Raw genomic sequence first — 144,179 nt, forward strand, 5'->3', positions numbered from 1 at the left:
TTTGATATTGGTTATGAAATATGCATAAAATTTGAGCCTGTTGTTATATAAGTATTTTATATATATGTCAGGAATTTTTCACAGAGAAGAAGTGTAGTTTGTCATCTTTATAGGACTGTATTGTTTTGAAAATGAGGTACACCATTAATTTGAGTTTGTAATGTATTTGGGGAGATAAAGAAAATGTCGATCGTTTGCAACTGATACTTTTTGTGGAATTGGTGGGTTGGAGGGGTGGTGGTAGGAGACGTATGAGTTATTAAGTTAAAAGCGATAAAACGAAATGCAGAAATGTTATGTGGGCAGGTTGTGGTCATATTTTTGACACTGAGAGGTAGGTTTGAATGTAAGTCAGGGTAGGTTGTTGTACAGTGGGGCCTTGATTACATGGAGAGGAGATGGAGATAGGAAAAGTGATACGTTCCTTTTATATATACGCATAGTTTGAATCATGTGATCCTAAGTTGAGATAAATATGAATATGGTTTCTGGTTTGCATTTGGGTATAGTGAATAGTTTTTGTAGTTTCTGACTAGTGAATAATAAAAAGGTAAATATACTAAAATATATGGTAGTAAACGTATTAATTATTGTCTGTTCTTATGGAATAGAAGTAGTTGGGGAGTGCTTCTTTAGAAGAGATGTTTTATAAATGTGTGAGAGATAAAAACAATTTAAATGTGCGGTATATTTTCTGTATGAGTTTGTTGACATTAGAGAACTACATGTGATTATAAGTGATACTATTTGTCAGGCTGTGTCGGATATATGTAGGTGTTGAAGTGGTTCGTGTTTTACGGATGGTGAGCTTCACTATCCCTTTTGAGACACTCGTCAATTTATTCATTCCATTTAATATCTTTAATATAGATACAGCAAAGGGACTTATATCAAAACTTTGGGAATTAGAACTTTGTTTACTCTCCCCATGCCCTGCTATACACTCTACAGAGTGTTTAAACGACTTTTGTAACATATAGATGTCTAGCTAGTAAAGGTGGTGAAGTTCGACTGGGCCCATTTATAAACTGTGCTATGTGATGGTTTATGTTTTACCCACCAATATGCATGTTTGAATACTTTTTGCTGTTAAGTGTTCCAGCAGACACTTGTTAAAATTAACCTCGTATATGCATATAGTGACGCTACTAGGAATGGGGGGGTTTCTGTTTGATTTTGTACTGTTAAGTAAGGGCGGAGGTGGGTCTGGGGGAGGTAGTTATGTTGCTGTTAGAAACACAGAATATAGTAACGTGGAGATGTGGAGGTACTAAAGGTAATGTATACCACTGGGAGCCCTTATAAAGTGCCATATGGCATGGTATATGTTTTACCCGCAAATTTGCATGTTTTAATATGTTTTGCTGATGAGGTTTTCGTGAGACATTTGTTGAAATTAAGCCTCTGTATGGCTATAGTGGCACTTCTACGTTTGTGGGGCTCTTTCTTGTATTGCGTAAAGTTAAGCAAGGGTGGGTGTTGAGGTGGTGTAGTGGTACTGTGACTATTTATAAACCGTCTTATGGTATGGTGTATGTGTGAGTTGCAAAATTGAAGGTTTTAATAGCTTTTGCTGATGAGCGTTCCGGCAGACACCTGTTGACATTAAGTCTATGTATGGCTATAGTGGCGGTAACGGGAGTGCTGGGGCTTGTTGTTTGATTTCGTAAGGTTCAGCAAGGGATGGGTGGGAGTGGGGGAGGTGCATATGTTGCTGATTATAAGACGAATATTTGTAATGTGGGCATGTGTAGTTACTAAAGTTAATGTAGTTTCACTGGGCCCATTTATAAACAGTGCTATAGGAAGGTTTATGTTTTACCCGCCAGTTTGCATGTTTGAATTCTTTTTGCTGATAAGCGTTCCGGCAGACGCATGTTAAAATTAAGCCTGTGTATGGGTACAGTGGCGCTACTAGGAATGGGGGGTTTCTGTTTGATTTCGTACTGTTAACCAAGGGCGGGGGTGGGTGTTAGGGAGGTAGTTATGTTGCTGTTTGAAAAACAGAATATAGTAACGTGGAGATGTGGAGCTGCTATAGGTGATGTAGTACCACTGGGAGCACTCATAAAGCGCCCTATGGCATGGTATATGTTTTACCCACAAATTTGCATGTTTTAATACGGTTTCCTGATGAGCTTTCCAGGAGACATCTGTTGAAGTTAATGCTGTGTATGGCTATAGTGGCGCTTCTACGTTTGCTTGGGCTCTTTCTTTTATTGCGTAAAGTTAAGCAAGGGCGGGTGTTGAGGTGGTGTAGTGGTACTGTGACTATTTATAAACCGTCTTATGGTATGGTGTATGTTTGAGTTGCAAAATTGTAAGTTTTAATAGCTTTTTCTGATGAGCGTTCCGGCAGACACCTGGCGGCAGACACATGGTTAAGCATGGTATGGGTAGGGGTGGGGGATGTGCGTATGTTGCTGATTATAAGACGGACATTTGTAATGTGGGCATGTGTTAGTAAAGGTAATGCAGTTTCACTGGGCCCATTTATTAACTCCTTGTATGCTCATGACGGCTCCCGGCCGTCATGAGTCAAGGTGGGCGTGTGCTCATGACGCCCGGGAAATTCTCAGAGAAGTAAAGCCTTTCTTAGTAAGGCAGTGTAGAGAAGCCAATAATGCAGAAGGAATCTCATCGGGGGCTCAATGAAGGGCTGTCAACGTGTCCTGAAATTGCGTGTTAGCATCCAGACACACTGGTGGGGAAAAGTTTACATAAATTAAACCACAGGTCCCAACAAGCATTGTGAAAGGACTTTAATTGTAAGGCACACCGGAGGCCAGTAAATTTGAGTGGCATGTAGGGGAAAGTTTGGAGCAAGGACTGACTGGGTGCCCACGCTGGCCTCTGAGGAAGAAGCGGTAATGCTTTGAAACGCGTCAGGCTAAAAGGACTAATTTTCGGGATGGGAGCTGCCTGTTTATCGCAATAAAGAGTTGTTTTTAACCTGCATTTGGAGTGCGTCCTCGCTTCTGGACAAATTTTGTGAAAACAAATATACACGGCGGGTCCAGGCCACGGAGTGATCGCACCGCCCTGGGACAACTCTTCTTGGTGAGGAAGTGTAGAGAAGCCAATAAAGCAGGTGTAATCTCATCGGGGGCTCAATGAAGGGCTGTCAAAGTGTCCTGAAATTGCGTGTTAGCATCCAGACACACTGGAGGGGAAAAGTTTACATAAATTAAACCACAGGTCCCAACATGCAATGTGAAAGGACTTTAATTGTAAGGCACACCGGAGGCCAATAAATTTAAGTGGCATGTAGGGGAAAGTGTGGAGCAAGGATTGACTGGGTGCCCGCGCTGGCCTCTGAGGAAAAAACGGTAATGCTTTGAAACGCGTCAGGCCAAAAGCACTAATTATCGGGATGGGCAGCCGCCTGTTTACCTCAATTAAAAGTTGTACTCACCTGTATTTGGAGTGCGTCCTCGCTTCTGGGCAAATTTTGTGAAAACAAGTATACTTCACAGTTCCAAGCCGCGGAGTGATCGTACCGCCCTCGGACAACACATAGGTCTGTATGAGAAGTAATGCTCTTCTTGGTAAAGCAGTGCAGGGAAGCCAATAAAGCAGGCATAATCTCATCTGGGGCTCAATGAATGGCTGTCAATGTGTCCTGAAATTGTGTGTTAGCATCCAGACCCAGTGGAGGATAAATTAAACCACAAGTCCCAACATGCTCTGTGAAATGACTTTAATGACTTTAATTATCTACTGGCGGTCGCCAGTAGATAGTTATAGTTAGGACCGTGTTTCCATAGGAAATCCGCAACATTCTATTTGGAATAACTTTGGCGCCGATTGACGAATCCTCGCGAAATTCTCAAAATAGGTGGGGCGCTCCGCTCCGCTCCTTCCCTGAAAGTCTCGGGGGGATTCGTCAAGCGGGGGCTGAGAAAAAGGGGGGGTCCCAAAACACGTTTTCCCCATGCATTTTTCCATAGGACCTTTAGTCCGAGCTACAGCCCGAATGGCTGAACAGAATTACTTGAAATTTGGCAGAGAGGTAGCCCTCAGGTCAGGGATGTGCCTTTTGAAGGTCTCGTGTAAATCTGTTCAGTATTTCCTGAGAAAATAGCATTTAAATCAATATATATATCTATAGGCGCACTCCGAGCGCGTACCGTAAGCTTACCGTACGCGCACGCCGCCGTGCGTGAGCGCGATTCTGATTGGTTGTTAGATCTTAGTAAACATTCGAATCGGTCAAAACCAGGAAGTGTCGGCCGCCATTTTGTCTCTCACACTCTGAGGGGGTGAAAAACAAAGGTGGAGAACGTGAAAAGGGGGCAGGGTGGACAGTTCCTGACCCCCTAGCCTTTGTCAGGGGGTCCCAGAGGACCCCCAAGGGCAAAAATTAATTGTAATTTTTTTTTGAAAAATCGCGGAATGCGCGTAGCGTACGCGCACGGTGTAAACGGAAAATTTCGCGAACTTCGCGTAACGATTCCGCGACTACGCGTACCGTACGCGCACGGCAAAACATTTTTAAAAAAAAGGAGAGATTTAAAAAAAATTAAAAAAAATTGTGAGGTAAGGTTGGCTCTTAAAAGAGCCGTTGTGTTAATACAGGGATAGAGGAAAGAACGAATGGGAATATTATGAACGTCTACAAACGTGCTGGTCTATCTTATTGTTAATAAGGGAAACACTGGTCTCCCCAAAAACAATAAGACCACAACACGTTGTACACCTCATTGAAACCCTCCGAAATCGAGGGTTAATGTCCAGAGGAGCTGAAGAAGGTGATGCTCCCACCTCAGAGGAAGGGCTCAGCTGAGCTGCCGATGATGTACTCGGCTGAGCTTCTGAGGTTGGGCTCCGGTGACTTACTGAAGAGTTTTCTTCAGTATGTCGAGCAAAGGTCCTGGGATGTTTATCCCTAATGTGTCTCATCATAGAGTGATTTCCAAAGGAATACTTCTTCCTTGGATTTCCTCTAGATAAAACACGGTCACAAAGTGTGCAAGTGACCAATGGAGCATTCACCTTTTTCTGCCCCTCTGGAAAAGTAAAATACTCCCACACAAAAGAATCCTTTTGTTTCCTCCTTCTCTGTCTGATGATGGTGCTGCTAGGCTCACTCTCAGAAGAGGACTGCTGCTCTGCCATTGTATCTCAATGTCAATTCAGCTCCTTCTCCTAGGGGATCTCAAGCAGTAATGAGGGGAATGGGTGTGGTGTTGGAAGTTTCTGGAACTGAAAGTAGTTTAAACCAATGAAAAGTGTTCTTTGTGGATCACATGACCTACCGTGCGCGCTCCGTAAGCTTACGCTACGCGCTCGTAAACAAGTACGCATGCGCAAACGTGACGTAAACATGCGCTTACGGAGCACTTACGGAGCGCGTACGGAGGACGCAGTCGCGCATGCGCATTACACGCACCCGCGTAACCGCGACGTTGGTTCCGCGCAACGCGCATGTGTGTACACGTTGCTGAAGAAGTACGCATGCGTACGTACGTCACGTACGTATCACGTAAGCGCACCGTACTTATGACGTACGGAGCGCGTAGCGTCAGCTTACCGTACGCAAAAAATCCATAAAAAATTTTTTTTTAAAGTTTCAAGGGTTGTAGAAGATAATAACTGTGATGTACAACTGTATGTAAACATTAATTTTTAAAATATTAACTATTCCATAATGCAGGATATAGTACATATATTATTTTATACATAGGTTGGATATTATTTTTTAACAAAAATCTCCCAAAAAAAATTGCATTTAAAAAACCTTTGAAATTCACTAAAAAAAACATAGGTTTCACACACGTTATAGTTAGGAATTAGCATTTAAAAAACCTTGCAAATTCACTGAAAAAACCATAGGTTTCACACATGTTATAGTTAGCAGGACATTTCACTCGTGAAAAACCAATGAAATTCCCTCGTTGTAGTTAGTGCAGGCAACTATAACTCACGCGACCGCAATCCTCTGCTGATGATGTCAGATATTACATCACTGATGACATATGTGTTTTTCTGGAAAAAAAATATTTGTAATATATGTATAGCTAAAAATTAATGGAAGAACACATGGGTAAATAAGTGTCTAAATACAGTGATGTAATATCTGACGTCATCAGCAGAGGATTGCGGTCGCGTGAGTTATAGTTGCCTGCACTAACTATAACGGGGGAATTTCAATGGTTTTTCATGAGTGAAATGTCCAGCTAACTATAACATGTGTGAAACCTATGTTTTTTTTAAGTGAATATATATATATATATATATATATATATATATATATATATATATATATATATATATATATTCACTGAAAAAACCATAGGTTTCAGGGGCGTTATAGTTAGCTGGACTTTTCACTCGTACAAAACCATAGAAATTCCCCCGTTATAGTTAGTTCAGCTAACTATAACTCGCGCGCCCGCAATGCACTGCTGATGATGTCACATATTACATCACTCATGACATGGTCAGTGACATCACTCATGACATCACTGATGACATCTCAAATGACATCACTGATGACATCACTGATGACATCATCCAGTGAATGTGTGTTTTTCTGAAAATTACATATGTTTTATATATGTATATCTCAAGGTCGATGGAAGAATAAATGGGTATATAAGTGTCTAAATGGATGATCTGTTTTTGAAAAATTGATTGAATAACTGACTTATTAAGTGTATCTTAGTGAATACATGGCTTAGTGAGTAATGTTTAAATATGTAAATATTGTATCAGTCTCTCACTTTGTGTATAAGTGGCTGCATGGGTTGGTGAGTAGCTACATGAGTGTCTATATAGGGTATTAGTTGGTTTTTTGAGTATCAGTATAAGTGTCTGATGTCTGTATGGTTCGGTGGGGGGTATTACGTAGTGCATAGGTGCATGAATGAGTGACTCACTGTTTGTATGTGTTGAAGACAGCATGTGTGCAGGACTGTATGGGTGGATGAGTGTGTGCATGGGTGTGTTAGTGAGTGAATGACTGTCTCAATAGTGTCTCTATGAGTAACTACATATGTTTTAAACTAGTATATGTGACTATTGGTGTATATAAGTGAGTATATGTGAGAGTGAGAGATTGAAAGAGTTCCTGTATGAATAAGTATGTGTTTCTATAAGTGATTGTTAAAGTGTGTAAGTTTCTGTAGAAGTAAGTGTGGTGGTGTGTGTATAACTGTATATGCAGGTAAACGGATGTTTGATTCTTTATTAGCATGAGTGACTATGTGTGTGAGTAACTTTATGGATGAGTGGCGTTGTGTAACAGGATGTATAGGTGTATGAGTACATATGATGAGTGAGTACATGTATGAGTGACTGTATAGGACTGTTGGTGAATGAGTGGATGTGGATGTGGATCTTACAATTGCTGAATAGGTTGTTGTAACTGGTATTGGCATGTCCATTGTTTTGAACATTTTAATTTCTATATTTGAATGTGTGTATCAAAGGTTATATTAGGGGGAGAGGAGGTCTGCCACTCTATCACAAGGATGATGTCATCAGTGATGTCATCAGTGATGTCATGAGTGATGTCACTGACCATGTCATGAGTGATGTAATATGTGACATCATCAGCAGTGCATTGCGGGCGCGCGAGTTATAGTTAGCTGAACTAACTATAACGTGGGAATTTCTATGGTTTTGTACGAGTGAAAAGTCCAGCTAACTATAACGCCCCTGAAACCTATGGTTTTTTCAGTGAATTTCTAAGGTTTTTTAAATGCTAATTCCTAGCTATAACGTGCCTGAAACCTATGTTTTTTTCAGTGAATTTCAAAGGATTTTTAAATGCTAATTTCTAGCTATGCCTACAGAGATAGGACATGTGAAGAAAGAAGGGAAAACGCACAGAAAGAAAAAAAAATGCAGAAAGAAGCAACAGAAGTCCTCAAAGACGAAGAAAAGTGCAGGAAGAAGTATAACGTGCAGAAAGAACAAACAGTAGAGCAGAAACAAGCCTTGTTGCAAAATCATCCTGTACCCTCAAATTTTTCAGACGGATACTGGTGGTAACTGAGTCTGACTAACCAGTCCTAGAGCCAGTGCTATGTTAAAAGACACTCAGAATACAGTGAAAACACCTACATACACTAGGGCACACTATGTGTTGGGGTCCCCCTGTGATTAGCATGACCTCCTCTGTAAGCCCCTAGTATATAATAGGGCAGGGGATTAAAACTACCTCTTAAAAAGCACCACAGGGCATGTTTGAACACGTCACCTCATGCCCCGCCCCCTCCCTTCCCCACTGTGTAAACATGCCCTGTAGCCGTTTTAAGTTGGGAGATTAAATCCCCTTGAATCCTGAGGGTCCCTAGGGTCCAACTAGACCACTAGGTACCTCCAGTAAGCGCCACAGAGCTGCGTTGCAGAGAGGTGTAAAAAGTGGCACGGCCTGCACCACCTCTCTGCAACGCAGAGCAGTGGTGCTTACTGGAAGCACCTGGTGGGCTAGTTGAACCCCAGGGTCCCTCAGGATTGAAAGGGAATTATTTCCCCAACTTAAAAACGCGCCACAGGGCTTGTGGGCGTTCTGAGTTGAGAGATTAAGTCCCCTTGAATCCTAAGGGTCCCTAGGGTCAAACTAGCCCACTAGGTACCTCCAGTAAGCGCCACAGAGCTGCGTTGCATTGAGGTGTAAACAGGGGCATGGCCTCAGAACACCTGTCTGCAACGCAGCTCCCTGGCGCATACTGGAGATACCTGTTGGGCTAGTTGGCCCTCAGGGACCCTCAGTATTGAAGGGGAATTAATTCCTCAACTTACAACTGGCCAGGGGGCGCGTTTGCAGAGTGCTGCAAGGAGGGGGCGTGGCCTCCGGCGCGATGCCGGTCTTTTATTTTTTTATTTTTAAGAAGGAGGGCTGTGTGGCCCCCTTTCTTTTTCTAATTTATTAGCCCTGGGGACCCCATCCCCCAGGGCCTGCACCCTAATTTTTTTTGTTGAAAAAAATTTATTTGGCCCTCCCAAGTCCTTAATCGGCCCCGGGGACCCCAACCCCCAGGTCATGGCCTTTTAAAAATTTTTTTATTCTTTAGGAGGGGGTTGTGTTGCCCCCCTCCTAAGGCCACTTATGGCCCCGGGGACCCCATCCCCGGGGCCGGCCTTTGTTTTTTATTTTTTAAAAATATATATATATTTATAGAAACACCTAGGACATGCTGGACAAACCGTATGTACCTATCACCATGACGATTTACGTGATATTCATTAAAAGGCGACTATGCATACAATGAATCCACGTAGAATGTATTCACACCGCTAGTGAAGCTCTGACATGTCTGACACCCTACCGTGCCTAATCCCGGCGCCCCCGCTGGTGGGTACTCTCCAAGTAGACACCCTTGTCGTTTATTTATACAAACATGGGTAGCTATTGACGGGCACATTTAATACGCATGCACACCAAGCCATTCAAAGGGGATTCGACAAAAATTCGACCAAACTATGCAAGAAACCCCCTCATGGTTAATAAAACACACATCCACTGCCGGATGTGTAATACTTTTTATTTTACTCTCTGGAAAGGAGACAAACCTCACTTGAGAGTCACAGCGTGCTCCTGGCTGAGCCCAATGCTGTGTTACACCCACCAGTGCCCGCCGAGTGCCACACACCTCTGTGTTGTATTCCACCAGCTAGTGTGTATGCTGTGACACTCTCTAGCCCATGTGCACTGTAACACCACCCCGTGAATTTTTCATGCCACACTTGCCTTCGCACGGGTTATATTGCCCCATCTAACGTGCCTTCCTCGATGCCTATGTTATAAAGCACAGCGCTATGCCATACATATTACAATCTGGGATCCATATCTTTGTCACAGTGCATATGCAATGTTACACTACCCAGCACATACTTTATATTACAACTTTAGAGACTACTTAGGTTACACAACACTGCCCTGTGCATATTACACTCCAAGGCGCATATCACATAGCAAGCGCTAGTGCCTGTGCTATCTCGCGCTCTCCAATGAATCTGTCATTGCGCACAATGTATTGCATATTATATTTCACGCCCCAGTTCATCTTATATCACACTTTTTGGTGCATAGTTTATACCATATACTGTATCTAGTTTTCATTTTCAATTGTGCTCTCAGGACTATGTTCTATATAACACTGCGTCCACCTACCGTTTTCATAGGCATTACATTTTGCGATGGGGTGGAGGGTCAGGGGATGTTTCTGCCAAGTGAGCCCGGAGTCACAGTCCCAAACGTCCTCTTCTTCCTGAATAAAAGTGAGATTATGCTGCATACTTGTTCATATTTTAAGTAGTTCGCACAGACACACATTTTAAAAACAATAAAGTTCCTAATACCCACCTTCTATGAACAGTTAGCTTGCTGCCCCATCCACCTCCTCCCTATCCTCTGTTGTCTGAATCCATGGACTAGCCTCCTCCCTCCTGCCATGCATGGTCAGATGTGCTGCCACTGCCCTGCATTTAGCATAATGTACCAGTCCACTCATCCTGCCCTCCATTGCCCAATTCTATGGCCCATCATTGACCTCCTGCTTAGCCTCTGTGCTTTGCTTGCTGCCCCTATTCTCCTTCCCCCTGCCCTCCGATGTCTTTGTGCATGCCCCTGCTCCATCCTTTTTGACCACCATGTTCCATGGACCTGCCACTCCTATCTACTCTGAGTGTTCTGTTGAGCTGCCACTCCCCTACCACCAGCCTAGCATTGTCAGATGACTGTAACCTGTCCCTGCCACCTCCACCCTGCCTGTCCACATGCCATGCCCCTATCCCCTTCCTCCTGTCCTCCATGGTCCATTTTACTGCCACACCCTTCTGCCCTCCCTGGTCTGTTGTGCTGCAACTGCTCCTCCTGCCTGCCCCGCCCGGTCTGTTGTGAGGCCCCTTCCCCTGAACTCTCTTGTCTGTGCCCAGGTCCTGACCCTCCCTTCTATCCTCCATGGTCCTTTGTGCATGCCCCTGCACCCTCCTTCTTGCCCATCATAGCCATTGTGCTGCCACTAACCCTCCCGCTTGCCATGCATGGTCTTCTGTGCTGCCATGGCCCCTCCCACCTTCCCTGTGTGGTCAGCTAGCTGCTCCTGACCCCCTCCCACCTTCCCTCCATGGTCTGTGTGTATGCCATCATAGTCTCACTGTTGCTCTCCATGGTGTGTCTTGTTTCTAGTGCCCATCCTGCCTGACCTCCATGGTCATCTTGCTGCTTCTGCCCTGCCCCCTTGCCCCCAGCCCTCTGTTTCCATGTGCAGACCCCTATTCCCTCCCTCCTGGCTTGTCGGTTCCATTGTAATGCCCCTGATCCGTCCCTCCTGCCCTTTATGGTCTGTTATGCTGCAGCTTTCTCTCCTGTCTGTCCATTATGGTCAGCTAGCTACCATTGCCTCTTTCCCCTCTGTTGTCTGTTGTCCATGTGCATGGTCCTGTCCCCTCCCTATTGCTTTCTATGGATTGTTGTGCTGCACTCCCATCCCGCATGCCCTGTGTGGTGTATTGAGCTGCTGCAAACCCTGATGCCTGCCCTGTAGGGTCAGTTTGGTGCACCTCTCAATGTCCCTCCTGTCCTCTGTTATCCGATTCCATGTCCCTACCCCAATTCCTCCTGCCTACCATGATCCAATGTACCAACCTTGCGAACATTTTGAACTTGGTAAGAGGGAGATTTTGAAATAAAACTGGGGTATTGATTTTCCCCTTTGAGTTACATTGAAAAAGAGAAGATTGTAGACAGGAAACAGATCAAGTAAATTCCATTTGAGCTTAAAAACATTGGACGTTTCTTGGCTGAAACGGGTCTGTTGGCATGTATGGTTGTATGACCACTGCCTCTTCCTTCTGCCCACAATGGTCTATTATATTGCCACAGCCTCTCTTGCCAGTCCTGTATTGTTGGTTTGTTGCCCCTGCCCCCCTTTCCACTGCCCTCCATAGTCTGTTGTGCTGCCACTGCCCTTCCAGCCTACCTAGTGTGGTCAAATTGTTGCCTCTGCACTCTCCTACCTGCCTTCAATTTTCAGAGTCCGTGTCCCTGGCCTCTGCCTCTCAACAGTATCCCAATGAACAACTAGATTGCTAACATTCTATATTTATTACAGAAGTGTGGAATGCCTGACGTCATCTTGATGTAATCAAAACTGTAATGCCTAGAGCATTTCCTTTAGAAATTACATATATGAGAGGGTCTTATTTGCATCAAAATTATAGTTAGTGCTCTAAAAAACTAAAATGAGGACATATTTTCTGAGTTTTCAAATAGCGACAAAGAACTTTTAAATTATTTGTAATCTTAGATTTTTTATCCAGTTGACCACTTGATTAAATGTTGCATCCAAGGGGAGAGGGTGTGGCGTTACTTCCAGAGCTGCAGACTTTGCAACTGGGGAACCAGGTTGGAGTTTCTGCTTCAGCTCAACATTCTGTGATTCTGGTCAAATCACTTAATCTCCCCATGTCTACAACCAAAATGAATTTGATCTTGTGTGATGTAACCAATGTTCACGTAAAGCACTCCAATACCTGACAAGTCTGCACTATATGAAACTGCAAATACACAAAAAATAAGTGTTTTGCACACTTCTGTCATTGGGCTACATTTGGGCTACATCTGGGTGATATTTGGGCTACATTTGGGCTCTTTTGTCTCTGGTGGCCATTTTAGGAGATTTATTTGTTATGAAGTTTCCTAATTTCCTCATTTACTGCAGTCTCCTCAGTAGGAAATGCTTTCAGTTTTTTACTTTGATTCCATCAAGAAGGTATCCAGATATGTCACACATTTGCCATAAATTCTGAATGTTAGCACTCTAGTTGCTCATTAGATCACTGTAGTAAAGCTACTGCTCACCACAAAAGTCTGCTGCTGGTATTAAAAGTGCATGTTTCAGTCTGCATGTCAGAATGTTTTTATGAAATAAAAGAGGATTTCAGAAGTCAAAATGTGCCCTAGTTTTTCTTTCTGCAGCACTAATCATAATTTATATGGCAAAATGAACCCCCTCATTTTGTTCCTTTGTAAATTAAATGTTTTAAGTGTTACCACTTTATTCCAATCAAGATGGCTTCAGGTGTGCCATACTTTTGTCATAAGTAAGACTGTTAACGCTCTAGTTGTTCTTAAGAACACTCTGGGACATTCTGTCATTGGGCTATACTTGGGCTACATCTGGGTGATATTTGGGCTACATTTGGGCTCTTTTGTCTCTGGTGGCCATCTTGGGAGATTTATTTGTTATGAAGTTTCCTAATTTCCTCATTTACTGCAGTCTCCTCAGTAGGAAATACTTTCAGTTTTTTACTTTGATTCAATCAAGAAGGCATTCAGATGTGTCACACATTTTCCATAAATTCTGAATGTTAGCACTCTAGTTGCTCATTAGATCACTGTAGTAAAGCTACTGCTCACCAGGCAATTCTGCTGCTGGTATTCAAAGTGCATGTTTCAGTCTGCATGTCAGAATGTTTTTATGAAGAGGATTTCAGAAGTCAAAATGTGCCCTAGTTTTTCTTTCTGCAGCACTAATCATAATTTATATGGCAAAATGAGCCCCCTCATTTTTTTCCTTTGTAAATTAAATGTTTTAAGTGTTACCACTTTATTCCAATCAAGATGGCTTCAGGTGTGCCATACTTTTGTCATAAGTAAGACTGTTAGCGCTCTAGTTGTTCTTTAGAGCACTCTGGGACGCTGCAGTAGAACACAAAGGAATCAACTGACAGTCTCTGCCCTTGTTGGATGTACATGTTTTACTGAGAATGTCAGACTTCATTCTTACATGACTGAGAAAGATAATGTGAATTTACAGAAAATATGCTCTCAGTTTAGCTTATGGATCACCTTCCAAACCTCTGTGGGAAAAGTATGAGAAAATTGTTTTCTCTCAAACATGGTTCGTGATATCACAGCAGAAGGCTTTTTCACATGGTAAAATCACCTTAGAACACACCACAATTCCTAAAATGAGTATGGTACCATCAACAAATGATTTATAATGCAACTAAAGTCTTAAAACCTTCTATTAACTGCAATGCTTTTTAATGAGGTGCTATCATGTATATTGGTCCCAAGATGGCTGCCAACACTTCTTGGATGAAGTACTGACAGCCAATCAGATCTCACGATGAGATGTGTGGTCTCTGCCCAGATATGTATGTGATTTTACTTTTGATTTTCTCAGGAACTACTGAACAGATTGACACCATATATGCAAAAGGCACATGCCTGACCTGAGGACTACCTCTTTGCCAAATTTCAAGTAATTCTGTTCAGCCGTTCGGGCTGTACCTTGGACTAAAGGTCCCTATGGAAAATTGCATGGGGAAAACGCGTTTTGGGACCCCCCTTTTTTCTCAGCCCCCGCTTGACAAATACCCCCGAGACTTTCAGGGTAGGAGCGGAGCGGAGCGCCCCACCTATTTTGAAAATTTCGCGAGGATTCGTCAACCGGCGCCAAAGTTATTCCAAATAGAATGTTGCGGATTTCCTATGGAAACACGGTCCTAACTATAACTATCTACTGGCGACCGCCAGTAGATAATATATATATATATATATATATATATATATATATATATATATATATATATATATATATATATATATATATATATATATATGTGTGTGTGTGTGTGTGTGTGTGACTTGCTGCCCTGAAGAAGTCCAAGGTTTTACTGGCAGTAACGCGTTGGCTGATGTTTTATGAATCTCAAATGATTCTACAATAAAGTGATGAAACGCAATTGGATTCGCCAGAAGTTGTCATTTACAAATCGTCTTATACCTTATATATTATTATACATTGCTTCTTTACTTCGTATGTGGTGCAGCTCTGTATTTACTTTTGTGAATTATATCTTATTTGTTTATTTTATTTTAACAACTTGTAAAGCGCACAAATACCCGTAGGTGTCTCGGCCCTGTGAGCTGGAGGTACGCAGAAGCTGGCAGGAAGCCTATTGGTTAAAAAGCCAGGTCTTAATTTGTTTTCTAAATTATATCAGAGTGGGACAAGCCTTAATCTGCAGGGGAAGAGAATTCCAAAGATTAGATGTGGCCACATGAAACGTCTTTCACCCCAGTTGGCTTTCCTAGTTCTGGGGACAATCAGCAGACTGGCACCTGCTGAGCGCAAAGGTCTGCTGGTGTATAAGCTCGGAAGACTGTGTTCAAACATTCTGGTCATGTGTCATGAATTGCTTTATAGGCAATGCAAAGAGCTTTGAATTTCGTTCTACTTCTTATAGGAAGCCAATGAAGCTTTCGCACCACATTGGATATGGGCTTGAACTTGGGAGTACCCAATAATATCCTGCGTTCTGTACCAGCTGCAGTCTGCCCAGAACTCTTTCTTGGGCATTGATAAAAAGGCTGTTGCAGTAGTCAACCTTCAACATGACTAGAACACAAATTAGCTTTCTCCCGGTACTGACTGGGACAAAAGGTAGCAGTTTCTATATTATTCTTAAAACATAAAAGGATGAGGAGACCACTGCATTGACATGATGTATGAAAGATAATTTATCATCGAAGACGATGTCCAAATTGCTGGCCTTTTTAACAGGGATTGGGGCTATTCCCAGGTTCTCTGGCCACCAGGTAGGGGATCATCCTGGGGCAAGGTTCCCAAAGACCATTTCCTCTGTCTTGTCCGAATTTAATTGAAGGCAATGGTTAGACATCCAGGAACTAATGGCCAACAACCTATCATGAATGCTGGCTGCTACTGTGTCTCCATCTTTATGCACCGCCTACACCAGTTGCGTATCATCAGCATATGATGTAAGTCCCATCCCAAAAGATTTAATTACTTGAGCTATGGCAGTCACGTAAATGTTGATCAACGTCGGACTTAGCAATGACCCTTGCAGAACTCCGCACGGGAGTGAAAAAACTGGTGAATTGAAAGCGCCCAAATTGACTGACTGGGTGTGGTTGGATAGCAAAGAGGACAGAATAGCTTTGGCCTTGTGCCCAATACCTATGGCAGAGACACGATTGATTAGTGTGGCATGATCAACCATGTCAAATGCTGCCGATAGATCCAATTGTGCCAGTACTGCGGCAACACCTTTATAAAGCAAAAAACCTAATTTCATCAGATGCTTTGTTGAGAGCAGTTTCAGTGCTCTGATTTTTACGGAAGCCAAACTATGTGTCATCCAGCAGTTGATTTTCCTCAATGAATTGAGCCAGCTGTGTATTCATAATCTTTTCAATAAGTTTACTTGGAAACGGGAGACGCACAATTGGTCGATAGTTTTTAGTTTCTCCTGGGTCAAGATTAGGTTTCTTTAGCAGTGACACAATGATGGCCTTTTTCCATATGGAGGAATAGATGCCTGTACAGAACGTAGAATTGCATATGCTCGTCAGGTTAATGCTTATTATACCTGGAATCAGTTTCAGGACTGAAGGGGGTCATGGATCGGACAGAGAACCTGATTTGGCTATATTGATCAGATCGGAGATCTGCTCTACTGATACTGATCTCAGTGCCTCAGAAAACCATAGGGCGGAGGGAGTCTTCCTGTTTTTGGACACTGTTTTGTGCAGTACTAGTTTTGTAAAAGCATTTTGGAGCCATTTTGTGTAATTTATGTAGGCCAATTCTGGGTTTGACACATCTTCATTCTGGGTATTGATGAGATGCTGTTTAAGAGGGGCCTGATCTGTACTGTTCCAATCCTTAAACTGTTTAGAGGGGATGGAACTGGGGTGAAAGGGTGTAAGATGCACTATCTTAATATCAAATAATACTGCAAAATGGTCAGACCATGTGAGAGGGAGGATCTCCTTTATAGAGATCTGGTCATTATTCGTGAACAGACCATTCAGAGTGTGTCCTGCCGAGGGAGTAGGGCTCATGACCTTTTGAGAGAGTCCTACCACCTCTAGCTCTGAAATAAGGGCTATGGAATCCTTATCTTCAGGGGCTTCCAGATGAAAGTTGAAGTTCCCAAGAATGGTGTAATTAAATTCACCAGGCATGGGATCCAGTAAGTTTCCCATAGCTGATAGAAAGTTTCCCCTGGGGCCTGGCGGACGGTATAAGAGGATCCCCTTAAATGACGGATGATCGGTGAGCATTATGTTAAAACTAAAAACCTCACATTCCATGGAGGGAATCGTTTCTATTCTATCCTCACTAAAAAGTCATTTCGATGTAAGGAAGGCATCTTCGGGCAGGAGGTGCATACAGAGTGGTGCACACAAGGATAAACAAAATATTATCCAATAACAAAATACAATAAGGGTACTAATGGTGAGGGTGCTTTGGTAGCATTTCTAGGTCCACTGCCCAGTTTCAGATGTTTCCGTGTTAGCATCCAAGATAATTCCCCAACCAGCAGTATTCCAGGAGACGTGTTTGCAGAGTGGTGCAGAAAGGGTGTGTGGCCTCCAAAGACCTCTTAGCAAACCGACTGTGCGGAACTTGCTGGAGGTAACAAGTGGGATGCTTGGCCCCCAAATACCCTCAATAGCAAGGAGACTTCATCCCCCAACTAGTACTATGCACAGAGTTGCATTTGCAGAGTGATGGAGAAAGGACGGCATTGATTATTGCAGAGGTAGTACTTGTATGATTCTATGAGTGCCATTGACAAGGGCAGACTGCGAATACCGGGTGTTTTTAACAATGTGTAAAACACACATATAAACATATTTTACATACGTTTTCAGTGTATGATTTAGTAAGATACTAGGTTAACGTTTCCCTTTGTATTCATGTGTCGAAATAACTAAATCAAAAATGCATTTTCCTTCTTCACAGCCACACCAGAGCTCACAATGACATCAGAAGTCATGAATACAAATGACAAAGTGAAAAACAGATATATAGACATATTTTACACAAAGTTTTAGTATAGCTGTTTAGTAACATATTGGTTTAACTTTATCTTAACAACACATTTATAAAAAAAGAACAGTTACTGAACAACTGAACTCACAAATAGAACATAACTACCAAACAACCATCAAACTACCCATTGTTACCCAAACTCATGGGGAATTAAAAACTGTTGCCAAGCTATTGCAAGCACAATCTGAAAACATCACATGACTATGAAAGTAAGGAATAACAGTGGATAATATACTGTTCAGCAAAATGAATAGGAAGTATACACTCACTCCTCCTTCTTGAATCCTTATTCCCAGAAGTATTTTGTGAGAAGGTGGTAGATTTTATCTGGAGGCTTTTTTTGGACTCATGTGGGATAATGTTTATGTTATATCATCTTAAAACTTATAAAACGTCTTCAACTGCCGATCAACCAGAAGGAAGCTGGAAGATTATCTACATCAGTGACAGCATCAACACTTCTCTGCCAGAAAGTACCTTTAGAGGTGCAGAATACTACAACAGATATGGCTCCACAGTTTTCAAGAATGGCCACGTATTGCATGGACTGTAGTGCTCTTATAACAGTTGGTGGGCAGTGTTTTACGGCTATTCTCAATGCTACCAAAAATCATACGTGGTAATTTTTTCCACCCTTTTATATTTTTTGCACATTTCACAAGAGGAGTTCATAGTGAGCTGCAAGAAGGCAATGCACAGCTGAAGGACCCTCGACTTTAATAGCAGCACAACAACACCGAAGCAGAGAGTCCATTCAAAAGTCCAATCTCAATTTAGAGATTTGGCTCCACAGTTTTCCCCGATGGTATCATACTGCATGGATTGTGGAGTTGTAGTGAGTGTTGGAGAGCAGTCCATAACAGCCTTTTGCAATGCTGCAAAGAATAATAAATGTTGATTTATTTTTTATTTTTGGCCCTTCTTAGTTTTCCTACATTAGCAGACATTTTATTATCTTACAAAATGGGTATCTAATATCTATGTGTTGTTCATTTTATTATCTTCTAATTTATTGTAACACTGCTTAAATATAACTTGCCGTATAGACAAGTCAAACCGTCCCTTTACAAATAAATGCACAGGTAACTTTTGCCAGTTAACATGATTAACTTTTTTACTTTTTAAATATAAAGCAACAGTCTGTGTTTAAATCTTCTAGTAGGTGCATCAACGACATATACAAACATACTCTGTTTTTTTGCACAACACTGTGTTACATTGTGTAATCTCTTCTTTAAAACTATCAACTGTAATTGATGCCTCTTGTTCTGCAACTCCTCCTCTTAACAACTCTTCATTTTCCCTAGAATCAAAGTCAGGGCCAAAGAAACAAAACTGCACATCACCACAAACCTTTTCTACGTCTGCCACACTACCATGCAAAAGTCCTCTATTCATTACTCCTAAACATAAAGCAGGAGTTTTCACATAATACAGCCTCCTAGCTAAGGTTTGGATTCTTGAGTGGTATAACCTTTTTTGTGTTATAAACTTCGTCTTGGAAAGATTTGTAGTAATTTTCTTAATATATCAATGGATTGCTGTCTAATACTAAAAACACAACTACACTTCCAACTGTATACAGTACCCTGACTATGGCTATCTTGTACCTCTTCAGCGATAACTTCTTCTATATTTCTAGGCACCATCACCTCTTTTGCTATAGGACTACCATTCTTCATTTCATAACATCGTCCTCTTTAATCAATAGCATGAACTAATTTGTTATCCTGGAGATAGCTTTCTTTATTACAGAAAGGCTCTGTACAAGAATTATGCATTCATTCGCCACTAAAAACTGTACAACAGTCACTCCTATTCACTAATCTTTTCTTCTGGTTTTGTCTCCTCATGCACAACACTATTTTGTCAAGAGTCTTCATTCTATTTAGATTCAAAATGAAAAGTTTCCTCTTCAATGCAAAGGCCTTATCAACTAGTCTCTCAACTCGCTCTTTCTGTTTCATTGCATCACTCCTTCTTCTACAGTTTTTTAACACCAAATTTACAAGGCTGTAGCTATGCAATCTTTATAACTTTTGGACAGAATCTATGTAGTCATCTGAACACCCACTTACAACCCATGCTGTCATTGAAATACTGAGGCACGCGTGCACTGATGAAACACTCAGGCTCTATTCATGCACTCATGTAATTAATTATAAAGTACCATTGTAGAAAACCTATCGCCCATATTGTCTAAAGACTACATATTCCTCAGTAAAACTTGTAAATACATGGGTTTGTGGTTGAATGTATCAATACTCCCTGGATGATTGAATGAGTGCATAGGTAGTGCCTACGTGATTCCCTGAGGATGCAAGTAGTGCCTAGATGATTTGCTGACTATGTCATAACTCATTGGGTCATTCTAAATCTGCATACTTGCTGCCTGCATATTTGCATATACCACTAGTATCTGGGTGTTTGGATAAGTGCATGAGTAAAGCCTAAATGATTCAACAAGTGCTTGACTACTGCTTCAATAATTCAATACATGCATAGATACTGACAGGATGATTAAATTACTGCAACTCCAGTGCTTGGATGATTGCAAGAGTGCATACATAGTATATAGGTGATTTATGCAGTGCATGGATAGTGCATACATGATTGTTTACGCCCATGCATAACACTTAGCCTATTCGATGAGAGGATGAATAGTGTTTCAGCGATTGGATGCTGCCCATTTCTTTTTGGTTGACTGAACAGGTAGTGCCTGGATGCTTACATAACTACATGGTTAGTGCCTGGAGAATTGAATAAGTACGTCAGCAGTGCCTAGCTAATTAGATGAGTGCATGAATAGTATCTGAGTGAATGCATGATTCGATTGTTAAAGCTTGAGAGATTGGATGAAAGTAATTTTACTGCTGGGGTGATTGTATTAGTGCAAGACTATTGGCTCAGTAATTTAATGACTGCATAGGTACTGGATGGGTGATAAGTTTACTACAATGGTACTCTCTCTGGAATTACATGAGTAGAGCCTGAGTGTTTCATTAGTGCACGCGTGTGCCTCAGTATTTCCATGACTGCATTGGTTCTAAGTGGGTGTTTAGATGGCTGCATAGCTTCTGTACAAATGTTATAATGATTGCATAGTTACAGCCTTGCTAATTGCATAAGTCAATAGTTAGTACCTAGGTGATTAGATGAATGTATATGTAGTGCCTGCATAGTTTAATGACTATATCATTTCTGCCTGCCTGATTAAGAGTACATGTGTAGTGTCTGGGTAATTTAATGTGAATCACTGATTTTGTGACTTCCTGAGTAGTGGCTGGGTGATTGCATGAGTGAGTGCCTGACTGACTGAGAAAGTACCTTCATTGCTATCACATACTGCGTCTGATACATAACAGTTGTCACTATATCTCTGACTCGTTGGTTATTGCCTTCTGTCCGTATCAAACTACCTGTTTTACTGTCTACATGCTTTTCTTCTGAGCTATGTGTGAGTGAAATCTAGGTATCACACTTGATATATATTTGCATACATGGCTCTCTAGAAACATGCATTGCTTTGTTACTGAGCGTGCATATGCATGAGTAAGTTTCTAAAACAGAAAACAACATTTTGAAATTTTATAAGCACCCAACCTTTGGTGAATAGCATACCTACATAATTTCTCAATTACTTCTTTTGGTTCTAAAACATATATTTAGCATATCGCAAACAAAAGTTACACTCAAAATGAAGCTAGCACAAAAACTATCTAGGCATTTTGCACTATTAACCCTTCTCAATTTTAAACAAACTATGTTTAAAGAAAAACACTACCCTCACCATATACATGAAATTTTATCAGCTTTACTGAACATAGATCACCACGTACACATATATGCCATTTTTTTAATAGATGTACACCTTCAAGCCATCTTTCCCAAAATATATACCTTTATGCATCTTAAACTAAAAAGTCCCACCATATATATAGCTATGTGCAAGCACAACAACCATATATAACCATCTAAGCATGTGCAAAGTGGTTATAGAAGTTAAAAACCCCATTGACAAACGCTTCCCAATACATACCTAACAAGTATTACTTCTTTCTAAGTCATACACAGGCGGACAACATGTTCTCATCTTTTATTTCTCACTACACTATTCCTGTTTAATAATGTTAATAAAAGTACTTCAACTCCCAGAATGCAAATAACAGATGTATCTATTCTGCACATGATGTTTAGACATTTAAAACATTCTTAGTTTCTCATTGCAACTTTCCACAAGACTATACTGTTATTTTTCAATAAAATACAAAATTTAATAAAGAGGCACAAATTAATTTTTCTTTTACTTCCCAAAATATTCACTACTAACCTCTTAAACACACACCCTCCAATAGATACAGTTAATCTCATACATTTATTATCATCAACATGATAATCCTTTTAATCAAACTCCCAAACACATCTTAATTTCTAATATACATTTTAAAAATAATGATAAAGTTATATACATACCAGTGAATTCAGTTTGTAGATTATATTGTTGTTTTAGCTCTTTCTGGATAGTTTTGACACTGCTGAGATTTGTAAAATGTAAGCACAAGAATGGTACACCACACTCATACAAAGCAACTCTAAAATGGCAACCTCTTCAACTTTTTACTCTATCATCATGAGAAAGGCAACAAATGAAATCATGTCTTTCATTTTAGACTACTGCATCTCCACTTGTGAATGGTTAGCATCTGTAAAATCTTTCCCTCTCTTTCAAAACGAGGTTCAAACCTATATTAAGTTTCATTTTTCTGAAATGTAAATACTACACAACAGTTCATTACAAAGTTCTGATTTGGAAATTAAAACTTGCCATTACTTACATTGTGTCATCACTCCTGAATTTTTAAACAAAATGATCTGTCTCTTTAACACCCCCCCAAATACAGTCTTAGGTAGTGTACCTAGCATCCTAGTAGGTCAAAAGTTCACAGCACATTCTAGAAGGAACATTCTGCTTCCAAATAAGATACAGCAGGTGTGCTTTACTCCACAGATTCAAAAGCATGTCCATGTCTGTATTTCATTTCTTTTCTTAAACAACAGCCAATAAGAAGACTTTTTGCTAAGGCATCCAAAGCACTACCTAATATTATTCACTTTCATGCTGACAGTATCCAATGAAATATATCTTTAAAAAAATGCCTCAATTTTAACTGTATTTCTTTTGGAAAACTACCTCATTCTGCTCCAGCCTTCTCCTGACTACTACTGCTCCTTCAGTTCCAAATGCTCAGAGTATGGGTTGTGGGCCATGGCTATATCTATTGAGCTAAAGAGGCTGTAAAAAAGAGAGGTATCGGCAGGGACTTGGGTTTGCCAAATGTGCAAATTACTTGGTTTGGCCAGGGAAGGTTAAAGTTTCATCAGTTTCTGGCTTTGGTTAAAACCATTGTAGATTTCATCACAAGACTGGAGGCTACCATTATGCAACATACTTTTATTGCTGCCCATCAATACATCATAAACATTTAGAATGTTCTCAAAGTAGTATAAGTATCCAGTGCACAGGCTTATCTTCCTCTTTTATTAGCTGCTCCTCAACAACATAAGAATACCTTTACCTATTGTGTATATTAAACAATTGTTCTTTAAATAAACCTTTTCTAGATAACCCCTAAACAGTTATATTGCCAAGATGGGCTTCCTTTCCTACCTTCTAGAATTATTAATTTCAATTCATAATATGTTATTGGTTTATTTTTTTCTCAATATCAACTTAAAAGTGTAATTCATTTTGTTGTGTCCCCCTTCCAATTTATGGTTGGCCTAGGTATCGTTAAGTGTAATAATATATTGTTAACATAACTTACTTTGTGATCTCAATAATGAGTGATTGATCCTAAATACTGCAGAGTGGTTTAAATATTACCAATATGTCATGCCAACTAACATTCCTGAAAACTAAAGTATTAACGTTACCTTGAAAATACGAGCACCAGCATCTCTTACGATCGGCGTGCCCTTTAAATCCGGTCTCCAGGACAGCCGTGGTCCCTACGAGGCCTTCACGGGTCTCCATGAAAATAGCAACGTTTCAATGAGACCTTTCCCGGGCCTCATCGCAGTGCCTTTATGACGCCACCGCGCTAATTCGCAAAGCACCATTGCGTCCTGTCTGAGCACCCGTCTTCTTTTGTCTCTTCTGTAACTCTAGCAACAAGGTAACGGTTGCACTGTTGCAAGCGACCGTGGTCAAAGAGACAGGGAAAGAAATGCTAGACAAAAAGGGAAAAGTTTAAATTTAGCTCTTTTACACCACCTAGTGGTCCCTTTGCCACATCATCAGAAGAATAAATTGAGGGAAACCCCCTTTAGGGTACACACATAATTTACATATATCAAAATTCTGGAGCCTTATATTTCCAAAAATATTAATTAAAGAGCTGCTTGAGTATTACCTAAATAATTAAATAACCTCTTAATTCAACCCCCCTTTAAAAGGGAAATGAGTATTGCCCAAGCAGAATCTGGGCATTTGGGGAATAACATTAGAAAATTCTTTCAAGAACAACTAAGATCCTCTGTTAAAGAGGCGGTTGACGCCGCAATTTGCAAGAGAAAGAGGAGATCACCCTCAGAAGAAAATTATTATTCTTTTTCTGATGAGGAACTTGACTCTATCTCTAAACAACAAAAAGTTGGTAAAGTTTCCCAAAAAAGGAAACACTTGGAGAAAGCAGTTGATCATGCATATCGCACTTGTAGCCCTCATGCTGCAATAGACAATAGTGCTCTTAGCAGCACAATTGAGGATGTCCACCTAAACGGTGCACAAAGAAAAGTTGTCCTCAGCGGCATGACCAGAATGAGTGATCTTATTGGTACAATAGATCGTAGAGCTAACTTCAGTTCTTTGGCAGAAAATACTACCTACGACTTGAACTTAGATGAGTTCATCTTTGATCCACAAGACAAGTTTCATATATTGGATGATATTGAAGAGGTCCTAGAACAACTCTTTACCTCTCAAGAGATCAAGGACCCCTTCAGGGGCAAAATGTTCAATCCTACCACAATTAAACACCCCTGCAGTTCTGAATGGTGGCCATTAGAACATATCTCCAAATACTAAAGCCTTTGGGTTAGAAAATCCCTAGATAAAGATACACACAATCTTCTTAGAAATGAATGCTCAAGACCGTTGGGTTAGAAAACCCCTAGATAAAGATACACACAATCTTCTTAGAAATGAATGCTCAAGACCATCCACTTGGGGACAAAATATGTAACACCCCTAACCTAGACCTCAAACTAATTACCTTTCTATTTAAGTTCGGGAAAGATCCTAGAAAAGGTATTGAGAAATGCCTTAATCAATCTCAAGGCAAACTCCTTGATGTCCTTGACCCACTCACATGTATACTAAAAATGGCTACGTTTCTTCTTCTTCTTTGACCTTAATGGTAGGGGGAAGATTAAGACAGTTTGTGCAAACCTGGAAAAAGATAACTCAGGACCCTTGGGTTTTAGAAACAGTTACAGGATTCAAAATAGAATTTTGGGAGGATCATTCCAATTAAGAGAACACAAAGAATTAATCTTAGAGTCAGAAAAGAGGACCCTTATAGATGTGGATGTGAGACAGATGCTAGCCAAAGGAGTTTCTAGAGTAGTGATCAGTCAGAGAGAGAGACAATGCTTTGTAAGTGCAATCTTTCTAGTAAAAAAGAAGGACAAAGGCTGGCGCCCAGTCATAAACCTGAGAGACCTAAACACATTTTTCATTTACAGACATTTCAAAATGGAGGATATACAACGATTGAGCGATATTCTTCAGGCCAAAGATTGGTTAGGAAAGCTAGACCTCAAGGATGCCTATTTTATGATTCCCATGGACGAGGACAGCTAATTATCGCCGCTTCACATGGAGGGGAGTGCTCTATCAGTTCCTTTGCCTCCCCTTTAGCCTGTCCTTGGCCCCGTGGTGTTTCACAAAAGTACTCCGACCAGTAGTAACATACCTCAGGTAAAGAGGAGTGAATTTAATTATATATACATCCTCATCATGTCTCAAAACAAACCAGAAACTCAGAAACACCTACTGATAACAATGGAACTCTTTGAAAGCCTGGGTTTCATTATAAATACAGAAAATTCAGCCCTGACACCCACTCCAAATAATAGGCTTCCTGGGCTTCCAAGTGGATTCCACTCTATCTCCACTAATTTTTCCTCACAAAATGCTGCTAAAGATAAAGAAAGACGGGGCATATCATCAAGGCCAGGCGATAAAATTATCGCCACTTTAGCGTCCATTTTCGGACGGAAAGCGGAAATAATTTTATCGCCTTATCAGCAAGGTCACGCTATCGCGTGAATCCTTACCTTTTCGCCCTTCCCCCCAACGCCCATTTTCGCATCTCTAATGAGATGCAAAGTGGGCGTTCCACCCTAAGATAACGGGAGAAATGTCGCTAAGCGACATTTCGCCTATTATCTAGCCACACGCTAACCTGCAGAGTAACAAGAAAAGTAGCGATAACCTCAATTATCGCTACTTTCCTTACGCCTGCTTTTCAACTGACTTAGCCATGATATCCTATGGAAGGTGGATATCATGGCTAAGTCTGCCTTGTCCTATCAGCAAGCTTTCCCCAAACGTTGTGCGATTATCGCTGAATTTCCAGCGATAATCACACAGTTGGCATCTTGCGCGCTGAATTTTACCGCTTTTGGAGATAAGCGTTGCTGATAGCACGCTATCTCCGCGATAAAATTCAGCGATGGCCGGCGATAATTATCCTTGCGCTAAGTGCGCTGAGCGATAATTATCGCCTGGCCTTGATGATATGCCCCGACATGAGTATGGGCTTATCCAGGGACTCAGTCCTACTCAGGGATCTAGCAAGTGTTCTAGGACTCCTTTCTTCCTCCATTCAGGCCATCTCCCTGGGCCCACTACACTGCAGAGGTTTACAGAGGCTAAAAGCCCTAGGTCTAAGGAAAGGACTATGGTACGGCGACTCGATAACTCTATCACCGGATGCATGGGAAGACCTAACTTGGTGGGTAAAAAACCTCAAGGCATGGGGAATGTACCAGACTTTGTAGTAGAGTTAGATGCGAGCAACAGAGGATAGGGAGCCCGAATAGGGAATTCAGAGACTAGGGAAAGATGGTCCCTAGAGGAACAGTGGCTCCATATAAATTGCCTGGTGATGTTGGCGGCACTGAATGCCATTATGAGCTTCAAGGAGGTTCTAAAGAATTCAAACACATTAATTCACTTAGACAGCTTCTCTGTAGTATTATATATAAACAGATTGGGGTGGTGTGAAATCCAAGAAGCTCTCAGAGTTAGGAAAACAAATTTGGTATTTTTGTTGGGAACACAAAATAGTTCTAAGAGCAGAATTTATTCCAGGGGTTAAAAGTTTAAGAGCAGCCTGGAACTCTTGATTTCTCAGGTATTCCAGCAATTGGAAATTGCATCCAGAAGTCTTCTCTTTGATACAAGACCTTTGGGGTCCAATACAGATAGATCTCTTTGCGAGCAGGTTAAATTTTCAAGTTCCATCTTACTTCAGTTGGAAAATGGATCCAAGGACAATGGCAGTGGATGCATTCCTTCAATCATGGGACAAGAACATAGCTTATGCCTTTCTCCCTTCTCCCTAATTCAAAGAGTCCTGTGTAAAGTGAGAGTAGAATCCAGCAGTATCATCCTTCAGTTGTGACTCCCTTCTGGAGATCCAGAGTGTGGTTCCTAGAAGTGATGGAATTAGCTATAGATATTCCATGCCTAATCCCAGTATCCTTAGGCCTTCTTCAGAGCCCAGACGGAGAGGAAAACCCTTTGGTCCTAGAGGGGAAAATTAGCTTTCTTGTCTGGAGGATCTCAGGGGGCCTAATAGATATTCAGACCTTCAATCAGAAGCTAAACGTTTATTGGACGAATCTTGGTTACCAGGTACAAGGAAAAGATATAGAGTTATCTGGAAAAAGTGGTGTAGTTGGTGCATGAAGAGAAATTTGGACCCCGTGGAGGTCCCTGTACAACAAATAGCCAATTATATAGCAACTCTCTTATAGGACAATTAATTGCTATAGAGCCTCTATTTCCTCCGGACATGCTTTAGTGAATAACCTAGCAATTGGTAGAAATTCTCTAATCAAAAGAGTAATGAAGGGTGTTAGACTAAAAAGGCCACCCAAAGCTCGATATGAATCCATGTGGGATATCAGTTTAGTATTCAAACTTTGCATATCTTGGCCAGATAACAGTTTCCTTTCCCTTAAACAGATATCCATGAAGCTAGCCACATTACTTTGCTTAATTTCTTTCAGATATAAAAGTACTTGAATTATCTACTAGATTTTACTCCAATGAAGGTGTACACTTTGACATTTGGAAAAGAATGAAGACCATGTCTAATTCCGTATTCTACCCTTTTTTCCATGACTGTGAAAAATGATGTGTGGTAAGATGTATGAAAGTTTACGAAAGTAAAATATCAGAATTTAGAGCGATTAATGTTGACCAACCTCTCCTATCCTATGTCAAACCCCATAGACCAGTTTCAACCGCAACCCTGGCTAGATGGATACGTATGATAATTAATAAATGCAGGCATAGACCTCTCAAGATTTGGAGCCCACTCTTCTAGAGGAGCCATGTATAGTAAGGTTTTTTGGTCGTGGTTCCCTAACAGAAATTCTTAGAACAGCTGACTGGTCAAATGCAAACACTTTTGCAAAAGTTTACCTAAGACCAATAGAGCATGTTGGTAATAAAGCTCTTGATGGCTTTAAACATACATAATGGTAGCCTCTGGTCTTGTAATGAAATGACGATTCTCCAATTGTTATGCAGAGAGAATCTTGATTTAATTAAAGACAACGGAGGCTAACATTATTCCATCCCCCTCACCTTTGAGGGGGGTGGAATCATTAATTAGATTCATATTTCTTAATTAATTTATCTAATGTCCTTTTTGTCATCCTATTTGATATTTGTCTATTACAAGCTTACTTAACTCTCATTCCAGATTACCTTTACTTTGCAATTCTCTCTCTTGTTTTCAGATAATACTAGATGTAAAATTCAAGAAGGAAACAAGATGGGTTGTCAAATTCCCTATACTCACAAACAGAAGTGGATATTCGAGTTCTTGTGTGTTGGCAGCTAGAAGAGGAAGATAGGCCTGTGCATTGGATACTTATACTACTTTGAGAACATTCTAAATGTTTATGATGTATTGATGGGCAGTAATAAAAGTCTATTGCATAATGTTATCCTCCGTTGTCTTTAATGAAAATAGGATTATCTCTGCATAGCAATTGGAGAATCATCATTTCCAAGCTCCTAACCTCATGATTGTTCACTGTGGTGGCAATGATCTAGGCACATTTACTGGGGTAGGGCTGGAAATCCTAATGAAAGAAATCTTTGTAGAACTGATGTCGTTTTTCACTCACACTGTCTTGGTGTACTCTAATATATGCCAAAGACAGAAATTGAAGTGGTCAAATCAATTCTGTCCACAGATTGACAAAGCCAGGAAACATGGTAATAAAACTGCTTCTGCATTCCTTGGAGACCATCAAATGGCCTGTATCTATAACAACAACCTGCATTTTGACATGCGTGGAATTTATAGAAATGATGGAGTGCACTTTACAGATGAAGGCAACAGGGTGGTTCTAAGTAACCGGAAACTCTTCATCCAGTCTTGTAGTAGCTCTATATAAACAAACAACCTAAAGGGTCTGTCTATTCAGAGCCACCCCAGTACCCGAAACATTGTCAATTTTTTTTAAAAGATCATTTTTTGGGGCTCTTCGCGACGACGTCGTGATCCCCACGAATACGTCACGAGAACGGAAACCAAAAGCAGACATTCAATGGCCATCAACACATCCAAAAATAATATGTAAAAAATTCCATTCTGAACAGTGCCCTACACATATTACTATATACATACTTCTTTCAAAGCATGTTTAAACTCATATTTTTTTCAGCGCGACGATTGCACCTTTTCCATAAATACATATATGCACACACATTACAGTGTTTTACATGCTAGGGGTTTATTACTGTATACTTAAAACTCATGTTTTTCTAGGGTATTTCTAGAACAACCGTCTGTAAAACCTATTTTCCATTTCCACGGTGAGGCCGGAGATCGCAATGATACCGGTAATTGTGATCCCCGCGGTCACTTCGCGAAAGCTGAAAGCAAAAGCAGGAATTCAATAGCCACCACCAAATAAAAAAATTATAACTATATAATTAATTCTAACCATTCCAGTAGATAACTCGCTATATAAATAACTCTATCAAAACATTTATCAATATCTCTATAACAATGTATTAATGATTCATTGATAACTTTTCTTAAATTTCCACCGATATTCATGACGACGTTGATAGTCACGATGTCCCCACAATGGTACATGAAGGACCAAGCTGGCAGTCACGGCATCGCCGCAAATATCGTGCGCGATTAAAAGATCTATTTTGAACACATAACTTGTGTCGCTAACACCTCAATTTCTCAACCATGGGGTAAGAGTATCTCCATCCCGACCCGTTATGTGGGCCTTCACACAGAGTTTCAGCCCTGGGAACCATTCCCAATAGATACAACTTCCTATTCAGATTGCGTTGAGCCAATCATAGCATTCCTGTTGGCACGTGAATTCGTGATTCATCGCAAAACCACTGCGAAATATCCGCTGCTAGAGAGATCACTGTAATTTTTTACTTACAGTTCTCAAACTCTACTGAACAGATTTACACCAAATAAGCAAAAGGCACTTCCTTGAACCTCCTTGCCAAATTTTGTGTAAGTCCATTCAGTGGGTTTGGGCTGTAGTGTGTTGCTATAAGTTCTTAAGGGAATTAAAATTACTAATGCAACCCAACCTTATTTCACACCCCAAATTCTCAGTCCCTACTGCACAGATCCCCTCAAATTTTACATTACAATAGCACCCACATGACATTTTTTGGGGAAAATTTCATACCGATTGGTCAAATGACGCCAAAGTTAAAGCCAAGTCAAAAAATCCCTTTCCTAGTCTAAAAACATTGCAAAGTCACAGACTCCCGAGTTGGGGTGGTAACATATTTACAAATGAGAAAGGGTCCCCTTGTGGCCTCTTCCCCTTTGTGAATGTAAAAAAAGCTTGTTGGGGAGTATGCAGTGATCCACGGTGCCCCTGTCAACTCCCAAACAGACTTAAAAATGCAGCCCCTTTGCCATCTAGGAAAGCATTTAAAATAAAAGTTTATTTAAATGTAACCACAGTCATTGAGGTCTGCTGACTCCAGCAGGCACCATCCCTGTGATGACATCGAATCATAGTTGTAATTTTTGACCTACTTTCTGAATGTTGTTGTGTTAGGTCAGTTTCTACCCACTATGATTCTGAATTTTATGAACTGACTTATTAGTACACAGGTAAATTCGCAAAATTATTTTCTATTTGTAAAATGTCAGTGCACAATTTGAGACCACTATTTGCAAATTGAAAGGAATTAGCAATTAGGTTAGTGTTAATTAACAACCCAAAGGAAGCCCTTTAACTACCATCACACAATGAAACCTCACTCATTGGAGAACACAGGTGTACAGGTATGATCCTCTAATTTTTTCATTCTAGGTCCTTTATACAGATGGTTCTATAACTATCATTAAAAAATCCATTCTCCCTTGTCCTTGGCTTTGGAAGCTCTGTTCTAAGAAAAACTGAGCAAGTGAAAAGCTGCACGTTTTTTGTGTCTCCTTTAGCATCATCCCAGGAAGCAGCAATATTGTATCCATGTCAACTTGCAGACATCTTTTTCTCTAGCTTCAAAGAAAGGGGTTTATAAAAAGAATTAGATCCACTCTACCATCTGATAAAAACACCAACATACTTGCATTTGGCCCCGATCCTATCACATTTAGATCCCATCATATTTGAATTTAACAGCAGGAAGGCATGCCTGAAAATGCAACATTTTACTCTCTGACAAATAGAAAACGATCTGAATTAGATTTCAAATCATCAGCTGGTTAAAACTAGACAATGTGAGAGGAAACAGCCCATTCATACATTACCTTTTCAGTTTGGGCACATAGCTGCACACCTGAATGACATAACCAATTGAAGTGCATCCAAAATATGCGATGCTCTTCTTTCTCAACATAAACGCTTCTGAAATCAAATATTGGCTCAAATTCAAGATTCTTCCCTGTTTCAGTAGCCTTGGGTAGCAGTCAGTGGGCTTATTTACACTTTTGAATTGGTTTACTACTTTATGATGATTCACAAAATTTGAGTGTAAGCTTAACCCTTGAATGCAACTTACATGTCTCAACAAAACTGAAGAGCATGGCGGCTATTCACAAACTGCATTTTGTAGTACAATATGTAGTATTACTAAACATACTATAAAATGCATGGAGTTATTCATCATGGCATCATTTGGAGGTAGTCAGGCGGTCACAGTTGTGACCTCTAGCTTGCTTCCTTCTACTCTTGGCGCTTCCTTCGACCCCTCGCCTCAGAGGGGGCAAAACCTTTGCCTCCTCTAAGGCCAGGGGTTCCAAAGGATGTGCCAGGAGTAGCAGGGAGCAAGTTAGAGGTCATAGCTGCGACCCTTGACTACCTCCAAATGATGTCCATGCTATTTAAAGGTAACTTACACTTTTGAGTCATTTACATGTGTAATTTACCCTTACACTTTTGAGCACCTATAGTATTTTTAGGTTGTCACCAAATCCGAGTGTAAAGTTACTCAAAAGTGTAAGAGTAAATTACACATGTAAATTACCCAAAGTGTAAGTTAATTTTGTGAATATTTCCTGCGGTTGGTGAATGGTCCGAGGTGTTTCAAAGTGGGGGAGACATGTGAGTTAAGCTTTTGGAGTACATTTCTACTCAGTTTTTGGGAATAGCCAAAAAGTAGCAAATTTACTCAAATCTGTCCATTATTCAAAATTGCAAGTTATCTTTTGGATTTAGGCCCAAGGCCTTTTAACAAGTGAGAATAGAGCATGCTGGATGTATTTTTGTTCTAATTATTAAACAGAAATTGTGTTAGAACAGTTGTTTAAAGCACCCAAGACCACATAAGTACCATTGATACATGCTAAAACTACATGAATGAAATCAAACTTAAATGTAGTTGTTCATCCTGTAATGGCTTCATTGTGGTAATTAAAATAAATAGTGAGCAGCAAAATTCTTCCACCAACTCCTAGTGGGTTTTATAGGAGTACACTGCATAGCGTGAAACCATTTGTGGAGGCGGCTTACTCTCCACGTCCAATGAAATGTCCACACATGAGGAAAATATTAACTCAAATGATAACTGATCTCATATGACATGCAATTATGCTAACTTTATTCATGTCCACCATGTGTACACCCTATCGCAGTTTAGCACAACAATATGCCCCAATAATAACTCCCAAAACTTTCCAAAACCTATGAATCACTCCAAAGTTTGGAAACACAGAAGAATTCACCTGTAGTCCTCCCATAAATCGTAGGAATAGATAGGTAGGGAAAGAGACTCATTAGGGCTCACAATCAACTGTGGTAGGTTACTGCTGATAGTGGGTGGTGCCTGTTTGATGGGCAGTGATTAAAACAAGGAGACATTAATGCCAGTGACTAGGTTTTTAAATCTGTTCATATAATCACTTCCCACCTCCAAAATACTATGTGCTTGCACCAATGATCTGGCAGAAACGGGAGCTGACCATACCATAAACTTCATTCCTTATTCAGAAGTGACTTGACGCCAATACCATCACCCATCCCAGTCTGGCCTAAGCAGACTGATTTTCATGGTAGGTTGCACAGTCTGTGTAGGTCTAGGACTTCCTTCAGAGTATGTAGTTAGAGCATCTCCATAAATAAAACAACCGGAGACCATTTGCTAGTGGAAAAACAATTCAGATCACATTTATTTTATACACTTTTAATTAACAGATACAGCACATTTCTACACTTGTGACATTAAAAACACTTACAATACATTTGATAACATTACCATAACCCATGGTTAGTTGCATCTCAGTGATTGCACTCTTTTCTTGAAACACAATTCCCTTTCTGTGTTTACACAATTTCTTCTTCTCCCCTATTGTACAGTGGGCCCAATTTTAATTATGACTCCATGTGCTAAAGGTAATGTACCCAGGAAAGCATAAAACCAGATACATAAGTAATTTCTGGAGTCCTTTTTTTCCAACATTGTGCTCGAATTATCCCAATCATGAGTATACCCTACCACCATGACCTACCATTATTTTGGCCACTCTCCCCCAGCATACTGATTCACTGTAGAAGCCACCAATGCGTTGTTGGACTTGCCCCTTTCTTTAGTGTCATCCCCAAATGTTTTGCCTTCACTCTCCTGTTTCTGAACCAGTTTTTATTATCTTTTAGGACTCTGCATACTTTACCACTATGAACAAGTGCTAAAGTGCTTGTGATCGCCCCTTTAAACATAGTAGAATTGGCTCACACACAATTGGCCTATTTCATTTATTTGTCCCCAGTTAAGTGTTACCACATGCATCCAGGGCCTGTAAATTAAATGCTACTCGTGGGCGTGGAATATTGATTGTGCCATCTATTTAAGTAGCCATTTAAACATGTCTCAGGCCTGCCAATGCAGCCTGTGTATGCAGTTTTTAAACTGCCATTTCGACCTGGCAAAAGAAACCTTTTGTCAGGCCTAAACCTCCATTTTATATACCTATAAGTCACCCAAACAGCCCATAGGGCAGGATGCAGCGTATTTAAAAAGTAGGACATGTACTTGCTGGCACATGAGTAATTTAAAACAGTTCAACCCTTAGACTTACAAAAGCGGTCTCCAACTCTGCGCCTTGATCTTTTTTGGGAGATTGGATCTTTGCCACCGTTTAAGAATGGAGCATAAATCAATATCAAATTCCAACACTACTTACTATGTTCAGTTAATAATGAGATTTTAGATGAATTTTGAAAGCTTTATTTATCTTTTTAGGTAAAGTGGTTTGAATTTTAATCTGAGTCATGCTTACCGAAATATCAAGAAATATATTGTTTAGTATCAAACGGAAAATATTACAGCATGTTCCATAAAGGAAAACTACCTAAAGGCCTATTCTACTCTAATAGACCCTAACCTATCAGAACCCATGAAGAGTCCTCTCAGAAATTAGTGAGAATTTTAAGGAGCATTTAGAAAGAGCATTTAGATTTTAGTGAACTTCTCATGACGGGTAAGTCTGGAAAACTTGTCCGAGTCTTCTACCAATCAGGATTTAGTCACAGCAGTTGCTGTATACCTAAAGAAAGTTTAGAAAACACCATCAGCAGTAGCTTACAGTGTGAAGGTAAAAGGATAGTCACAGAGCAATTAACCTGGCCAAGTCTGATCTCAGCGCGTCTCTAACGAAAGGGTTGTGAAGAGATTCTGGAGCATATGCTGATTCTCTAACTAGGAACAGAAAAACGTATGTATCCATCTTCTTTGGTGCTATGTCATCTTCAACCATTGCTAAAAGGGTCGTTCGATGGTCTGTCGCATCCTTCTTCATTGCCACGGTAACATACAAAAACAGCTAATGTTATCTTCAAGCAGCATACTAAGTTGCAATTGCCTATGCACCTTAGTTTTCACATTGAGTTTCCATAAGAACTCTGCAGCTTACTCTATTAGCTATTCAGAACTACACTGTGTGACAATGAACTAGTCTAAAACAGAAACATCTTAGTTGCATAAGCCGTACATTTCTCTGCACACACTTATGTTTTTTAATATACTATTGGTTATTCATTATTAAGAACAAGTGGCAGCTAAAATCGATCCAAAAGCTATGAGAACATGCAGCTTAGGAAGGAAAAAAAGCATTCACCAGATCATCACATCCTACAAGGATGACACGTTTTTTAAGGCTTATGTGAATTATTTATTTAATTCTGCACCGTGCCATATTCTACTAAAACATGTTGAAAGGCAAACAAAAACATCAGGTTAGGCATGTTACACGTACATTTGCACGTTTAGAGAAAGGCACATTTTTTCATTTTCCTGTATCTTTTAGCAAAACTAGTTTAAATGATTTACAAGCTAACCGCATTATTTATGCAAAATGTTTCTTGTTTTATCGATTCCCTCCATCTGATGGTTTTAAATACCATAACTCTAATAATTCATTTCCAAGTGAGTTTGATTTCAGAAGGCACTATCATCATCAGTTGAATTTTGTCTCTTTCGGTTTACCCCTCTAAATTTCAATGTTTTTGTGTAAACATTAATCATTAAATCATTATCCTTACCAAATCTAAATCCTTCTCATATTACTTTCTTTGCCTCCTTTCATGTCTTTTGCATAAAATGTATCTACAGCTCATGATCAGCACTTAAAGAAGTATTAAGCTGAGCCTTATTATAATTTTTGACCTTAGTATAGCCTTCAAAATTCATTTCCTTGCTGTTGAAAACCAATTCCCAAATGTTTGCACTCCTTTGCCAAAATTCTCAAAGATACTTATTGCATCCAATTGACGTAATTCAGGTTTTAGACCCTATGTGTTCTTTGCCTAACCCTCTATTTCCTTACTCTCATCTGGTATGTACGCGCAGCAATGAGTTAATTTAAGCATTTTGCAGAATCCATTCTTCTCGGCGAGTAAGATGCCTAATGCAAGCCGGTTTTTGAGCACCATAGACCTTATAGCAACTAATTCAGTGTTAAATATATGAAAAGCTCTAGATGTGGTTGTTGCCCATTTAGTCGACAACAGTGGCTAACTTTCTAATCTTTTCTCCATGTAAAATTACACCTACTGGTGTTATTATTGCTCCGAATATGTCTCCTGTTAATTCTGCTCTGGTTTCTTCATTTCGCTTTTGTTTATGTGAAGTTGTCATTGTTAGTGCATTTAAGCTTTTTATGTGATACATTTTAGGAGTTAGTATGCCTAGGTAACAAATACCCTCCCAGTCAATTGGCAACAAGAAATAAGTATTTAGACCGCAAATATAGTAGACTCTAGGAATTGCATCTCATCCCCCAGTAATACTTGGAATGATCCCCTTTTAAATTTAAATGTGTGTTTGAAACTGTTAATCCCTAGATGTATATTTGTTTTGGTGTACTTCTGTAAATGGAAGTTTTCCCTTTATGTTGGCTTTCTAATCTCAGTTTTGGGTACACCATCGTCTTTCAGAATAAAACATCACTACTTTTATCTCTAGTTTGAGTTCTGTTAGTGCACCTTTCTTCTAAAGCCATTATGTATGCCTTTTCCATTGGTCGCATTAAACCAGGTTAAGTTATTTTGATAAGTCTGTGCAGTAACTATTGACCCATGCAGAAAGAAGTAATACCAGGCAGTATCCGTTTCTTTTGCTTGCAGGTGTAAAGTTATGTTCTCTATTATAGGAACTTAAGAGAGTATCAGACCATATTTATAGTAAAAATATTCAAAATGTCCTCTTCTATAAGCTAAGGAAAGCAGGATGCTACATCAAACCTCATAGGACAAAGGCATAAGATAGATAATAGGTCACTTCTTCTGAAACTGATGTAGGTAAGTGTGCACAGGTAGCAGTTCTTAGCATCCATCACATTAGTGTATTTTAGAACTAGTCTAGAATATACTTTTTTTTATAGCTCACAAAGGAATATCTAACCTGGTCTTCTAGACTAAAGTGGGTCTGGGGTTTAGTTAGATTCTGTGTGTTGTTCTCTGTCTCTGGTGTTAAATAAAATCCTATTAGTACTATTAGTACTATGGAAATCATTATTACTGTTATTACAAAAACCAAACACATAATATATTAGCACTTATTTCTAATGCAACACATTACTCTTTGAGTCAGCTTCACACTTCTTGAGTTCATCAACTTGTATTTTTTGTTTTCTTTTTATCTATTAGTCTTTTTAGAGTTGGGTTACTAAGCAGACAATCCTTAACTCTACTCTGTGTTCTTCTAAAATGTTCTCCTTATTCGTAAATTGTGCACTCAGGTCTAGGTTGATCTTCTGTAAAATAAGAAAACCTACTGCACATTTCGTTTTATCAACAATTTTCTTTAAGGTCTCTTCTTTTGTTTCTTTCAAATTCTTTCCCCTAATTTAACTGAACAGTTTGCTTCTCAATGGGGTTTTGTCAGTTCAGGGTTTACTTTGCACAAATCTTCCAAGGTAACCGTCAATTCTGTGTTCACATAATGTGACCATTCAGGTACCGAATACCTGCAACAATGCAACCTCATTCTTTTGGATCTTCTCAGAGATTTTTCCTTTTGCTCTGTACCACTTTCATCACTGGATTTAATGTCTCCAGGTATAGCCTCTGATATTTGTGTTACTGAGGGACTTCTTATTTGGGCTTTTTTGCTGTAAATGTTTGGCCATTCAGCTTGTCTGTTCATTTTTTTCTTCCGGTACATGTTCCTTCACCTCGATCTTCTGTTTGTGCAGCTAGAGTTTGAGTGTCACTGTTGGCTTGTGAAGGAGTCTCTGCTTCTTTGTTGTTAGGGACTCCTACTACTCTCTGCGATTTCAGAACCTTGAATTTCTTGTTCAATTGATTGATCTTCACCCCTCTCTTTCTCTTGCTGTTGCTCAGGCAATGGTGCTGTTGGGCTGGGTGTTCTCTCAGGACTTGGTGCAGTCACCAATGCTCTTTTTGCTGGATCATAGACCACTAATGCATCATCTGTGTTTCTCAACTTCTTAGTGTGTGAGGCATGGATTCAGTTTGCAGTCCCAGCACACTTAAAAGCAGCATTTGTCATCAGAATTTTCTGGAAGGGGCCTTTCCATCTAAACAAGCCTTCCAAACATGCTTCTTGATCACAACCCAGTCATCAGGGCAGAGATCGTGGCACTGTTCTTGGTGTGGATCTTGAGTGGCAGCTCAAACCTGGGTGAGAAGTAGAATGGACCACATCAACCAACCCTTTGTAGTAATCCAAGATGATGTATCAGTGATATTTAATAGAACATTTGCTGGAACAGCCGGTAATCTAATTGTCCTCCCTATCAGAAACTCATGTGGGGACAGTCCTGTCATTCTATTTGGTGTACTTAGCACGCTCATAAACACCAAAGGCAAAGCGCCTGGCCATTTCAATGAGGTTGAAGCTCAAAACTTTGCTGGTTAGGATTTGATAGTCCCATTCACCTGTTCAACTATTCTAGAAGCTTCAGGGCTGTATCTGCAGTGTAGTCAGTGCTCAATTTGTAATGCAGTGTAGATCATTTTCAGAACTTCATTATTCAAATGGGCTCCTCTATCTGTCTCAAGAGAAATTGGCATTCCATACCTAGGGATCAGTTCAAATAATAACACTTTAGCCACTGTGAGACCGTCATTTCTCTGACTTGGGTAGGCATCCACCCATCTAGAAAAAATGCTCACAATGACCAGGACACATCTCAGCTTCTTATAAACTGGCATTTCGATAAAGTCCATCTGCATTCTTTTGAATGGTCCACCTTATCTTCTTATGTGTGTCAGTGTAAGTGTGTTCTCTTTCCTGCATTCATTTCTTGACACATGACTCACTTATGACAGATGTCTTCAGCAAACATTCAGAAGTTTGGATGAAATCAACTGAAAAGCCTCAACATGCAATCTCTTCCTGAATTTGTGTACCCATAGAAATACTGCGTCATTGGAAACAACAAAGCTGTCAGGCAAAACTGGGTTCTCATCTGCTGACCGATGTCATTTACATTATTCTCACAACCTGCTTTTACCCATCCATTTTGTTCTGTTTCTAAATCATTTTCCTGGACTCATCTTAACTTGTTCCATGTATATGTAATCATCATCTAGATTGTGAATGAACTCTTTTCTACAGACTCACATCCGAAATATCCATTGAAGGTGCAGGCTAAAAAGGCACAATATATTGCTTCAGAATCAGCATATCTATTGCCCATGGCAATATATCCATTTCCACTTTGGTGTGCTGCATATTTGACCAGTGCTACTGACCTGGGCAATTGTAAGGCTTACAGAAACCTTTTTACATTATTTCTATTGCGGATTAGGGATCCTGAAGAGGTTAAGAAACTGCTTTGCGACCACAACTGTCCAAAATCACAGACCACACAAACCCATATTAACTGTCATTGAATACTGTGACTCTCATTTGTGCAGTTAAAATGCAGGCTCTGGTAAGAGCAATTAATTTGACAACTTGTACTGAGGTAACTTTCTGAAGCCAGGAAACGTCAGCATCATTGATGGTGCACACTGCATATGTTGCTCTTAGTGTAACATCGTTACCTATAAAAGAAGGGCCATCGACAAACAGTACATGGTCCGGCTCAATCAGGGCTTCATCCTTATTGTCAGGTTTGTGTTTTAGCCCATATATCCATGACAATTGTGTTCGATCTCATCACAGTTAACATCATTTACAGGCAACAAAGTTGAAGAGGTTTAGTACGCTACATCTTTTGAGAACTACATTATTGCAAGACAAAATTGTATGATCATAATTTGTCAAATGATTTTGAGTCATGTACTTCATGTACTTGGTTTTTGTTCTTGTTACCAGTAGCTCCACAGAGTATGGGACCATAAGAGTCAATGGGTATTCCATCACTATGCTCTCACTCTCTTCCAGACTAGTGCTCACCGCAACTACCACTTTTAGGCAACAAGGAAGACCCACAGCTATAGGATCAAGTGCTGTTGAGAAATAAGCAATTGGATTTCGAGCATCACCATGAACATATGTCAACACTGAGAGAGAACACCCATCTCTCTCATTGCAAAACAATGTGAATTCTTTAGAATAATCAGGCATTCCTAGAAGAGAGGCGTAACACAATTTGTGTTTCAACTCCAGAAATGCTCTTGACCATTCATTGCCCCATGGGATTGGATCTGACACATCCTTATGTGTCAACTTCATTAAAGGTTTTGCCATTATGGAAAGGTTTGGTATCCAGTGTCTGCAGTAGACAGCCATAACCAAAAACATTCTGACTTTCTTTTGAGTTCGTAGTGGATTCATCACCAAGATGGCTTCCACTCTCTCTAGTGACACCTTTGTAGCTCCCTTCACAATGCTGTATCCCTGATATTGGACTTCTTTCTACTGTATTGCAGCTTTCCTGGAGAAACGTTTTGTCCATTCTCAGCAAGGTGGTTCAACAAAGCAATGGAGTCTTGCTTACAAGCTTCATTTGTTTCTGATGCCACATGCAAGTTGTCTATGTACTGAACAAGAGTCGACCTGTTAGGCATGTGTAGGGTCTCAAGGCTTCTCTTTAGGATTTAGTTGAAAATAGAAGGACTCTCTGTATACCCTTGTGGGACACGTACCATGCTAACACCTTCTGTTGGAATACAAAGGAAAAAAGGTACTGGTTTTCATTGTGCAATGGCACAGAGAAGAACACTTGCCATAAATCAATGTCTGTAAACCATTTTGCAGTACACAGGATCTTGAAAAATATAGTAGCTGGATTCGGTATCAAGGGACAACATGTAATAACTATCTCATTAACCCCTTCAGTGCCCGCCCCTTTCCCCGCCCTGTGCCGGCCGTTGTATTAGCGGGCGGGGTTTATGACGAGCTGGTCTCGTCATGGGCACAGCGCGACCACGGCCCATGACGAGACCAGCTCGTCACGGCATTGAAGAGGTTAATCTTCCCTAGGTCCTGCACTTTTCTATATTTCCCATTGGGTTTCTATAAACCCATGATCGGAGAATTACAAGGATTCCCAGTCAATTCCCTCAGTATTCCATATTTCCAGCATATCCTCTATGACTGGTGTTATCCCTGCAATAGCTTCTAATGTCAAATGGTATGGGGGTGTTCTAGGAAACACTGCATTTAGTTTTATAGTTACTCAGACTGGTTCAAAACCTTTTATTAGTCTGATATTTCCCTGTCAAGTTACAGACTTCAGTATTTACTGTGTCTTTCAAATCATCAGGTAATTCTTCAATGGTAAATAAAGGAAACACTCTTATTTCACTTCTCTGTCTAACCAATGTATAATCCACATCTTCATCAAGTGTCTGGAAAGCAACATCATCCATCGTGCAGTAAATGATGCAATTTGGAACTTCCACTGTTTTTACTGTGGACCTGGTAGCTACTAAAAATGATTCTGGATGACCCCATACTTCAGCATTTACATAGGGACCACTCTGGTCTACCTCTAAGACTGCGCCAAGCATGCAATCTTTCTCCTCTCTCTTGGGAATTATTGGATACTGAACAATCAGCTTCTAAAAATTGGTATTGCTGTTATACATTCTGGTTTGAATTCGGAAATTCTGGCACGGAATTTTGAAAAGAGTTTATGTTCATTTTTGGTAACTGATTTAAATCGAAACGAGGGATCCCTACATTTTGGGCATTAATTTGAGTGGGTACGTTGGGCATCATAAGCGTTTGACCTTCCACAGCCATTTGAGTTTGAGGTGCAGGCACACTTCGCATTTGCATTCCTTCTTTACTTGTAGATTTCCACTATGTTTATTAGTATTATACCTGCATTCTCTTTTGCAATGTCCAATTCTGTGACAGACATGACATTGTGCAATCTTTTTCATTGCAGCAAAATCTACTCCTAATCCTGTACCCACAGCAACACCTCTACCTCTACCTTGTGACATATTGGACCCTCCTTGACTTTCCTGAAAACCAATCTGTGGAACAGTAACTCCTTGCAGATTCCCTTGAGGTCCTGTGAAAGAAGGACTCTAGAAACATTTTTGAGCCAACTTAGTTTGTGCCAACATGAATTTTTCTTTAATATTTTTCTCTTTCATGTCTAACCCGTCCCTACAATACTTTGTGCATATAAAAATTTCATCTAACAATTTGTTCTGCCAACAGATCACATTTTGCTATATGTGTGTGTGCAAATTTCTGGTTTTTATCCCAACATAACTGTGACACAAATATCTCCATATTTTTCTCTTCAGGATATTCTCATCCACTGTGCTGCTGAAACACCTGCAACAACTGTTCATAGTATTCATGTACTGTCTCTTGAGTAGTTCTTTAATCTTACAACAATCCAAATCTCTCTGTGGCACTCTGCCCTTCAGGAAAGTAATCACTACCTCAAACATGTCCATCACTACAGTAGATGGTGCATTTGCTCTAGTCTACCTTACCAGGTCTTTTTTCGGCCACTGTACTGCAACCTTAAATTCGGCCGACAAATCAGCAGGTACCACTAAATCAAAAAATGTACTCAAGTCTGTCCACAACACTTTGGAAATCTGAATGTACCGCTCAACCTGTGCATATCATTGTATCGGTTTCTCTCTCAGTTTCAGAAAATTGCTTGTAAATACAGCCAAATCACCTCTAGTCCAAGAAACATGTATATGTCGTTTTTTCAGAAATATCTCTAAGAGGAAATGCTGTTGTTTCTTTCCCATATTTCTCATTCTGTTTCCTCGCTATAGCTTCATCTCTCTTTTTCTTCTCATGTTGTCGCAGCCATTTGATTTCCAATTTCTAAATTTTGCTCCACTTACAGATGAATTTAACTAGTTCTAAAATATGGAAATGCATCCCAGAGACTCTCATGTTTTCCAGAGCTGGGTTATCGAATTGAACTCCATAGCTTCTTCACAGGTGAATAATGTTTTCTTGAGACCAGTCTCATATTTCTGAGCTACTTCTGCCAAGTTATCATGCACTTTAGCTGCTCTTTGTGTGATTTCTTTACACAGGTAAATTATCTCTTTTCTTTGGTATTGTTCAGTATGTTCAAATTCTGGGCAACCTCTTATTTCTTCTTCCAATTCTATTTCAGTTTGGCTACATTTAATGGCTTCTCCCTTTCTGGATCTTGTTTTTACACTGTTGCAGTGCGGTCTACCTTTATGTTCCCTGCTGCTTTTTCAAGCCGCACTCGTACATTTTCTTCTGTGGAAGCATTAGTATCCCCAGGTGTAATAGAAGTCACAAAGACTAAAGTCCCTCAATCTAGCAGTGCTTGTACTGTCTGGCAGTCTCCAAATGAGAGTCTGAGAATTCTGTGAGGTTGGAACAAATCCTGTGGCAGGCACATCACCTACAGGTTGAGTAGCTTCTGACCTTAAATCCATATTTGCAGGAGCAGTTGCCATTACACTGGGTATTATTGGGCATTTACAGGTGATGATGTTTTTTTTTTTTTAACAAACTTTATTGACGACTTTAACAGTGTTGAAATTTACCAGTCATTCTACAGAGACAGTCTTTTACCTTTACAGGAAGTACATTATACATGTGACTTATAATGGTTAGGTGTGACCGTTCGTGGATGATAATATCAAGGATAATGATCTCTAATAGTGTCGGTAACACCACAATAATTGATCTGGCAATATAAATCGGCAATAAAAAACAATTACATTGCATTCAACAAAGGAACTGAATGTAACCATCCCCTCCCCCCTCCCTACCCCGCCCTCTCCCCACTCCTGGTCAATCATGTTTTGGTTTCATCAACTATCACTCTGTGGCTTCAACAATATAGGTCACAAATAGCAGCATTACGTTCAGGTTTTAGCAAAGCTGTGAGTCTGAGTCCCGCAACCTATCATGCAAGTATCGTATAGGAATCCTGCTTGTTACTGGGTTGGGATATTCTGCGGGGGTAGTAGATCGAGCGACTCTAGCTGAAGCAGCATGGCCTCCCAGTCTAACGAGATGAGTTGTCTCCTGAGCCCCCTATCCTCCTCTCTGCGAAGAGCTGCACCCTCCGCCCTCCCCCATTGCAACATATCACTCTGCCATGTGTATACAGCTGGGCTCCTAGGAGACTTCCATCGTATGGTAAGAGCTCTCACTGCCACGATAAGGGCCAGGTCTATGAACCGTAATTGTGCTTTCTGCACTTTAGGGCGTCTGCGGAGGCCTACGAGGCAATATAATGCGTCTTCCAGGATAGGTGTTGTTGTTATAATCAAAAAGAGAGAGGAGAACTAGAGAGGTTAGTCCGTTTCCCCAGTTTATGTGTTAGTAATCAATGAGAACTAGCTCTGGTTTAAATTGTTTGTATGTCTGCGGGTGGAAAAAAATCCATTAGGTTTTTTATGGAGGCCCTCACCCACCAACCTAGTTGGTGGCATGCTTTATCATTGGGCCCCACCCGAGGTACCGAGTGTACCTCAGGTGTGCTTCGACGCCAGATTACTGCGGAGCGGGTTTTTTTGGTTCGTGAGGGTGCTGTGAGTGTGCTCTGAGTGAGGTTTAAAATACTGTCCTGGGTGTTCCAAAGACTGTTTTAATGGTGGGCCCCAAGCAGTCGATAAAAACAAAGGCTGTGGGACGTGCACGGTAGGCTTATGGCCTCCGACGTCCTGTGCAGTCAACTAGTTTCAGCCAGGCCTTTTCTTCTACTGGCTTTCGTCAGCACCTTATATGTGTAGGGTGTTACAGGGGTAGTTAGGAGTTTGTCAGTGCCCTGTGTGTAAAGCACCCGCTACGGTGCTTATATGTGCAAGAGGTGTTTCCTCTCGGTTTGGACACCTGATTGTAGCGAACAACTCAGAATGGAGCTCAGCCTGTTGTAAATTAAGGCAGAATGTGATTAAGCATTTACTGAAAACAATAATGCTTTCCCTTGCGATCATGTTTTCTTCGTTATGTTGACCGAAGTCCGGACTCCATTTTGTATTGACATGCTGCCATGTGTTCACCACGAGGAGAGTCCGACCTCTGTGTTAGTTGCTCTTGTAATCTGCCTAGCAACAGTTTATAAATAGCTCCCTCTTGTCCATCTGGCGCATGCCCAGACTTGACCACATCTGTTATAATTAGCCTTGCTTGACCATGTGTTTCGCGGGCTCAAGGAGTGTGTTGGCTCCGCCCATGTATTGATTCAGTATCGAGAATGACCATAAATGGTAATGTTCTTCGGCCTCATGTTGTATCCACCCACTTATGAGCCCCTCTGTTGTGTATAAAAGGGGACTGTGTACGAATGTTCTTTGTGCTACTCCATGCAATACTGAAGAGTGTTGTGTGGATTGTAGGACCACCCTTAAGGGTTAATAAACGTTGTTTTTGTACTTTGCAGTTTCCGTGCCAACTTCCTTATAGATTCCGTTACAGGAGAGCGAACCCTTGTGCTTTGCGGGCCTAGCTGGGGCCTGTATTCATCAATTGGCGCCCAACGTGGGGCTCATCGGCGACTCGGATGCTCGAAGGACTGGTCGCGACGAAGGTGAGGAGTTTGGCCGGGGACGTGATCACTGCCAGCGGCGTCTTAGCCCTGGCATCCCGAGGTTTTTCTTCCTTCCCTTCCGAGCTGACCGTCTGGGTGGCGCCGGTCATCGACTGAGACCTCTTCTGTCGGTCCTGCCGTGAGAGCCGTTTGGGCGATTGTGGAGCTTGGCAGTTGGAACCTGGACTCTTGATTGGTAAGAACCGTTGTACGGTACTTGCTCCGAGTTTTTGAAGCCTGGGTTGGCTATTTGAGTTTGATTGATGATGACTAGTCATATTTTGAATTTGTCTTTGTGAAAATATATGCGTTGCAACACATATAGCCAGGTAATGTGGAGAAATTTCTCCAGGAGCTGTGTAAACTTTGAACGGCGCAACGATTAAGTGCCATTTTCTTTATAATATTGCATATTTTGCATTATTCCTAGCATGCCTGCTTTTAGCGCACTCCGTAAGTGGTGCTGCTGTTTTGGAAATCGGTTGAACCTCGAGGAATCTGCTCCAGCTCCCCCAGAGGGGACTCCTAATAGGGATATGTACGTGAAGCATGGTCTTTCTTCCATAATGTACAGCACGCTATGGAGGAAATACACGAGGAAGGATCCTGAGTTGCGATGGCCTTTGTATGGATCGTTTGATATACGTAAGATTGAGTATGTGGAACAGTGTATGTGTAAGCGGCGTGCTCATCAGGATATGTTTGAGTGTGTGCGATTATGGGTGAAGGAAGTGCGTGAGCGAGAGAAGCGTGAGAAAGCGCTGTTTGATAAAGAACAACGGAAGAATGATCATGTGCGAGCGCAGGAAGCGAAGCGTCGGGAGGACAAAGAGCAAACGGACAGACAAGAGAAAGAGCGTAGGCTACAGGTTTCGGGTCAATATGTTGTTCGTCAGCCACTTTATCCTGTCCTTAATAATCCTGATGATGATTTTTATTTACTAGATCGCTCTCCGCCCCCTTATGTTGGCGCATCCGCTCCGCGGCCGCAAGATTCTGGCCCGGCTCCGGGTAAGGTCGACACACGGTCCATGTTATCGACCGAGCATATGGCTGAGCTTCGGAAACTTTCCCTCCGTGCACTTAAGGGCAAGATGTCTAAGGAGGAGTTGTTCCATACTTGGGGGTCGTGGCAAGATAGAGAGAGGGTGTATTTTCTGTCTCATTTCGCGGATGAAGTAATTGCTGCTTTCCGAAAATATTCTAGTGTCCTTGAGCCTGACGAAGTGTCTTCGGATGCCGGAGCATTACGTAATGGTGTTTTTTCTCCCCCTAAGGCTCCTGAGGCGGCTCGGCGGCTGTTCGCTTTACGGGACGAGGTGCTGGCCCTTAGAGAGAAAGCACGTCAACAAACGGAGGAGGAGAAGCAGTCGGATTCGTCTGCAGCAGGGGGCCACCCATCCGCCTCCCAGTCAGATAAGGATGACATAGTGCATGCTAAACCAATGCGAGAGGCGGCGCCTTTGTATGTTCCTCCTAAGGGAGCAGGGACTAGCTCGGATATTAACTCCGCCGATGCAAGGGGATATTTTGTATATAATTGGGTTTACACTCCATGGCATAGGGCCGATGTTATGGCATTAAAGAATGCGCTGCCTGACCCCCGCAAGAATCCAGCGGCCTTCTATGAAGAAGTCGAGGGGGCCTTGAATTCCTGCATTATGACCTTAGCGGATATAGACCTGTTCTTTGGCCTTATCCTACCGCCGGATACGTGGCGCTCTGTCCGAAAGGTAGATGATGCGGTTGCCTTCAGGGCCCGGTGGTCTGACCTTGAGGATGAGGATAGGGAACGGAAGCCCGCACAGAAACCACCCCAGAATATTTTAGATCTCCCTGCGGCTATTGTGGCTAAGTTGAAGACGATTATCCCCCCTAAAAAGATTGACTGGAATATGTTAGCTGCATGTAAACAGAAAGTTGACGAGTCAGTTGCGGACTTCTTTACGCGCTTTGAGGAGACGTTTCATGATTTTAGTGGCCAGTCGCTTACTGACGACACGGGCCGCCACCTTTTCGCGGACAAATATGTGGCTAATCTGCTACCGGCAGTTGCGGCCCGGTTAAAAGCGAGTGAAAGTTCTTGGTCCTCCGCGACACCGACGGCCCTTCTGACTATCGCTCAGTATTATGAGCGTCAGGAGCACGAGGCGAAGGGCCAGGAGGAGAAGAAATCGAAAGATCTCAAAACCAAGGTGATGTTAGCACAGGTATATGGCCCGCCCCGACGGGGTAATAATAATAGAGGAAGGGGCGGATCTTATGGTCCCCCTTCGGGCCGATCTGATTTGAATAGGAACCAGTGTGCGTACTGCAAGCAGTTGGGCCATTGGGCCAGGGATTGCCCAGCGTTGCGTGCTTCGCGTCAGGGGCACACTCCGGGTGGCCCGAGAGGTAGAGGGGGCTTCTCGAACTTTAGAGGGAATTCTAACGATAATGTCCGTTTCGATACTGCCGGGCGGCACCGAGATGGCTCAAATGTTTTTGATCGCCAGCACCAGTATCATGTATCGGACATCGATCAATCGGGATATCATGATTCTCAGCATGCATAGGAATGCGTTGGATGGGGGTCCGAATCAGTTGAGGTGCCGGTCGATCAGACGGGTCCTTATGTATCGGCTGAGGTTTTAGGTTCTACTGATCAGTTCCTAGTGGATACAGGAGCGACACGTAGTGCATTGTCTAGGTACTTGGTTCCGGGGGCTCCCCCATCCGGCTCAATAGTTACATCGGTAGGGTTTGACGGTACACTCTCCCGAAGCCCTCTTTCACAGCCCCTTACATTTAAGGTTGATTCTTTTTCTGCGCCCTGTCCGTTTCTGCTTGCTCCGTATACACCGGATAACATTATGGGCCTTGATATGTTAAAGTATTTTAGGGCTACAATCCGCTGCTCCCCTGAGGGTGTGAGGGTGATCTTAAATGACAACTATCCCAGGTCTGGGCGGATGTGTACGATATCAGAGGATGCATTGTTGGCTACCCTCCCCCGAGCTTTATGGGCGACTTCGGACACAGATGTGGGACAAATGGTGATTCCTCCGGTCCACATTAGTGTCCAGGAGGGGGCGGTGCTACCACGCCTCCCGCAGTATCGTATTTCCCAGGAGGGCGAGGAGGCTCTCATACAGATTGTGCAAGACTTGATCGCAGTAGGGGTAGTGGAAGAAGTTCCCTATAATATCTGTAACAGTCCGATTCTCCCAATTTTGAAAAAGGACACGGATGCAAAGGTCTATCGGTTCATAATTGATTTGAGGGAGGTAAACAAGATCGTGATACCTCAGTACCCGGTGGTTTCCGATATCACGACGTTGCTTACCTTGGTCCCGCCTACGGCGACCATGTTTTCAGTGATTGATTTGAAAAATGCCTTCTTTTCTATTCCCATTCACCCTGATAGCCGATTTCTTTTTGGGTTCACATTAAACAATAGATCTTATCGTTTTTGTAGAATTCCCCAAGGCTACACAGAAAGCCCTAGTATTTACAGTCAGGCTTTGAAACGACAGTTGGATTCCTTTGTTTTACTCGAGGGGGTCGCCCTCATTCAATATGTCGATGACATCCTGTTGGCGGCTGACACCCTGGAGTTGTGTGAGAAAAGCACGTTATCCTTACTTTCCTTTTTAGCATCCCACAATCACAAGGTCTCTAGGAAGAAATTGCAATTCTGTAGACCAAAGGTGACTTATTTAGGTCACCTTTTGTCTAAGGAGGGGCGTGCACTCACACCAGATCGTATCCAAGTAATTTTGGACACACCGAGACCATCCACGCAGAAGGATGTGCGTGCATTTTTGGGTCTTGTTTCTTTTTGTAGACAGTGGATATTGGGGTTTTCACACATAGCTAAGCCATTACTAGCGCTTTTGACAAAAGACACGCCTATCCCAATCCCTTGGTCAGATGAGTGTGATGCTGCTTTTCAGCAACTACGACAGGCCCTTTGTTCAGCACCAGTGTTAGGGACCCCTGATTATGCAAAACCCTTTTCGTTGTATGTGCATGAGAAAGATGGATGTGCATTGTCAGTTTTAGTGCAGATGCACGGCGATAAGCAGCGCCCTTGTGCATATTTTTCGGCTGTGCTTGATCCTGTCGCCTGAGCATTACCAGGGTGTTTTCGCTCGGTAGCGGCGACAGCTGTGTCAATACGCCAAAGTGAAGGAATTGTGTTGTCCCATAAATTGTTGGTGTTAGTTCCCCATGCTGTGGATGCCCTGCTTAATCAAACAAAGACGCAGCATTTGACCAGTGCCCGTTTAACGGGATATGAGCTGACGCTTTTGGCTCCTCATATTACGTTGAAAAGGTGCGTGACATTAAACCCGGCCACATTGTTGCCATACCCCGAGACCCAGCCTGAGGCGCAGAAAGCGCATGATTGTATTCTTGTGACTGAGGAACAAACAAAGGGTCGTATTGATCTCCAGGATACGCCCTTTTCAGATGTAGATGGAGAGTTGTGGGTAGACGGATCATGCCTGAAGCTACCAGATGGTACGACTTCAGCAGCGTATGCAATTACCACATTACACACGATAGTGGAGACAGCACGCATACCACAGAAATCAGCTCAAGCAGCGGAACTGATAGCCTTAACACGAGCATGTGAGCTCAGTACAGGATTGTGTGTGAATGTTTACACAGATAGCCGCTATGCCTTCGGAGTAGCGCACGATTTCGGCCTACTCTGGAAGGAGAGAGGGTTCTTAACGTCACATGGGGTACAGATAATGCATGGGGAGTTAGTCCACAATCTCTTAACCGCATTGACATACCCGAAGAAAATTGCCATTGTTAAGTGTAGTGCCCATAGGAAAGTAGTTGATAAAGTTGGAGAAGGGAATGCGTTAGCAGACCGGGTAGCACGGGAGACTGCGATGCAGCCCGGCGCTACTGCCATGTATGTAGTAAAGTCACAGGTGGAAAGATGGCGTGATGCGAAGGAGGAAGTGCGAGAAATGCAAAGGACCGCTTCTGATAAAGAGCGGGAGCAATGGGCTAGCGAGGGAGAGTTGGATGATGAGGGCTGTTGGAGAAATAAGCAGATGGATAGATGGAAGTTACCCACGGCTTTCGTACAACCTATGGTTCAAATGGCACATGGGCTAGCACATGTTGGAGCTTCCGCAATTGTGAAATTGCTTACCCAAGTCTGGGAGCATCCGGAGATTGCTAGCACAGCAAAGAGGGTGGTGCAGACCTGTATGATCTGTCTGAAGTATAACCCAGGGAAAGGCACTCGAACTCCAGCAGGAGGATTTGCGACGCCCACTGCACCCTTTGAGGTTCTGCAGATGGACGACATCCAGCTTGAGCGCTGTAACAATTTGAAGTATGTTCTAGTAGTGGTCTGCGCCTTCAGTAAATGGGTTGAGGCGTACCCTACGAAAGACAATACTGCAATGACTACAGCGAAGCTATTGCTGAAAGAGTTTTTCCCTCGATACGGCGTCTGTAGACTTCTGTGGAGTGATAATGGCCCTCACTTTGTAGCGGATGTTATAAAGTATGTCTTGAAGGGCCTAGGCATCACTCAGAAGTTCCACGCCGTGTTCCACCCTCAGTCTGCAGGACTAGTCGAGAAGTATAATGGTACACTGAAGCTTAAGATCGCCAAAATCCAAGCTTCAACATCTTTGACTTGGCCAGACGCCCTGCCACTGGCGTTATTGTCAATTAGGTCGGTGCCACACTCTCGAACTGGCCTTACGCCATATGAAATCGTATTTGGACGCCCAATGAATATTTGGGGTCCACCAAGGCCTAAGGCTGTGTATGATGTACCTTGTGTAATGATGAGCGATTATCTGGCACAGTTAACGGATAATTTGGTTTCTATTCATCAACAGGTCCGAGAGGCGCTCCCTGATCGGTCTACCGGCGAAGGACATGGTCTCCGGCCTGGGGATCATGTCATGGTGAAGGTCTTCAACAGAACGAACAGTTTGGAGCCGAGATGGGTCGGACCTGAGCAAGTCCTCCTTGCAACAAGGACGGCAGTGCGAGTCTCGAACAGGAAGAATTGGATCCATTCCTTACACTGTCGAAAGGTACCGCCCGGATTGGTGGAGTCTGCCGTGCTGACCGATCAACGAGAAATCCTAGCAGCAGAGACAGGCCGTGCTGCGGAGCCAAACGACACTGAGGAGCTCTTTCCGGACCACGCGACTTCTGGAGGAAGGCGATATCATCTGCGACAAAGGAAGTGAGGTTTCCAGTACCGGGACATACTGTCAGAACGGCCCTTGGGTTAGTGAAACGGAGAGCCGATGAGGCAAGGGGGGGGGATCAGCCCTGCATTAGTGTAGTGACACCCGTCTTGGCCCGCTGGTGAAGAAATCAACCGCTGCCCAAGGGGAAGAGTTCTGACAGACTTTTTAGTTTCAGGAAGATATCAGGGTATTGTTTCCTTTGACATGGAGAAGAAGAAAATTCTTTGTGCGTTGGGGTTCATGCTAACAGTAGCTATCGTTGGTATAACCACATGGTTTGTGGAGGAGGCAACTCCTGCTCGAAAGACGCTTGTGTTGACGACTCCAGTGCCTGCGGAGCACTACTTTTATACATTGCCATATCAAGAGTTGAAGCATCGACAATCCTATTTGAATAACACTTTCATTCAGATGCTGCATCACACCCACGTTGCTACGAACGCTACGAACTGTTGGATATGTGGGATGATGCCAGCCCATCAGAAGAAAGGAGGTACGCCATTCATACCACTTCCTTTCTCTCATAATGGCTCTTGTAGAGCATGGTACACTTTGCTGTTTGCCACTCGGAAACCGACAGTGGGACGATTGCTTTTTAGACTTAATAGAGAATGCCATCAAGACAAGAATGGGTATCCACAAGCGAATGGGACAATTTGGGAATGGGAAGAGTACCGACCGGACAATGAATCCATTCCCTATATCTTCACGAACACAAGAGACACTGCGGGGAAGGACAAATTCGTAATCCAAGTAGCACAAGCTCAAGCGGACCTGTGTGTCCAGAGTGTGGGTTTTATCCCTGTTGGTGTCAGTGATTGCATAACCGTATTGAACATTGACGGGCTGAACAACAGTACCTTCCTAGCGTCCCATAATACCTATTTTGTATGTGGAAATAAAGGTTATTACCGTTTGCCGGCTGGGTGGTCTGGGGTATGCTATGTATCATTCCTATTACCTCCTGTATTCCTAGCACCCGCGTCATATCATAAGGATTTGAAACTTTTGAATAATGTGACTGTAAATAGATACAAACGTACTCTATCAATTGATGATGTGGATCAAACCGATACCAGCTTGCAACAGTATATTGATTTTAACTTAGGACTGTTTTTCTTTGTTGGAGCTGCTTTGAATAGTAGGAAGATCCGAAGATTGACAAGAGTGGTAGAAGCTGTGACAAATCAGACTGCTGCCGCTCTTGGGAATCTTACGGAAGAATTACAAATAACTAGGATTGTTGCATTGCAGAATCGTATGGTATTAGATGTAATGCTAGCTGATCGAGGTGGAGCCTGTAAAATTATTGGAAGTAGCTGCTGTGTGTTCATTCCTGATCATACGCCATCCGTTTATAACGCCATTAACAAGCTGCATAAAATAGCAGCTGAAATCCACACAGAAAACGGCACTTGGTCCTTTTCTGGATGGTTTTGGGCGTTGGTTACTGCCTGGGGATGGAAGGTCTTAACTGGTCTCTGCATTATTATAGCAGTTCTGTTCCTTTTCTGTATGTGTATTCAATGTGGACCATTGTGCTGTTCCGTATGCATTTCATTCTGCATTCCAGATAAGAAAGCTATTGCCGATGTTGCTCGCCAGAAGGGTCTAGCTAAAGAGGTTAAGGGAATGATGATAATTGATATATATGATGATTATTCTTGGAAACCGGATGTCTTCAGTAAATGCTGAAAGGGTCGTCTGTTGTAAATTAAGGCAGAATGTGATTAAGCATTTACTGAAAACATTAATGCTTTCCCTTGCGATCATGTTTTCTTCGTTATGTTGACCGAAGTCCGGACTCCATTTTGTATTGACATGCTGCCATGTGTTCACCACGAGGAGAGTCCGACCTCTGTGTTAGTTGCTCTTGTAATCTGCCTAGCAACAGTTTATAAATAGCTCCCTCTTGTCCATCTGGCGCATGCCCAGACTTGACCACATCTGTTATAATTAGCCTTGCTTGACCATGTGTTTCGCGGGCTCAAGGAGTGTGTTGGCTCCGCCCATGTATTGATTCAGTATCGAGAATGACCATAAATGGTAATGTTCTTCGGCCTCATGTTGTATCCACCCACTTATGAGCCCCTCTGTTGTGTATAAAAGGGGACTGTGTACGAATGTTCTTTGTGCTACTCCATGCAATACTGAAGAGTGTTGTGTGGATTGTAGGACCACCCTTAAGGGTTAATAAACGTTGTTTTTGTACTTTGCAGTTTCCGTGCCAACTTCCTTATAGATTCCGTTACAGGAGAGCGAACCCTTGTGCTTTGCGGGCCTAGCTGGGGCCTGTATTCATCAAGCCGGGGGCCAGGACCATGTGCTTCCTGGCCCCCGGCTGAGCTCCATGCTGAGTTGTTCGCTACAATCAGGTGTACAACCCAGAGTGGGCTAAAGAACGGTGATGGATCAAACCCAGATCTGTTGACTGAGTGTGAGTGTCCATCACCACCCCCTTTTGTTCCGCTTTGTTCGCCATAAGTTGGCAGGGTATGCTCAGATGTGAGTCCCAGAGAAGGCATGGCTCGGCAGTTCGGGCTGGACTGTTCCCATGAGGCACAGGGTCAGACTGATTTGCATATGGCCATGTCTGAACTGGGGTGGCAGAGTGGGCTAAAGAACGGTGATGGGTCAAACCCAGATCTGTTGACTGGGTGTGAGTGTTTGATTGGTTCTGATGCTCCGTCCATCACCACCCCCTTTTGTTCCGCTTTGTTCGCCATAAGTTGGCAGGGTATGCTCAGACGTGAGTCCCTTGCTCACTTTGCCACTGGATTCAAGCAAGCCTGGCTGAAGATGGCTGAAATGCCAGGAACCGGTCCTAGGAAGCTTGTTTCCGGTCCAGAGAAGGCATGGCTTGGCAGTTTGGGCTGGACTGTTCCCATGAGGCACAGGGTCAGACTGATTTGCATATGGCCATGTCTGAACTGGGGTGGCAGAGTGGGCTAAAGAACGGTGATGGATCAAACCCAGATCTGTTGACTGGGTGTGAGTGTTTGAATGGTTCTGATGCTCCGTCCATCACCACCCCCTTTTGTTCCACACCCTGTGGTCGAGCCACAGCGGGTGCAACAATTTAGAGTACCTGTACACGTCTTTAAATTTGAGCTAAACTCATCTCTAGAGGAGCAGTTGCAGTTGGGACACTTGCATCAACACTATGGTTCTTGTGAACCATAGAAGTCGTATAAGATGGCGGTCTTGATGCCATCATCTGTTCTAAAATATCGGTTCTGGAATCTGTATCTGATTCATCCTCCTCTTTCATGTGATGATCTTTCTCTTTTCCCTGCTTCTCAATATCTGTATTAATTACTGGAAATAGTCTGGTTCCCTCTATGATTGCCTTCCTCCATCTATGCTGTTCTTCATCCCATCGAGCATCCACAACATTCTACACTGCTCACTTTGTCATTCTCTGGTATTTTTCTCTCTCCTTTTCACATACATTAAGAGCCTCGTATTGAGTAGGTCCAGGTGGTGGCCTCATCTCATGCAATGTTTCCTTCAAATTGATAGGAATCCTTGTGTTAAATGTCCCATATCTAGGAAAACTCAATGCACCCTCTTTCCCATTGATTCTACTCCATTGGTGAAGCTGAGAACAAGTGTATAACTCATGCTCCGTTGTCGTAATATTAGCAGGCATACCGCCTGGAGGTGCCTCTTAGCCCTCTCATATTGGAATAGTAACATTCCCTCTCACTAGATTTGTAAGTTCTTTAAAATGTTTCATGTTTGCAATGCAATGGACAAGACATTTTAAATCACAATATTATTGTTGTATTTGTATGCATCAATTTCTCTTCAAACCAATTCAATTTAAGCTAACAGTTTGCCAAATCTTAACTGATAAATCAAAACTGGTTGCTAAATATTAGCAATCTAATCCCAGTGCGATAACTTTGACATAACCAACCAATCCCAAAATGAAAACACACTAATCGACCATCCCAGCATGAAACAATATGACTTATCACTCACTATTTGAAGCAGTTCTCCCTCCTTTACAATTTTCCTTGCATTGGCACAACCTCAACTATAATAGGCCTGGGCGTAGTTCGCAGAGTTTTGCCACGAGTGGCGGAGTGCAGTGCAAACTGCAGTTTGTGCTGGTATTCCTGCCCCTCGGGTAGAAATTCTACCCGAGCGGCAGCTCGCGAACTTACTGTTTGCGATCGTAAACTTACCGTTCGTAGTCGCGAGTGGGTAAAAAACTTTGCTGCACATCGCGAAGCGGATTTTTCTGCACTTCACGAGCTCCGCGGAGTGTGGAGTGCAGAGTGCAGAACAACTCTGCAAACTCCGCTAACAGAACGAAGTTCACTGCCCAGACCTAAACTACAACTTCTAAACTTCTCTTTATTTTCTCTTTACTAAGGAAATTACAGTATCTCAATCATTCAGGAATATTTGTCATAACTGCAAGTCAAATCTGAACCAGCGTGAAATCATTCAAATCAATGCAGTTTCACCTGTTTCCGCAATTAGGTTCCACCAACACTGATCAATGTTAATCAATCACAACAATGCCTAGTTTTCTATGTAACTGGTATAGGTGATAGTACTTCATACTTTAAACCTCAAATCCTGCAAACAAGTCTTCTTATACAATTTAATTTATGTATACCCTGGGGTCGTCTGATTACAAGGGAGCCTGAATACTTCAATCTTTTATCTACTTCAAGGCCTGCCTCTTCCATGGGATACAATTGGAGTGACCTTATTACATTTAATGGGCTGTAACTTCCAATTGGGAACAGGTAGACAGGTTGAGTTTGGTGTCTAAAGAATTGTAAGTAAAAACACTCCTCAATTTCCAAGACAATTGTTTTGTCACTTTTAGAATGTTGGTATTTTCGTGTCCTCACCATTTGGTGCCTGGAGTCTGTTCCTGAGTCACATGACTAAGTGTTGCTGGCTGTTTGTCTTTGTGTATATATCTAGAAGCTTCTTCCATTTCAAAATAGGCACCAGGTATAACTATTGGACCTCAGACCCCAACTCTTCTGTATACTTCAAGACCTGTGTACTCTGCCGGGAAGAAGGACTGCTGTGCTGCTGAAATGACAGCGACTCTGCTGGACTGCTGCTCTGAAGGACTGTTGTCCTGCTGTGCTGCCCTGCTGCTCTCTTTCCTGGGTGAGATGGACTGGACCCGCATCTCTAAACCAGGACCCTAGAGTGACTCGAAGGGCGAGTTTACTGGCAACCTGATCAGAAACCTCAGGGCCTTAACAGGCATCCAACAATCTTGAGCCGGTTCTACTGATTGGATTTTAGTTGTTTCAGTCTTGATTTGATTATTAAAGTTACTCTTTTTTTCTAAATATGTGTGGGATATGTCTTGTGTTTGAAGTGCTGCATAAATATTTTACTCATCTCCTTTAAGTTAAACCTGACTGCTATGTGCCAAGTTACCAGAGGGTTGAGCACAGGTTAATTTCAGTTTTGCTTCTGACTTCACCCTGACAAGGACTGTGGTTGCTGCTTGAGTAGGGTTTCACTCCCCTCAACCAGTAACCCAATTTCTTAAATTGGTGATCAGCGGTGAGGATTTGAACTTGCGTTTGTGCAGTGCCATATTGTGTTTTTGTTTTACACTGAAAATCCCAGTTTATAATCAAAGGCCAATTCAAGTTTTAACTTTCTCCTTGATTGGCCTTTGTGCTTTTTAAAAATTGTCCTGAAACCACACATGCAAGGATGGAGTTTGAGATGTCCAACATGGAGTCCTACACTGTGGTTCAGCTCAAGAAATTCTGTAAGGAGAGAGGATTTCCAGACAACAGCAACTCCAGGAAAGTGGAGCTCCAAAAGGTGCTGAGAGCCTGGGCGGAAGTCCACAACTCACTAGTTACAGCAACAAAAGGAGATAATGATGTGGAAAGGCAAGGGGGGGACATGGATAGCAGTCCTGGGATGCAGCAGTCAGCTGAGGGGGATGACTTGTCGCCGGAGATGAAGCTCCCTGCAAGATCAGAGAGCAGTGTGTCTTCCCAAGGCCTGTCCCTAGAGGAGCTGGTGGACAGGAGGCCGAAAGGGAGTTTAGGCTGGAGATGGCCAAACTCAAAATGGAGGAAAGGAAGGTTGAGACTGAGAAAGCCTTCAAGAAGGAAAAACTGACCATGGAGGAGAGAAATATGCTGTTGGCACATTAACTAAGGCTTAATGAGCTGGACATCAAGCTCAGACGCACACAGTCCAGCAGTGAAGGTGTCCTCTGGAGACATGAGGGTCCACATTCCTAAAGATCTGGTGCCTGACTTAATTTTGAGGGCTGACATCGACAAATGGTTTGAAGCTTGCAGTAACCTAATTTCTTGCATTCATCAATTACAAAGTGCATTCCTAGTGGACATATGTGTAGGTCAACACAATAGGAAAATTGCCCTTCACTCTACTAGTGATGAGGGACATTGATATGTGTGGCTGCCTCTTGCCCTCATACCATTTTTGAAATCCTATGATTTAATGCACAAACATCCATGAAAATGACACTGTATTAAGTCCATCATGCCATTCCCTCAAATGTTCAGGATTATCAGATTGGAGACCGGACGCCATGGCTAAAGTATCTTTGTTATCCTGTACATCAGCTGTTTGATTTTTAATCCACTTACACTGAACCAATGGAAAATAATCCCTCAATATCAGCTTGTTGCAGAAGGTCTGAAGCACCCACTCTGTAGGATGTCTTCCATAAAAAACATGCCTAGTGCTCAGACACATTTTACTGACATGCCCTGCACCTTCCGGTGATGTAAATGCATAGAAAAACAAAGAGAAGCACCGCAAATGTAAATACATTTAGAGTAATATGCATTGGTATGGCAATCAGATTTCAATCTTTCTACTCTCTTTACTTGGCTGGGACTCATACCGTATGACAATGCTGACATAGCAGCACCAATTAAAAAATGGTGCAAGTTGAATTAGTGGGGATCTATGCCAACAGCGGCCAGGCCATGAGCAGTGCTGTAGGTAACTGAAAGGGAATTAGTGGGTCACCATTGATATATGACAACACAATAGACCTTGGCCCGTTGTGGCAAAAAGACATAAAATTGCTTAATGCCACCACTGAGAAGGAAGGGGTGCCTGAGTGCCCCATCTAGAAGTATGGCCTTACTCAGTCCAACCTTACCAGTCCTAGAGCACAGTACGTGTGTGAAAATTACCTTTTTTGAGTCACCAGAGCCCTTTTGTGCAGAATTGTATTGCTGATTTTTAGACTTTGCAAACTGGGGTGCTGCCATCCAGTGCTCAGTTTATGTACTCTGAACTTAATACATGTACAAAATCGCTATTCATAACTCTACTTAAGGGCATAGAATATGGTGTTGAAAATACGCAAGTTAAATGTCACCTGTGGACTACAGCACTTTTTGTGCCATCCACTAGTGTGACAAAGAAAACACAGCAAAGGTGTACAATTTTGATGGATCTTTGTCAGATACAGCTCCCAAGGTAGCCTGACTACTACAGTTTAAACTAACCTTAAGCCCCACCAGTCACATAACCCTTTTGACTGGCTTAGGCCTGGTTACAGGATGTGCTGGGTGTTGGGCATGAAATCCCTATCAGCTCAGGAAGAGCAGCTGGGAGGTTGCAGAAACTTCATTAACTTGAAAGGGACAGAATCAAAGCCTACCCAGTCATAGTTTAGTGTAAGGGGAGACCTGAGGATGGGACATGCTTTGTTATTTGGGCCTAGTGCAGGCAGCTGTGCCCCAGCTAAGTGGGAGGGGGAGCTGGTCATTATACTAAACACACCCCTGGCTGGCCCACTGGCTCCCTTCAGGGGAAGAAGGCCTGTGCTATCTTGGTTTTCCTTTAGAATGGCGCAATGTGGGATTTGTTTGCATTATGTCAAACAGGATGTGCTGCAAAAGTGAGAAGGGCTGTCCCTAGGCTTTTTCCTCATGGGATAGAGAGTGTCAAGGATTCACCCTCACCCACTGGCTAGCAAAACCTACAAAGTTGGCACATCACCCACAGCTCTGCATAATACTGTCTGTACTTGCATACGAACAAAAGAGGACTGAACCCGTGAGGAGACCTGAAGGGCTGGACCTGCTCCCATTTGAACCCAGAACAAAGAAGTAGACTCCAAGGGCTAGTTGACTGACCACCTGGTTGGCTTCAGAGACCCAACAAGCTGCAAGAGGCCTTTTCCCAAAGAATCCAGCATATTAGTAGCAACTGGAACTGACTGGAACTCTCCGTGAGTGAATCCTGGGTCCTAAATGCTGTGCCTGAGGTCCTGGGAGTGTAGTGGAGACGGGATTCTATGTGCACACATTGTTATGTTAGCATAAGCGCTTTAGATGTCAAACGCCATCTTGCCCCTTTGCTGCTTTTGCACACAACACTGCAGGTAGCTGTTATTACAAGATAAACTGCTTGTTTGCTATTTCTTCACATGAGAACGGTCTGTTGTTCACATCCCTAGACGTGCACCGCGATCTTAGTCTGAACACTGTGTGCAGAAGCTGTCAAGGTAAAATAACAATGTATGCTTTTAAATTCAGGCTGATCGGCCCACGCTCTAGCCATAACACGTACACAGCTGCAAATATCTGAAACTCAGGTGCCTTTAATATTGCATTTGCTTGCATGATTCAGACACTTGGAGAAAACCTTTTCCAGACCCTGAGCAGAGCTGATCCTGTGATGTGATTCACCTTAGCTGATATTTACGGTATGGGGTTCCCCATTCAAGCCTAGAGACCTTCTATTAGTTTCATAAAACTAGCTTACTAGCGAAGGGAGGGTGGTTGTTTTCCACTATCATTTAGAATATGATTTCTCCCTTCATTTTCTATGGTATTGTAACAATGCTGATGGTTTTGTTTTTAATCATTTGTCTGCTTATGTTAGCCAAAGTACTGCACCTTAGAGCACGTAGTTAAAAATAAACATTTTAAACTTTACCGTGTCTCTGATTACTCTTGTTGTGGACTGATATGAGAATAATAACGAAAAGGTGTTTCTGATTCCCACCATTCCTGAGAGTACTCTAAGTTGCTTGTTCTGGGTTGTCTAATCATTGGTAGCTTTGAGATGATATGGAGAACGAATGAGACACTGATGCTAGTCGGATAGGGGTTCTGGGTATTGAGGTGAGTTTTTTGGTACACCACAATTCACTGAGGTCTTGGTTTCCTGTGCATAGTTCTGTGCATGAGCAGAATCCCTGCAACATGGCGCACCTAATGTTTGGTCTTATTATTGAGACGCCTTAGTAGTGCTTATATTAGTCCACAATACCCTCACTCTTGTTTTCGGTTAACGGGAGTCATGGTTTAAACCTACCTAAATAATTAATGTATAGGTTCTCTCAAGCTTGACAATAAAAAAGGTTTCATTTTATCTACCCTTTTTGTGCTACTGTTTATATAGATTGTTTTTCTTCTCTGTTTCCTTATGGCGGAAGTCGCTATTGCAGCGCATAGTCGCGCACCTCTCCGGTGTCATTTGACGCAGCCCGATGCCTGACGATGGGATGTCTATTATCTTTGTAGTGAGTGCCGATGCATCACATCCCTATGAGCTTTTTTACTCTTGGGATACTTTGCCAGATGTGAATGCGGATGATAATACGTTTCACTCATACACTCCTACGGCAGTCCCGGCTAATTACATGCCACATAGGATGCACGAAATTCCAATTTCTGCTTGGCAGCATTGTATTTGGTTCAATGGCTCCCTCCGCCACATGGTTACACCGGTTCGTTTGGGCCCCTTGTCTATTCCAGGGGCCACTTGGCCAGTCTTGGCTGGGTTTACACCGCATCCACATTATTTGCAAGCCCCGGTGGATGAGTTACATCAACTCCATACCGCCCTGATTACCGTACATAGGGCTTTAGTGCAATACGTTTCACGCAATGTCCAGGTGGGGGCACCTGGGATTGTGGCGCAACCAGCTGGCTGGCCGGGATTACTATTAGTCCTGTCAGGGTTAATTCGGTAATGGGCAAGCGCCCCCAAAATAAGGACGATATGCCTTATTGGCTTGCTGAGAAATTTGACCAGCTGGAAGCAGTTTTTCCCAATTCTACTCCTGTGGAAAAACACAGGATTCTCACCATTAGTTTGCAGAAAGACTTGGTCCCAGAGGTAGCTGATTGTGATAACTGGGGTAAAGTGTTTGCAGCAGTCTACTCGAAGTGCTTCGACACCGCGTCTATGGCTGTACTGCCCTCCGTGTTCAAACATGTTCAGGATCAACACGGTCCGGAGGCGGTGGTCAAGAGGGATAAAACTTGTCGGCGTGTTCGACGTAGTTGCCACGCTCATCCTTGATAATGTCAAGGGAGATGCGGTTAACTTTCAAGTGTAAAAAGCGCTGCGCCTCGTCGACAACATCGATAAACCCCGGCAGGGTCCAAAGATTATTGCGGAGGCTTATAAGACCATTGGCCGCAATAGTTTAGGGGTTAAGCCTTTTGTTCAGACAACAACTACGCAACCGCAAACTAAGACAGGGACGTCTTCTAAAGAAGACTGTCCAGATTTTCCTAAACAAAATTGGAAAGCTAAGAAACAGGGGAAGCAGCAACAGAAACAGGGGTCTCGTCCCGCATCGCCGGTCCAAGCGACTACTGAACCCACATATGATTTGCGCGATCGCACTAGGATTAGGTCTCCTGATAGATTTCAGGTTCCTGAACAACGTTCTCCTCATTCTTCATAGGAAACATCGGTCTCACAGTCCAGTGGAGGAGAACGTGGCAAAGGTCGGGTTGCCCAACAAGGACGTGAGCAGCCCCGCCAGCCTGACAGTAAAGGCAAACAAGACGAGTTTGCACGACAACGACCCCCATTTCAAAAGAAGAAAGTTGCTGCACTGACAGCGAGGTATGCCACAGTTAGTAAGAACGCAGCTTTGGAACCTGACATGGGCACTAACGCTGCTTGACAGCGCAGCGGATGTTACAGTAGTGCGGCAAGCACTGCGTCCATATCTGAAGGTGACAGCAACTGACACATTCATTACTGTAGAAACTGCTGATACTAGAGTGGCACCCCCTGACATACTATATGACATAGTCCTTTTAATACAAGGTGACATACAATGTATCATAAAAGGGATTTTTTGGGAAAATCTGACCACTACATATGACATTCTGTTGGCAGAGGCAGACTAGCCCCCAGCTTTCGTTTTGGCCAATCCTAGAGGGGAGGAGGGAATCCTCCCATCTTTTGCACACACTGTGCCGAAGGATGAGGCTCAGAACTTTGCAGAAGAGTGGGCTCAGGTACTTGCTCCGGCGTTGTACCGTACTCAGGTTGGGTGGGACAAGTTGTCGCCAAGCCATGAGATTCCATTAGAGTCTATGCCCCAGCCGCAACCCCAATATCCCATGCGCCGCGAAGCTAGATCTCACGTCGCAGAAATCCTTGAACAATTGGAATACCAAGGTGTTATTGAAACATGTGTGTCACCCATGAATAATCCTCTATTCACTGTAACTAAACCTGATGGGTCATACCGCCTAGTTTTGGATTACCGGCATTTGAACTCTCATTGTCGGACCTGTGCGGTACAGAATACCCACAGTTCTGCCCTTTTTGATAGTCTCGTGAGAAAACTGTTTAAGACCACACTTGACATCTCCAATGGCTTTTATAGCCATAATCTGTCCTTGCTTAGTGGTCAATGGACAGCCTTTACTTACGGTGGCAAGCAAAAACAGTTTAAAAGATTAGCCATGGGCTACAAAAACAGTCCAGGCGTCTTTGCCGCTTGTGTTGTCTCTCTGTTGGAGAGCATTGACCCTGATGCATACTCGTATGTTGATGATATTTATCTCACAGACGACGAATTATGGCCGCATCTGTGTCACGTTGACCACATCATTGTCATGTTTGTGGACTTCGGTTACAAATTCAACTTTGCAAAGTCACACATTGCAGAGTATACAGTGTTGTTTTTGGGCTATGAACTCAACAACAAAGGTCAAGGATTGGCACCTCACTTCCTGGAGAAGTGCGCATGTTTACGTGCTCCGACAACACTGAAGAAACTACAATCTTTGCTGTTTTTTTAAAATTTCGGGCATACTTACATTCCCGATTATGCCCAGCGTATCACCCCGCTATATGCCTTGGTACAACCTACTTTTTCCAAATCGAGCTGGCTGCCAGAACATTCAGCTATTCTACAATCTATGCTGGCTGATCTTCTTGCTTCGAAATACTTACTGACGCGTGATAACCACACTAACCTGGTAATAAGGATTGTGCCTGGCGTGGTGGGTTTCACGTACTTAACGTTCAATGAGGGCGATACAGTCCCCATTGCTTACAAATCGCACTTTTACACATCGGCTGAAATGCGCTTTTCCACTGTTGAAAAGGTTTTGACTGCAGTGCAGATGGCGATTCTGAAGGAGAGAGCACTGTCGCAAGGGAAGCGCATGTTGGTTGTCACACCGTATCCTGCCCTAGAGGCAGTGACGAAGGCCAGTGTACCAAACTCAAAAGCTTTGCATCCTCATTGGACACAATGGGCCACTTCTTTGACATCGCCGGATGTCACTTACATCTTTGATGCCTCATTGCATACTCAGGAGTACTTGCAATTTGTTCATCCAGCTACTCTCTCCTTGCGCCCGCTTGAGGATTACCATTTTGTCATTTACACTGACGGTTCGGCGCTACCGGCGATGGAATTTAAGCATGCTTTTTCAGCGGCCTGCGCAATAGTGGCTGGTACTTTCGTGAATGGTGAATTCAAATCTGATGTCGTGCACACGCAGACATTGGGTGATGGTACCACCCAGTTGGCAGAGCTTTGTGCTCTGGTGCTTGCACTGGAGTTTGCTGATCCACAAGTTACTACTCTTATAGTTTATTTATTTATTTATTTTAGCGTTTTATAGAGCGCGAACCAGACCTAGGTAAGGGTATCAGAGCGTTTTACAGAAGACATACGGTGAACACTTACAAAGTAGAACATAGCATATAAAAAGACAAACTCCGAAATACACAAGGAGTAAACAATGAAATGAATAGTTCAAGTGGTAAAACATTCAACGTTCGTGTCGGTATACACTTTACGTGTCAACTTTAGTAAGCAATGCTCTGAGCCTTACGATATAGTTCAAGCTTGTGTAGATCATAGATCCTGTCAAGGAACCCACAGACAAGGTAGTTAGTGGTTGAGGTTCCGGGGTCGGGATTGTGCAGAATTAAAGTTGGGCTTTGCTCATCAGGTATGCTTTTGCTTCCTTTTTGAAGAAAAGTGTAGCGGAGATTTTTCTGATGAATGGTGGAAGAGAGTTCCATATCCTTGGCGCAGCCCCGGAGAAAGCTCTGTTGGAGGATTTAGACTTTTTGAAACGTGAGGGTTTCAGAAGTAGATTGTTTGAACTCCTTGAATGTCTGTTTCCTCCAGATACAGTGAATTTTTGGGTTAGGTACTGGGGGGTGTTGTGGTGTAATGCTTTGTGTGTGATGCAAGCTATTTTTAGCTGGATTCGGGCTTCGTAGGGTAACCAGTTGAGAGCTTTCAGATGAGGTGAAATGTGGTCAAATTTCTTAGACCCTGTTATGAGTCTAGCTGTTGCATTGAGACAGGCTTTTAGCGGTGCAGTAGAGATTTTGGGAAGTCCAGAGAGGGTGGCGCAGCCGTATTCAAGCCTTGAGACAACTAAAGAATGGACTGCGGATTTGAGGTCGGAACTCTCGAGAAAAGGTTTCATTTTTCTGAGATAACTGAGGTGGAAGCGGGCGTTTTTAGTCAATGATTTGATGTGATCTTGCATGTTGAGGTTCTTATCTAGCGTTTTACCTAGGGATAGGGAGGAGTCTACTACGATTGGTGTGCATTTCAACGCAGTGATTGTTTTGATCCATTCCTTTGTCTCTGTGGAGTTCTTGGGTGGAAGATTAGGAGAAACTCGGTTTTTTAAGAGTTAAGCTTGAGGAAGTTAGTTGACAGCCATTGGACAGTCTTTTCGAGAGCTTGATTCATTAACTTTATTTCTTCGATCAAGGAGATCTTGATGTACAGTTGGGTGTCATCTGCGTACATGTGGAAGGAGATATTCTTCTGCTGTAGTAACTCGGTGAGAGGTTCAACGTATAGGTTGAATAACATAGGAGATAGAGTGGAGCCCTGAGGAACTCCCAGCAAGTTCAGGGAGGAAATGGAAAGATTGTTGTTGATCATTTATGATTGCGTTCTGTTTTCCAGAAAGGATTTGAACCACTGAAAGACTTTACCCGAAAAACCCATCCTGTTTTCTAGTCTTCTTAGAAGTTTGTCGTGATTAACCTTATCGAAGGCCGATGAGAGGTCAAGTAGGACTAGCAGGCATGTTTTGTTGTGGTCAAGAGCTTGCAGGGCATAATCTACAATGTGTAGTATGGCTCTTTCTGTGCTATGTCCAGGCCTGAAATCCAATTGGTGATCGTTCAGAAGATTGAAGTGTGAGATGTGTTAGTTTAGTTGTTACTGCACACATTTTTCCAAGACCTTAGCTAGCATGGGAATGTTGGTTATAGGTCGGAAATTGTTGGGGTCGGAGTTATCTGCTGGTGGTTTTTTCAAGATAGGGGTGACTAGGCCTGTTTTTAGGCAGCCTGGGATGTGGCCTTGTGAAAGAGAGGCATTGATGATTTTGGTCCAGAGTGGTGCGATGATATAAAAGAGGTGCGGCAAACAATTGGAGGGTATAGGGTTGTTAAAGTGGTTGTTGAGTTTGGTTGTTGCTAAGATATTGTGATGTCATTTAGATCATAGAGTCTAAACGCGTCCCAGTGAGAGTTGTTTTTAGGTAGCGGAAGTTCTTGCATTGCCGGAGTTATGGCTTGTTGGGGCTGAGTTGTCTGCTGTCTCACTGAGTTCTAGTTGCAGGGAGTTAGTTTTAGCTGTGAAAAATTATGAAAATTCAACACTACTCAGCTGAGATTTCGATGTAGGGATTGAGGATTTGGCTAATTTGTTGGATTGTTGTTTCAGAATTTCGAAAAGTTTCTTTGGTCTATTTTTGGCCTTGTCTAGTTCTGATCTGAAAAAGTCTTTTTTTGATTGCAGAATACTTTTATTATAGGAATGCCTCGATTTACGGAGAAGTTTGAGATGATTGGGGGAAGGCTGTTGCCTCCAGTTCCGTTCCGTTAATCTAAGTTTGCGTCTCTCCTCATTTAAGGCTTCACTGAACCATGGGTTTTTGTCTTTCTCTGAAATTCTTTTGAGTTTTAAAGGCAGGACATGATCAAAGATATCGGACATTGAGGAGTTATAGTGAGCCGTCAGGACGTTGACATCTTCCACGTTCGAGGGGAGAGTGAGAACCTTCTCACAATGGGAGGCCAGGTTGTTCCACTCTATGTTTTTTGTATTTCTTATCCAGTGTTGTTGCTTTCTTTGTTGCGAGAAAGTTTTCTTGTAACTTGAAGGAATTTGGAAGGTGATAATGTGATGATCTGACCAGTCACAGGGACTGACTGAGAGAGATTCAATTGTATCGTGTTTAGAAATGATCCAGTCAAGAGTAGCACCTTTTGAGTGAGTTGGCATTGAGATAAACCGAGTCATAGAAAGGTCTGCTAGGAAGGTTTTGAGGGCATTAACCTGCTTGTCCAGGGGGTTGTCCCAATGAAGATTGAAATCACCCACGAATATGTCTTTGGAGTGAGGGGAAGAGTTTAAGGTAATGATTTCCATAAGCTGTTCAGTGAATTCAACATTCGAACCTGGAGGATGGTAGAGTATATGTAGTTTGTACGAGAGGATATTTGACGTTTTAACAGTAATCCCCAGATATTCACAGGAGACTAAAGGTTCTGAGTGAATTTTTGAGATGGAGAGGCCGGAGCGATGTAAGCAGGCCTGACTTGTGTGATCTGTCTAATCGAATGATGTTGTAGTCTGGGGGGACTAGAAGGTCAAGGCATGGTGATGAGATTCATTCAGCCATTCAGGATGATTATATCCACTTTCCTGTTGAGAGCAAGGTCAGCGATGTCGGAGGCGTGTTTGGATGCTGAGCGGCAATTTAGTAAAAGGCAGGAAAGCGCATTTGCGGATTTCTTTACAGTTGGCTCCGGGTTCTCAGTGTGAGCGGTTAGTGATTGAAGGTTTTTCAGATGAATTCCTCTAAGTCTAGGATGTGTGGTTCTGCTAGGGTCACTGGGGATTGGGAGTATAGCAAATTCCCCGTTGTTAGTAGTAGGGCCTGCCGTAGTTTCATATATTTCTAGAAGAGTTTGGATTTCACTGTACTCTATATTGTTACGACATCTGGATGTGCGCAAGAATCGCTCAGTCGGAGGTAAGGGGATAGTTTTTATCCCTTTCTCAAGTGAAGTTAGGGACTTTTCAAGATGTTTGAGTGTCAAGAGGGAGTTTTCAACGAGCTGAGGGACTTGTCTGATTTCATGGATAACGTTTTGTAGGTTATCCATGTGAGTGTGTAGTGAGTGACTCTTTTTACTGTGTTCAGTCTTTCAACAACAATTTATTCTTTTGGTCTCAAAATGAGTATCGTGATTCCAAAGCTAGCACAATCAAGCATAAAATGCTTTGGGTTCGAGTCGCAGACCTTAAACAACATCTGCCGCTCGTGAATGTAATTCATACTCTTGGGCACCAGCGAGTAGGTGTCCACGCTGTCGGAAACAGCTTAGCTGATGAAGCAGCGAAAACAGCAGTGGAAACATATCTAGTAGCAGCAGTTACAAGATCCAAAATTAAGATTGATGATGACATCTTGGCAGCTATTGCTGCAACAGAGAAGGGAAGTGATTACCCTAGAGGTTTCCCTTCTAAATACTTTTATCATTTAAGTCCTGATAAAGTTCCCTATGTGAGAATTAACGACGTTGGTGACAGATTGATTCCCAATGCGGACTGCAGACTTTCCTTAATAACAGCAGCTCACGAAGGTATGGCTTCTGCCCATGCCGGCGTTTCGGCGACTGTTACTCTCTTACAACAACATTACTGGTGGCGTGGATTGTATAAACAGACACGTGCTTATGTTCTTAATTGTGACATCTGCCAGCAGATAAAACGTTCAGCTGCTGCACGCCCAGCAGATAAAACCTTCAACTGCTGCGCGCTCACCTCAAACACAGTTGTACATATCTAATAAACCACTTGGGTGCGTTTATTTAGATCACTGCGGTCCTTTCTCCTCTGATATTGCGTATAAGTATATCTTAGTTGCAGTGGATTTGTGCACACGTTTTCTTTGGGTCTGGCCACAACGGAGTGCTGATGCTCGAACTGTCTTCAGGGATTTGCGTGTCTTTGTGAGAATTTTTGCATGTGGTACCCTTCATTTTGACCAAGGTCCTGCGTTCGCCTCTACGGCGTACAAATAAGCCATGAGATCTTTGGGAGTCCAAGTCAAATTTTCGTCTCCATACCGGCCTGAGGGCAATAGTGTTGTGGAGCGAATGAACTGTGACTTAAAGCAATCCCTGACAGCTAGGGTTTTAGGTACTGGCAGGAACTGGTTGGCCCATCTGTATAGCGTTCAACGTGCACTTAATAATCTCACTAGAACGTCTCTGGGTGGGCTGACACCATACGAGATGCTCTTTGGCATAAAGATGTTTGTCCCAGACCTTGATGGTCTAGACATGGCGGCGTCAGCCGCACCCTTTGACGTAGATGATCACTGTGCTGTATTACAGAATCTAAAAGAGACCAGAGACAGTCTTGCAAAGGAACACTTGCCCCCCACAACTGATGCTGCGCTTCAGATTCCGGTAGTTGGCTGGCTACCTCGAGTTGGTGACCTGGTCCGTGAGAAGGTGGTGAACAAGAAGGAGTTTGGCCCCTGTTATCGTGCTCCAGTTCTAGTGCTTGGCGTGCAGGGTACAAGAACAGTCATTTTGCCTCCACTTCCTGGTCACAAGGATAACAGGTACATCTCCATTGACAATGTCAAACTACAGCTAGTGGTCGATTCTTCTTAGTATGACTCCAGCGGTCTCTTGTCCAGCAATGCTGAGGAATTCTGTTTTGGCTCCGGCAACTACCAACAGGCCTGACATTGCCATCAAGATGCATACATTTACTAATCCTTTATTGCCTCCACCGGCTGGTGGTCCAACTGAAGATATTGAGTATACGTATCCCAGAGATGTGTCGTTGCCTGGTTTACATTCAAGTGCAGTTGACCAGTCATGTTTTTCATTTGAGACTAACTCTATGACTTCCAATGCCCCATTGAAAACTTCTATTTTTGCTGCTTGGTTTAAAAGACATTTTTTAATTCCCCCTTGGACTTACATTTGGCTGGTGCTCATAACTATTTTTTTGTTTATGTCAATTGGATTTGTGATCATATTTTTTCGGCCAGTAAATGGACACTATCTCACCCAAAGGTCTACAATTAGATTAATTGATGGAACTTTGGCACCCCACTCCTCGACACACATCATAAAGAGGGACCAGACTTTTGTGAATATTACTGCCTGGCCTGTGTTAGATGGGATTGTATGGGATGCTGTTAAATTTCAAATTCATGGTCCCACAGAGGTGATTAATGCCCCCAATGTACTTCGTGTTTCTATGGGGGATGTTGTGAAACAAAACATCCGCTCTGATGATTGGGATGTCCAAGCCGTAGAGGCTCTTTTTTCTGATTTGAAATATTATGCTGCTTTTGATGCTGAAGATTTGTATTTAGACACAGCAAACTACGGAGAGTTGTTTTGCTACCAACACTATGGCAATCATTTCCTGCATAAAGCGAATACATTTAGAAATGTTGTCAATTATACGCAATGGGAACATTACCCAGCACCCATTGAAGGCAGCTCCAAAACTCTAGTGAACAAATTTACACATTTTACTGATTTCAGTGTATCTGAACCTGAAGCCTTTTATTTTAAAGTGAGGCTGAGTCAGCTTCCAAAGGTAGACTGACCCACACTTGGAGGCCTATTATCAAGAAAGGCGATAAAATTATCGCCGCTTTAGCGGCAGAAAACTGCAGCTAAAACAGCGATAATGTGCTTGATAATATGCTCTATGGAATTCCAATTGAATCCCATGTTAGATGTGAAGGACATCTAACCTGAGCTTCAATTGGAATTCCATAGAGCATATTATCAAGCCCATTATCGCCGTTTTAGCTGCAGTTTTCTGCCACGAAAGCGGCGATAATTTTATCGGCTGTCTTGATAATATGCCCCTTGATTATTATATTCCATGTCCTTTATGGATGAATTTGCTATTGGGGGCTATGAGCTTTGGAAAGATACCATTGATCTTAAATTTGTTTGGGGTTCTAAAGCATGGCAGGTACAAGGTACAGAAGCTCTGCATCATGCTTGCCTTATCCCAAACCACATGTTGTTTTTTAATTCTACCATTTTTCAAACCACCTGCTTTGGATTGGCTACTTCTAGAAAGATGAATTCCCCCTCTATTCCTGATCTGGGCGCTTATCCAAGATGGGATAATCACACAGATCTGTCCCTTGATGCTTTGCAGTCATTTATTACTAATACATCCTTTAACATTTCCAACTTAGATCCTGAGGGGTGGTTAATATAGCAGAAGAGCTCAGATTCCGGTCAACATCGTTTCCTGGATCTATACCCTGGCTATACACAGGTTAGATTGGACCCCCAAATTGAATCTTCCCATTCTGTTACTCCCTATTCTGTGAGGAAGTTATGTCAGAACTGGCTGCAACATTCCACCTTGGCGTCTGTTAAACTTCATTTATCAAAATTGAACGACAAAGTGTATTTGAATGATTTTGATAAGAGTCCTGTGGGTGGCAGGTCCAAAAGATGGGTGTATGCTGTTTATAACAAAGTTTGGAAATTATCTCAAATTGAAGCTGCATCCAGATTAAGGGCTAGTGATCAAGCAAGTTTGGAAAAAGTGCTAGCTGTCATCGATAATAGCATTAACACCCTTTCGTCCAGAATTTACACATTAGGTAATATTGTTTCATCTGTTGTGGATATTGTACAGGATGATATGTCTGTTTTATACCATGGTCAAAATCAATTGCGTTCTATAATGCAGTTTGTATGGACTTTACAAACATTGAAGGCTGGGAAAGTTCCCTGGGACTACATGAATACATCATCTTTATTCCTGGTGTTTTCTCTGACTCCAAAACAACAGTTCATGTCCATGAAAGATGCAACATACTCATTATTACATATTGAAAAGTTGGAACCTTTACCTTTCTCTGTGGCTGAATCGAACTCTGCTGTGTGGCTTATCCATGGTTTAATCACCTTACCGTTTCCATTGTTTAAGTTCAGTTCATGTATGAAACATTATGCCCTAGGCAGATATGAACCATTGGGTACTGCTTTCCTGCATGAAGTTTGGTTGCTCCCATTTACACACAGGTACGTGAGAGAGGGTAAAGAAGTTTATTTAAAAGGTGAGGAATGCACTTTCACACCTGATCACTTAGTAGTCTGTAGGCACATCTAATTTCATGGCGCCTGCAACGTTCAGGCACCGAATTTGGCTTGCATTCTGAAGGGAAATCCTGTGCCAGCAATTACACCGACTTTTACATTATTAGCTAACAGTAGCTATTTGCTTTTAAAGAATGAGGCATGCTGCGGGATGCAAGTGGGGATTCCGTACATTGTAACTGTCTCACAACGCGTAGTCTGCTGTAAAAATGTCCTGTTCCCGCCCCCGCATGGGAGACTAGATGTATCCATCTGGCCTTCCATCCCAACCTTGAAAGCGAAGTTCAACAAGACGAGCAGAATAAGAGCTCTATTGTGTCAAAAAGAAGTTGCTCTGACTTCCTCTCGTGAAACATTCGTTCGTCACATGGCAAACACCCGCACCGAGGTGCATGCGCTTTTAAATACTGAGCTCCCCCTTCATTTTGGCGCTCTGATTCATACTATATTCAATGCCTCGTCAACAACTGGCTTGCGGCATTTTTTCAAAGTTGTGGGCTTCGGCCTCGTGACCTCCTTCCAAACAATATTTGGTGTGATACCGGCATTTTTTCATTCTATTTTTTCCAGCGTTTTTCGGCGGGCTACCATTGATTCTCGCCCTGACTGCTGGTGTGCTCCTGTTGGTTTGTTTGCTCCGCAATGGCTGCACGATTTGTATCACACGACAACCTGCCGCGACTGTTTCAGCTGCGCAACCGGATGCTTGAATACTATGGAACATTACCACTGGCCACTTTAAGCGTGGCCTATGGATTATCCTTCCGGTTCTCTTACTTTACTTGCAACCTGTTTTCCATTGCTTAGAATGTCCATTCGAATGGGCTCTGGATTTGTGCCTCTCGAACACGGTGTCTCCTACCCCAGATTGTGATCGACTAATGAGTCCCTTGGTGGTTCATGAGTTAGACTGTTCTGGCATCGGGATTATGGCCTGTGGAGCGGCACAGGGTGTTCTAGGGAATTGGGATATATATGCGGCAGCATATGACTTCTTGGCAGGAAGTTATCTTGAAGAACTCGCAAGTTGTCCTCTGATTGTGCTAGAGGCTCCGGTTATCGAAGAACATGTATGTTCATTTACTTTACTTGACTGGATGGCTGAATCTTTTACAGAACATTATATTGACTTCCTCTTGGAGGCAGTTGCTACTTATTGTGCATACACGTTGATGGATTAACTTGGAAATTGTCCATCTTCCGCAAGTCCAAACACAGAATTTTAATTTTTTTTCTTTTTTAGTCCACATTAGGCTCTGTCATGCCTCTGCGAGATGTTTTAATTTTTTACTTTTTCGAACAATTTTTTCGAACTGTCACTACCAATTATATGGATTGGCAATACATGAACTTACTTCTGTCTCAATCAAACTTGAACTCTGCATTCCTACTTTGCTTCCCTATTTTGTTTTGTGGTCCGATCAACGGAGGGTGTAGTGGAGACGGGGTTCTATGTGCACACATTGTTATGTTAGCATAAGCGCTTTTAGATGTCAAACGCCATCTTGCCCCTTTGCTGCTTTTGCGCACGACCCTGCAGGTAGCTGTTATTACAAGAAAAACTGCTTGCTTGCTTTTTCTTCACATGAGAACGGTCTGTTGTTCACATCCCTAGACGTGCACCGCAACCTTAGTCTGAACACTGTGTGCAGAAGCCGTCAAGGTCAAATAACAATGTATGCTTTTGAATTCAGGTTGATCGGCCCATGCTCTAGCCATAACACGCACACAGCTGCAAATATCTGAAACTCGGGTGCCTTTAATATTGCATTTGCAGGCATGATTCAGATACTGGGAGAAAACCTTTTCCAGACACAGAGCAGAGCTGATCCTGTGATGTGATTCACCTAAGCTGACATTTAAGGTATGGGGTTCCCCATTCAAGCCTAGAGACCTTCTATTAGTTTCATAAAACTAGCTTACTAGCGAAAGGAGGGTGGTTGTTTTCCACTATCATTTGTAATATGATTTCTCCCTTCATTTTCTATGGTATTGTAACAATGCTGATGGTTTTGTTTTTAAATGTTTGTCTGCTTATGTTAGCCAAAGTACTGCACCTTAGAGCACGTAGTTAAAAATAAACATTTTAAACTTTACCATGTCTCTGATAACTCTTGTTGTGGACTGATATGAGAATAATAACGAAAAGGTGCTTCTGATTCCCACCATTCCTGAGAGTACTCTAAATCACTTGTTCTGGGTTGTCTAATCATTGGTAGCTTCGAGATGATACGGAGAGCGAATGAGACACTGATGCTAGTCGGATAGGGGTTCTGGGTACTGAGGTGAGTTTTTTGGTACACCACAATTCACTGAGGTCCTGGTTTCCTGCGCATAGTTCTGTGCATGAGCAGAATCCCTGCAACAGGAGCCTTAGAAGTGACAAAGAGGAGCTGCTCCACAAACTCTTGAAACGTTGTGAGTTTTTGGACTTCCAAGACCACTGGAACATCAGCGAGACCTCACTGCAAAGAGGTACAATTTTGATGGGACTTTGATGGATACAGCTTCAGGCTTGCCTCACCAAAGGATTTTAAGTGCCATAAAAAAAGTCTTAGTCTGGAAGTAGAAATATTGACCTGGCAAAGGTGCAAGAAGTATTTGTCAGATGAAAGTGATATATTCTCTAGGTTATCTAGCGACATAGAGGCCCGTTTTCGAGCTCTAGTTGAGGGAGATGTGTTTCAGGTAACAATCAATCTTATAAGATACTACAGGAATAATTACTTGAACTCCAAACCTTCTTTCATTAAAGAATTACACACTCAAGAACACTGGATAGTGAAGGATACATTTTAAAGATTTATTTTCAATCAAAATCCTACTCTAGTGAAATTGATATGAATTGTAGCTACAATTAAAACAAATAAAATGGCAGCAGAAACGTTCTCCAGAAGCCTAAATATGAAGTACTACAGCAACCTGATTATAAATCTATGGCAATACTACCCTCAATCTGCTATTTCCAAATGCTAATCTAATTTTAGCACAACAGACAATGAAATCCATTTTTAGTTTCTGAGTTTTTATACACCCTCATACCTGTTTGAACAATAAAGGTCTATGTTCAATTAAATAGCAAGGTCTGCTATTCTTCTCTCATAAGGTCAGCTGCACGGTTAGGTCAGTGAGCAAGGGCTGAATGCTTCCTGTCCTGGTAGCCTTCAATTGGACCAGAGATTCAATTCTGTATGGCTTGTCCCAGTGTCGCCAGGCATGAAGAGTCCTGTCTCTCCTTCACCTTCTGCGCTAGGTATTTATAACCATATTTAATTGTTGTTAAAATCCTTGACATAAACAGCTTACAGAAAGTGGACTGATGCCCTTCCACCTATTTTCATTCAACTATATTACATTCTTTTGAATAACAATAAAAAAGAGGCTTGTAATTGTCAACCTTCTAGAAACTTTTAGAAATGAAATAAACAGTGCAAAATAAAACAGTCAGCATTTAGATGAAATGTTGTGGATATATTCAGAAACACTTGAGTTTCATATTGCAAAGCATAATAACACAAACTAAATGTACATCATATTAATCATATGTATTCACTTTTGACCGATTGATTGGCACATGAAACTCAAGCAGGGAAATACTCAAAAAATACATAACATTCATAACAAGAGAACTTCATTGGCCGTGAAATCGATATTTCTCACACTCAGAGCTTTTCCTGCTAAAATCAATGGCTTCGGAGCGACCTCATCCATAGGCTATCTTGCTTCAAGATGGCATCAGTGGATACAGCCTGCAACCTTGCTCTGATGGAAGATTTCGACTTCTATGCTAGGGACTAAGTTAAAAGGTAAAATGTTTGGTCAGGACAAACTACTTGGCGTATCCAACCCGTGCACCATCACAGTTAGCCTGAAACCATGCCAATGTCCTGGTCAAGCAAAAACAGTGACTAATGGTGGGTGAGTTACTTTTTCTCATGCTTTTGCTCTCAAATCTTTTAAAATTCATATCAATGGTTGCCCTTATTGGATTTTTGTTGTTTTGGTGTCATTTAGTTAATAAAATATTTCTCTAGTTTTATAAATTGGTGTGGGATTGTGTTGTGTTTTAGACTTTTCACCTGTTTTGATACTTCTAAATGCTTTACACATTTGCACTAGGTTAATCCTATCTTCTCTGTGTCATAGCTACCACAGGATGAGCTCTGGTTTAAATTACTGAAATATTTGCCTGAATCAAACAGGTACGTTATCTTAATACTTGTGGTGGACTACCATCTACCCAAATTAATAATTCACTTTTTTACAGTAAGGATCTATAATTTCAAGTGAGAAATATACAGACCCCTTCAAATTATCTTTAGCCTTATTCATTATCTCACCCACAAAGAATGTTTGATAGAATTCCAGGCATAACGCTGCCTTAAACACTTTGACTTATGGTATGAGGAACATGTTGGTGGACCTGCTATAATCCTGAACCCTTTTTATGTTTATCAGTCTCTTCCAATTTTGAGTACTCATATCTAACATTCTTAACTCTCTAGGGCCTTTATAACTCAGATGATATTAGAAAAACTCTGTGTCCACTCCTGACCATCTTTGCAAGCAATGTAATAGCTGCTATTGGATTACACACACATTCTGCCAAACTATCGTTCCCTACCGGGACTCCTGCTGAGACTGGGACTAGACTAACTAACAGTTAGAGCTTACTTTATGATGAAATAAAGGAGGTCAGAAGAAGGGATGTTGTATATGTAACAGATAACCTCAAATAATGGAAGGAGAAGGATAGGACACAAGAGTGGAGCAGACTGCGATCTACGGACTGGCTGGGAATTTGTGCTGCACCATTGGTACTATGACCATTTGGCACAGCGGTTAGTGACATTTGAATTACTGTGTGCATCCCACGTGCCCCTTACCCTTTCCGTAGAGATGCGTGGAATAGTTGAGTGATCCTCTGTGACGTAGTGCGCCTTCCAAGCTGATGCCAGGCGCACGAAAGCTTGAAGGTGCCTTGGGCCACCAAGCGCAGAGTCATCTACATGCCGCCAGCTTTGGGGAGTTTGATTAAACGCTTATTTGGAGGGGGCGGCCGTTATTCGACTGGAAAGAGCTACGGAGCAGTTTTGCATTGCTGCAAGCGAGGGGAATTTTGAAACTGGAGACGACTGACTGTGGAGTGGCGGTGAGTTGACTTGGGCGTGGACGGATTGCGGGGTGAGGCATTAGCTCAAGAGAATATTTGGAGTGGCTGAGAGCCTCTGGGCTGTTGCCTAGCCCAGCGTAGTGTGCAAAGTGTGGGATGAATGGCCAGCGCATCGTGGTGAGGCAGCTTTTGGTGTGAAGAGAGGCGGCAAAAGCATGTATTGTTACCAGTGCTCTGTTCAAGCGGCAGAAGTGAAGCACAAGTGCAAGGTGAGGAGCCAGATGCATGTGGCTACATCAAGTGTGAGGTGCATCTGGGTACTGGGGGCAAGTGCTTAAGTCTAATGGATAATGGAATGTGTCTAAAGTGCAGTTTAAAAATCTGGGCATTTGTGTATTTTCACAAAGGATGTGGTGAAATTCAAACCACAACATGTTTTTTTTGCTGTCAATTTCAAGACATATACATTTTACATCATTTACCTTTATAGTCTTCACAAGTTGGCATTGTTGTCTTGAGTGCTAAGTTCATGAGTGTAAATTTACGGTATACTTTTGCATGTCTATTGTTGCGCAAAGTTTTAGGGCATGGTTATCTCCACTATGTGCAGCTGCTTTAATTTTTTTTCTACGATGTGTGTTGCTTTAGCCTTGTTACTCTTACATGAGGGACGGCTATGGATTTTGTTCAATTTTTACATGTTACACTCCCTTACATGAGGGACGGGTATGGGTACTAGTCCCATTTCTTCATATTATATGACATGACCTCTACATGGGGGTTGTCCTAATGGGTGTAGTTCCCATTTTCACAAGTTTACATTGTTAACCCTAACACAGGGTATGTCTTTATGGGTCATGTCCCATTTACATTAGTTCTCACCCTTACGTCAGGGGTAGGTTATGGTTGTTAGTCCCATTTACACGTAGTACATTAAACATCCTTACACAGGGGGTGACTTTATGGGTCACAGTCCCATTTCTTCAAGTTTTGATCCTCACATGAGGGTTGGCTCAATGGGTCTTAGTCTCATATACATGGTTTAAGTCAAAGACCCTTACAGGAGGGGGATGACTTTATGGGTTACAGTCCCAAGTGTTTGCCCCTTACATGAGGGGTGTCAAGATGGGTTTTTAGTCCCATCTTCACAACTTACGTTATTTTCCTTACGTGAGGAATCCAGTATACACTTTTTGTCACGGGGTGCGTATCACCCATTGCTACACATTACAAACTGTTTTTAAATTGTTTTTATGAGGGAAGATGGGTGATATTTATTGTCAATTTATTTGATATTGCTTGTCAATTTATTTATTCAACCTTTCAGTTTTTTAAATTGTTCAGACTCTCTCGAGATCTTTTAACTTACTTTGCATCCCTGAGTTTTGAACTATTTTCTGCATATGTGTTTTCTTGTGTATAGTTCATCCCATGTAGTATTGTCATTTACATTTTCCATGTAAAAGGAGGGAGATATGTTATATCCTGTCTATTTACTTATGTTTATCCCAGTTTACCTAGCTCCAAGCCGCTCAGCCGGTGTGAGTGTTCTGAGTGGAATGTTGGTGTGACAGAGATGCATGGAATGTTTGGGTGCCGGTGTGGAGTGGTGTGACAGTTGGAGATGGGCTGAGCAGCAGACAGGCTGCTCCTGGTGGGGCTGGAGTAAGGGCTGGTGCAATGGATTCACCTGGCTTTAAGACTGATGTACATAGCAACTTGGAACTAATAAAGAAACCTACAAAACTCTACCTGGCTACCTGTCTTAAGCTACAACAAGTACTGAGTGAGTTTCTGTGCAAAATGTATCAAGACTCAGGACTCACTGGCACCTTCTGGTAACAATAACCTAGATTTTGCCATAAACACAAGATAGGACAATGGGAATGGATCAAGAGGAATGGAATACAGAAAAAGTGCTCAGGAACAGCGGGCACTATTCTAATAAACAAGAACAGGACCGAAGGTATGCAAACAGATGTAGAAACTGTGGAATACGAGATAGTGAATCTACATATAAAATTCAGATGGGTGTAGCAACACCAAACTGGATTGAAGAAGCTATAGTAGCAGCATAGTTACTGGAAAAAATAAATAATAGTGTTCAAAGCACACAGACACTAAGCATATTGGAAAGCTGAAAGACAGCCCAGGTTTGTGCAGAGGTTCAGCAGTAAAGGTGGTTTTCGAGTAACCCTGAGTTCACTATGCAGAAATAGCCGGAAGCTCAAGGAAGGAACACAGGTGCATGGAAAAACCAGGTGTGAGAAATTAACAGGGTGCTGGTAGTCAGGGTTCCACCAATGGAGGTATGAATACATTGGGAATTAAAGAGGGAAAGATTAAGAAAGTCAAAAAGCACAATAAGTGAAACAGGAAGTGAAGATCAAAACTGTGAGAGAGAAAAGTACAGAAAGCATGTAGTAATGCATCAGTTTATCCAGAAACCCAGGAACCATGATATTGAAGAGATCCCCACCTCCAAGACATGATCTAGTCATAGTTTGGAAACAGAATGAATTACATGAACCATAAGTTATGACTATGCTGTTTGGAAACAATAACTGAAGTGATATGTAGGGCAAGGTGTGCAATGTTCTATATAAAGGGAATTGACATTAACTGGTCTAAAGGCAGGACCACAGTAGTCCTTCATCAGCAACATCTGCAAGCAGAATGGAAGGATACTGGCACTCTCCCTCAGGTGCTCCAGGAAAGAAACTCTCAATCCTAGCTTGAAGCTTTCAGAGTTGTTCTGACACTATCAAAGAGTAAACATGAAATGGCTAACATACACTTTCGTAGTTTTGGGCTCTATCCTTAGATACTAGAAATTAGATTGGGCAGACTACAGCACCAAGATTCTGATGACTTTTAGTAAAAGGAGTGTCCTCACTCCTTAGAATGTATACATTTTTGAATGAGAAAATGCATCAGGAGCATTATTCAATAGCCTTGGAGAATTTTGGCTGTAAACATGATGTTGATTTTAAGACGGTGGAGAATGAGACTTTTCAGTCTCCTGAACACCATTTTACACTTCGACAACTGACAGTTCAGACCAGAAAAAGACAAATTGGCCCGCAATGCCTCAAGTCCACACCTACAATGCAGTTATTATTGGTAACAGTACTAGGAAAGCCACATTTCTAACTAGACCTTATAAGAGCCAGTCTTCAAACTACTGCATACATCAATCCCTGGCTCCAAACCCTACATTGTCACATCTGTGAACAGGTCAGTCTTCTCAATGGAGAACTTTGGAGCAAACAACTGTACAGGTATTCTGTGCAAAACGCCTTTCACCTTATATGTGTGAAAATAAAGTGCAATTGTATTAAAGGCAAGAATGTATTCTTGTATCAATCAATTATTGATTTTATGAAAAAACATTGTATACAATGTAATGTTGACTTTTAATTCACTCCCAATATTTTGAATGACATAATTCTGTAGTTAAAAGATTCTGGGCCTCATCTACAATATTTTGATGCACGGCAGTGCAGCAAGCCTTCCTGCTGCACTGCTGTGCATCAAAAGAAAAGGGCAGAAATGCACCTTATCTACCAGATATGGCGCATTCCCGGCCTTTTCCCCAGCGCTGGTGCATGATGTCTGCCATGTGCCAACTCAGGCACCCTTGTGCCATTGTGCAAGGGTGTCTGTGTTGTAGGGGTGATTGTTTTTGTCCACAAGGGACACCTTTCTGCACAAAAACAATCACAAGAGGTGTTGTCCTCTTCAGCACACATACAAAAAGGAAAAAAGTGGAGAAATTAGGGTTTTTCTCCTTGTTGTGCCTCCCTTAAGTCTCCCTTGGGGAGGCGTAGGAATCTGACCAATTTCCAGGTTTACAAAAGCTTGTAAATCTGGGAATGTGTCAGGTTTCATGGATGTTGCATGATAACACCCACAGCAACACCGATGGAACGCCTTTTTCATGCAGGGTAATGAGTTGAAAGAGGCATATTCACAAGGACACAAACCGCCACACAAGGTGTATTTACGTGGCCTTGAAAATATGGGCAGGCACACTGTGTCATTGGTGCATCAATGGGCTTTAAATAAGCCCTAAGTTTTGATTGTCATTGAAAACCTTTCATTGCTTTGGTCTCAACTGGGGTAGGACAATATGTTTCTTTCATTTCATAGAGTTTTAATTTTGCTAACCATGCAACCTATTTTTTCGCATTCTGTGTGCTCTCTCCCTCCAGCATATAATATTGATGTATTTTGATCCTTCTCATGTTTGTTTTTCAGTGGGTCTTAATCATGACAGGGTGCTGACTAGTTACAGTTTTTAACCTAAAAGAGAAGGTACTTAGATTATTAATTAGTCAAAACAATAATGCTTTCATGCGTTAATGTGATCACTTTGTGTGGCAACCTGTGTCATAGATCAAGTTGTCATGGATTCAGCAGCTGTATGCCAGAACCACACATGTCATTACCATGCATGCCTATACAACGCATCCTTAACAATGCATATGTCTTTACAACTCATGTCTTTAACATGCACATTTTTACCACAAATATTCCTTTGCAATGCATGCATTAACAACGAAAATGTAAGTATGTCGCAGGTAAGTAGAAAGCCTGTTAGACTTGGCATCTTTGGAGTGGTTTCCCCTGATGTTTTGCCCCACCACCTGTATTTTTGATGCTGTGCTGTATTTAGTTTTTGCTGGCTTAGATGCTTTGGGCACTTTGCCACAGCTGATCAGTGTCAAAGTGCAATGCTCCCTGTGTAAATTGTTGTTACAAATGGTTCTCCCTGATTGGTATATTTGATTTACTTGTAAGTCCCTAGTAAAGTGCACTAAAGTGTGCCAGGGCCTGTAAAGCAAATGCTACTAGTGGACCTGCAGCACTGATTGTGCTACCCACATGAGTAGCCCTGAAAAGATTCCTCAGACATGCCACTGCAGCGTCTGTGCGCAGTTGTTAACTGCCATGTCAACTTGGCAAGGGCACCCACTTGCCAGGCCCTAACTTTCCCTTTTTGTACATGTAAGGCACCCTTATGGTAGGACCAAGGTACCCCCCTAGACAGGGTGCAGTGTATGTGAAAGGTAGGACATGTACTGGTGTGTGTGACATGTCCTGATAGTGAAATACTGACAATTTCATTTTCACTATTGAAAGGCTATCTTCCCCTATAGGATAGAATGGGAAATGCTTTGTAACATCTTACATGTATAACTTCCCATTGGGACAAGAAATAGAAATAAAGTTTAGTCTCTCTGAACTCAGAATTTAATAACACCTTTTAGTAAAGATGGTTTTTAAATTCTGTTTCAAAATGTCACTTTAAGAAAGTGGGCATTTTCTTTTTTAACCATTCTGTGTGCCTCTGCCTGTTTGTGTATTGACTGACTGGTTTTTGAGTGACAGGGGCTGGGGCTGTGCATTTTCTGTAAACAGCCTCTGGGGGAGGGTTGAGGTGTGCCTGGCCCTTCCTGGATGACTCAGAGCTGAGCTGAATAGACCTTGATGAATTCAGAGTAGTGAGAGGAAATTTCTTTGCAACTGAATATGGCCTGTCTCTCTTGCACAATGCTGTCTCCAACCCCTGTGGTCAAACTGCACCAGTGAGAACAGAACTGGTTTGGACTGGGCTCAGAGACCCTTGCAGAAAGAGAACAAAGAAATGTTGGGGTATGAGTATTTCACCTGAAACCCCTGATATTTAGATGACTTCTGGACTCAAGGGGAACCTTTGTCAAGGAGAAGAGCTGCAGAGCTGTAAGGAGGAGTACTTCCCCTTTGCTGTGTGCTGCATGGGGTTTGCCTGCAGTTGCTGTTTCTGCCAAGAAAAGGACAAAGACTGGAACTTTGCTTTGAACATGCTTGAAGAAGATCTCCAAAGGTTGTGTGTGCTGGCCTGCTGTTCTGAAGCTCAGGTTCACAAAGCCTTTACCCCCAGCTCCCCTAACTTCTGCTGCTGAGAGTTCTAACCTGCCAGGAGGTGCCTGTTCCAGTTCTGGACCTCTGGAGATTGTGCTTGCTGCTGGGACCTGGAAGAAACCTGAAGAACTAAGAAAATTGACACATCGCTCTCTTGCAGATGTTTTCCCAACGCAGCACCGCTGAGCGAGAAGAATCTCCAGCATAGCCACGCCACTGCTGAAACGATGCATTGAGAGATTGCAGCTGAAGAAACTGATGCAGCGCCGTTCGGCGCTGCCTCATCGATCGCCGACGCATCCCAGATTTCCACGCATCGCTCCTGTGCAGCAAGTTTTCCAGGTGCATCACTTGTGGACCACAACCGTCATGAATTTGATGCATCACTTCCCCCTACAGACCAGATTCGAAGCATCACTTCTCCTGCGTGCAGCAGAACTGTCGCATCGCCTCCCCAAGGTCTTAGGAACTGACGCATCTCTTTTTTTCCGATGGTTTCCATCTCTGTGGCTGTTTGGCCTTGTGAATTTTGATGCATCTGCAGGTACTTTGTGAGAAATCGTGCATCCATAGTTTTCTATGGACCCAGTTGTTTGAAACCTTTTTAAAGTCATATTCTTATTACATGTATGTTGGATTTTTGTCGTTTTGGTATTGTTGAGTTTAGATAAAGATACTTTACACATTGCCTTTGGGATAAGTCTGTCTGCTCGTGCCAAGCTTCCCAGGGAGTGAGCAGGGGTTATCTTAAAGTGTGTATCCCCTTTACCCTGACTAGAAGCAAGGGTCCCTATTTGGACAAAAGTAACTACCTCTGCCAACTAGAGACGCCCATTTCTAACATTGGTAGTCAACGGTGAGGATTTGAACTTGTATTTGTACTTGACCCGAAGTCATTGGTGTACATCACTATATTAGCGCAGACCATTACGCAACCAATACTGTGTTTTAGTTTTTGGTTGTATTTTTGATCTGACTCTTGAAGTATCCATACACCATGTCTCTGAATGGTAAATCAGCAAGTGAGGCTGCAGAATTGGATTTTGACATTGAAATGTTAAGTAGTTACAAAGTAGAGCAGCTCAAGCAATTCTGCAAGAGCTTTGGATGTCCCATGAAGAGCAACTCTAGGAAAGAGGAGCCACAGAAGGCCTTAGGGGCCTGGTGGGAGGCCAGACAAGTTGAGGAGGGATGTGATGCAGATGTGGATGGGGTGCTCCAGATGGCGGTTTCAGGTCCCAGGATTTGCCTTTTGGTAGAGCAGCCTCTAGGACTGTCAGCAATCATTCTTCCAGGAATTTGTCTCCAGAGGAAATAGAGGAGAACAAAATGGCTAGAGAGCATGAGTTGGAAGTCCTGAGGCTGAAGCATATGGAAATGGAAATACAGACCAAGGCAGAGGAGGTCCAGTGTGCTTGTGCCTTGGAAGAAAATAAGTTGTTTTTTGCACATGAATTGAGCATTAGAGAGCTAGACCTTAAGGCCAAACAGGTAGAGTACAGTACAAATGGTGGCAGTGCACGGCCAGTGCAAGGGGGTAAGGTTTACATTCCCAAGGACCTAGTACAGAATTTCCAGAAAGGGAATGGTATTTATGCATGGTTTGCATCTTATAAGGCAGCACTGCTTATGATTGCGGTCCCTGAGAAGAATTGGGGGGCGGGCCTGTGGAGACACTTTAAGGCTAATGGGAGGAACACTCTGACACCTTTGGAGGAAGGAGGTGCTCTGACCTATCCCAATATGAAGGAGGCTTTATGCCTCAGGTATAGGCTCACACCTGAGCAGTACAGGGAGAAGTTTAGGTCCTTCAAGAAGCTTGAATCCAATACGTGGGTTCAGTGTGTGAACATTTATTACAGAGCACTAGATGATTGGCTAAAGGGCATCAAGGTAACTGATTACCAGGGGTTGTACAACTTGATTGGTTGGGAGCACTTGAGTATTTTTTGTGTTCCAGAGCTGCGCTAGCATTTGATGGATAGTAAGCTAACTGACCTCAGGAAACTTGCTCAGGAGGAGGACCATTGAATGAGTACCAGGGTTATAGGGGAAACCCAGCCAAAGGTGGGCTGGGTCTCCAGCAGAATTGTGGGGGGGACAAGGGTAACCAAAAGGAGTTCTCTAAAGGGCCCAAAATAGTTCCTAGGGTTAAGATCCCCAGCCCCCCAGTTCCAAGAAGCCATGGCCCCTTAAGGGTAGGCCAGACAACTGGGATCCACGCAAGTGTTATGCATGTGGTCAGGAGGGTCACATGCAGAATAATCCCAAGGGCACCACCAGCACCCACTAGTGCACTGACACCAGGGTTAGTTAGTGTAGTGCTGGGGAGGAGTTGGTTCCTAGTGAGGGAGGGCAACCAGCTGTAATGAACTTTATCTCATTAGGAGATAGCAAGATGGTCCAGGAAAGATGCGTGCCGGATAACACTAAAAAGTACCTGCAGTTGGTAACCATCAATGGGAGGAGGGTGGAAGCTCTGAGAGATACAGGAGCCAGTGTGACATCTCTCAGGTGTCAATGGGTGTTTGAAGAGAAGGTCATACCCAATGTACTTCACCCTTGTAGTTGCTGCAGACAACTCTAAGCGCCTGTGTAAGGTGGTGCAGGTTCCCTTTGAGTGGATCTCAAGTTCCTTAAAGGTCATTGTAAGTCCGTCCATGCCTGTTGACTGTCTGTTTGGCAATGATCTGGAGAGCTAATTTTGGAATGCGTTGGAATGCCAGGCTCTTTTAAATATGTTGAGAGTTCCTGAGTGGGCCTCTGTGATCACTCAGTCAATGGCAGACAGCAAGGGTGATCAAGAGGACCTGGAGCCTGAAAGAGTGGCCCAGGTGCCTGCCAGAAGGAGGAATGGCAGGGGCGTGGGAAACCAGCCCCCGAAGTTCCCATTGTCCAAAAGGAGGCAGAACCTCAGGGGGATGCCCTCGAACCTACAGAGGAACAAGTGGACGAACTGGGATACCTGCCTGAGCTGACCCTTGAAGCAGGAAGGAGGTCCCTCCAGGGAGGAGTTCTGCAAGACACAGATGGAATGCCCTACTCTTGTTGGTTTGCAGTAGCAGGCTATAGACCAGGCAGAAAGTGGTTCATCCCACTCACATTTTATTTATTGGGAGAATGTTCTCCTTTACAGTGAGCCTAAGGGTGCTGAGCCTCGGGCAGGCTGTGTGCTGGTGGTACCCATGTGCTACAGGACCTTCCTACTGGAGCTGGCTCATGATGTGCCTTTGGCAAGGCATTTGGAGTGCGACAAGACCTATGTTAGGTTTGAAATTCCCCTTCCCGTTGTGCACTTACACATACTATATTAGGTTAGCAATATGTGGCTAAATAGACGCCATTTGTATTCACGTTATGCAACCCACTGAGTTATCCGTGCAACATGTAGGCTTTAGTTAGCTTGTGTGACTCCATTTTGTATTTCGCAATCACTAGAAGTCTGCTTGGGCTGTGCTCGTACTAGGCCTCATTTCTCGTCTCGCTTGCATCAGCAAAACATTGTACTTCGTTATTATTTTCTGTCCTGCTTAAGGCTGTAACCCCACTTGCTAATGAACTGATATTCTTTCACTGCATTCCAATCTCAATGTGTGGCTCTGCTCCCACGTTAGGAGACACTGAGACTCAGCACAGTGGCCTTGGAGTACTGATAGTGCTCCCATCTGGCAGGTGTTAGCTCATCTCTCTGTACCTCCTTTGTTCATGCCCGACTCAAGCCGGTAATGTTCCATTAGAGGCGTGGTCGAAGACTCCAGAAGGGTTTATCAAGTAATAGCATACCATGGGGCGTCAGTCCCCTCGGAAGACATCTGAGGGTGAAGGCCTCACTGGGCTCCTCTGCAGACTATATACTGAATAAAGTAAGTTTGAATTCTCTACTGTCTAAACGACTCTTCATTTTGGGGAATGCTTAGCAGGTTGTTGTATATAACCCGCATGGCCCTAGAGTGCCCCTTCCTTTACTATCACAGACTTGTCACCTACTTTTACTGGCCCCAAATGCAGAAGCACGCTGGCACACATTGTAGGTCTTGTCAGACTTGCCAGGCAAGTGCCAAGACTGGAGGGAAGTGTTAGGCTCCCCTCCAACCCTTTCCTTTGGTGAGCACCCTTTTTGAGCGGGTGGGAATCAACATTGTGGGGCCACTGGAACGCAAGACAGCCCTAGGCAACAAGTTTCTCTTGGTCTTGGTAGACTACGCCACCCGGTACCTGGAAGCTGCCATTCTCAGGACAATCACAGCCCCTCTGATGAGCCGTGCATTGATGTGATCTTCTCCCATGTGGAGTTCCCCAGAGAAGTGGTCTCTGACCTTCGTACAAACTTCATTTCCATGTATATGACATCACTGTGGGAGGAGTGCAGTGTAATGTACAAATTCACCACTCCTTACCATCCCGAAGGGAATGGGTTGGTTGAGAGATTCAACCGAACCTTGAAAGGAATGATAAAGGGCCTTGCAGAACCCATGAGACATAAGCGGGACGATTTCCTACCATGCCTGTTGTTTGTTTAATGGGAGGTCCCGCAGAAATCCTTAGGGTTCAATCCCTTTGAATTGCTGGATGGGCACCCTGTGAGAGGACCTCTAAGCCTGGGTAAGGAGAGCTTGGAGAAAACTCCTGGTAAGACCGCCCAAGATGTGTTCAGCTACATGTTGGCCTTCAGAAACCAGACTCAACGCTTCAGGAAAATTGCTCTGGTGAACCTGGAAGCCAGCCAGGAGGAGATGAAACGTTGGAACAACCAGAATACCACTCTGGTTGAGTTTCAGCCTGGCCAAAAAATAGGGTGATGGCACCAGTGGAGCCTTGTGCACTCCAAGACAAGTTGACTGGTCTATTTGAGGTGGTGGAGAGAAAGAGTGATGTGACCTACTTGGTCAACGTGCAGACTCCCAGGAGCCCTGTGAGGGTCCTACACGTGAAACACCTCAAACCTCACTTTGAGAGGTCTGAAGCAACAATGCTCCTGCTCTCACCCTGACCACAGAGCAGCAGAGGGACTGTCACCAGGTGCTTGGACAGTTCGCCTCCCTATTCTCCCTGACTCCAAGTATCACCAATTGGTGTATCAATGATGTAGACACTGGGGACAGTTTACCTGTGAAACATAAACTTTACAGAGTATCTGACAAAGTCAGTGCTAGCATTAAGGAAGAGATTTCCAAAATGTCGGTGTTAGGGGAGATAGAGTCATCCAGCAGCCCCTGGGCTAGCCCAGTGGTCTTGGTTCCAAAAGCTGCATACACGGTGCCATTCCTGAACTCTGGTTATGTGTGGACTACCTTGGGCTCAATGCCATCACCAGATCTGACGCACACCCCATCCCCAGACATGATGAGCTCATTGATCAGCTGGGAGCTGCCTGGTACCTTAGTATGTTTGATCTAACATCTGGGTACTGGTAGATAGCCTTGACGGATGGGGCAAGAGAGATTTATGAGTTTTCAATGTTTTAGGGGCACTACCAGTTCTGAGTCATGCCATTTGGGTTGGAGGCTGGAGGAATTCAATGCCCCCTACCTGGATGACATTGCTGTGTTCAGCTCCAGCTAGGAGGAACACTTGCAACACCTCTGTGAAGTGTTGAAGGCTCTGCAGAAGGCAGGCCTCACTATCAAGGCCAGTAAGTGCCAGATAGGGCAGGGATTGGTGGTGCACCTAGGGCACAATGTAGGAAGCAGCCATGTGGCGCCCCTACAGCCTAATATCAACACCATTCTGACTTGGGAGCCCCCAAGACCCAGACAGAGGTGAGAGCCTTTTTAGGAGTCACTGGGTGCTACAGATAGTTTGTCAAGGGATATGGCACCATTGTTTCCCACTTGATAGAGCTGACTTCAAGGAAGCAGCCAAGAAAAGTTATCTGGACCAATGCCTATCAGACCGCTTATGATGCCCTGAAATCAGCAATGTACACTGTGCCCGTGCTCAAGGCACTCAACTTCTCCCAAGACTTTGTTGTGCAGACAGATGCTTCCGAGCATGGTGTGGGAGCAGTATTATCACAAGTGAATGACGAGGGCTTGGACCAACCTGTAGCTTTTATTAGTAGAAGGCAACTTCCCAGGGAACAGAGGTGGAGTGCAATTGAAAGAGAAGCTTTTGCTGTGGTCTGGGTGCTAAAGAAGCTAAGACCCTACTTGTTTGGGACTCACTTCCGGGTTCATACAGGCCACAGGTCCCTCAGATGGTTGAAGAAAATGAGGGGTGGGAACCCAAAACTGTTGAGGTGGTCCATCTCCCAATAGGGAATGGACTTTACGGTGCAACACCGCCCTGGTACAGAACACGAAAATGATGATGGTCTGTGCAGATTCTTCAGCCTTAGTGATAACAACTCTCAATAGGGTGGGTAGTTCTCCCCAACTATCAGCTAGAGGGTACACATGTTAGACTTGACATGTTTGGCGTGGTTTCCCCTGATTCTTTGCCTCTACCTCCTGTATTTTTGATGATTTGATTGGTATATTTGTTGAGCGCAACGAATGCCCGAGGGTGTCTTGGCGCTAGAAACGGTAGATCTGAGTGGTGCTGGCGGGGTATACAGGATGAATCAGTTGTTAAAGAGCCAGGTTTTTTGCGCCTCTCTGAAGAACAAAAGTGATGAGCTGCTCTTTATGAAGATAGGAAGCTGGTTCCAGATCTTAAATGTCCCTAACAGGAAGCTTCTTCCACCCCAGCGGGCCTTCTTAAACTTAGGTGTCTGCAAAAGTTTTGTATGGGCAGATCTTAGGCTTCTGGCCAGCGCATACCATTTCACATGTGTACTCAAGAATTGCGGTCCTTTGCCATGTAGAGCTTTAAAGGCCAGACATTGGGATTTAAACTCAATCCTTTTTTTCACCGGGAGCCAGTGGAGGGCTCTTAAACTGTGGGAGACTAATTTGAACCTCGGAATATCTATTTACAAATCTGGCTGCAGCGTTCTGCAAATACTGCAGTCTTAGTAGTTGCTGGGATTGGATCCCCATGTATAGTGCATTCCCACAGTCCAATGTCGAAAGGGCCAATGCTGTAACCAGAGTTTTTATTCCATCGGGAGGGATAAATGGACGGATTTTTCGGATCATTTTTAGAATGAATCAGATGGCAGAGGAGAGCCTATTGATCTGACTATTGAATGTTAGTTTGTCATCAAAGATGACTCCGAGATTTCTGACATTGGGCACTGGGTTTGGGCAATCGCCCAGATTGGCAGGCCACCATCTGAATGACCAGAAAGTTCTGTCAACAGCAAGACTTCAGTCTTTCCACCGTTCAATTTCAGGCAGTTGGACTGTATCCATTGGTTGACTTGCGACATACAGCCGTTGAAACGGTCGGCGGTCTCCTCCACGTTGCTTAAGACAGACACCACCAGCTGGGTGTCGTCTGCATAGGACACAACCGAAAACCCAAACTGCATAATGATCGAGGCCAGAGGAGCCACATATACAATAAATAATGTGGGGCTCAGAGACGAGACCTGAGGCACCCAACAAGGCAGTTTGAAAGCTGTGTTGGATTTCGTTTTTGCTGGCTCAGATGCTTTGGGCACTTTGCCACTGCTGATCAGTGTCAAAGTGCAAGTGCTCCCTATGTAAATTGTTGTTAAAATTGGTTCTCCCTGATTGGAATATATGATTTACTGGTAATTCCTTAGTAAAGTGCTGTAAAGTGTGCCAGGGCCTGTAAATCAAATGGTACTAGTGGGTTTGCAGCACTGTTTGTGCTACCCACATGAGTAGCCCTGAAAAGATACCTCAGACCTGCCACTGTGCGCAGTTGTTAACTGCCATGTCAACTTAGTAAGTGCACCCACTTGCTATGCCCTAGCCTTCCCTTTTCTTACATGTAAGGTACCCCTATGGTAGGCTCAAGGTACCCCCTGGGCAGGGTGCAGTATATGTGAAAGATAGGACATGTACTATTGTGAGTGACATGTCCTGATAGTGAAATACTGCCAATTTTGTTTTTCACTATTAAACGGCTATCTTGCCCCACAGGATAGAATAGGAAATGCTTTGTAACATCTTACTAGTATAGCTTCCCATTGGGACAAGATATAGAAATAAAGTTTAGGCTCTCTGAACTCAGAATGTCATAACACATCGTTTAGTAAAGATGGTTTTTAAATTGTGTGTTTGAAAATGCCAAAGTGTGCATTTTTTTGTTTAATCATTCTGTGTGCCACTGTCTGTGTATTGACTGTCTGGTTTTGGAGTGACAGGGGCTGAGGATGTGCATTCACTGTAGACAGCCACTGGGGGGGTTGAGGTGTGCCTAGACCTTCATCGATGACTCAGAGCTGAGCTGGCTTAATAGACCTTGACTGAATTTAGAGTAGTGGTAGGAGATTTATTTGCACCTGAATAGGGCCTGTCTCTCTTGCACAATGCTGTCTCCACCCGCTGTGGTCATATTGCACCATTGAGGACAGAACTAGTTTGGACTGGGCTAAGAGACCCTTGCACAAAGAGAACAAAGACATTTTGGGGTGTAAGTATTACACCTGAAACCCCAGAACTTTAGATTACTTCAGGACTTAAGAGGAACCTTTGCCAAAGAGAAGAGCTGTAAGGAGGAATTCTGCCCCTTTGCTTTGTGCTGTGTGGGGTTGGCCTGCTGTTGCTGTTTCTGCCAAGGAAAAGACAAAGACTGGAACTTTGCTTTGACCCTGCTTGAAGAAGATCTCCAAGGGCCTGTGTGTCCTGGCTTCCTGTTCTACAGTCTCATGGACACAATGTACACCCCAGCTCCCCTTAACTCTGTTGCTGAGAGTTCTGACCTGCCAGGAGGTACCTGTTCCAGTTCTGGGCCTCTGGAGGTTGTGCTTGCTGCTGGGAGCTGGAAGAAACCTGAAGAACTAAGAAAATCGATGCATAGCTCTTCTTGTAGCTGTTTTTCCGATGCAGCAGCGCTGTGTGAGAAGAATATCCACACATCGCTCACCACTGCCAAAATAGATCCAGCGCCTGTCACCGCTGATAGAATCGACGCATTGAGGAATTGCAGCTGGAGAAACCGACGAAGCACCGCTCGACCGCATCCCGGATTTCCACGCATCGCACCTGTGCGGCAAGTTTTCCAGATGCATCACCTGTGGACCAGAGCCATTTTGAAAGCGTCAAAATCAAAGACATGCATTACTTTCCCCTACATACTGGTTTCAACACATCACTTCTCCTGCGTGCAGCAGAACTGTTGCATTGCCCCCCCAAGGTCTCAAGAACTGATGCATCTCTTTGTTTTTGACACTTCACATCTCTGCTACTGTTTGGTCTTGTTAATTTTGACGCATCTAGAGATACTTTGTGAGACATCGCACATCCATAGTTTTCTATGGACTCAGTTGTTTGAAACCTTTTTAAAGTCAACGTCATATTCTTATTACATGTGTGTGGGACTTTTGTCATTTTGTTCTTGTTGAGTTTAGATAAAGATACTTTATTTTTCCTAAACTGGTGTGGTGTCCATTTGTGGTGTTATCACTGTATTACTGTGTGTTTTGAGTACAAATACCTTACACATTGCCTTTAAGTCTGTCTGTCTGTGCCAAGATACCCAGAGGGTGAGCAGGGGTTATCTAAAGTGCATACCCCCTTTACCCTGACTAGAAGCAAGGGTCCCTATTTGGACAAAGGTACCTACCTCTGCCAACTAGAGACACCAATTTCTAACAAAGCCTATGTGTGTTTTAACTCCTGTGCCAGCAGGGATCCTCTCAACTCACGGGCAGGTGCTCTGACCATGTGGAGGTGGAATCACAGATACAAATCCAAGCTGCAGCCTCAAAAGAATGGTCAGCACTCTCGGGAAGGGCTAACTCTTGTTTAATTTACACAAGTAAACAGACAGACGCGTTACATCAAACGCCTTTGTCAATATTAGTGCAAGTGTGCCGTGACTCACACTTAAACATTAAACAGTCCATTAGTTGTTGTGCCACATGAGAAAATACAAAAATAAAGAAAGGACTTATGTCTTAAACATATAGAAATTACATCCACGGCGGCCGCCATAATATAATGACACAACATAATTAATTTGTACATCGCAGTGTTTATCATGTAATGATTAACACATTATCTCTCGTTAGAATTATTTCATAGCTCTCGATGTGCATTTTCTTCTTCAGAATAATACACTCAATAATTAATGTGGCACATTGCATCTAAACAAAATTAGGCCCTGAATGGGTGTGTGTATTTTTTAATTCTTGTAAACACATACTCAGAGTTGCAAGTTGTTTATTGTTCGACAGTGGCAAAGGGAACAATTGTAAAAGCATTGCAAATATCTTGAGTTAACATTACAAATACAGTGCCATACATTTTGAGAATCCTTACCATATTTTATTAATCCCTCAATGATTACGCCCTGAATGGGCATGCATAATTATAATTCATTGTAGATGCACATGTGTAATTGCAATTCATGTTGTTAAACAAGATACTCTACTCCATATTTCACGAAACCCTTAATGGGCACACACCTACATTTGATGTACTCAATTGACTTTAAGCTGTGGCTCTCCATTTGGGAAGAGCTTATCTGGATGTTTCCTGAGCTACAAGAACCTGGGCGTGTCCCTTGTAAAAATTTGCTTTTATTGAAAACGATGACAGGAGAATGACATGACCACCTACCTCTTGCTTTCTATTTCATATAGTGTCCTGTATAAGCATTACACCAGCCCTGAAGAAGAACTTCATAAAAAATAACCACAACCCATACAAAGATTGAAACGCATCGTGTATAAAATAACATGGCCAAGAGTCATCCATTCTACAAAAAGGAAAAAAGTAGTCTACATAACAGGTGAAGAGAGTATTGATACCTCTAGGACCTTTTGAATGACCTCCGATAACTAAAGTGCCCATAGTACCATTTGGAATGCAGCACTGAGGGTCAAAATGTGTTCCCATTTCATTAAAACCTGTAACCTTCTCTGGGTTACATTGTAGGACACTTTCTTTATAACACACACTAGTTTTGATCAGATATGTCGTACATGGATAAATGTAATGTGATTATGTAAGAATTTTTTATTTTGTGTATATATGTTTTTATGGTGTGCATATAAGGATATATACAAATTATAAATAATTTGTCTATGGCACGCTATTGATTGTATAATCAGTGATGTCTGATGCAAAAATACTAACATCAAGAGGCATATTTACAAGCTGCCATCACTAACGGAGTTCACCTTTTTTTGACGCCTCGTGGCCTAGTGCCATTTTCAATATTTACAAGGTGTCGCTAAGCCACTAAGTGTGACTTCACACCACCTTGTAACTATGCCCCTTTCTGCCGGAGTCCCCTGGGGCAAAGGTATGTGCAATGGGTGTTGCTGTTGGCGTTCCTCCGCAACACCCATTGCTTTTTAAAGCTGCCCCTGATTTACAAGGAGGTGTAAATCTGGGGCAACAACTAACGCCAAGCAAGAACAGGTGTTAGAATGGTGCACAATGAGAAATATTTTTATTTCTCCTCGTGTTTGCTTTTTCTATGTGTGCTGCATTCTGCAGGACACATAGAAATTGCAAAACGTAATTACTGATTATTTATATATAGGAAGGTGTCCCTTTCTGCAAATAAATTATCATTAAATAATAATAATTTGCTACTTTATGTGTGCTGCATTCAAATATCCATTAAAGATTATCTATGTGCAGGAAGAGACACCTTCCTGCACATAAACAATCATTCCCTGCCACTCAGGAGCCCCAGCTACATTTAGCCCCAGCGCTAGCGGAAAACACAGGGGTGCACTGTATTGTAGTAAATACGGCACATCCCTGCATTTTGAAAATGTCAGAGCATGGCGCTGCCAAATTTGGCGCTGCTCCAACATTTTCTAGTAAATTAGTCCCCAACTGATAAACACACTTCATAAATGACATGTCTTCTTTTTACTCCATGCAATATAAGAGGTGCCCACATTTACATTTACATTTATAATAGATAGGCAGCAGCTGAGAGATCGAAGCTAAATGTTGGAAATGTACATTAGTCATAAATGACAACTAGAGATACGAACAAGTGACATATCTTTACTTAAGAAAAACAAGATCAATGGTATAGGGGTTTCCTTATATTCTTCAAATGCTATTTTATCCCAACCCCCATAGTTCCATAATAGGATCATTCGCCATCATTAAATACCTAAAGTTACTTAACAACATGAGTTGTAGTTTCCTCAGATAAGTATAATTATAACTATAACTGCTGAAATTCTATGGTTTTGTGTGGGTAAAAAGTCAATCTAACTATGAAGTTTATGTAAACTTTGTTTTTTTCAGTGAAATTCTATTTTTTTTTAACATCAAGTAATATATATTTACTGTATGTTAATACAGCCAGCGCTGCACATGACCTTCAGCTGTGGCTGGTGGTGGATGGCCACAGGGTCCGGTCTGTGGCCAGGCCTATGGCCAACCCCTCCACATGCACCCAACCCCACGCTTCGCACAGCCATCAGCAGTGCATGGCAGGGGTATGGTCTGTGGGTGGGTGAGTTTATTTTTCTTATTAGTTTTTGGATATGCAGGTACATGCAGATCAGCAGAGAATCAGTGTTCCTATATATCTATAAATTTCTTTCTTTAATAAATGCCAAACAAAAAGATCTTTCTGGGCCAAGATCTAGCTTTCTGCCAAATTTGGTGTAACTCTGATAAGTGTTTTGGGCTGTAGTTGTGTCTAAAAACTGTGCAATCCCCATAGACATTGCACGGGGAAAAATGTTTTGCCCCCCTTTTCTCAGCCCCCACTTGATGGGTCATCCTGAAACTTTCCACATAAAACTTGGCACAGTAGGGCACTTTTTGCCAAATGTTGTGAAGATTCGTCAAACGCCACCAAAGTTAATTTCAAAATAAAAAATGCTTCATCTAAGGGAAAGTTGGACCTAGCTATAACTACCTACTGTCTATCATCAGTAGGTAATAGATAGATAGATAGATAGATAGATAGATAGATAGATAGATAGATAGATAGATAGATAGATAGATAGATAGATAGATAGATAGATAGATAGATAGATAGATAGATAGATAGATAGATAGATAGATAGATAGATAGATAATGTATATGAAACCCCAAAATTCCTCTCTCCTTAAGTCCTTTTAAAAAACAGAGACGAGCCGCAGCTCAATTCCTTGAGCGTGGTGATTTTATATGAAAGCGATAAATGCCCGACGCGTTTCAGAGCTGACTGCTCCTTTCTCATTGGTCAGTTGAGTTTGCTTTTCAATTACATAAATACAAGTGCTAACATCCACAAAATGAAAGTAGGACTACATGGCATCTTTAGAGATCCTTGAATTCAAATGGTGGCCATCTTATAGTGTTCATACTCATGCTACCAACAGGTCATTATGAATCAACAAATGCTCTTCCAGGCTAGTTGTATTTCAATTTCTAACTTCAATTCCAATATTGCATGCTTGAATAAAATATAATTTAGATGATTTCTATCATCATCTTAAGAATCCTATTTTACTACATTATTTCAATTTATAAACACCTGAAATTCACAACCGTATGTGTCTACCTTATCCAAATTCAGCCCCAGTGGGCATTTTCTGAATTGAAAAATAACTCAATAAAGCTGGAAATTGAATATATTCAATTGAGATCAAGTGGGCTACCCTTGTTCTACAAATTGAATTTCAAGCAATCAACATTTCATCCAAGAATTGCTAAAAAAAAGTCAACCAGCTATCCTGATTCAACCCAGATACATATACCCAGATACATATAAGCTCTTTTTCATTCCTCTTCTCATCCAACGATATCCATATTATCTGTAAGAATCAAAACAGTGCTTGATTAGTTACAATCCTCCAATGTCTTACTAAAAACAGCAAACACTCACTTAGAAATGTGCTTTATACATAATACCAGATTGTTTTCCTCCTAGAGACAGATTAATTCTATCCTATGCTTCAACCCAGATGGACCGATAACTCTTCATCTTTATTCAAACCCCATGGTTTCATATTTTATAATCAACCTAGACTCCAAGCGACGTAACTCTTGAACTTTATTTCCACCTCTCTCTGTTGTGAGTATTCTGCCAATTACACAAAATTTGAGTAACTTATGTTGATTGCTTATATTCAATTTGTAGAATAAGGATAGCCCACTTGGGCTCAATTGAATATATTAAATGTCCAACTTTATTTATTTATTTTAACAAGGCAAGGGGGACTGTGTGGTCCACCTCCTGGGAACCAGATCCCCTGGGGCCTGGTCTCAATTGTGAGTGCCCTGGCCCCACCCAGTGTACCCACTCTGTTGGGGACTGTAGGGGGGAGCATCAAGGCTACACAGCCCCTTCCGGATTCCCACTTCCTGCAGGATCTGGCTTTGCATTCACAGATAGGGAGCTTTTAATGTTCAGTGATGTCATTTAAGATGTCATGAGTGATGTCACTGACCATGTCATGAGTGATGTAATATGTGCGGTCATAAGCAGTGCATTGCGGGGGCATAAGTTATAGTTATCTCAGGTAAATATAACTGATGAATTTCTCTGGCTTTGTATGGGTGGAATTTCAACCTTACTATAACGTCCGTATAATCTTGTGAATTTCTAAATTTAAAAAAAATTCTATTTCATAACTACAACCTTGCTATAACCTGTTTTTTTTCAGTGACTTTCTAAGGTTTTTTAAAATGTTATTTCCTAACTATAGCATCCCCGTAACATTTGATTTTTCAGTGAATTTCAAAGTTTTTTAAAATTGTATTTCCTAACTGAAGGCAGTTAAGGTTTAATTTCTGTGAAATGAGCATCATTCCAGAATGAATCCTACCCTGTGTATGTATCCAATAATAGGTCATAGTTTCGTCCAACACCTCTAACCAACTGGAGTACTTTCTACTGACCCAGGTGGGTAAATGTATAGTGCATCTCCTACACTAGAGCTGTGTAATAGAAATGTCTCCAGTGACCTTGTGTGCCTGTAACTTTGCCAATGTGATTGTTGCTCGACCGTCATCAACAGATAAGTTTACAAGTTGGAATGAGTTTTTAAAAGTTTAGAATATGATGTCTAGTCTCAGCAGCAGATGACAAGAAAGAACCCCCTCCTCACAGGGACTACATGAGATATTGCGCTCGAGAAAAGCAAGGATGCAAACACCTCCAGCAGGGATTACAGATAACTTTTCAGTGGAAATGCAGAAAAAACATCCTGGCTTTGCTTTGGCCATCAAACGTAGGATGAATAGTACTTTACAGATGTGGAGCTTCAACGTGGGTACCTGCTTTGTTTATATCTGTAAGTGCTTCCCGTTGAGGTTTCATTTCTGTTAACTGAGCATCATGCCAGAATGAATCCTGCCCTGCATATTTATCAAAGATGCCACAATTTTGTGCAACACCTCTACCCAGCTGGAGTACCTTCTAAAGGCTAATTAATTAGTGCTACTTGGTTGGGTAAATGTATTGTGCATCTCCTACACTACAGATGCGGAAAGGATGCAGAGGAAATTTCTCCAGTGACCTTTTGTATCTGTAACTTTGCTAATGTGATTGTTGCTTGAGCTTCTTCAACAGATAACTTTACAAGGTGGAACTGCAGAGAAAATATACTTGGATGATTTGTATTTTTTTTATCATGGGGACGGAGTGCCCTGCGGTCCCCCTCCCCGGGCTCATTTTGGCCCGGGGACCACATCTTCTGGGTGCCCGGTCATGTCACCTAGGTGCCCCTAGGGTACCCAGTGTGCAATGGGACCGCAGGGGGAGACTCAAGGCCCCCGGTCCCAGCCGGCCCCCCAACTCCTGGATGAGCAGGCATTGCTGTGATAGGGGGCTGCTTATTTGCATGCAGACAAACAGATGAAAACTCCTCTTTCTGCAAGCTGGAGCTGAGTGAGTGTGTGAGATTTTTCATTCAACAGATTTATTTAAAAGGTGAGTTATATTTTTAAAAGATTTATGTAGTATAGATTTGACATTTTTATGAAACTCTGCTGTTAAATTAATTTATTAAATGTACAGATATATATTGGGTTAATTTCTATTGTATTTGAACTTTGTTTAAAAAATAATATGTGCCTTAATATGTATATATTATTAAGTGTCTTGAAAGGTATAGTTGAATGATGCTTCTTATTTATTATTAATTGGTCAAAAATGTTCATATAAGATGCAGTTTATTAGCATGCATATTTCTTCTCAGTAAAAAGGTATAGTTTAATAAAATGGCATTATTAAAGATAGTTTGGTAAAATGAGGTACAACTGTGTTGTTTGCAAGATGATCATATAAGGTGTTAATGATTACAATTCTGTTATTAGTTTGTACAGGTTGTGTGGTTTTAGAATTCCTCATAAAAAAGGTGTTGTTGATTACTCTTCTTAATTAAGTCTGTTGAGAGGTTCAGTTTGATGATGTTGCATATTTCTAGATTTAATTGGCAATATGTAGTTCAAAAGAAAACCACTACATTTTACTCTTTCTGGTATGTAGAAGTTGTCTCTTTGGGTAGATAGTATGTCATGAGTCATGTATTTGTTTAGATTGTATTTATATAGTTGTATCTATATTTACTGAATTAATGAGAGGTACCTGATAGATTACAGGAATGCAAAGGTAGTGAATATGTGATTTTATAAGTACATGAGAAGTGTTTTTGTGGTTCTATAATGTCTAATTTCGTAGTTAGTATGTAGGTAAATGTGCACAATCTATATGGTCCCAAAATCCCCTGCAGCCTACTGATTCACTCCTGCAAAAATCCAAGTAGTAGCCATGCCGTTCAGTAATCACAGTGTCAGTCTCTGTCCACTCCTGCTATCATCCTGACAGAACCATGACCTTATCTAATCTCTGTGCCAAAACACAGGCACTTATAAACTCACCCTGCTGTCAATTACCAGCACTCTACCTACCCAATCACTGTCCATGCACTTGTACAATGACTCAGACATGAAGAGACACCGTGCTACAGTCAAATGTGCACAATCTATGCAGGCCCCTAACCCCCTGCAGACTACTGATTCACTCCTGTAATAATCTACGTAGTATTCATGCAGTTTCCCAATCACACTATCAGTCTCTGTCCACTCCTGCAATCATCCTGACAGAACCATGTCCTTATCTAATCTCTGTGCCGAAACACAAGCACTTATAAACTCACCCTGCTGTCAACTACCCGCACTCTACCTACCCGGTCACTGTCCATGCACTTGTACAATGACTCAGGCATGAAGAGACACCGTGCTACAGTCAAATGTGCACAATCTATGCAGGCCCCTAACCCTCTGTAGAGTACTGATTCACTCCTGTAATAATCTAGGTACTACTCATGCAGTTCCCCATTCACACTTCACTCCCTGTCCACTCTTGCAATCATCCTGACAGAACCATGTCCTTATCTAATCTCTGTGCCGAAACACAAGCACTTATAAAGTCACCCTGCTGTCAACTGCACAGTCACTGTCCATGCACTTGTACAATGACTCAGGCATTAAGACATGCAGTGCTACAGTCAAATGTGCACAATCTATGCATTGCCCTAACCCTGTTCAGGCTACTGATTTAGTCCTGCAAAAATACTGATAGTAGCCATGTAGTTCAGCAATCACACTGTCACTCTCTGTCCACTCCTGCTATCATCCTGAGAGAACCATGTTGTTATCTAATCACTCTGTTGAAACACAAGGACTTATAAATTCATCATTCTCTTTTGTTGCACTATAATGATCCAATCAGTACCCATGTACTTATGTAATGACCCGGTACTAATATATCTAGTATAACAATCATCTATCTACTATTGATGCAGTCCTCTAAACAGATAAACACTACTTATTTAGCTCTATGATTATTCAGTTAGTATCTGTGTCTTGCAGTAAATGGAATGTGATTTTAAAACAAAGAGTTTAAATGGTTTTTATATACAACGTGTTTCTTTAGTAATACAATAGTATATTTTATAGATTTATTTTAATAATGTCATATATATATATTTTTTTACAGGTATTGCTCATAATCATTAAAAAAAAACTTACCGTGACTAGAATAACACAAACGAAGAAACAACAAAAAAGGAGTATTATTTGAAGAAAACAGAACAGCAAAAATTAGATGAACTACAACATTTGGGAAAAAAGAAAAAGTCTTCTGGTAAGAGAACAAAATAATTTATTAAAAACTTTCAGAGGCTAAAAACAGTGTGCATAATGTGGAACGTACAAAGAATGCCCCAACAACAAAGAAGAATAAAAAGAAAAAAGGAGAAGTTAATGGAAAAATGCATTCTGAAGAATCAATGTATGGTAAAAGGAGAAAGAATCAGTTTCAAGAAATTAGAAAGAGAATGTTTTACAATAGAGTTGTTTTTAATTTGTTGAAAGATGTGAAGAAATATAAAAAAAGATCAGCATTTTATAAAAAGAAGAAACAGATTGAAACTATTGTTGAGAAGGCTTTTGAACTAAAAAGGAAATTATTCATTTTCGTTTTAAACAGAATTCGATCACTAGATAAGCCAAAACATTTTATGAAGGCCAATAGTAAAAAGAAGAGAGTAATTAACAGAAAAAACTTTTGTGATTTTTTTTAGGCGAATGGAAACACAGTTCAAGTTCAGAGCCTTTTTTAAATGAAGAGAGTTATTTCCAAACCAATACAATATTGCTTGCAGTTCATACCAGTGGCCGTGCATATGAGGTTAGAAATGGTTGTCCAATTGAAAAAGACAAGACGGTTCCCAAAAATGTAGAAGAAGTGATAGCTGATGAAGTTCTAGGGAGACATACTAAAGCCCCAGTGTATACTTGGGATTGTAGTAGTATTTGCAGTATACAACAGGAATCTATTGATAATTTATGGAATTTCTTACAAGAGTTTAGTAAAAAAAAGTGTTAAACAAAAGATTAAGATATTGTAAGGACTAGATCCTTGCAGAGTGAGAAAAATACTGGTTTGCAAGGTCATTCTCTGGCTTGTCTTTCTAGAGAAGTATGTCAAAGGGTTTTTCATCATTTTAGAATGTTAGCAGTACATCATTCTCAAATGCGGAAGTTAGTGAGAAGATTGTATTACACAAAAAGTCCAGCAATAATTTTAAATGAGTTAAACAGTGCTCTTTTGCATGGGTCAGTATCAGATGTAAAAAAGGTTTGTGATGAAATAGAGTTTCGTTACCTTGGTCCTGAAGAAGAGAGTGGACAAAGTGAGACATTGATAGAAGTAGGCGTTGAAGAAAATGTGGAAAATAGTAGTACAGAGAAGTTTGAAGAACAAATTACAAAGTTTAAGGTAATTTCGTGTGAAAGGCCAAATTATACTTGTATTTGTTGTCGACGAACTCACGATAAAAATCAAATTAGGACTGTTGATCTACATTTAAAAAGTGAAAGAGAAAATAATGATAAGTGGAAGGAATTTGTAACTTATTTGTTGGTAGAGGATTGCTTTGATTTGGGTACTGATCAGCATATTTGTAAATAATGTTATAACAAATTAGACAATAATAAAATGCCTGCTAGAGCTGTCCATAATAATCTAGAGTTGGTAACTATTCCTCCAGAACTGGTAGACTTAAACACATATGAGTCTATTCTGATTCAATGTGTGCACCCATTTCAGGCTATTATTCGTATGGAACCTAAAACAGGCAAATTGCCTCCTACAGATTGACAGAGAGGATTAACCTCTTCTGTGCCCATGACGAGATAGTCTCGTCATGGAGCACGGTTGCGCTGTGCCCATGACGAGACTATCTCGTCATGAACCCCGCCCGCTAATGTAACGCCCGGCACAGGAGGGGGAAAGTGCGGGGCACTGAAGGGGTTAAAAGGTAGAGTTGTATATTTACCTCTAGATTTAAAGAAAAATATTTAAACTATTGGTGTAGAGAAAGAAGAAAGTGAACCACTAGTTATTCTGGTTAATGGTGTTCCTACTAAGAGTAAGAAAATCTGGCAGGAATTAGTGGATGTCAGGAAAGTGCAAAAGGCAACATTATATCTCATGAAAAACAATGAGTACTACAAAAATGTGTATGTGGAAGAAGAAGAAATACTTTTAGGAGATGATAGTGAAATGTCAAGTGGTCAAATTGAGAAAGTGGACATGTCCAAAAGTGAAGAAATTTATGAACATTATAGTGCACATCCATTTCATTCAAAAGAAGTGATGGGGAATACTATTGAATTATTCCAAATGAAGAAATCGATGGGGAGTCCCATGAGTGTTTGGGAAAAAAGTCTGGAAGCTCATTGTTTTCCACAGCTGTTCCCAACTGGAAAAGGTGGACGATATGATGAATGATCAGTACAGATTCCTGCATCAGAATATCTGACAACAAGATTGTATGCAGAAGATGCAAGATTTCGACAATGTATCCCATATATATTTCATCTTTTGTTTCAGAGCGACTTGTCTGGACTTTCATATGCAGTCAACCACATATTAGAAACAGGAGTACATCTTCAAAATGTTTCTGCAAAGGAATTTATGGATAAAGTACATCAGAGAGACGATCATTTAGAATCAAAACTGATTAATTTGATGGCATGTCAGTGCGGTACTAATGAGTATTGGTATCGTCGTCATGGAGAACCTAAATGCATGCTAAGGAACTTAAGAACTCCTACGTGGTTTGTTACCTTAAGCTGTGCTGAATACGCTTGGGATGATTTACTTGAATTTCTTCGAGAGGCACAAGACACCTGGAAAATTGTGTTCTTTGGATCCTGTAAATGTGTGCAGATATTTCAATCATAGATTTGACGCTATGATCTTTTTTCTGCAATAAAAAAGAATCTTCCTCTTGGAGGAGTTATTGATTTCTTTTGGAGAAAGGAGTATCAAGCTAGCTCCTCATATACATATGCTTTTAAGGATCAAGGATGCACCCAAATTTGGAACTGAGTCGGATGACACTGTTTTATATTTTATTGAAGATTATGTCACTTGTACTATACCAAAAAGAACAGAAGAATACACCTTAAGGCAACAATTGTTACGATTCCAAAGTCATCGATGTGGCAAATACTGTCGACGGAAATACAAATCAAAGGAAAAGTTTTATACCAAATGTTGTTTTGGATTTCCACGTCCAGTAATATCCAAAGGAAGAGTAAACAGTTTGATATCAGCAGTGAGACATACCATCACTAGAAAATCACCCAAAAATACTTACAATTTGAAGAGAAGTGAAGAATCAAAGTATATCAATGATTATAATCCAGTTATTCTGTCAATGTGGAATGCTAATATGGATATCCAGTATGTTGCGGCTATTTCCATTGATGTTGCTCGGTATGTAACATCACACATAACAAAATCAGAAAAGACAGAGTTGACAGAAATGTGGGAAGAAATTTCTCACGAGAAAAGTCTTAGTAAAAAGTGTACAGTTTTAATTTGAAGATGTTATCCCATCGAGAGATTGTAGCATACGAATGCTCGGATCGGTTGTCATCTGCAAGTTTATATTCAAAGGCAAGAGCAATCATTTGGGTGAGTCTAGGTCTTGCTGCAACGCAAAATTGAGTACTTAAATCTATACAAGAAATCGAATACTCAGCAGTAAAGGAACCGGAAAGTACAGATATTATGAAAACAAACATGTTGAATACGATCTATCCAAATAGAAGTTGTCATCTTGAAAATATATGTCTCTATGAAGTGCTGCAATTTTACAGTTTTAAGAGAAATACTACAGAAAACATAAATGAAGTAAAATATGCAGTGATTGGTTCAGAAGGATGTTTGGTGAAACACAGTAAAGGAAATCTGATTAATCATAGGAAACTGAGTTTTGACACTCCTGATAAAAGAGAATTTTACTTTTTAGCTCTTTTGCAACTGTTCAAGCCTTGCCGTACGGAATCGGAACTACTTGGAGATTTTCAATGCTATGAAGATTCTTTCAATGCATGTAAAGATAGCATTGAATGCACATTTTTTGCAAATTATCTCAAAATGTTGAATGAAGAAATTGATCAAGAAGCTACTATTGCAGCTGAGAATGCTAGAGACAGTTCTCAAGACACTCAAAGTTCTGCTTCACTGAGTCAAGATCCACTAGGACAACCAATTCTTGAAAATGAAGCAGCAATCACCATGAGTGAAATGGAAACAGCAATGCATCAAGCTCAAGAAGATATTATGGACTTAGGAAACTTGGAAGAACAACTAAATATTGAACAGAAAGCAATATATCAGCAAGCGAGACAACAGATCGACCATGGTTTTCTTCATGAAAAGAAAGAATGCACATGTACATCATTTCAAACTATCCGGATGTATGTCAGTGGTCAAGCTGGTACAGGAAAAGTTTCTTAATTAAAGTTTTGACCAGCTATCTATAGAAAACAACTGACTCACATTTGTCTTGTGTTGTAACTGCTCCAACTGAGTTGGAAGCACACAACATTAAAGGAATTACATTACATCGTTTACTAATGCTACCTGTAGAGCATGACAATAAATTAGAATATCACAAGCTATCTGCAGAAGCTTGTTATGAAGTTTCAAGAGTCCTGAGGAAAATGAAACTTCTCATTATTGACGAGGTAAGCATGGTCTCAAACGTAATGCTTGCCTTTGTGCATTTAAGAATGCAGCATATTTTAAAAACAGAATACGATGTCTTATTTGGAGGAAAACATGTGATAGTTTTTGGTGATCTACTGCAACTTACTCCTGTAAAAGGGCAACCAGTATTTAAAACGCTTGTGCATGAAGACACCAGAAAGTCTTTGGGAAGTGTTGGAAACGTTAACATTTGGTCATATTTTGAATACAAAGAACTCATTAAAAATATGCGACAGGCAAGTGATGAAGATTATGGAACCATTCTTCAAGATATAAGAATTGGAGTATTGACAGAACATGGCAAACAAGCTTTGCAAAGTCGGCTACTTACAAACTTGTTTCCTAATGAAAATATAGTTCCTGCAAAAATATACAAAAAAATTGCAGAAAATAAATCTATAATCTGCTTAATGCCAACACTGAAATAGTGTTCTACATTCAATGAAGAACTTTTAAAGCTTGAAAATGAACAAATAATTAACATGGAAGCCATTGATAAAATAGAGTATGAAGGAATTACTATTATTTTGACGGAAAAATTAAAAACAAAATTGGATTCTTTGGAAAAATCTATATAAAACTGCTGGTTTAGAAAATAATTTATATGTACGTGTAAACTGTCGGGTTATTTTATGGTGTAATTTGTATGTGGAAAAAGGTTTAGTAAATGGAGCAATGGGAAAAGTTGTTGATTTTGTTAATTATCAAAAAAGAGATGGAATTGAATGTTTGAAAATTACATTTGATCAAATTGAAGAAATAAAACAAATTGCTCATTGTTCTGTTAATTTTTTGCTTGTTAAAGATGTGTATGTTCGTAGAAAACAGTTTCCTGTTACTTTGGCATATGCGGTGACTATTCACAAATCTCAAGGATTAAGTATAGATAGTGCTTTGGTATACATTGGAAGTACAGTATTTAAAGAGGGTAAGGCATATGTTGCTAGGTCCAGAGTCAGAACTTTATCTGGATTGCATTTGATTGATTTTGATGAGAGAAAGATTAGTGCAGATGCAAATTGTGTTAGAGTATAATCGATTAAGAAGACTGTATGCTCCCAATTTAGGTGAATATCCTGTATATGAAAAGCGTGTAGTAGGTCGAAAAAGAAGATATGATAATATCTGTAGTGAAGTTAAAGAGAAGAAAAAAATGAAGATAATGTTGAGATTCCAAGCAAAAAGAAAAAGGACTCTATTGAAGAGATTGTCTGATATCAGTTAGAAAATACTTCAGGTGTCAACTGCTATGCTAATGTAGTGGTAAATGTTGAATTTTTTCTAGAAAATCTGCTACAGCAAATTATGGAGAATTGAGAAAAAAGGTTTTGTTCCTTGTTGTATTCTATTTTTGAAAAATTGAGAACTGATAAAAGTAATATCCAAAGTGTTACTGATATTCGGAATCTTCTGGATACATGTTCTGGTTCTAAGCAATTTACACAGAATGTGCAACAAGATACTCAGGAATTTCTAATGTATATGCATGCAGTATTGGAAGATGAAGGAATAGAAATTGAAAATCTGTTTGGACTTCGTTATAAATGGGAACATGAATGTGAAAATTGTAGATTTACTTCTACCACTAACATAGACAATGAAAGATTCATATATTTAATAATACCAGACTGTAAAACAGTGTCTTTCAACAAATTAGTTAAATCAGCAAATCAAAACATGGAGTGTAGCCAATGCAAATCAGAAATGTTATCAACATTACTTATACAAAGATTTGGACAATATATAATTTTAATGATACAACGTTGTACAGCTGATGGAAGAAAATTGGAAACTTTAATTAAAAAGTTTGTAGCAAGTCAACTATCAATATCAGGAAGAACTTTTGTAACAGTAGCAATTATTTTCCATGATGGTACTTCTACAACATCTGGACATTACACTGTCTATTTAAAAAGTAATAAAGGATGGACATATTGTAATGATACTCATTTGTTTTTTAGATATCGTTTGCCTAACAAACTACCAAATTTATACTTAATATTTTTAAAGCCAAAGTTCTAAGAACATAATTCGGCCTATTGGGAATATGTTAATAAGTATTAATACCAATACTTTGGACAATTTCAGTATAAAGGATTTCAGGAATATCATTTGGCCTACAGGAAAGATATTATTATAAATTAAGCTGGGATATTCTGACAGCAAATATTTTAAAGAACATCATTTAGAGTATATGGAAATTATAAAGAATTGTTGATTGAATTACTGTTTCTCTTCTTTGATATTGTACTGACAAAATTCTGTTAGAAATAAGCATTTTATGTATGTGAGATTTGTATTATAAGCTATGTTATTGAGGATGTTATTTTTATGCAATTTGCAGAGATAGTTGACTATGTTGAAAATATTTTTGACACAGATTTGTTTTTTTTTAAACAATCTTATTGATTGTTTTTTTTTGCCCGCTGTTATGTGATGAGTAACATTGAAATCACTATTTATAGTGAAATTCAATATATTCTGAGAACAGCAAAAAAGGCAAACTAAATAATTTATATAATGATAAAATTATGTTGTGTTCAAAAAATTATAAAATTAAATATTATAACTGTATTTTTTCTTCTCTTTTACAGATCCTAATTCTAAAGTTCAAAAGTTTTTAAACTTTAAAGTATAACAAACAACTGCAAAAGATTTTAATATTTTGATATTTACTACTGTAAAGGTAAGGTTAAGTAATCCAAACACTATCCATCCACTACTACATTCATCAAGGCACTATTCATACACACCTTTAAACACCTACTCACTGCTTATTAATGTCTAAAATACCACAGGTACTAACCATACAGTCCACCAATCACTATGTTACTGGTAATGCAGTTTTTCAGTCATTTACTACTAGCATGCACTAATTCAATACCTCTGTCAATACCCAATCAGTTATGCATTTCCTCAGGTGATCTGCTTGCAATACTCTAATCATTCAGCAGAACTATGTCCTTATCTAATCACTATACCAAAACACAAGCACTTATAAAGTCACCCTGCTCTCAACTACCAGCACTTTAACTATGCAGTCTAGGTATCCTCCTGTCTATCCCATGCACTTCTCCAATCACTTATCCACCACTATCTACGTATACTATTACTCTGCCAATAACAGCACTATCTTCTCATCCTATCACTCTGCCAATATCTAAGCACTCATAAATTGACCATGTACTCTATTTGCAGCACTGTAATCATTCCAATTACTAGTGATGTACTTATGGAGTGGCCTAGCCACTAACACAAGTACACCTACAATATTACCTGCACAATGCATGCAGACCTCTAACCAGATACATTGGATATTGGTACATTCCACTAAATACCCAAGTAGTACCCATGCACCCTAGGAATCTTCCTGTCAGTCCCATGCACTTCTCCAATCACCCATCCGGTATTATCTACTTATTCTATCACTCCGCTAATACCTAAACAGTTATAAATTCCCCAGGGACTCTGTTTACAGCACTGTAATCATACTACTTACTAGTCGTGTATTTATAGAATGGCCTAGCCAGTAACATAAGTACACCTACAATATTCTGTGCACTATGCATGCAGACCTCTAACCACATACATACTATTGGAACACTCTTGTAAATACTAAGGTACTACCCATGCAGCCTATGATTCCTCCTGTCACTCCCATGCACTTCCTCAATCACCCATCCAGTACTATCTTCTTATCCTATCACTCCACCAATACCTAAGGACTCATAAATTAACCATGTACTCTGTTTGCAGCACTGTAATCATTCCAATTACTAGTGATGTACTTATGGAGTGGCCTAGCCACTAACACAGGTACACCTACAATGTTCTGTGCAGAATGCATGCAGACCTCTAACCAGATACATACTATTCGAATACTCTTCTAAATACTAAGGTACTACCCATGTAGTCTAGGATTCCTCTTGTCATTTCCATGCACTTCCTCAATCACCCATCCAGTACTATCTTCTTATCCTATTAGACCGCCAATACCTAAGCACTTATAAATTCAGCATGCACTCTCTTTGCAGCACTGTAATCATTCCAATTACTAGTCTTGTACTTATGGAGTAACCTAGTCACTAACACAAGTACATCTACAATATTCTATATACTATGCTTCTAGACCTCCAACCAGTTACACTCTATTGGAACAGTCTTGTAAATACTAAGATATTACCCATGCAGCCTAGGAATCCTCCTGTCAGTCCCATGCACTTCTCCAATCACCCATCCAGCACTATCTACTTATGCTATCACTTTGACTATATCTATCCCCTTATGAATTCACCAGGCACCCTGTTCGTAGCACTGTAATCATTCCACTCACTACTCATGTACTTATGCAATGGCCTAGCCACTAACACAAGTACACCTCCAATATTCTGTACAGTATGCATGCAGACCTCCAACCAGGTATATGCTATTCATACACTCATTTAAATTCCCACTTATTACCCATGCAGTCTAGCAATCCTCCTGTTACTCCCATGCACTTCCTCAATCACCCATCCAGCACTATCTTCTTATCCTATCAATCCGCCAATAGCTACGCACTTATAAATTGACCAGGCACTCTCTTTGCAGCACTGTAATCATTTCAATTACTAGTGATGTACTTATGGAGTGGCCTAGCCACTAACACAAGTACACCTACAATAGTCTCTGCACAATGCATGCAGACCTCTAACCACATACATACTATTGGAAAACTCTTGTAAATACTAAGGTACTACCCATGCAACCTAGGATTCCTCCTGTCACTCGCATGCACTTCCTCAATCACTCATCCAGCACAATGTTCTTATCCTATCACTCTGCCAATACCTAAGCACTTATAAATTGACCAGGCACTCTCTTTGCAGCACTGTAATCATTTCAATTACTAGTGATGTACTTATGGAGTGGCCTAGCCACTAACACAAGTACACCTACAATATTCTCTGCACAATCCATGCAGACCTCTAACCACATACATACTATTGGAACACTCTTGCAAATACTAAGGTACTTCCCATGCAGCCTAGGATTCCTCCTGTCACCTCCATGCACTTCCTCAATCACCCATCCAGCACTATCTTCTTATCCTATCACTCCACTAATACCTAAGCACTCATAAATTAACCATGTACTCTGTTTGCAGCACTGTAATCATTCCAATTACTAGTGATGTACTTATGGAGTGGCCTAGCCACTAACACAGGTACACCTACAATGTTCTGTGCACAATGCATGTAGACCTCTAACCAGATACATATTATTGGTACACTCCTCTAAATACCCAAGTAGTACCCATGCAGCCTAGGAATCCTCCTGTCAGTCCCATGCACTTCTCCAATCATCCATCCAGTACTATCTACTTATCCTATCACTCCGCTAATACCTAAACACTTATAAATTCACCAGGGACTCTCTTTGTAGCACTATAATCATTCCAATTACTAGTGATGTACTTATGGTGTGGGCTAGCCACTAACACAAGTACACCTACAATATTCTCTGCAGAATGCATGCAGACCTCTAACCACATACATACTATTAGAACACTCTTCTAAATACCAAGGTACTACCCATGCAGTCTAGGATTCCTCCTGTCACTCCCATGCACTTCCTCAATCACCCATCCAGCATTATCTTCTTATCCTATTACTGCACCAATACCTAAGCACTTGTAAATTCAGCATGCACACTCTTTACAGCACTGTAATCATTCCAATTACTCGTCATGTACTTATGGAGTGGCCTAGCCACTAACACAAGTACACCTACAATATTCTCTGCACTATGCATGCACACCTCCAACCACATACATACTATTAGAACACTCATTTAAGTACTATGCTACTACCCATGCAGTCTAGGATTCCTCCTGTCACTCCCATGCACTTCCTCAATCACCCATCCAGCACTATCTACTTATCCTATCACTCCACCAATACCTAAGCACTTATAAATTGACCAGGCACTCTCTTTGCAGCACTGTAATCATTTCAATTACTAGTGATGTACTTATGGAGTGGCCTAGCCACTAACACAAGTACACCTACAATATTCTCTGTCACTCCCATGCACTTCCTCAATCACCCATTCACACTTTCCTAAGCATCTCCTATCTAATATCCTCCTCATACATTAGAAATACTTTTGTGTAATAATGTACGCACTAGTGATGCATTCATATAATCACCATTAACTACTAATGCATTTTTTCAATCAATCATACTTACAGCTATACTCAAGCAAACTTTCAAACATTATCATGCAATTATTCTCCCTTTTTTAACGAGTTAAGGTAGTTCTGAGAATAACTTTTTTTTCTTCTTTTTTCTTTTACATTTTTTTTGTGTTTTTTGAAGAATTTTGAATTTTTTTGGTATTTTTTTAAAAACTGAACAAAAATAGCAACAAAGTAAACTATCAACTTTTGGAATTAATGATCATTCCAAAAAGAAAAAAAAAATTAACATTGGTGATTTCTCTGTGCAGCACATACAGCATCCACAGACTGTTCTCCAAAACAGATCAGCTTCTTGCACTTAATGCAGTACTGTTCCAAGAAAGCGAATTCAGGCCTAATATTGAGAGAAGCCATGGATGACGATGCTCCTGAGGTGCTTGCAACACCTGGTGGTGGATTTTCCGCTGCGCGTCACATTTCTTCCAGTGTAAGATTGCGGGGATGAATAGTACAAAGGTGTTTGTACATACTAGCCACACCACAAGAGTATTTCTTATTGCTGCCTCTTGACAGCACCCTCTCACACAGCTTGCATGTCACCTTTGTTGCATTTACCTTTTTTTCTCCTTCAGGAAAAGTAAAAAACTTTCACACCACTGACTTTGGTCTCTTCTTGGGTGGTGCCTCGTCTAACACCTCTTCATCTGAAGAAACGTGAACTTCTCCCTGCTAAGATGCCATTGCACGTGTTCAGGTTTAAATCAACACCCAAAAAAATCAAATGACTTCTAGAAGGAGAAGAGATGTTTCCCTTAAGCTGGTCCAAGAAGAATGAAGAAAATGGATGGGGTCCTTCAACTGTTACAGTGGGAAATATTAGAAACCAATCAAATCCTTTTTTTTAGGGTCACATGGGATGCGCGCACCCAGCGCTTACGGAAAACGCACTGACGCGACTCCGTGAAAATATTTGGAACAATATTATGTATATTAGGAGTAGATATATAGTATTTTTATAAATAGTTTAGATAATCTCTTGCCCTAATATGTACATTAAAGTTACATACATATAGTTTTACAGTATAAAAAGTTTTACGGGAATCGCGCACCCAGCACGCACGAAGAACACACCCGACGCGACTTCGCGAAAATATATGTAAAACTAATATACGTTTATTACAAGTTCAAATATATTAGTTTTATGAGTAGTTTAGATAAACTCTTGCCCTGATATGTACATTAAAGTTACATACATTTAGTTTTAGAATAATTTTCTTTTTACAGGGGTTGCGCACCCAGCGCGCCCCAGCACGTATATGATGTCACGCGGGTCCCGCCACCGCGCAAACATTGCGTACCGTAATACGCACAAGACGCGACTAGGCCGGAGCAGGAGTCGCTTACCTGTTGCTTACCTATCACGCACATCATGTGATGTTATACGTAACTGACGTAACACGAAGCCATTCACCCGTCGCACACCATAAGGGGATCCTTCACGACTTTGCCAATATGGCGGCTGCCATACGCGCACCCGCCGATCTTGGTGCGCGTTATATGCGCAACTCCAAAATAAAAATAAAAATATTTTAAAAGACAAAGGACATTATAGAATTATATTAAAATAAAAAAATACAAAAAAGAATGATAGATTAATACAGTTTTAATTTTTTGAAAGAAAAAAATTCAATTTTCCGAAAAGTATATAATATTGTTCAACAAATATTACACTTACAAATTAACAATTAAAAACCTCAAAAAATCAGTAAAAAAACATACATCTAAACATCATTATACTTAAAAATGTACATTTAAAAAACCTTTGAAATTCACTGAAAAAACCATAGGTTTCTGGCACATTATAGTTAGAAATTAGCATTTAAAAAACCTAAGAAATTCACTGAAAAAACCATAGGTTTTAGGGAAAGTTATAGATAGTTGGACATTTCACTCATACAAAACCAGAGAAATTCCCCCTTTATAGTTAGTTCAGCTAACTATAACTCGCGCCCCCGCCATGCACCGCTGATGATGTCACATATTACATCATTCATGACATGGTCAGTGACATCACTGATGACATCACTGATGCCATCTCAAATGACATCACTGATGACATCACTGATGACTGCAAAAACAACACTGATGACATCATCCACATGACTATTTTATGCACCTCCTCCACTGTAATATAACCTTTGATACATCCACTCTAAAATACAGACCACCATTTTCGAAACCATAGACACACCGATATCAGTTACTACATACGCACTCACTGATTCCTAGGTCTACATACACATCCACTCATTCAGCCATGCAGTCACTCATATATGCAGTCACTCAGCAATATGACACTATCACATACACTCATACACCTATACAAACACTCACACACTGCCACTCATCCAGAGTTACTCACATACCTAGTCAGTCATGCAACGAATCAATCACACTTCCATTTACTCACCTATACAGTTATACACACACCACCTCACTTATTCATACAGATACTAACGCATACGTACTCTCTTATACAATCACTGATACAAGTACACACTCATCCATAATGCAAATGTCACAATCACTCACTCTCACATATAGTTATTTATATACACCATAACTCACATTTACTGCCTTTCACATATATAGTTCCTCGCACATGTACCACTGAGACATCCATTCACTCACCAACACACCCGTACACACACTCACCCACCCACCCATACAGCTGTTTCAACATGCACTCTTAAAGCATATAGCCAGTGAATCAACCACTCACACATCTATGCACACACCTCCCACCCACCCACACACACACTCAGGTACCCATACAAATACTCAGACAACCAACCAATAACCCATATAAATACTCATGTAGCTACTCACCAACCCATGCAACAGCTTACACAACAACAGACAGACTGATACCGACATTCACACAGTTTAGTCACTAACCCATGCATTCAGTAAGACACATTTAATCACACACTTATACAGTCAACCACATACCTACTAAATCCTCCATCCAGACACTTATACACCCACTCATTCTTCAATAAACCTTTGCACATATATAATACATATTTAAACTTTTAGAAGCACACAGTCACTGGATGATGTAATCAGTGATGTCATTTCAGAGGTCATTTGAGATGTCGTCAGTGATGTCACTGACCATGTCATGATGATGTAATATGTGACATCATCAGCAGTGCATGGCGGGGCGCGAGTTATAGTTAGCTGAACTAACTATAACGGGGGAATTTCTCTGGTTTTGTACGAGTGAAATGTCCAACTAACTATAACTTTCCCTAAAACCTATGTTCTTTTCAGTGAATATATATATATATATATATATATATATATATACATATATATATATATATATATATATATATATATATATATATCACTTCTTTCCAGCAGGGCTCCAAATTGACAGAAAACCAAAGGATGGACACAGACCCAGAGTAGGCGCTTGCGGTATTATTTATTATCCATATGTCGTCGATACGCGTTTCGGCTCGGGCGAGCCTTGTTCACTCAACATGGATTCTTTTTGTGCGTAAATTTAAAGTGACCGTGTATGAAAACGTAATACCCCACGTGGTGTCAGATCAGAGTAGACATAGACAAAACACTCGCGTGTACTAACATGTATCAAAACAATTTTGTAAATACAGTTAGGAATGCACGATACAAGTAATGTAAACATCCTAGTTTGAAATACTGAAATTATATACAAAAAACTCATCCCGCTAGAAGTGTTACGTCAAGAGTCATAAAAATAAACCTCAAAGTTGACCGAGGGTAAAAGGGGTTAAGCATGTGCAAATAACAGTGCTTGATGTGAATTAACACATGTGCATTAAAAATCTACTGGTTCTTCTATGTAAACGGAGAACAATAGATAAACCAAATTGAAACATAGCGAGCAACAATGAGAAAATGGTGGTGGTGTACCAGAGATTTAGAAATTTTATACATAGGTAATTACTGTGAATTTCTACTGACAAATCAATGTAAAATACAGTTTGAAAGACCCGTAATGGCATAGTGTCCCAAAATGTAAAAACATCACACATCAAATGTAAGGTATCAGATATCAAACATCCTAGGAAGGGGGACAAAATACAAAATACATATAAGATTAAAAGCCAAAAATTTGGATCAGGAATTTCATAGACATATGCTCAGAATAGTCAGATAAGCAGATGAACAAAAGGATAATCAATTACCACATGTTGTACCCAACGCGTTTCGCCTCTGCAAAAAGGCTTGATCACGTGATCAAGCCTTTTTGCAGAGGCGAAACGCGTTGGGTTTGGCAAAGATAATAAAGCCCTTTACCTGAAAGCAAACTACGAGTGAGTGCATTCTTCACTTGGTCTGAAGAATGAAGAGACTAAGAACTTGACATATATTTATCGGCTGGATCCTGCCGAATAGACTCGCACCGCGCTGGAATATGAGCTCCTACGTCGAAAAGGGATTCAATCTGCATTTTTTATATATGTATATATATATATATATATTATCTACTGGCGGTCGCCAGTAGATAGTTATAGTTAGGACCGTGTTTCCATAGGAAATCCGCAACATTCTATTTGAAATAACTTTGGCGCCGGTTGACGAATCCTCGCAAAATTTTCAAAATAGGTGGGGCGCTCCGCTCCGCTCCTACCCTGAAAGTCTCGGGGGGGATTCGTCAAGCGGGGGCTGAGAAAAAAGAGGGGTCCCAAAACGCGTTTTCCCCATGCAATTTTCCATAGGGACCTTTAGTCCAAGTTACAGCCCGAACGGCTGAACAGAATTACTTGAAATTTGGCAGAGAGGTAGTCCTCAGCTCAGGGATGTGCCTTTTGCATATATGGAGTCAATCTGTTCAGTAGTTCCTGAGAAAATCAAAAGTAAAATCATATATATATGTGGGCGGAGCCTAACCACACATCTCATCCTGAGATCTGATTGGCTGTCCTTGGGACCAATATACATGATAGCACCTCATTAAAAAGCATTGCAGTTAATAGAAGGTTTTAAGACTTTAGTTACATTATAAATCATTTGTTGATGGTACCATACTCATTTTAGGAATTGTGGTATGTTCTAAGGTGATTTCACCATGTGAAAAAGCCTTATCATGATTGAGAGAAAAATATTTTCTCATGCTTTTCCCACAGAGGTTTGGAAGGTTATCTATAAGCTAAACTGAGAGCTTATTTTCTGTAAATTCACATTATCTTTCTCAGTCATGTGAGAATGAAGTCTGACATTCTCAGTAAAACATGTACATCCAACAAGGGCAGAGACTGTCAGTTGATTCCTTTGTGTTCTACTGCAGCTTCCCAGAGTGTTCCAAAGAACAACTAGAGCGCTAACAGTCCTACTTATGATAAACATATGGCACACCTGAAGCCATCTTGATTGGATTAAAGTGGTAACTCTTAAAACATTTAATTTAAAAAGGAACAAAATGAGGGGGTTCATTTTTCCATAAAAAGTATGATTAGTGCTGCAGAAAGAAAAATTAGGGCACATTTTGAGTGACTTCTTAAACCCTCTTCTATTTCATTAAAAAATTCTGACATGCAGACTGAAACATGCACTTTCAATACCAGCAGCAGTTTTCCCTGGTGAGCAGTAGCTTTACTACAGTGATCTAATGAGCAAAATGAGTGCTAACATTCTGAATTTATGGCAAATGTGTGACACATCTGAATGCCTTCTTGATGGAATCAAAGTACAAAACTGAAAGTATTTCCTACTGAGGAGACTGCAGTAAATGAGGAAATTAGGAAACTTCATAACAAATAAGTCTCCCAAGATGGCCACCAGAGACAAAAGAGCCCAAATGTAGCCCAAATATCACCCAGATGTAGCCCAAGTATAGCCCAATGACAGAATGTCCCAGAGTGTTCTTAAAAACAACTAGAGCACTTACTGTCTTCATTATGACAAAAGTATGGCACACCTGAAGCCATCTAGATATAATATATATATATATATATATATATATATATATATATATATATATATATATATATATATATATATATATATATATATATATATATATATATATATATATATATATTCACATATATTTATAGTGCCCCAGGGAAGTGGCTGTCCCAAGGGCAGAGGGTGCAAAGGGCCCCCTGAATTACTTTACCTTCATTTCTCTGGGAATGTTGCAGGCACACATATTTTAAAGTCCCTAGGTGAGATGGCATAATCCAGGGCTGCCAGGCGGCCCGCGCCTTTATTTAAAAGATTTTCTCGGGAAGTGGTTGTTCCCCCAGGGCATAAGTTATAGTTAACTAGGGTAACTAAAACTGCTGAATTTAGCTGGTTTTGTATGTGTGAAATTTGAGCCTATTTATAACATTCCTGTGAACTTTGTTTTTATTGCATTTCCTAACTATAACGTCCATGTAACCTTTGGTTTTTAAGTGAATTTCTATGATTTTTTTAACTAGTAAAGTTGTGGAGAAAAGGGGCGGAGCCTCCGACCAGCTCTCAGGAATCCTGCTGTTTTGGACTTACTAGAGGTGACAGGAAGAGTACGTGGCCCCCAATGACCCTCAGCATCTCAGGGGACTTCGTTCCCCAATCAGTAGTACATCATGAGGCGCATTTGCAGAGTGGTGGAGAAAGGGGGCATGGTCTCTGACAACCTCTCAGAAATATCACTATTTGTACTTACTAGAGGTAACAGGAGGGCTTGTTGTACCCCAAGGTACCTCATCATCCAAGGGGACTTCATCCCCAACTAACAGTGCACCAGAAGGGACGTTTGCAGAGAGGTTGTGAAAGGGGGGAGAGCAGTGTTGTCCAATCTTGAAGGTGGGTCAGGCCCGTGTGGATACTGCCCGTCTTCAAGATCCATTTCAATTCCTCTTTGTTGAGCAGTTGTGAGAGGTCAGCTCCCCTCGGGGGTACTTTCACCACACTGATTATTGTCCAACGTATGTCATCTTCAGTGTGATCCAAGGTTTCAAAATGTTCTACCAATGGGGCATTTGGTGTTTTGCAACGAAGCCTGCTCCGGTGTTGGCAGATCCTGATCCGGATCCTTTGTGTCGTCTGCCCAAGGTAAATCTTGTCGCACGGGCAAAAAATAGCATAGATAACATTGCTAGTGTTACAGTTGGAAAATTCTCTAAGTACAGATTTTATGGTACCAAACACAAATTCCTCGCAATCAGAAGTGAATCTACAGACAGTGCAGTTCCCACATTTTGTGTGTCCTGTTAGTCGTGGGAGACCCCAATGATCATGGAGTGTGCCTGTGCTGGGCAAAAATGGTAGTGCAGCTCTGACCAGATGGTCCTTAATCCCTTCGGTGCTAGGCCTTTTCCCCCTGTGCTAAGCCTTTTTTGGGATATTTGGGGTAGTGCGTGCTTAGGCCCCTGTAACATTTTGATCACATAAGGTATCCACGCCAAATTTGCGTCCTTTTCTTCCAACATTATGGGGATTCCAAAGGTACCCAGGGTTTGTGGATTCCCCTGAAGGGGTCCCAGAAATTAGCCAAAATACAGCAAAAAAGATTTTTGGTGAGAAAAATGGGAAAAACGGGCTGCAAATGAAAGCGTCTGGGTTTTTCTCTGCAAATGGTATCAAAGAAGTGGTTGTGGGGTTGAAATCACCATTTTCCCAGCTTTTAGGGAATGACAGACTTTTGTCAGAAAACCAACATTTTTTACACAGTTTTGGCATTTTTCTGGGACATAGCCTTTTTTGCTATTTTTTGTGCTTTCAACCTCCTTCCAGTTAATGGTAGAAATGGGTGTGAAAGCAATAATGGATAGCTATACATTTTAGAAAAGTAGATAAAATTCTGAATTCAGCAAGGGGTCATTTGTGTAGATCCATCAAGGTTTCTTTATAGAAACTAACAGTTAAATATAGGAAAAATTGAAAATTAGTTTAAAAAAAACAGCCTTTTGTGTCAACGTTTTTACCTGTAACTTCTTCTAATTATGACAGCTCTTTGAACGCAATATACCGTTACATCCGCTGGACCTTCCTAGTTGTGGGGATATATAGGACTTGTAGGTTTACCAAGAACCCGACGAACCCAGAGTCAAAAACAGAGCAGCAATTTGCAATGGTTTTTTATTATGTTCCGGGTACATAGCAATTATTGTGGGAAAATGTATACATGGAAAAATCGGTATGAAACGGCGCAAAACGCAATGTGGACACACCTCAATTTTGCAGAGAAAAATTACCCTTTTTTGGCAAAGTGCTTAGCTGTAGTTTTTGAACCCTAGCTCTGCTGGCACCTATGGAAACCTACCAAACCTATACATTTTTGAAAACTAGACACACAAGGGAATCCAGGATGGGGTGACTTGACTGCCTCCCACCAGGGTCTGTTACCCAGAATCCCTCGCAAACCTAAACAATTGTCCAAAAAACCACAATTTCTCCACATTTCTGTGGTGGAAAGTTCTGGAATCTGAGTAGATCCACAATTTTCCACACACCACGCATTCCCCAAAGTCTTACAAGAAAAACGGTACCTCACTTGTGCGGGTCGGCCTAGTGCCCGCGACAGGAAACGGCGCAAAACGCAACGAGGTCACACCTCAATTTTGCAGTGAAAAATGTCCCTTTTTTGGCAAAGTGCCTAGCTGTAGTTTTTGAACCCTAGCTCTGCGGGCACCTTGGGAAACCTAGCAAACCTATACATTTTTGAAAACTAGACACCCAGGGGAATCCAGGATGGGGTGACTTGACTACCTCCCACCAGGGTCTGTTACCCAGAAACCCTTGCAAACCTAAACAATTGTCCAAAAAAACACTTTTTCCCCACAATTCTGTGGTGGAAAGTTCTGGAATCTGCGTGGATCCACAAACTTCCACCCACCCCGCGTTCCCCAAAGTCTTTTGAGAAAAATGATACCTCACTTGTGTGGGTTGGCCCAGTGCCCGTGACAGGAAACGGCGCAAAACACAACGTGGTCACACCTCAATTTCGCAGTGAAAAATGACCCTTTTTTGGCAAAGTGCCTAGCTGTAATTTTTGAACCCTAGCTCTGCGGGCACCTTGGCAAACCTAGCAAACCTATACATTTTTGAAAACTAGACACCCAGGGGAATCCAGGATGGGGTGACCTGACTGCCTCCCACCAGGGTCTGTTACCAAGAATCCCTTGCAAACCTAAAAAATTCTCAAAAACAACACATTGTCCCCACATTTCTGTGGTGGAAAGTTCTGGAATCTGCGTGGATCCACAAATTTCCACCCACCCCGCGTTCCCCAAAGTCTTACGAGAAAAATGATACCTCACTTGTACGGGTCGGCGTAGTTCACGCGACAGGAAACGGCGCAAAACGCCACAAGGTCACACCTCAATTTTGCAGTGAAAAATGACCCTTTTTTGGCAAAGTGCCTAGCTGTAGTTTTTGAACCCTAGCTCTGCGGACACCTTGGGAAACCTAGCAAACCTATACATTTTCGAAAACTAGACACCCAGGGGAATCCAGGATGGGGTGACTTGACTGCCTTCCACCAGGGTCTGTTACCCAGAATCCCTTGCAAACCTAAACAAGTGTCCAAAAAACACATTTTCCCCACATTTCTGTGGTGGAAAGTTCTGGAATCTGCGTGGATCCACAAATTTCCACCCACCCCGCGTTCCCCAAAGTCTTACGAGATAATTGGTACCTCCCTTGTGTGAGTCGGCCTAGTGCCTGCAACACCAAACGGCGCCTCAATTTTGCTGTGAAAAATTACCCTTTTTTGGCAAAGTGCCTAGCTGTCGTTTTTTAATCCTAGCTCTGCCGGCACCTAGGGAAACCTAGCAAACCTATCCATTTTTGAAAACTAGACAGCCAGGGAAATCCAGGATCGGGTGACTTGACTGACTCCCACCAGGTTCTGTTATCCAGAAACCATTGCACACCTAAAAAATTGTCCAAAAAAACACATTTTTCTCACATTTCTGTGGTGTAACGTTCCGGAATCTGCGTGGATCCACAAATCTCCACCCACCCCACGACAGGCAAGGGCCCCAAACATTTTTTGATAGGCAATGTTGATGTCGCCTCACTACGTTTTGGGCCCTTGCCTGTTGCGGGTACTTGGGCCTCCCACACAAGTATGGCACCATTTTTACTGGGAGACCTGAGGAAACGCTGGGTGGTGGGAAATTTGTGTGAGCCCGGTGATGCCACAACTTTCCCACACAAAAATGTGTGAAAAATTTGATTTTTTCCAGCTAAAATTGAGGTTTACAGGGGATTCTGGGTAGGGAAACGCTGGGGGATTCACATAAGCCATACCTCCCTGGAAGCCCCCGGGTGTCTAGTTTTCAGAAATGTGTGGGTTTGGTAGGTTTACCTAGATGGCCGCCGAGCACGGGGCCAAAAACCCAGGTGACCCCCCCTTGCAAAACCAGGTGGTTTTGATATAGGCAATTTTGATGTCGCCTCACTACGTATGGGCCCTTGCCTGTCGCGGGTACTTATGCCTCCCACACAAGTGAGGCACTATTTTCACCGGGAGACCTGGGGGAACACTGGGTGGTGGGACATTTGTATGAGCCCGGTGATGCCACAACTTTCCCACACAAAAATGAGTGAAAAAAGTGATTTTTTTCAGCTAAAAATGAGGTTTGCAGGGGATTCTGGGTAAGTAAACGTTGGGGGATCCACACAAGCCATACCTCCCTGGAAGCCCCCGGTGTCTACTCTAAAAAAATGTATGGGTTTGGTAGGTTTCCCTAGATGGCCGCCAAACACGGGGCCAAAAATACAGGTGACCCCACTTGCAAAACCATATCGTTTTGACATAATTAGTTGTTTGTTTCTACAGTGTGAGAATTTCGGCACAATATTGCAAGTAAAATGTGACAGACATTTTGAGGTTTGCAGGACATTGTGGATAAAAGAAATTTTTGGAACTCACAAGAGAGACATCAGCATGAACTCCCATGGGTTTACGACAATATCTACAGTTGGTAGGTTATTCTTAGATGGAATGTACACCTTGGCAGAGAAACTAAAAAGACAAAGATTCCTGCACAGCCATCTATTCCTCAAATTCACACACATACTGGTTGGATTTGGCACGAGGGCGAGTGATGGTTCAGTATATAAAATTTTATTAAAAAGAGATTTCACAAAAATGAAATGCACTGTCAATAATTAAATGAACAAAAAACTGAACCAGTGACTCGCAGCCCATGAGCTGTAAAGCCACGGCAAGGCACCAACCGCTTTACAGGCCATTCACTCACCTTTCATACGTGATACACACAAGACCATTCACACCACCAGGCACAAAAACAACACATTACAACATTCACAAAAAGGGACAAGGTACACCCTGCTTCAGAAAGACAACTATTACTGCACAGCCATCTAATCCTGAAACACACACACATACTGGTTGGATTTGGCACAAGGGTGAGTGATGGTTCAGTATATACAATTGTATTAGCAAGTGATTTCACAACAATGAAATGCACTGTTAATAATTGAAAGGGCGAAAAACTGAACCATTGACTCACAGCTCGTGAGCTGTAAAGCCATGACAAGGCACCAATCTCTTTACAGGCCATTCATACACCTTTCATACGTGTGACACATACAAAACCATTCACACCGCCAGCCGCGGGCCCATCACATTACAACACTCACACCAGCAGACAGCGCCATTTAAGGGCCCATCACTTTCACACGCCCACATTCCTGACACAGCAACCACACAAGCTGATGGATTGCGTGGAGTGGCACTCAGCTAGCAGTGTGTGTAGTGACCAGCAGCAAGTCACTACTCACACACCGCAAGCCGAGCACCAGTCCACGCACACCGCTAACCAAACACCAGTCCACGCACACCGCCAGCCAAGCGCCAATCCACGCACACCGCCAGCCAAGCGCCAGTCCACGCACACCACCAGCCAAGCGCCAGTCCAGGCACACCACCAGCCAAGCACCAGTCCATGCACACCGCCAGCCAAGCACCAGTCCACGCACACCGCCAGCCAAGCTCCAGTCCACGCACACCACCATCACATTTAGGATTTTTTTTTTAGACAAACATAAAAACACAAACAAATTGCAAATAGATAAACATCTACTAACACAAAATCTGAAACTAAATACATTGCACTAATGCCAACCTTGAAACAGAATCAAATTTTTTAAAAGAATACAGACCAGGCAGTTCACTTTACCACTCATGGATACTCCCAAAAATTCTTTTGCGTGTGGTACGCTCTAAAACAAGCAGGGACACACAGCCCAGGGATAGAAGGACACTCGGGCAGTACATACAAGTCTCCTTCCGCATACCTCTTCGCCAACAGACTCTACATCTCCTAGTGGGACAGTCTTTTGAGGATGTGGGAGGAATGAAATCAGGAAAGTGGTGATCTTTCAATCGAAAACCAAAGGAAATGATGGATGGAGTGTTGAACATTGCAAGGACTCACCCCCAGTCAACTGATCTGGGTTTAATCCATCACCGTTCTTTAGCCCACTCTGCCATCCCAGTTCAGACATGGCCATATGCAAATCAGTCTGACCCTGTGCCTCATGGGAACAGTCCAGCCCGAACTGCCAAGCCATGTCTTCCCTGGACCGGAAACAAGCTTCCTAGGACCGGTTTCTGGCATTTCAGCCGTCTTCAGCCAGGCTTGCTTGAATCCAGTGGCAAAGTGAGCAAGGGACTCACGTCTGAGCATACCCTGCCAACTTATGGCGAACAAAGCAAAAACCAAAGGAAATGATGGACGGAGTGTTGAACATTGCAAGCACTCACCCCCAGTCAACTGATCTGGGTTTATTCCATCACCGTTCTTTAGCCCACTCTGCCACCCCAGTTCAGACATGGCCATATGCAAATCAGTCTGACCCTGTGCCTCATGGGAAGAGTCCAGCCCGAACTGCCAAGCCATGTCGTCTCTGGACCGGAAACAAGCTTCCTAGGACCGGTTTCTGGCATTTCAGCCGTCTTCAGCCAGGCTTGCTTGAATCCAGTGGCAAAGTGAGCAAGGGACTCACGTCTGAGCATACCCTGCCAACTTATGGCGAACAAAGCAAAAACCAAAGGAAATGATGGACGGAGTGTTGAACATTGCAAGCACTCACCCCCAGTCAACTGATCTGGGTTTAATCCATCACCGTTCTTTAGCCCACTCTGCCACCCCAGTTCAGACATGGCCATATGCAAATTAGTCTGACTCTGTGCCTCATGGGAACAGTCCAGCCCGAACTGCCAAGCCATGTCTTCCCTGGACCGGAAACAAGCTTCCTAGGACCGGTTTCTGGCATTTCAGCCATCTTCAGCCAGGCTTGCTTGAATCCAGTGGCAAAGTGAGCAAGGGACTCACGTCTGAGCATACCCTGCCAACTTATGGCGAACAAAGCAAAAACCAAAGGAGATGATGGACGGAGTGATGAACATTGCAAGCACTCACCCCCAGTCAACTGATCTGGGTTTAATCCATCACCGTTCTTTAGCCCACTCTGCCACCCCAGTTCAGACATGGCCATATGCAAATCAGTCTGACCCTTTGCCTTATGGGAACAGTCCAGCCCGAACTGCCAAGCCATGTCTTCCCTGGACCAGAAACAAGCTTCCTAGGACCGGTTTCTGGCATTTCAGCCGTCTTCAGCCAGGCTTGCTTGAATCCAGTGGCAAAGTGAGCAAGGGACTCACGTCTGAGCATACCCTGCCAACTTATGTCGCACAACGCAAAAACCAAAGGAAATGATGGACGGAGTGTTGAACATTGTAAGCACTCACCCCCAGTCAACTGATCTGGGTTTAATCCATCACCGTTCTTTAGCCCACTCTGCCACCCCAGTTCAGACATGGCCATATGCAAATCAGTCTGACCCTGTGCCTCATGGGAACAGTCCAGCCCGAACTGCCAAGCCATGTCTTCCCTGGACCAGAAACAAGCTTCCTAGGACCGGTTTCTGGCATTTCAGCCATCTTCAGCCAGGCTTGCTTGAATCCAGTGGCAAAGTGAGCAAGGGACTCACGTCTGAGCATACCCTGCCAACTTATGGCAAACAAAGCAAAAACCAAAGGAAATGATGAACGGAGTGTTGAACATTGCAAGCACTCACCCCCAGTCAACTGATCTGGGTTTAATCCATCACCGTTCTTTAGCCCACTCTGCCACCCCAGTTCAGACATGGCCATATGCAAATCAGTCTGACCCTGTGCCTCATGGGAACAGTCCAGCCCGAACTGCCAAGCAATGTCTTCCCTGGACCGGAAACAAGCTACCTAGGACCGGTTTCTGGCATTTCAGCCGTCTTCACGCAGGCTTGCTTGAATCCAGTGGCAAAGTGAGCAAGGGACTCACGTCTGAGCATACCCTGCCAACTTATGGCGAACAAAGCAAAAACCAAAGGAAATGATGGACGGAGTGTTGAACATTGAAAGCCCTCACCCCCAGTCAACTGATCTGGGTTTAATCCATTACCGTTCTTTAGCCCACTCTGCCACCCCAGTTCAGACATGGCCATATGCAAATCAGTCTGACCCTGTGCCTCATGGGAACAGTCCAGCCCAAACTGCCAAGCCATGTCTTCCCTGGACCGGAAACAAGCTTCCTAGGACCGGTTTCTGGCATTTCAGCCGTCTTCAGCGAGGCTTGCTTGAATCCAGTGGCAAAGTGAGCAAGGGACTCACGTCTGAGCATACCCTGCCAACTTATGGCGAACAAAGCAAAAACCAAAGGAAATGATGGACGGAGTGTTGAACATTGCAAGCACTCACCCCCAGTCAACTGATCTGGGTTTAATCCATCACCGTTCTTTAGCCCACTCTGCCACCCCAGTTCAGACATGGCCATATGCAAATCAGTCTGACCCTGTGCCTCATGGGAACAGTCCAGCCCGAACTGCCAAGCCATGTCTTCCCTGGACCGGAAACAAGCTTCCTAGGACTGGTTTCTGGCATTTCAGCCGCCTTCAGCCACGCTTGCTTGAATCCAGTGGCAAAGTGAGCAAGGGACTCACGTCTGAGCATACCCTGCCAACTTATGGCAAACAAAGCAAAAACCAAAGGAAATGATGGACGGAGTGTTGAACATTGCAATCACTCACCCCCAGTCAACTGATCTGGGTTTAATCCATCACCGTTCTTTAGCCCACTCTGCCACCCCAGTTCAGACATGGCCATATGCAAATCAGTCTGACCCTGTGCCTCATGGGAACAGTCCAGCCCGAACTGACAAGCCATGTCTTCCCTGGACCGGAAACAAGCTTCCTAGGACCAGTTTCTGGCATTTCAGCCGTCTTCACGCAGGCTTGCTTGAATCCAGTGGCAAAGTGAGCAAGGGACTCACGTCTGAGCATACCCTGCCAACTTATGGCGAACAAAGCAAAAACCAAAGGAAATGATGGACGGAGTGTTGAACATTGCAAGCACTCACCCCCAGTCAACTGATCAGGGTTTAATCCATCACCGTTCTTTAGCCCACTCTGCCACCCCAGTTCAGACATGGCCATATGCAAATCAGTCTGACCCTGTGCCTCATGGGAACAGTCCAGCCCGTTCTGCCAAGCCATGTCTTCCCTGGACGGGAAACAAGCTTCCTAGGACCGGTTTCTGGCATTTCAGCCATCTTCAGCCAGGCATGCTTGAATCCAGTGGCAAAGTGAGCAAGGGACTCACGTCTGAGCATACCCTGCCAACTTATGGCGAACATTGCAAAAATCAAAGGACCTGGACGGTTCCCATGAGGCACAGGGCCAGACTGATTTGCATATGGCCATGTCTGAACTGGGGTGGCAGAGTGGGCTAAAGAACGGTGATGGATTAAACCCAGATCAGTGTTTGCAATGTTCAACACTCCGTCCACCATTTCCTTTGGTTTTTGGATCTTTCAATAGAGCCACATCCTCCACCACTCCAACTCTAGGAACACTTGCCTGTTCCACAACAACAAGGCTGCCTATCACAGATTGCTGAAACTGAACAAAAGTCGACTTTGATGCAGGAGAACACTCCTTGAACACAACAAAAGCATTGAAAGTTGCTAAATTAAAGAGATGGATTGCCAACTTCTTATACCAAACGTAAGCCTTACGAATAGCAGTGTAAGGTTCCAACCTCTGATCTACTCTATCAACACCACCCATGTGCTTATTGTAGTCTAAAATGCACACAGGTTTGTGCACTTCAGAAATCTGACCCCAAACAGCCACAGGTGAAGTACTCTCATCATGGATGGTAGTCAGCATGTACACATCCCTCCTGTCCACAAATTTCACAGCTAGTAGTTCATCACTACGCAAGGAACTGCACTGTACCCTCTGAAGTTTTCTGCAAAGAAGCTCTTTTGGATAACCTTTATGGTTAGAGCAGATTGTGCCACAAGCAAAAATGTCCACTTTGAACAATTCCTTAAACAATTGCACAGCAGTGTAGAAGTTATCAAGGTACAAATGGTGGCCTCTGTTAAACAGTCCTCTAGCAAGATCCCACACAATTTTCTCAGAAACTCCAAAAGTGGATGGACAACCAGGGGGGGGGTCAATAGTGGAATCCGTACCAGTGTACACACGGAAATTAAAAACATATCCTGTCCTACTCCCAGACAACATATACAGCTTAATTCCATAGTGTGCCCTCTTGCTAGGGATGTACTGCCTAAAAACCAAATGGCCCTTGAACAAGACCAAAGACTCATCAATAGATATTTCTTTCCCTGGAGTATAGATCTCTGACAATCGATCTACAAAGTGATCAAGAACAGGCCGAATCTTAAAAAGACGGTCAAATTCAGGGTGATCTCGTGGCAACGCCAAAGAATTATCAACAAAATGCAGCATCCGTAGCAAAAGTAAATACCGATCACAAGTCATAACTGCAGGAAATATGGCCGTTGCCATCAAGGGACTGGTAGACCAATATGAAGCCATGGACGGCTTCCTTATCAAACCCATCAATAAAGTCAAACCCAAAAACTTCTTCATCTCTTCCAAATTTGTGGGAGTCCACCGGGTAGCTCTAGAGTGGGGCTTAAGTTTGTCACTGTTGTCCCTCAAAAACTGTTCAGCATACAAATTAGTCTGCTCAACCATCTCATCCAAAAATACATCATCCATAAACAACTTAAAAAACTGTATAGGCAAAAACATTTCACAATCCACTCTACACCCTGCATCACCACTAAAGGCAGGCAACACCGGCTACACCATGTTTGGATCAACCCAGAGTCCAGCACTTCCAGTAGGAAGCCTAGCAGCATCAGGCTGCAATCCAGATGCCTCTTACACCATCGGCACAGCAGTATCCTCCTCTAAAACAGGCACTTCATCCGCACTGAGAGTAGCTTCATCTGCACTGAGAGTACCTTCATCATCCGATGATTCCATGTGGAGAGAAAACTCACTGCCTGAATGTTCTCCTCCCTCCTCTCCCTCAGACGAGACGCACTGTCAGTCTCATAATCCTGCTCAGAGGAAGATTCAAGAAGCATACCAACCACTTGCTGAGCAGTCATTCTACGGCTAGCCATACTGCTTACTAATAAAAGTAACTTGTCAAACAAGTCAACAACAACAAACAAACACTTTGAAAAAGTCAACAACAACAAACACTTTGAAAAATAAGTGATAAACAAAATGCACCTTTATCAGAACTACCTATATACTCCAAATAGATACCACTCACTTGCTAGAAGCAACTAAATTCACCACCACCTACTCTGCACAGACATGTATGGATCAACAATATCCCACTAAAAAAGAAAGAGAAAAGAAAATTACACATAAGACAATGCAAAACACATCGCAAAAAATTCCATGCACAAAACACTAACTAAATAAGCTGCCATTATGACACCACTTACAAAAACATTTATCCATACATGACAAAAATACTCATTTGGAGAAAATACAACAAAAATGTTTTTCTTACCAAAAAAATGCAACTGCGCAAAACTGCAGAACACCACTGTCGAAATCGCAAACAGAATAAAACATTACAATCACATATGCAAATAATGCACCAGTCCACACACAATCCACCAGCCAAGCTAAGGGGTAGGTGGGCCTAAGAGTATAAATAAAATATTCACCCCCATAAAAGGGGAGCAACCCTTGCCCTTGAGGCCACTCCCAAACACAAAAATGTAAAAAAAAAAACAAGTGTCTAGTGGCTTCTGCCCCCTAGAGGGAAGATGGGCCTAAAAAAAAAAATCCTGGGTGGACTAGTGGCCCTGCAAAAAAACAAATCAGCCAATCTGCCCCTCAGGGTGGGAGAAATGGTTAAATTAATGCTCACCAAATGGGAGCAACCCTTGCCCAAGCGGCCACGCCCCACAAAAAAATCCCTTGTGGTCTAGTGGGCCCAATTTTTAAAAAAACATGGCGATCTGGCCCCCTGCGGGGCAGACACAGCCACAAATATTGAGCCCAAAGGAGAGTGACCCTTGCCCAAGGGGTCTCTCTCCACAAATAACTCCCTGGTGGCCTAGTGGGCCCTACATTAAACAAGCATTTGCAATGCAATCGGTCTCGCCTTTGGGACCTTATATGTACTTAGCTATGCAGCACATTAGCCTGCGACAGCGGACCCTCAGGAAACGCACCAGCCTCACAGACCTAACACCAGACAATGGACAATGTCATTGCCCACTACAGGCTCAAAAGGACAACAATCCTACGCATCCATCATCGCCCAACAGGCTGATAGCACCAACACAGTGGACAACCAACATCCCGCCTCAGACAAAGCTGCTGTATGGAGTGTAGTCGACAGTGGACGCAACAATGTCACCCCAGCCAGTGGGGAAGATCGCGGAAATGTAGCTTGTTACGTTCCCCCTGTAAGAGTGAGCGGAGTGGGCTGGCCCGGCGTACGCCAGGCCAGCATAGGGGTGTGAATAAAAAGCACATAGCTCTGGGCGTGGTTCTCTTCCGGAATGCCAAAAGTCTCTGCCAAGGCGGGGCCTCTCACCTCACCAGGAGGCCGACGCCGTTGTCGTGAGTGGAGTTGCCTGCAATCCTGTGCGCCTGCTGTACCCCGTGCCACTGGTCCCCGAACCTGTCTTGCCCACCCCTGCGCACTCAGGCCTCACTGCTCACCTGCCGACACTGGCGTGTGTCAAGGAGGGCCCACCACGTGCCGATGCAACCTCCAAGCCCGGGGCCCACGACCTTGGCAGCCTGCTCAGACCATCATGGCCTCCTCGAGCAAGGCCCGTAGTCCTCCATTCTTGTTGACGTACTCCACCGGCATACATAGCGAACAAGTACGTCACACACTTGGAACTGAGTCTTGATTACACAGTGGCAGAGTACATATTTATGGCTGATTTTATGTCACTACACTCCCTTCGATGTGGTGGCACCAGGTCTGTGTATAGCATTCCAACCACAAGTGTCTGTGGGCCCTTGCGGACTACTGCCCTCGGCCCACACTGTGCTTGAGTAGGTCACACATTTGGAACTGAGTCTTGATTTCATTATGGCAGAGTTCATATCATTGCACGCCAGGAGAGGTGTAAGAGGAAGACGCATTTCAGTCTCGAGGAAAAAAGGATCATCTCAACGGAGGTGATCGAGCACTATCTTAACAACTGCCCTGGTGTCACTAACTGTGTGCATCGCAAGCCGACGACACGTGCTTGTGGGCCCCTGCTGACCGCTGCCTCCGGCCTACACTGCAGTCGAGTAGGTCACACATTTGAGACTGAGTCTTGATTATACAATGTCCGAGTACACACATCAATGCAGAGTTTAAATCACTAAACTGCCTTTGATGTGGTGACACCAATTCTGTGCATAGCATATCAACCACACATGTCTGTGGGCCCTTGTTGACTACGCCTTCGGCCTATACTGTGGTCCAGCAGGCCTCACACCAATCCAATCCAGTTCATACCAGGCAGGACACGGCATCTTCATTGACTGAACACCCGCTCAGCTCTGGTGCTTCTAGCTCCGTCAACCACAAGTCACTCCCACATGCCATTTCAACATTGTGTGTTAGAGTTCCAGGAGGAGCTCACTGAACAGCGGTTGGCCAGCGCTGACCTCTGCTTCGGGCCACACTGCGGTCGAGTAGGTCATACTTTCAGAACTCAGTCTTGATTTATTATTAGCAGATTTGATGTCATTGTACAGGCCTCATCGCAGACTGCATCCCCTTACAGCTGCTCTGCCACTAAGTCTGCTCCCCGACATCCATGGACACTTTCTGGCTGAACTTTAGTGGCGACTGAGTCTATGGACTGGGGGTTGTCTTCATCATCATGTCGGTGATACTGACTTGGTGGCACAAATGAGGCTGTAGCATTCCACTCCTCCATTTGCCGCTTCCGGACGGCTTCTGCCCTCTGGATCACGCCCTGGAGGACACCTTCCACTGTCCCCCGCAACACTCCGCTACAGTCACCTTCGACATCGTCGAGGACCCGCTCAGCTTGTGTGGCCCATCTCACTGCACTGCAAGTCACCGTCCCATGGTGGTGTGCCTGTGCCAGCCGCAGTGCATCCAGGGCCACTAACTCTGTGCAGCTCAAGTCATGGACCCTGTCTGATTGTCTATTGGATGGCACTTGTGTCAATGGCCTGGGGCTCATCATTCCCATGTGTCTGTGGCCCTGCGCTGTTTGCTGCCTCTGGCCTCAACTGCGGTCCACCTGGGCTCACACATCAAATCGAGTCCTGACCTGCCCATACGTCGCATCACCGCAGGATGCACACGTAGCCACCGCCAGGACCAACTCCAAACAACAGGTGCCAGATTCGGAAGTGTCTTACTGCCAGACTATCAGAGCTGCTTAGATGTGTCGTGGGTGCCATCATCAGCTTGATACCCTGCTCAGCTCTTCAGGTGCCACTAACTCAGTGCACCACAACTCATGGACCATTCTGGATGCATATTGGGTGAACACTGTACTTTCTCCGGCTACCACCATGATGCTTCACAGTTGTTTCTGTAATGCTGGTGTTTTCTGTTTCCGCTTTAATTGTGATCACTGTTCAAGTTGTTGCCAGAACCAACGACTCCATGAGGGCTGGCTTACACTTACCCCACACACATCCAGCACAGGCGTCACTGTACATATGACCCTGGCAATAAAGGTGTCGAGCGCACATGCCCGTAGCCAGTTCAATGAACGATCTCAGTGTGTCCGTGTGCTCATGATGTATGCATTAGGGCCCCGGGCACTACATCATTACCTTGCGCCGTATACAGCGGACACAGCCATGTCACCGCAGGCAGCAGGTGGACCTTGCACATATCGCTTTGTCATCCCCCACTCAATACGTACGAGGAGTGAACTGGGCCTGCGTACACCAGTCCAGTGTGGGGGTGTGTAAGATTATCCCATGGCTCGGGGTGTGGTTAAGTACTGGAAATGTGCAAAGGCATGTGCCTCTGTCGCAGTGTGGCCTCAGTTGGGGAGTGTAGGTGGTCCTTGATGGGACACAGACACCCATGCAGGTGATGTAGTGTGGCTACCATGAGGTCAAACCCCACCCACACCTGATCGACCACCCCCTTCTGGCAGTCTGACACCTGGCCTTGGAATGCGATGTGTGCTTCAGTGGGCTGCCGTGGTGGTGGGTGCATCCAGCTGTGTGGTCGGTGCAGGGGGTGGGGTATCCTTGATGCAGCTGGGCTGCCCTGCTCCTGGAGGTCAATTGCCCAAGCTGTCCATGTACTGTTGTAGGGCGTCGGTGTCGAAAGTGTGGAGGTCCTCTTCAGCATCACTGTTGAGTTGTCTGGTCTGCTCTGCTGGAGGTTTTGTTTGTCCCTCTGCAATGTGAAGGGGAGATGCTTTTTGATATTGTTTTAGCATGTGTGTTGACGCATTGTTCAAGTTTACATACGGACTGCATGGCAATGTACATTGTGACTGTTTGGGTGGAGTGGACTATATGATGCGGGACAGTGGACATTTGGACTACTTGACGTAGGTGAGGTTGTACACATAATTTTTTTTCTCACAGTTTCCTGCTATGTCAGATGTGATTGGCCATTTTCTACACACAAGTGGTGAGTTCCGTGCTCTCCATGCCACTGGAATCAAGCTATCCTGGCGGAAGAGGGGTGAAACCCCGAAACCAGTCCTAGGATGCTTGGTTCCAGTCCAGGGAGGACCTGGCTTGGCAGTTCGGGCTGGACTGTGTCCATGAGGCACAGGGTCAAGACTGATTTGCATATGGCAGGGTTCAAACTGGAATGGCATGGTGAGCAAAAAAAAAATGGATTTAGGCCCAGATCTCTGTACTGGGGTGAATGTATGACATTGTTCTGCATTCTGTCCATCAACTGTTGTTTTTGCATTTGTCACCCCGAGTGGGATGGGTATGCTCAGACATGAGTCCAGTGCTCTCCATGCCACTGGAATCAAGCTATCCTGGCTGAAGAGGGGTGAAACCCTGAAACCGGTCCTAGGATGCTTGGTTCCAGTCCAGGGAGGACCTGGCTTGGCAGTTCGAGCTGGACTGTTCCCATGAGGCACAGGGTCAAGACTGATTTGCATATGGCTGGGTTCAAACTGGAATGGCATGGTGAGCAAAAAAAACATGGATTTAGGCCCAGATCTCTGTACTGGGGTGAATGTATGACATTGTTCTGCATTCTGTCCATCAACTGTTGTTTTTGCATTTGTCACCCCGAGTGGGACGGGTATGCTCAGACATGAGTCCCGTGCTCTCCATGCCACTGGAATCAAGCTATCCTGGCTGAAGAGGGGTGAAACCCCGAAACTGGTCCTAGGACGCTTGGTTCCAGTTCAGGGAGGACCTGGCTTGGCAGTTTGGGCTGGACTGTTCCAATGAGGCACATGGTCAAGACTGATTTGCATATGGCTGGGTTCAAACTGGAATGGCATGGTGAGCAAAAAAATGATGGATTTAGGCCCAGATCTCTGTACTGGGGTGAATGTATGACATTGTTCTGCATTCTGTCCATCAACTGTTGTTTTTGCGCTCGTCATGTAGTGTCAGTTGCATTGTCAGTGTGGCTCACAAATACGCATCTTTGCTGTGTTTCGCATGGGTGAATCTGTGTGTTATGGAATTGGTGATGTGTGGGGTGGGACTCCTTTGGGCATATGGTAGATGGGGGCCTACTTGCTGTTTGTATCTGTGCTGTAGTGTGCCATGGGTATGAGGGACATGATCTAGGGTCATTGTGGGTCTGCGGTGTGCTACACGTCATTGTGCATGTGTACCATTGTGCCCATCACCCCCTGTTCCCCCAGTCCCTGGTCGTTACTTACCCTGTTGATATTGTGTCAGGTCATGTCGGGCTGTGTCTGGACTCCTGACTCCTTGCACCGTCTTCACACTGATGCCTGTGTCCTCCATTTGCTCCAGCTCCTCCTGTGGCACACGACTCCCACCTCCAGTCGCCATTGCTGCCTTCCTGTTGGCAGTGGGTTTGTGCTTGGTTTGGCTTTTCACATCATGCCAGCGCCTCTTGTCCTCCTCCACTGACCTCCTCGACACTCCGACTGCATTCACGTTTGTCATAGTGACGTTCAGTGGATGGTAGTGTTCTGTCACCTCCGTGACGCTGATCTGGTTTTCCTGCGGACTGCACCCCGTCTGCCTCTTCCTCTTCTACTTGGCCTTCCTTGACCACAAGGTTCCTTGCTGTTGGTCTGTGGGGCCTGTGGTGTTCGCGTCGGCCTCTGCACTCGGTCGGGTGCATCCATGGTGCTATGCAGTTTCTTTTTTACACCCTTTTTTTGTTGCTTTTATAGTGTATTTTCCTGCATGACGCGTGGGAATTGCAGGCCTGTCGCTGGTTTTCACTGATTTTTGTATCGTGATTGGCCTCATCGCAGCTTTTTTTGCGTTCATGTTTCGCATTTTTGCGGCATCACGTTGACTTTATCGCGGACATTTGACGCATTATCGTGAGCCTATGGCATGGTACCGCTGGTTTGAGAATACCACGTTACCACTGTGTTATTATCCCGTGATGGACTGTAATGTGCAAAGTTGCGTTAAGCTAATTTTGCAATGATTATCACACGTTCTTCAGAATATTCCCCCGTGTCTGTAATGACACTGCTCACTGAAGTCCTGTTGTGAAGTTTACTAATGCGTCACACTGGCAAGGCACCTCCTGGATTCACTACTAACCACTGACACCCAGGGTTCTCGTCGCGGCAAGGACACCTTCACTGTCCATCCTTTTGAGGTACTTAGGTTCCGTGCCATAAGATGAGAAATAACGCCACCTGCTATTTGTAGCGCTTAGAGGTGGAGGGTATGATATAAGAATTACAAGTTATTATAATAAAAGTCACCTAATTTGGCAAAGCCACTCATTTAGATGATGTGGCGCATTGGAGAGCCGTGTTTGAGTCAACTAAATGAGCCCCCCCAAAAAAATAGACGTTGTAGCACAGCTCGTATATACATATTTATTTAAGGAAGGACCCCCATATTTCCAAAGTGTCTTTGGTCTGCCCGAGCCCTATTACAGCGCTCTCCTCACAGTCCGATCCTTGGACCGGGTCTGCAGACAGGCCGAGGGCTGTGCAGAGAATACAGCCGCTGGTCTGCAGGCCACTCATCGCCATGGGGTAGGTGGTGATTACAGCCGGCGGTATCTGGAAGATGGTGATAACGAGCCACGCACTTCAAATGGAGGAGAATGATCCTCTCAGGGATGTATAGTCATCAGGCCATTAGATTCAGTTGTGGCTGGAGAGTCAGGAGTCATAGAAGAGAACAGAAACAAACCACAATTTTGAGTTTCCAGGAAAGTGAGTTAGTGGGGGTGGTGTGATATTGGGTGGACTATAAGATGCTAGGAAATGGTGGCAAGCTGGACCTATACAAAGACAAGGAACACATAATGAATAAAGGTGTACACAACTACAGCCACACTCACAATCACTCACTCTCACATATAGTGATTTATATATTCGAACACTCACATATACTGCCTTTCACATATGTAGTTACTCACACATGTACCACTGAGACATCCATTTACTCACCAACATACCCATACACACTCTCACCCACTCATACAGCCCTTTACAGATGCACTCTTGAACCCATACATCCAGTGAATCACCCACTCACACATCTATGCACAGAGTCACAGACCCCCACCCACCCACATACTCAGACAATCAATCAATAACCCATATAGACACTCATGTAGCTACTCACCAACCCATGCAGCCGCTTACACACCAACTGACAGAATGATAGACATTCACACAGTTTAGCCACTAACCCATGCATTCAGTAAGACACATTTAATCACTCACTTATACAGTCAGTCACGCACCTACTAAATCATCCATTCAGACACTCATACACCCACTCATTCTTCAATACACCTTGAAATATATATATATAAAACATATTTAAACTTTACAGAGGCACACAGTCACTGGATGATGTCATCAGTGATGTCATTCGAGATGTCATCAATGATGTCATTAGTAATGTCACTGACCATGTCATGAATTATGTAATATGTGACATCATCAGCAGTGCATTGCGGGGTCACAAGTTATAGTTAGCTCAACTAACTATAACGGCCGAATGTCACTGGTTTTGTAAGAGTGAAATGTCCAACTAACTATAACGTCACTGAAACCTTTTTGTTTTTAATGAATATATATATATATATATATATATTTATACATATATTATCTACTGGTGGTCGCCAGTAGATAGTTATAGTTAGGACTGTGTTTCCATAGGAAATCTCAAAATTCTATTTTGAATAACTTTGGCGCCGGTTGACGAATCTTCGCGACATTTTCAAAACTAATGGGGCGCTCCGCTCAGCTCCTACCCTGAAAGTCTCGGGGGGATTCATCAAGCGGGGGCCGAGAAAAAAGGGGGGTCCCAAAACACGTTTTCCCCATGCATTTTCCCATAGGACCTTTAGTCGAAGGTACAGCCCGAACAGAATTACTTGAACTTTGGCAAAGAGGTAGTCCTCAGGTCAGGGAAGTGCGTTTTGCATATATGGAGTCAATCTGTTCAGTAGTTCCTGAGAAAATTGAGTTAAAAGCACATAAATATCTATAGCCGCGCACCGTGCGTGCACCGTGCGCGCACCCTAACGTGCGCAAGCGTAATTCTGATTGGTGGTTAAATGTTAGACAACGTTCGAATCGGTCGAAATCAGGACGTGTCGGCCGCCATTTTGTTTGTTTTGAGTGCGAGAGTGAAAAAGGAAGGTGGCAAACGTGAAAAGGGGCAGGGTAGAGAGTTCCTGACCACCTAGCCTTTGTCAGGGGGTCCCTGAAGGACCCCGAAGGCATAAAAAAACCTTTTAATTTTTTTCAAAAGATCGCGGTGTGAAAAACCCTAAAAAAAAAAAAACCTTTTTAATACGTAGTTTATTGTAAAATAAATATATAAATAATATTACCTACATAACTTAGCATTTAAAAAAACGTACAAATTCACTGAAAAAAACATAGGTTTCACACACGTTATAGTTAGGAATTAGCATTTAAAAAACCTTGCAAATTCACTTAAAAAACCATAGGTTTCACACATGTTATAGTTAGGTGGACATTTCACTCGTAAAAAAACAATGAATTCCCCCGTTATAGTTAGTTCAGATAACTATAACTCGCGCGACCGCCACTCTATCACAAGGATGATGTCATCAGTGATGTCATGAGTGATGCCACTGACCAAGTCATGAGTGATGTAATATGTGACGTCATGAGCAGTGGATTGCGGGCGCGCGAGTTATAGTTATCTGAACTAACTATAACGGGGGAATTTCATTGGTTTTTTACGAGTGAAATGTCCACCTAACTATAACATGTGTGAAACCTATGGTTTTTTAAGTGAATATAGATATATATATAGATATTTATATATAGATATATATATATCTATATATATCTATATATAAATATATATCTACATATATATATATGAAACCCAAAATGTCCTCAGACGAAGCTGCACTCAACAGCACGTCGTTTCATTCTTTCAGGCAACCTGCAATTCCAACAACAATATTTTTTCTACCTTACGCGTTTCGGGCTGCCAAAACCCTTGTTCACAGGCTTCTCTCGTGGCATCCACACAATTAGCACAAACCAACAATTAATTTTCAACATTGCTCTTTATTGCCTCTAGTGGAATGCTCATTAGTATCCATGCATGCCGGGATAGATACTTCATAGAACTTTTTCCTTCAGTGGGTTCCCATCAGAGGGTGTTTTATTTCTCTTTCTTTGCATGCTGGGATTTGTAGTCCATGTTCCTTTTTCCCTGGTGGGTGTAAAGCTGCCAAGAATCAATTAATATTATTTTCAACCCTCAGAGGGCTTGCCGATGTACATTGCATAGTTCAGTAAAAGAGACTTGCTGTTCTGATTGTGAGATGGACAGTCCAAATCACGGACTCGCTTTTCTTTTCAACACGGTGGTGCGAGCTTCACGGCTGGACAGCCGTTCGTTAATATGAAACCCAAAATGTCCTCAGAAGAAGCTGCACTCCACAGCTTGTCGTTCCATTCTTTTAGGCAACCTGCAATTCCAACAACAACATTTTTTCTGCCTTACGTGTTTCGGGCTGCCAAAGCCCTTGTTCACAGGCTCCTCTCGTGGCATCCACACAATTGGCGCAAACCACAATTCATTTTCAAAGTTGCTCTTTGTTGACTCTAGTGGAATGCTCATTAGTATCCATGCATGCTGGGATAGAAAGTTCATAGTACTTTTTCCCTCAGTGGGTTCGCATCAGTGTGTGTTTTATTTCTCCTTCTTTGCATGCTGGGATTTGTAGTTCATATTATTTTGAACCCTCAGTGGGCTTGCCAATGTACATTGCATAGTTCAGTAAAAAAGACTTACTGTTCCGTTTGTAACATGGACAGTCCAAATCACGAACCCGCTTTTCTTTTCAGGGCGGTGGTGCGAGCCTCACAGCTGGACAGCCGTTCATTAATATGAAACCCAAAATTTCCTGAGACGAAGCTGCACTCAACAGGGTGTCGTTCCATTCTTTTAGGCAACTTGCAATTCCAACAACAATATTTGTTCTGGTTCCGCGTTTTGGGCTGACAAAGCCCTTGTTCACAGGCTCCTCTCATGGCATTCATACAATTAGCACAAACCAACAATTAATTTTCAAAATTGCTCTTCAATGCCTCTAGTGGAATGCTCACTAGTATCCATGCATGCTGGGATAGATAGTTCATAGTACTTTTTCCCTCAGTGGGTTCCCATCAGTGGGTGTTTTATTTCTCCCTCTTTGCATTCTGGGACTTGTAGTTCATGTTCCATTTTCCCTGGTGGGTGTAAAGATGCCAAGAGTCAATTAATATTATTAACAACCCTCAGTGGGCTTGCCGAGGTATATTGCATAGTTCAGTAAAAAAGAAAAGAAAAAATAAGGCAGAAAAAATATTATTGTTGGAATTGAAAGTTGCCTAAAAGAATGGAACAACAATGCTGTCCAGTGCAGCTTCGTCTGAAGACATTTTGGGCTTCTCATACATATGTATATACATGGGGAGGAGAGCATGTTTACAGCTCGACTCACAGCCCGGTTTGTTTTCGAAGTTGGGGCTGGATGTTGGGGCCCTGAGGGAGCTCTGAGCATCAGAGATAGATGCAATCACCAGCCACCACATGGCCCCCCTTGGCTTGGCAAACAGCCGTGCTCATTTGAGAATACATTGGATCCAGGTGCTGGATTAATTCCAACTGATGCCTGCTGGGAATGGTAGTCTTGCATATGACTATGTTGTCCCTATCTCAGCAGGATCAGCTGACCTCCCACCAATGGGAGCGCCATAGGAGACTCTAAGGAGGGAGGAGGTGATTGAGGGGTATGCAACGGTGCCTGAGGAAGGCGGACATGCCGAAATGCATTGTGCCATCACTGCAACCGATGAATAAAGAGTTTCCTGAAGATTGTCCCACTGTGTTCTTATGTTTTGCTTTTCAGGAAGTGGCCTTTTGGAGATGTATGTCGCAGTTGCCAATACCGCGAAAACAAGGACCCATCTAGAAAGTGTCCTGGAGATTCTTGGCATTTTGGACTGTTTTGTGATCAAGGTATTGATGTTTCCAGGACCGCCTCAACAACGAAGCACACCTGAGGCTGCTGCCATTGGCAGCCCGTGAATACATGGGGAGGAGAGCATGATTACAGCTCGACTTACGGCCCGGTTTGCTTTCGAAGTCGGGGCTAGACATTGGGGACCTGAGGGAGCTCTGAGCATCAGAGATTGACGCAATCACCAGCCGCCACAGGGCTCCCCCTTGGCTTGGCAAACAGCTGTGCTCATTTGAGCATACATCGGATCCAGCTGCCGGATTAATTCCAACTGATGCATGATGGGAATGGTAGTCTCGCATATGACTATGTTGTCCCTATCGCAGCAGAATCAGCTGACCTCCCACCAATGCAAGCGCCATAGGAGACTCTAAGGAGGGAGGAGGTGATTGAGGGGTATGCAGCGGCACCTGAGGAAGGCGGACATGCCGAAATGCATTGTGCCATCACTGCAACCGATGGATAAAGAGTTTTCCAAAGATTGCAGCGCTGTGTCCTTGTGGTTTGCTTTTCAGGAAGTGACCTTTTGGAGATATATATATATATCATGTGATCAAGGTCCTTTCAGGACTGAAACGTGTAATGGCCGACATTAAAAAGCTAACCTAAGCACACAAATCTGGGTCCGTGTCTGCTTTGCCGAAAAAGAAATTGGACGGAAGGTCGAGAGGTGAAATGCAGCTTCCTCGTTATATATACATATATATATATGACGCTTTTTCTCCGCATGCAGCCTCTATCGCTTCTGCCCAGAAACGGAGCGCGGACCACAAAGTTGATGCAGCTATTAGATTTTATTTAGCTCCAATAACTCCAACAGCATGACGCGTTTCGATCCTCAAGGGATCTTGATCACATGACGTGCTTGCACAGAGGGAGGTACCTTTAAATGTCATTTTTTTAAATTATCTTAAAGTGACATGCAAACAGTATTGTTGAACATAGACATAGACAAAATACTTAAAACTTGTTTTGCCATGTTACTTGATGAATGTATGTTACCTATAATAGGGTACAAATCAAAAATAAATGTTATACATTCATTGTGATGTTACTAAAAATTAAGCAATTAAAAAATACGGAACATATTAAGCTGTAAGCAAACGAATTATAAAAATTCATTTTCTTAAAAATCAGTTTTGTTTAAAAATCTCATCATAATAAATAAGATTAAAACAATAAATACTACTTATTTTTTAACAACATCCAGGTTTAAATACCTTTGGTATTTTCTGTCTCCACAAGAGAACAAAGTGCTAGTGCTTCCATAGTTTTAAGAGATGTATTAAGCTATTGTGTCAACAATTTTAACTGGTTGCATATTGTTAGTGCAAAGTGCAAAAATGAACAAAGTGCTCAGTGCTAAAAATACTTCTATTGTGTAACCCTAAAATATCAGTACCTAAAACCTTATGTGCATAAAAATAGAAAAATGTTTGAAGGATACAGCATTGGAAAGAGCAATATTGGAACATAATGTTCATCAGTGTATTGTTGTCTTTCTTTTATGTTAATGATAGTATATTCCTGCATAAACTCTTCATGACATCAAGCTTGTTAATAAACTATCTAATAAGATTCTAAAGACAGGTATATAAATCTTCTGTTTGATTTAGACCACCTGGATACTTGGTATCGAGATTCAAAATGTATTTAGTTTCCAGTTGTCTAAGGGCTCTAACACAATCTCCTCCCCTCTTTTTGATCAGAATGCTGTCAATTATAAAATACTTCAGTAGGAAAGAGTCTGACTTGTGCCTTTCTTCAAAATGTCGTGCAACTGGATACGCCTGATCAAGGTTCTTGATTGCTCTTCTGTGCTGGAGCACCCTCTTGTGTCCCTGTAGTATAGTACTACCCACGTATCTGAGTCCACAAGGGCACTCCAGCACATAGATGGCATGATCCGTTTTGCAAGACAGATGCTTAGTAATCGGGATTTCTGTAGGATTAAATGGTGTCTTGAATGCGGTGGTATTAATACCATGTTGGCATGCCTTGCAAGATTTACATCTATAGCATCCCTTACGTTGACTAAGCCATGTACCTTTGGTTGAACTCTCTAAGTCATTTCTTACCAAAGAGTCCCTCATTGAGGGTGCCCTGCTGAATTTTCATGGCAGCCTTTTTTGGGAGTAGATGACCAATTGTCGGATCTCCCAATACTATTGGCCAATTTCTGTTAATCAGGTTTTTGATGATTCTTCCCTGTTTGCTGAAACTGAAGATGAACCTGAATGTATCATCTTCATCAATCCGTTTTGGTCTTTCTTTGGTATTGAAGAGGGTTTCCCTACTCAAATCATTACTTTTTTTGATTGCAATATCAATACAGTTTAATGAGTAACGCCGTGCCAAAAATCTATTTTTACTGGCTGTCTGAGCTTGTTTCAAATCATCTGGGTTACTGCATATACGTTTCAGTCGCAGCATCTCCCCAAAGGGTATGCTTTGTATGAGATGTTTTGGATGAGCGCTGTTAGCGTGCAGTATCGAATTGCCAGCCGTGGGTTTCCTATGTAGTGTAGTATGGACCTGCCCTTCTTTTATGTATATCTGTACATCCCAAAAATGTACTGATGTTGAACTAATGTCTGCTGTGAAGTGGAGGTTTAGATAGTTGAGGTTCAAATTTTGTACAAACAATTCAGCATCATTTTTGTTTCCTCCCCAAATCACAAATATGTCATCTATATATCTGACCCATTTCACAACATTATTAGTCATTTGTGCA

This window comes from Triturus cristatus, chromosome 2_1, assembly GCF_964204655.1.
Source record: "Triturus cristatus chromosome 2_1, aTriCri1.1, whole genome shotgun sequence".
NCBI classification, from domain to species: Eukaryota; Metazoa; Chordata; class Amphibia; order Caudata; family Salamandridae; genus Triturus; species Triturus cristatus.